The sequence below is a fragment of the Canis lupus genome, chromosome 34 (genome assembly GCF_048164855.1).
Source record: "Canis lupus baileyi chromosome 34, mCanLup2.hap1, whole genome shotgun sequence".
Classification (NCBI taxonomy): domain Eukaryota; kingdom Metazoa; phylum Chordata; class Mammalia; order Carnivora; family Canidae; genus Canis; species Canis lupus.
In genome coordinates this window covers 2,064,424-2,208,602 of record NC_132871.1, presented here as the reverse complement: position 1 = coordinate 2,208,602, position 144,179 = coordinate 2,064,424, and the positions used below count along the sequence as shown (strand labels likewise).

Here is a 144,179-nt window from a genome sequence, read left to right as displayed (position 1 = left end):
AAGGCGGCTGCAGGAGAATTGCACACTAGGTAATTACCTCTCCCTTAGAAGGGAAAAAAAAAAAAAAAAGTTTTCTTTTTTTCTTTTTTTCCTAAACAGTAAAAGGGTTGTATTTATATGAGCTTCGCTTACATTCATCATTAACTTTTCTGCTGAAATTCTGTGAGTGATTAGAGTGAGCCAATTTTTCTTCTGTTAATGAGCCAGTGTGCAAGTATTACCTCTAGTTAATTAATCTTAACAAGCAAGCCAGGGTTTCAACTTGGATTTTGATATGTGAAAAATAACTCATTTTTAGGATCTGATCCTGGTAAATCTTACTGAATAACCTATAATTTAAGAAACAGGAAGCCAGAAGTCACTCGCCTCATGGCCTCACTATACTAGAACACACAATTTCAATATCAAAGCAGGTAAAGGCAAGTTTTTTTTCTCCGCTCCTCATCAATGGTTAGTTGAGACACAACGATTTATGATGGGACTTATTTGTGAATGGGTGAATACTGATTTAAAAAGAGATTTTTTTTTTTTGTTATTCTAAACTCTGCCTTCAGTAATTAAGATATGTCAGAAGAAACCTTGACACAGAAAAATTACCAGTAAATCATGAGTCAGGTTTACCAACATCTGAATTATAATAACTTCCCATACTTTATGTTTATCCGTGATTTTTTTACCCTGCCTTGTTCCTCTTATGAACAAGGGGTGGCTTGCAAAAATACATAAAATATAGCAAGATAGCAGAAATTTAAAGTTGTTTAAAAAATGCAGCAAAAGGAAAATCAGCTCAGGAATGTCTGAAGGAACCACATAAAAAGGAAATGGAGATTAAAAAAGAAAAGTCTAAATATACTAATGTCTTTATTTGTAGCTGACAATCTGTACCTAACCTCTAATGTTGAAAAAAATATACCTAACTCTTGCATTTTTTTAGATTTTTATTTTTAATTTTAGAGAGAGACTTCACGGCCTAATATGGCTTTGTGATAAAAAACAAATATTTAGTCTGAAGTTAAGAAATTACCTCAATTTCAAGATGTTTTATTAAATCTATATAAAATGTTAAAATTTTAATTAAAAATTACATGTAGATAATTAGCTCATCTGCTCCAAAATTATTTTTACCAGATTATCTATCTGTATATATACACAGAGATATATTTAGCGTTATTCAGCAAATATTTAAAGTGATTGTAATGAAACCGTTCCATTATTATGAAAATAATAAATACATTATTCTTTTTTTAAAATCCACAAGTTATAATTTAAAAAACATTTTAATGTAGGCATTGGGCATTTGGATGTGCTTAAAGTGTACATTGCAATTGAATCTACTACTAATCTTCTTCACTCCATTGTGTCTCATTTCCTCACCTATAAAATGGGTTATGTCCTGATGTTGTGAGACTAAATGAGATAATTGAAGTTTTCTAGCACAACATCTTACCATCACTCAGGAATTCAATTCACCTTTCCAAGTCTAACTTTCTTGCCTCTCATTCTTGCTCCGTTCCTTTCTTCCTTAAATACTGTCTGATGAAGTTTTGGAATACAGGTGAAGTTTGGTGGGGTGAGGTCCTGAGTCGATGACCACAAAAGAATTCTTGAGATGCCTTTGGTGCAAAACAGTGGTGTTATTAAAGCCCGGGGACAGGACCCGGGGCAGGAAGACAGGCTGCCCCAGACCTGGGAGGGGGCTGATTATATCCCTGGGAGAGGGGAGGGGTTTGGGGATAGGAGAGTCTCTAAGGGATTTTGGAAGCAGGTCTCCAGGACCTTGAGGGGGTCAGCTACTGGTGGGAAAAGGTCACTGATGACCGTCTAATGAAATCTGAGTCAGGAGGCCCTTCAGATGGATATCGTGGGCCATGTGCTTCGGGGGTGATCGCCAACACGTATCTTGGGGGGTAGAGACAAAGGAAGTTTCTAAAGGAATTTTTCTGTTACAGTAGGCTTACAGGGTCCTGGGGGTCAGGCTAGGATTGCCTTCTGCCCTGAGCACACCATGAACATCGAGGCAGTTGCATTCACAGAGGAAGGTCCTTCTGCCTGTTTCCAGGACTTGTCCATGTGCTGGCCCCCTCTTGTGCCTTGTCCTCTGCAAGCCTTGTGTTCCCTCATCACTGTCTTTCCTTTTTTTTTCTTTAGTTCTTCTGTTCAACTGCTCCTTCCCCACCCATCTTGCTCTCTCCCCATCTTCATCCACTCCCAGACCATCAGGCAGCCTTCATATCATATTTCCCAGGGAAGTGCTAATCCAGAGCTCCTGAGGACCTGACCATCTGTTATAAACTCATTCTAATGACTTTCCTAGGAAGTATAGGAAATCCACTGGAAATACAAAACCTGAATCTAGACTTGACATTTCATAGGGCCTGAAGTCAGTAACCACATTAGGCATTACAAATCACATTTATCTGTCCAGAGTTGAAGGGAAATGGGGCATTATCTTGACCTTTTCAAGAGCTAATGAAGGAAAAAAGCTGGGAATAAAATCTGTGAAATCTCGGTTTATGATATAAAATTAATATAAACCGTGAGTTACTTGAGACATAAGTATTAATCATATGAGACATAAATATACACATAGAGTTAAAGGCAAATTAATGTACCTATTTATAATGAAAATATCAACCTTAATCCCACATGGTTCAGAGTAGGTTCTTCTGCCAAAACTTAAAACAATTGGAAGAAATTTTTTTTTTTTCAATTGGAAGAAATTTTAGTTAAGATGTCTGACTTCTATCCCCTCTCTAAAACTAGTTAGCTTTGTCACCTCAGAGTAATACTTTGGCATCTCTGGCCCTCAATGTCCTCGTTTATAAAAAGAGGAGTTGGGGTTATACCATCCAAATAGCCCCCTTGGCCATGAATTCATGAGTTCATTCTTGCTTCTTATTTGTAAGAATAAGATGGTGACAGTGTGTGCTACACAGCATTCCATTAAAGAATCATTGATCCGCATGGCCCTTGCTTGTAACTATCAGGCTTGTAATGAGAGTTTAGAGCCTCTTCTTTTTTTTAGAATATCCACATGGTAGCACAAAACATCAACATCAATTACACCCTGGAAGCTCTGCCTGCCTTCTTAGTGTTCATTATCCACCCCCAAATGAAAAGCAATGGTATCTGTGAGTAAACATCTCTTTGGTTTATTGTTAATTTCTATGAAAATATATATGATAAATACAAAAGAGAGGCAAAGAAGATAGCTATTTGATATTCAACCTTCTGTCAGAAATTATTCACTCCAATTAACTAGAATGCTAAGGTGTTCCATCTATTTTAAAACACTCATTTTCTAGCCCAGTAGGCTTAGAATTTCAGGAAACAGTATTTGTGTTCTACTAAGCTCAAGGAAAATGATGTTTTCCAAATATCCCTAGGAAATGTTATTAACATTTTGCTTAAAATAACCATCCGTTCATTTGTCCAACATTTAATGATTATCTATGAGTGTGTCAAGAGCTAATGACACCTAGAAGAATAAGACAAATTTCCTGCCCTCCGGAAGCACATGGTTCAGTAAAAGAGGCAGATAAATACACAGATCGTGACAATTCAATTTGATGATGGAGATGTACACGGGGCAGAATGAAAAGTGCCTGGTAGTAAAGGAATTATTCACAAAGGATTGACTAGCTCGGTGCCTGGCACATAACTGATGCTTAATAAGATTTGCTGGATATTAAATGAGTTGATTTTAAGCTGCGAGCTTAAGGCCTATGTAAAGACTTGGAGACAAGATAGGGAAGGTCGTGCTAAATAGAGAAAACAATATCTGCAAAAACATTTTAATATTATACCCTGAGGTATGCAATAGTTTAGTGAGATAGATGAGGCTGAAGAAGTAGACACAGGCGACCACTAGCAGTCTTGAACGTCAAATTAAAACGTTTGAGTTTTACCCTGATAGATAGGGGGATAATATTTGCATTTGAGAAAAAGACTTTAAAATAATTTGCAGAGAAAAAGGATAGAAGGCAAGTGACCAGATCAGAAGAAATTAATCTATACAAAGAGGGCCTGAAATACAGCCTAGCTTTTGGAAAAAAAAGATAAAAGCATATTGAGAATAACTTAGGAGGTAACAATTGATCACAAGAAGAAGGTAGGACAGAGGGAAGTATCTAGAAAAATTTCTAGGACACTGGCTTGGAAAAGTCAATTAACAGACACCATTCACTCAGAATTTACAAAGGAATACATCAGGAAAGGAAGAAGATAATCCACTAAGTTTTGGACATGTTAAGTTTCAAATATTTGTGTCATACTACCTAGGAGGGTACATTCAGCTTGCTGTAGGAAAATGGATGTGAAACTGAAGAGGACACATTCTACTAAACATAAAAACTTGGACTGGAATTCGTCAAAATTGTGGGCATTAGAGAGATCACCTAGGAATAGTATAGAGAAAAGGACAGAGAATGAGACTCCAGGAGAGGTCAATATACTGGAAAGAAAAAAGATAATCCAAGAGCAGAGTATGCAGAGGCCAGAGGGGGTGTGAGAAGAGCCAAGAAAAGGGGGTGCTAGAGAAGAGGAAAGAGGAAGGGGAGTTAAGAAAAGAAATCACCAGTAACACTGAACTCTGCAAAATGTGAATTAAGAGGAGGAAAATCAACATCATCAATTGATCATCCATATGAACAAGCCAATTCACTAAATTCTTCCCATAACTTATCTCATTGACAATTCTCAAAACCCTTGAGTTCTGTATTATTTCACCCATGTCACAGTCAGGAAATAGAAGCTCAAGGAATTATGCCTTTCCTAATAAGAGCAAGAAATGGAAATTAAACGTCTGCTTGGTTCTGAAGCCCTGTTCTTACCAGAAAAAACAAAATTCCCAGAAAATTAACATTTTCATCCACTAGTATGAAAATGGAAAAAAGAGGATGGTAAAGTCCCCAGCTTCACCAGCGAGCGGAAGGCTAAAAACCAATGATGGCTGCATTGGTTTGTCATTAACAGCAAGTTAACTGTGCACAAAGAAAACAATTTGTATATAAAGGGTTTTACAGGGGAAAAGTGGCACGTACTGAGCTCATATGGGATTCCCACAGGAAATGGGGGTTTCAGGTCTGAGCGAAGTACAGCCATTGTCACCTTGTGGAATGCAGCACCTGCACGGAGCCCTATCCATACACGGAGCCTACATCTGCAGGGAGACAGGTTCCCCATCTCCTCCCTGTCCAGCTCCCAATGTGGTTTACACACCACTGTCAGATTATATCTTCTAAAGCTTGAGTCCCTTTATTTTCCCTCCTGACTCAAGAATGTTGCGGTTGTCCACTAATAGCCAAAAGTCCAGACTTCAGAGCCAGGTATTCAAATCTATGTATAATATTTTTCCCAAATTTATCTTCATCATATCCAGAGATACTCAGCCAAACTAAATTCATCTCAGCTCCCTGCAGACACTAAGTTTCCCCTCCAATCTCATTCTATTTCTTTTTTCTCCCGGGCACTCCTTTTTCCCATGTCCTCTTGTGTAACTCCTCCTCCTCATGCATCAAGGCCTCCTAAATATTACTTCCTCCTTAAAACTCCTCCTAATTATGCATTTCTGTGTCCTTTAACCACGAAAAAAAAAAAAAAAAAAAACCTCTGAAGCTCTGAACTCAATAGGCTTTTGTAATAGAAACGTTAAATGGATCCTCTCTAGTTGGATTAGTTACCATCTCTGGTATTTAAGTAAATTCATTCCAAGCATTTTTTCATTACATGGTTCATATCAATTTGACATAATGAATGAAGAACAAAAATCAATTTTATATCCCATAAGGTTCTTCTGCGTTAGGATGCCTTCAACTTATTATGAATAAAATGTCTTCTTTCGCCAATGCAAAACTGCTACCTCTTAACAAAAATACTTTGAATAATCATCAAATCTATGTAATATTAACTAAGTGCCTGAAGCAAATATAACTTATATTTTATAATATAACTTAATTCCCTAAAATCATAATCATTAACTTACTTGCTATACACATATGTATATATTATGGTGTCTTACATTAAAACACAATGAAAATCCTGCCCTAAGTACCCAATGTGCAATAGTTTAATCAGACATTCCAAACCACGTTTCCACTCTGGTCTAAAGTATGTTGTTGCTAATTAAAATTTATACCAATAATCCCTCCTTGTACCATTAATGTCTCACTAAACATTTGATTAATTGCTCTATAAAAGAATGCTTTCTACATGGCTTTTAGCATTTGGTGAGAATAAAATATTCCTACTAATAGCTATTTTACATTTAAACGCTAAAGATCTAAGATAGATAAATTTCCAAAAGAGTTCTTATTCCTATAAAATTTACTTTGATCCTGGAACAACTTTAAACTCCATGCAAACATATTACCATCATGAAAGCTTGCTTTCTTCACCACACAGAAAGTTTGGAGGAGGAAAAGGTCTGCAACACGCCATTTGCAGGCTAAGTGATGATGTCGATAAGAAACAGATGTTGGTGTGAGGCTTGGAAGTAAAATTGGATTAAGACTTAAATGTATGACTCACTCATGCTGAAGGGATAATTGAAGTCATCGAAACCCTAAGATAGTGGGCAATTACTATGGAAGAATGTATAAAAACTGAAGGAAAAGGGGCTAAATTCAGAGAGAAAGGCAAAAAGAAGAAAGAAAAGAAAGAAAGAAAGAAAGAAAGAAGAAAGAGAGAGAGAGAGAGAGAGAGAGAGAGAAAGAAAGAAGAAAGAAAGAAAGAAAGAAAGAAAGAAAGAAAGAAAGAAAGAAAGAAAGAAAGAAAGAAGGAAAGAAAGAAAGAAGGAAAGAAAGAAAGAAAGAAAGAAAAGAAAGAAAGGAAAATGTAAGGGAGAAACAATGAAGGCTGTGGATATCCAAGTTTTAGGAGGAGAATGAACTGTAATTATTCAATGTGAAGAGAGCAGTTTACTGGAATGGGAGAAGGAGAATCTAGAGCGACATGGGGATAAAATTGAGTGGCTGGACTATAGGTTACTTTGAAGGGAAAATAAGTGGAGAGAGGAAAATTAGAACAGAGTTCAAAGATTCTTTAAAGCAAAGAAAGGGTTTTGGATTTATTTGTTTTGGGCTTTTTGTTTGCTTTTTAAGTTCCCTGTTTTGTTTTTGTTATTGTTGTTGTGGGGCTGTTGTATATTCAATTTTTTGTTTTGATTAAGTTCTATGTATATCTTTCAGTTCATCTTATTTTCTCAACTCACACCATCCTCCATCCCTACAATACCTCTGACACTCCACTTGCTAAAGTCGCTATAATTTCTCTTCTATCTAATGTCAGAGACCACTTCTCTGTCTCAATTGTATTTGAAATGTTGGTTGCATTTAAAATAATTGATCTATTTGGTCTATAATGTTGTTCAAGGCTGCTGATTCCTTTTTGATTTCCTGTCTGGATGATCTACCCATTATTGGAAGAGGGGTATTGAAGTTTCCTACTATTATTATCTATGTCTCACTTCAGATCTGTCCTTGTTTGCTTTATATATTTAGGTGCCCTGATATTGTGTGCATATATATTTATGACTTTTATATCTTCCTGTTGAACTTACCCTTTTCTTAATACAAAATAACCTTTTTGTCTCCTGTGACAGTTTTAACTTAATCTATCACAAAATGAAAGACAACCTAGAGAATGGGAGAAAATATTTGCAAACCATATTTCCAATAAGGGCTAATATCCAAAATGTATAGGGAATTCCTATAACTCAAAAAAAAGTAAATATAACTTGATTAATAAATGGGCAAAGAAAAAAATAATAATAAATGGGCAAAGAACTGAAGATACATTTCCTCAAAAAAGGCATACAAATGGCCGATAGGTACATTAAAAGGTGTTCAACATCACTGATCAGGGAAATGAGACTCATTCTCATCAGGGAAATGAGACTCAAAGCCACAATGAAATGCCACTACAAACCTGTTACGATGGCTATTATAAAATTAAATTTTTTTAAAGATTTGCTATTTATTTATTTATTTATTTATTTATTTATTTATTTATTTGAGAGAGAGAGTGGGAGACAGAGAAAGCAAGTGAGCAGGGAGAAGGAGCAGAGGGAGAGGGAGAAGCAGATTCCCTGCTGAGCAGGGAGCCCGATTTGGGGCTCAATCCCAACCCCAAAATCATGACCTGAGCTGAGCTGAGTACTTAACTGACTGAGCCACCCAGGTGCCTCAAAAGTAAAAGTTTTTTGAAAAGATAATGTTGGCAAGGATGTGGAGAAAAGGGAACCCTTGTGCACTATTGGTAGAAATGTAAACTGCTGTAGCCACGATGGAAACAGTAAGGAGGTACCTCAAAAAATCAAAAACAGAACTACTATATAACCCAGCAATGTCCTGTCAACAGGAGACACAGGACACAATTCCTATATATCCACAGGAATTGAAATGAGGATCCTGTAGAGGTACTACTTTACTTCCATGATCATTGCACCATTATTCACAATAGCCAAACATGGAAACCTGAATGGCCACTGATGGATGAATGGATGAGGAAAATATGGTATATAAAATGGAATATTATTTAATCTTTAAAAAGGAGGAAATCCTGCCATTTCCAATAACATGGATGAACCGAAAGGGCATTATGCTAAGAAAATAAGCCAGACACAGAAAACCAAATACTACATGATATCACACCTATGAGGAATCTAAAATAGTCACTCATAGAAACAGAGAATAGAATGGTAATTGACAGGGGCTGGAAGCAGGGGAAACAGAAATATTAATCAAAGGTACTAAGTTTCAATTATACATGATAAATAAGTCCTAGAGATCTGTAAAGGACAACACTTATAGTTATCAATGCTGTATTATATGCCTAAAACTTTGCTAATACAGTAGATCTTACATTTAGTGTTCTTAACAGCCAACCAATAAATAAATCAATAAAAGGGCAGGAAGAAACTTTTGGAAGTGATGAATATGCTTCTGTCATGGATTGTGGTGACGGTTTCACAGATCAACACAACACTAAATTCATCAAGTTGTATATATTAAACATGTACTGGGGCACCTGGGTGGCTCAGCGGTTGAGCATCTGCCTTTGGCTCAGGGTGTGACCCCGGGGTCCTGGGATCGAGTACCACATCGGGCTCCCCGCAGGGAGCCTGCTTCTCCCTCTGCCTGTGTCTCTGCCTCTCTGTGTGTCTCTTGTGAACAAATAAATAAAATCTTTAAAAATAAATAAACATGTACAGCTTTTTGTATGTCAAGGATACCTCAATAAAGTGACCTTAAAAAATAAAATGAAATAAAATAAAATAATTGATCATTTCCTCTATTTTGAAATACTTTCTTTTCTTGGCTTCAATACCCAACTTTTTCCTATTTACCTCTACCTCATTCGTCAAACTTCTTTGTTGTCTCTTCCTCTTCTGCTTAATCTCTAAATTTTGGGAGTGCTCCAGTGCTGGCCATGGAACTACATCTTATCTCTGTATTTCCCTTACCTTTAGGAAACCGCATGTCCTTAAGTACCATCTTTAGATAAATAATTCTAAAACCTACACTTGTTCTAGACCACTTCCTTGAGTACTAGACTCATATATCCAACTGCCTACTGGACATCTCCATTGGTTATTTATTTGGCATCCCAAACACTAGTTGCTCAAAAGAATTCTCAGTCTCTCCACTCCCCAATCCCATCATCTCCACATTCCTCAATCTCTTACCTCTCTCCTCATGTCTTCTCGAGCTCAGTAAACTGCACTATTACCTAGTCAGTTGCTCAAGCCAAAAACCTAGAGGCACCCTTGGCTTCTCACCTTCAATCCATCGTCAAAGTCTATTAACTCTGTTTTTGAAAATATTACCCTACCCTATGTATTTCACTGCGTCTCCACTACCACCTCAGTCCAAGCCCACATTGTCTCTCACTTGCACTCTCAAATTGCCTTCTAGTTGCTTCCTGCCTGACACTCTTGTCCTACTTCAATCCATTATCCATTTAACAGCTAAATGAATCTTCTAAATTATAAATCAGATCTTATCAATGCCCTGCCTGTTACTTTTAATAAAATCTAAAATGTTGAACTTAAATTCTTTCCTAAAAAGCCCTTATGCCATCAAGCCTATTTTTAGACCTCATCCTGTGCCACTCCTCACCCTGCCTAATATGTTCCAGCCCAGCCTCAGTTTATAGCCATAGTATTAATTAGTATTTATGTAAAATGCACTCTCCTCTGAATTTTTTCTTGTGGACTTTTTCTTCTTATTTAATTGTTTCTGATTTTTCTTTGTTAATAAGTTATAAAGAAAAAAAGGCACTTGCCTGATCAGTAGCTATATACCACAAACTACGAACAAAGTTAATTTGCTCAAGTAAAGAAATCACATCCAGCGCACTACTTGCTAATGAAGTCACTATCTGATTAAGTCCTTCTTCAAGTGCTGTTGTCTTCTGTACAAAATAGACAAGTTTAATAGGAATGTAATATGAATCATCATTCTTACTTCTTTTAAGTGTGTGATGATGCCACAAACGTCTGAAATCACAGCAGGAAAGCTCTAATGCATTTATTAATATGGCAGGAAGAAGCAGCTCCGGGGCCTTCCATTTGGCCCTCCTTGTCACTAAATAGGTCAGGGAACCAATATAAGCATTCCCACTAATTGTTGAGTACGTGCATTTAAACAATCGCTGTTCCTGAGTCAAGCAGCAATGGCACGTGGCCATCTAACTTGCTGCCACATTTGTCATCCCTCTCTATGTGTTATAAAAACAGAAAAATCCGTGTAGACAGGACTGATCCTTAACTATTCACTTATATCTAGTGCTATCAACATCAGCTTCAGTGCATGTCTCTCCCCTCATATGTGTACAAACACAAGACTGACACAACCGTGTTTCAATCTGACTGAGACTAATTCATATGCCTCCTCTAACATCCAAACAGCCTTGGGTTATGCTATGTGTAGCAATCAAGGCTGCAACTGCTTGATTACACTGCCCATGTGGTTAAACCAAAGAAAGGTAAAGGTCATCCAGATCAGACTTGCCAACAAATTCCAAACTGAAGTTACATATGCTCTTCAAGTTTTATGTTTGTTTGTGGAAGAGAATGGTCCACAGAATGTCCCCTCATTGGGAATAGGGATTGGTTTTGTACAATCTTTGTGCCCCTGTAACATTGGCAAAGAAATCAAAGATCAGCAAGTCAATCTAAACTCCTTTGAAAAGGAGTTTAATTGGTCATAATGGGTAATAGACTGGACTTAGATTATATCCTGCCAGTCTGAGATGAAATGTACTGATCCTCTGAGGATCTGAGGTTACTTACACGTGACCTTACTCACACAAGCCCATGACCTCGGGAGGCAGAGAGGAGGTTAATATTGCAACATGGCCACATTCTGATGCTTGGAGTCATGTTGATAGTATCCTTAATTAAATGTTGTATGAAATAAATTGAGTGGATTTTGTCTTGGCTTCAATCCTTTAGTTTGATCAGAATGATCGATGAAGTGCATATAAGTGGGAAAGTCTGAGTTTTGCCAAGAACACCTAAGACCAAGGAGTAGATTTACAGGAATGGCATTCCGCCACAGACTCTGAGCAAAACTGTATGCTCTTGCCAGTTCCATGAATGCCAGGCCCTGATTGCTCTTTACCCAAACTATCTCCCATGGTTGTGTTTTCAGTGAACATTTCGGGTGTGAAGTAAGGTCTCCATCAGTCAAAGCATAGGTTTCCCAAGCTCATTGTTCCTCATCTACAACACAAATCCATAGCATGCACATCATCTACTTGTTCCCTCTGAATCATCCTTCTGAGACGTAGAGAACAGGGGAAATGATGCAAAAGCTATGCCCGTACTACTTGTTATGCATTAATAAAGTTCTTTCTATCTGACCCCAAGAGTCTTACATATTCCATGAAACTGTAACAGGTTAACTTATTAGCTCATAAAGAAAGTAAAATCAAATCCCAGATTCTGACAATAGCCACTACTGGGTTCAGGTTTTAGTCAACTAACTAAGTAAACTCGTAGAACCTCTCCCAAGTACTCAAAAAAACACTGAAGCCACAATCTTTGCTTAGAAGTATCATATAGTGATCGTTTTGGCAAGTTTGGTATCTCCTCCCAGGTCACATTTTGTATCCATCTTCCTGTTGCATATAGAGCTTTCTGTATAATTATAGGTCTAGAAGAAATGATAAAAAGTGGAACTGAATATTTTAAAGATGATTGACATTTTTCAGAAAGACAATTATTTCAGGGGAGCTCATAATACGTTCTTCAGGCAAGGGAGGCTAATCTCAAACAGTAAAAGAACTGCTTCTGTTGGCAAAGGAGGCCCACTGGAACTTGGAAGACTTTAATCTAGAACCATTCAAAACAAAGAATTCTTCAAAATGTAGTTCCCAGCCTCAGAAGGAAGTGGTAATGGAGTTGAGTTGATATGAGACAATCCAGCACAAACCCAGATAAGCAGTCATTTATTGGATGATTTTCAAGCACAATAGTAGCTTAAATTCCACCCCTCCCCCAATTTCCCCCAATTTCCCCACTCCCATATATGCCAAATTTGCACTTCATTTATAGGTATAAGCAAAAGAAGAATTTTGTCCTGTGTTAAAACACAAATTCACAAAATTTAATAAAATATCCGTTGTTTTGAACGAATCAAATGATCTTTCTTAAGATGGAGTTTTAAAGACACGACAAAAGAACAGAAAACATAAGAACTTTAAGTTCCTTAGAGGGATCAATACCACAAAGTAAGAACAAGGGGAGAGAAGAGAAAAACAAGATACTGAGAGGAACTTGCTACAGTTTTGCCTAAGGGTTGCCTGAATAAAATGAGGGGAAAATTGTGTTTGGTTTCCATGTTAAAGCAAATAAAATAAATGTAAACGTCTTTACTAAATTGTCACAATAACATTACTGATTTAAAAATAGGTCATTTTACTGAGAAAGAACTATTATATTTTACAATTGAACTTCCAAACATTGAAGCATGGAAACAAATAAATTCACTGTGACGCTCATGCTATAAAGCATTAATATGTCTTTATCACTCAAATTTGAATTCTACTTCATTCCTCTTACTAGTTGATAGGATTTTCCCCCAATGTTTCATTTAGAAAAGTTTCCAATGATAAGACTGTGCTTATGGCTCCATTCTACCAAAAAAGAAAAGCAAACACGACTTTTTTTGTCTTAGGAAAGTCATTTACAAGCTGTTAATTGGTAGAAGTCAATCACCTGAGAGGCAACCATACAACTGGGAAAGCTCAATCTCTTAAAGTGTTTATTAGGAATATAAAAGAACCGCTGTGAGATTGGGCTAGCACACACACGAATCGGCAAAGTTGGAGTCCCTAATTCCTTTCTACTACTTATTAGAAGAGACCCCACGAGACATTAAAAAAAAAAAAAAATGTAATCCCCCAAAAAAATGCAGAGCAAAATTGCCTGAATGATATGAAAAAGATATCTTGGTAAGGGGAAAGAGAGAGGATTAAGATAAATACCAGAGTTTTCAGAATACAATCAGAAGAGCTGAGACTAGTAATCCCCTGCTGATATATGATAGCAAGCACTGATGTAAAGTACCTTTCAAGATACTGGCACGATGAACTGAATTCACAGAAGAACATTATTTACCTGTGCTGGGTCTGGGAACGTGCTATGTAGAAAATAATGATAGGAATCAAAAATTTCAATCTTACTGACAGTACCTAGGGATGATGCTGTAAGATTGTGCTGGCAGCTTCATCTTAAAGTTCTGCTTTCAATTGTTATAAATTTTCTCAAAAAATAACACTTCAGTGCTGATATTTTTCAACTGGTCCCTTGGTGACTATTGTAAAGAAGATTGAGCAAAATCTATTCAACTGTTTTGTGTATTTCATCTAGTAAATATTTATTATTTCCCAATATTAATCCATAAACCTGTCACTATATGATCAAAATACATTCCCTGGGACCTAGGATCAGATATATTCTGTAAGCACAATAAATAGTGAATTAAGGTTTTAACACAACAGGAAATGAAAACAAAAGATCAGGTAAGAAATACATAATATAAAATATAATAAAATGTATTAGCCCTAGTCACACTCTTAGGCAAAACATATTTGTTAACTCATATGCATATTTTCACCCCAACTTAATAATGTCACATCAAGAAGACCCCTAAGCCTGTCTTAGGAGTAAATTTACTTGGATGATTTCATCTTCTCTGACATCTTACTAGTGTCTAAAATTTCATGATTGCAGATTTCTCTTTTGAATTAAAACATTAAATTGGTTCTTGAAAATGTTACATTAAACCTTTTCATATCTTCCTCCTTTAATGTAAAGCATTTATCTGATATCTTTTTTAATATGAATTGCAATATGGCAAGAGTGTGACCTCTGGAGCCATGAAAATGATCTCTTCCCTCTCTTTCCAAATCTCTCCCAGGACCTACTTTGATCCAAAATCCCAGGGAGGAAAAAGTCTAGGAAAACTATAACTAATCTGTAGGGTCATCTCAGAAAGAAGGCAAGTTTCCAGTGCAGGGCTTTCTAGCTCATGAGGAAACAACAACAAAAAAGATTCAATTAGTTCACACCACGGTTTAATGAAGAGGCAAAGATTAGAGCAAGAAAGAATCTGAGCAGGGTGCCTGGTGGCTCAGTTAGTTAAGCATTCGACTCTTGATTTTGGCTCAGGTCATGATCTCAGGGTCGTGAGACAGAACCATATATTGGGCTCCATGACAAATGTGGAGCCTGCTTGAGATTCTCTCCCTCTCTCCCCCTTCCTAACTTCCCACCCCCACTCACACTCTTTCTTTCTCTAAAAAAAGGAAAGAATCTGAGCAAATTCATCTATCATCACTTTCAAAGTCCCCTGAAAAACATAATACATATATATTAGTACTAAACTATATTGTATATAGATATATAAGAAAATATATCACAGTATATTATATTGTTAGTATAGTACTAGGAACAGTAAACAGTGATATCAACTGATCAAATACATGTGGGCATTTGAGGAAGATTAATTGACAGAGAACGCAAAACAAAGACAATTCGCAGTCAATGAATATAATAAGATAAATCTATATACAAAGGTAAGAACAATTTCAGAGATAAACAAATTTCAGAAACGGTATATAGAAAAATAAATTAAGGGGCCCTGCAGTAAATAAAGAACCTCATAATTCTACAGCTAAACCCAAAGAACCTCTTTATTCTCCTCCTTCCTCTTGCTGAGCCAGAACCAGTAACAGCTTTAGCAGAAAGTGAAGTTTGCCTAGGAAGAGCTCCCGGGGCCAGGTAATATTACACATTAGGGTTGCGCAGGAAACTTTTAAAAACCCCAGTGCCCAGGCATTAGCCCTCAACCAATTAAATCATAGTTTGAGGAATGGGAAGAGACCCAGACCAGATGTCACTGGTCTTTAAAGCTCTGTGGGTGTATTCAATATACAGTCAAGTTTGTGAAGTATTATCCTAAAATAAATAGTGGTGCTAGAAAAGGAAGTAGAAAAAAGCATAAAGAAATTCTAAAATCTAAAAAAAAAAAAATTTAATGAATTCTAAAATTCATTAAACAGAACTATAACAGAACTGTAGAAAAAAATTAAAGAACTGTAACAGAACTGTAGAAAAAATTTTTAAGAAAAAAACATTAGTATCAAATACTGTCTATCTGAAGTAGAGGTTCCAACAGGAAGATTCAGAGTTGATTCAGGGTCCAGACTGGCAACGTGCTTGCTTCTAGCCAATTGCCCCCTTAAGCAGTGAGCGGAGTCATGGGTGCCAGCCCTGTAACTAAGAATGTACCAAGGAGCACACCAACTCGAGGATTGGATCTGCTGGCCTGAATACCTTCACAGGACAGGATCCCAAAAGAAATGAAGAAAGGTATGCAAACATTACAAACCAAAAGAAACTGATGGGGGTAATATTAATGTCAGTCTAAATAGAACTTAAGGCAAAAAAATGAAGACATCGACAGAGATAGATGTTACATAATAATAAAAGAAGCAGTTCACAAAAATAAAACAATCATGGCTATCTGTATACCAAAGTGTTCAGTTTTAATACATACACAGTCAAAGTGGGTTCAAATACAAGGAGAATGTGAAAAGATCTGAGTCATTTGGGGAAATTTTAACCCATTTTTGTCAAATATTGAGAGAGCAAGACAAATTTACTGAGTATATCAAGTGCTATAAAACAAAGTTAGCAGGGTTCCTGGGTGGCTCAGTCAGTTAAGCATCTGAGTCTTGATCTGAAGGTTGTGAGTTTAAGCCCAGAGCTGGGTGTGGAGCCTTCTTAACAAAAAAAAAAAAAAAAAAAAAGAAAGAAAGAAAGAAAATAGTATGATGTAAGATCCATAAGCACTGAACCTTTTTTTTTTGAAACATACATGAAATATGTAGAAAATTGACCTCATAAGAGATAACAAAGGAAGAGTCAAAAAATGCCAAAGCACTGATTCATATGCATGGTATTCTATGATTTTAAAAAAAAATGTAATTGTAAATCAGCAAGTACAAACAGCCTCCCTTGGGAGGAAGGAAAAAATAGATGTTAATAACAAAAATATTAAGGATTAATTCAGGCACTACGCAGGGGATTCAGCTAAAGTTGCATCAGAGTTTAATTTATAGTCATAAATACCTGTATTTTAAAACAGGAGACTAAAAAAATAAGTGAGTTGTACTCAAGTCAATATGTTAGAATAAGAATCAGAAAATAAATCTACTAAATAAATAAATAAATCTGCAAAATGAAGGTAGGATGAAATAAAGAGACAACAGAAGACATTATAGAAGACAAAAAAACCATAAAGAAAATTTCAGTTAATTAAAGAATATATCTCCAATAAGACTACAGAAAAAAGGGAAGCTAAAACTAAACAATATTGAAAGTGAAAAATTGAACAAGACTTAGGTACATTAAAGATGTCAGGAAATTTGAAACATGGGGCGCCTACGTGGTGCAGTCATCTGCACGTCCAGCTCTTGGCTTCAGCTCAGGTCCTGATCTCGGTGTCATGAGGTGAAGCCCCCACTGGGGCTCCCTGCCCAGCATGGAGCAGGCTTGAGACTCTCCTTCCCTGTACCTCTGCCCCTGCCCACCATGCACTCTCTCTCTCAAATAAATAAATAAATCTTTTCTTTTAAAAAAAAAAAAAAAGACATTTGAAATGTAATTTTCCAGAAAGACAGAGATCACTAAATTGACCAAGAATAATGGAATTAAGCAATAAATATTAGATAAATTAACTACATATCAAAGTGTCTTCTTTCAAGACATCATGCCCAGACAGACAGCAGCTTTTCAACCCAGTTTTCTTAACCTTACAAAAAAAAAAAAAAAAAAAAAGTCAGCCTTAAGCAAGGATAAAGAAAGACAAGAACTCACATGCTGCTGAGTTCAGAAGTGTTAAAATCACCACAGAGAGCAATTTTCCATCATCTAATGAAGCTGAAAATTCCCACAGATAAAATACAACAGTGCCAACTCTAAGTATTGACAACAGGAAAACTCTTAAATATATTCTAAAGAGTAATATACCTGACCTTGTTGCAGCATCCTTTAAAATAGCAAAATTTGGAGACATTTCAAATGTTCTTCAACAGGAAAAGGAGCACATGTATGTTGTGATACACTCATAATGGATACAGATCGGCAGGTAAAATAAATGATGTAGAGCTACATATTACAACATGGATATTTCTGAGAAACATAATATTAAATGAAGATAAGACATGGCTCACAATGATGCTTACAAGTAGATACCATCTAAATAAAGAGAAGGAAAGAAGGAAGGAAGGAAGGAAGGAAGGAAGGAAGGAAGGAAGGAAGGAAGGAAGGAAGGAAGGGAGGGAGGGAGAGAGAAAAAGAGAAAGAGAAAAAGAAAGAAGAAAAAGAAAAAGAAAAAGAAAAAGAAAAAGAAAGAAAAAGAAAAAGAAAAAGAAAAAGAAACAAGCTCACCACCAACAACAACAAAAATAGTATATGTTGTTTATGGATATATACACCTATAATACCATGTAAAAAATAAAAATTATCTTTAAAAAGTGCTTTCCTCTGGAGAGAAAAGAAGAATATCTATAATGAAGAAATTCAAATAACATAATTAAGGCAGGTAAAGAATATTTGAGGTTAGTTATTTTTTAAATATACCCTGATTTAAAACTACATTTTTAGGGGATCTCTGGGTGGCTCAGCGGTTTGGCGCCTGCCTTTGACCCAGGGCACAGTCCTGGAGTCCCAGGATCGGGTCCCGTATCGGGCCCTTGGCATGGAGACTGCTTCTCCCTCTGCCTGTGTCTCTGCCTCTCTCTCTCTCTCTCTATGTCTATCAGAAAGAAAAGAAGAAAGAAAGAAAGAAAGAAAGAAAGAAAGAAAGAAAGAAAGAAAGAAAGAAAGAAAGAAAGAAAGAAAGAAAGAAAGAAAGAAAGAAAGAAAGAAAGAAAGAAAGAAAGAAAGAAAGAAAGAAAGAAAGAAAGAAAGAAAGAAATCTTTAAAAATAAATAAAATTACATTTTTATTTTGGTATTTTAAATATCCTTAAAAATTGAGTATCTCTCTTTGCTGGTAATTTCAAAGTTCCTAAGATATACCTAGCTCTTTTTATAATGTTTGAAACTACTACCCAATTTTTCAACAAATATTCTTACTATGCTCTATGTCTTCTCTTAATACTGAAAAATCCTGAACACTGACCGTAAGAAAATGAAAGCCAAGTACTTGTCCAAGTGTTGGGCACACAGAAATGCAATCAAATTCCTCATTCTTAGTTGACACTCTTTTCTAATGCTTTGGAGAAATTAAAGACTGTAAGCACTGGCTGATGAAAGGGAATTATGATAAGTACAAAAAGGTAATTGTGTAAACCATGAGATGCTTATTCATTATCTGATAATAACTTCATAGTAACACATAGTAGTTTCCTTGTGTTTAGAAAAAAGCACAGAAAACCTACTACAAAGAAGAAAAAATTTTGTGCATGAGACCCTTGAATATCTCATAAATGCCTATCTGGCAGTCTACTAAAATGACATCTATAGGAGCACCTGGGTGGCTCAGTGGTTGGGCGTCTGCCTTTGGCTCAGGGCATGATTCTGGGGTCCCAGGATCGAGTCCCACATCAGACTCCCTGCATGGAGCTGCTTCTTCCTCTGCCTGTGTCTCTGCCTCTCTCGGTGTCTCTCATGAATAAATAAATTAAAATCTTAAAAAAATAAAAATAAAATGAAGTCTATAGGTGAACATATGCATATATACATAAAAATCAGGGATAATATTTTAAAAACCTACCAACTAGTATGGCACAGGCATCAGACAATCAGACAAGCAGACTGCCAAATAGAAGCTGACCATAAAACAAAAAAAGGAAAATCAGATCCTATTAATAAGGGACTAAGAAAAACTTTAAAAAATCATTTCCTTATTATATATAGTCCAGCTTTTTCATTTGATAGACGTTTCTCAAACTTTAATATGCATATGAATCAACTAGGGATCTTACTAAATGCAGGTTCTGATGAAGTAAGCGCATAGGGGGCCATGAAACCTGTTATTCTAAGGGTGGTCCTCAGTCTATCAAAACAGGCATCATCTGGGAGTTGGTTAGAAATAAAAATTCCTTTAGGGCACCTGAGTGTCTCAGTCAGATGGGCAGCTGACTTGATTTCAGCTCAGGTCATGATCTCAGCATCCTGGGATAGAGCCCCACGTCAAGCTCCACACTCAGCAGGCTGCTTGACCTTTTCCCTCTCCGTCTGCCCCTCCCCCTGTGTGCTCTCTTGTTCACTGTCTCTAAAACAAATAAATCTTTAAAAAAAGAAATAGGGGATCCCTGGGTGGCTCAGCGGTTTAGTGCCTGCCTTCAGCCCAGGGTGTGATCCTGGAGTCCCGGGATCGAGTTCCACATCAGGCTCCCTGCATGGAGCCTGCTTCTCCCTCTGCCTGTGTCTCTGCCTCTGTGTGTGTGTGTGTGTGTGTGTGTGTGTGTGTGTGTGTCTCATGAATAAATAAATAAAATCTTTAAAAAAAAAATCTTTCAACATCACTCATCATCAAGGAAATGCAAATCAAAACTACAAAGAAATATTACCTCATACCTGTTAGAAAGGCTAAAATGAACAACATAGGAAATAACAGGTGTTGGCAAGGATTCGGAGAAAGAGGAACCTTCTTACACTGTTGCTGGGATTGCAAACTGGTGCAGCCACTCCAGAACACAGTATTGAGGGTCCTCAAAAAGTAAAAAGTAGAGCTACCCTAACCCAAAGAATACAAAAATACTGAAATGCTGATTTGAAGGGATATATGCACCCTGGTAAATACCAGCATTATCTACAATAGCCAAATTATGGAAAGAGCCCAAATGTCCACTGACTGATGAATGGATATTATATATATATAATATATAATAGACAATTACCCAGCCATACAAATGAATGGATGAGACCTTGTCATTTGCAATGACATGGATGAAGCTAGACAGTATTATGCTCAGTGAAATAAGTCAGTCAGAGACAAATACCAGATAATTTCACTCATATATGAATGGAATTTAAAAAAAAAATCAGACGAAAATATGAAAAAAAGAAGAGAAGCAAACTATAAAACCGGCTCTTAACTATAGAAAGCAAATTGAGGTTTTGCTGGAGGGGAAATGAGCAGGGGGATGGGCTAAATGGGTGATGGGCATTAAAGAGGCCACTTGTGATGAGCACTGGGTATTGGAGGTAAGTGGTGAATCATTAAATCCTACACCTGAAACTAATGTTACACTGTATGTAAACTAACTGGAATATAAATAAAAAATTAAAACAAAAAATAATAAAATAAACAGTTTAAATTCTAAAAATACTAAAAATAGAGAGAAGTGCTGGTTTCCAGGAGAAGTGGGTAGGGAGATGGGTGAAACAGGTAAAAGGATGAAGAGTATATTTATTGTCATGAGCACTGAGAAGTGTACAGAATTGCTGGATCACTATATTGTACGCCTGAAAATAATATAACAGTGTATGTTAATTACACTTGATTTTTAAAAATAATTTTTAATTAAAAAAAAGAAATACAAGATCTTAGGTGCCCTTCCCAAAACTACTGAAGAAGAATTTGCATTTTGACAAAACCCTTGGACAACTTACATCTCAAACATTAAAGTTAAGAAGCACTATTCTATACAACATATGACCTGAAGCTTCTACTAAATCACAGACCAAGAAAGGCGTAGGAAGATTCTACAGAATAAAAAATGAGTCAAGAAACATAGGGATCCCTGGGTAGCGCAGCGGTTTGGCGCCTGTCTTTGGCCCAGGGGACGATCCTGGAGACCCCGGATCGATTCCCACTTCGGGCTCCCGGTGCATGGAGCCTGCTTCTCCCTCTGCCTATGTCTCTGCCTCTCTCTCTCTCTCTCTCTCTCTGATGACTATCATAAAAGAAAAAAAAATCATTAAAGAAACATAATAACCAAACACAACATATGGAACATGGTATATGGATTGGGATGATACTAGAGAATTATTGTTAATTCTGTTAGATGTGATAATGACATGTGACTACAAAGAAAAAAGGCAAAATAATGACTATTATACAAATTAAATAATGGGTATCTGAAGGTAAAGACGTTCATACACAAATCTCTCTACTTTGTATATATGTGAATATTTCATAATAAAAGATTAAATAATGATTCCCAAAATTTATTAATTCATTTACTCAAAAAATAAATATAGAGATATTGTGTTTAATTTCTTTTCATGCCAACCTGAGAATGATTCAAAGTATTCCCATTAGGTATATTTTCCATAGTGTTGAATCCAAAATTTTATGTATCCAAACTCTAATTTTCATAGCACATGAGTATGGTCTTCTATGTAAATATCCAATATGCACAAGAGATAACAGAGAAAAAAAAGGTTGTGAAAAGTTAACATTGCTTCTATTAAAATATATTCGAGGATGATGACCATAATTCTTAGTACCAAAAATGTTTTCTAGTTTTTACAATAGTTTTCTTCATTTGCATGTCAGTTATCTTTTCCTGTCTGAATCCAGAATACCTTAAGAAATCTTGAATTTAGATAGCTCCCTGAATAGTTTCCAAAATGTTACCTATGCATTACTTGTATCGGGATTATTGAGTCTGTTTATGAAAATATAGATTCTGCACCAATTCCCATAGACTCTTAAGTGGGACCAGAGAATCTCGATTTATCAAGACACCCATATGATTTTTAGGCACAATAAAGTTGACATTTTTTAAATCTAAAAATGTGGAAATGCTCTGAATGGATTTCTACATCCAACATCAAGGATTAATTTTCCTCTCAGTATAAACAAATGGAAAACTGGACAAAACATGTAAAATTACTATTTTGAGATATAAGAGAGCAGACAGGGCAGGACTATGATACCTTAAAAAATAGAAACAAATGAGATAAATGCTGGGATTGTTCTAGCTCGGTGCCTGAGGCAGTCTCACCAAATGGAGGAAGAAAATATCAAGTTCAGAGAGTCCTAGGGCTAGAATTTACAGAGGAGAAACTACAAGAGGAAGGAGGAGCAATAAGCAAAAGCTTGAAGATCTACAAGGAGATCCTCCATATTCCTACCTGCATATGCATGTGATATAATCCCACAACACAAGGAAAAAACTCTCAGAAAATACTGGGATAAACAATTCCAGGGCACACACAAGACTGGGAATAATTCCTATTTATTTCAACCAGAAAGGAGAGCTAGACTGATACACAGGGAATTTGATTGGTTCTTCAGAAAGGTAACACCTTGGGAGTGGAACAGCAAGTAAAGTCTATTCTTCATTCCCTCAAAGCTTCCAAGAAAGTGTGAAAGAATCAAACTGATCCATAAATAACTTTGTCAGAATAAATTCCAACATTCTAAAGAAATACAACAAAATTCTTCCACTCAATAATTCATATTTCACAACATCAAGTGCAAATCAAAAAACATCTGGCATGCAAAACACAAGAAAATATGAATCTTTAAATAGGAAAAGAATAATCAATAGAAAAAAGTCCAGGTATAACAGAGATTATATAATTAGCAGTAAAAAGCCTTAAATTAGCTGTTAAAAATATAAAAAGCCTCAAGGATTAAAGGGAAAAATATAAATACAATGTCTGAAATCAAAACATACTGGAAGGGAATAACAAGAGATTAGATACTAAGGAACAAATATCAGTGAACTTGAAGACATAGTTATAGAAACTATCCAAAATGAAACAGACAGAAAAAGTAATTTCTTTTATTTATTTATTTTTTTGTTTGTTTTTTAGAGAGAGAGTATGCAAGCACATGCAAATAGAGGGAGGTACAGAGAGACCATCTTAATCAAGCTCCATGCCCAGTGTGGAGCCCAACTCAGGACTTGAATCACAACACTGAGATCATGACCTGAGCTGAAATCAAGAGTCAGACACTGAGCCACCCAGCCATCCCAAAATTAAAGAATAATAATAATAAACAGTGCCTAGGATGCATGTGGGACAACAAAAAAAAGTCTATAATGTATATCACCTTTCCCAGAGAGGGCAAGAGGAGAAAAATTATGTGACAACGTGATGGCCAAAAATTTTCCAGATTCTTAGAAATTTAAATAACGCATATCCAAAAAAATCAACAAAATCCAAGTATAATAAACAAAACCACCACATCAGGGCATATAACAACCATATTTCTGAAAAACAGGCATAAAGTGAAAATCATAAAAGCAACAACAGAAAAAGACTCTGTACAGTGGAACAAAGATAACAATGACAGTAAAATCTTACTAGAAACTATGCCACCAGTGAACAATGGAATGATGTTTAACTTGTTAAAAGAATTAAATTGTGAACAGATTAACCTAAATTCCAGACCCAGTAAAAATATCTTTCAAAAATGAAGATTAAATAGAGGCTTTTTAAAACAAAAGTTTAGGGATCCCTGGGTGGCGCAGCGGTTTGGCGCCTGCCTTTGGCCCAGGGTGCGATCCTGGAGACCCGGGATCGAATCCCACATCGGGCTCCCGGTGCATGGAGCCTGCTTCTCCCTCTGCCTGTGTCTCTGCGCCTCTCTCTCTCTCTGTGTGACTATCATAAATAAATAAAAATTTAAAAAATAAATAAATAAATAAAACAAAAGTTTAAAAAAATAAATAAATAAAACAAAAGTTAAAAAGTTTCACTGTAATGTCATCAACCTAGAATAGAATTAAATGTAAAAGAAAGTTCTTCAGACAGAAAGAAAATGATACCAGATGGAAGTGGTAAATTTATGGATGACTATAAAAGACAAATTTTTATATCTTAATCTTATAAAGATAATTAATTGTTCAAACCAAAAATAGTAACTGTATTTTGTCATTTATAACATGTAAAGTAAAATATGTGTCGTGTCAACGATAGCACAAAAAGGTCTGGGGGAATAGAAATACTGTGTTGTAAACCTCTTTCTGATATTTGTAGCGATGTAACACTATTTGGAGGTTGTCTTTAAAAAGTGAAGATGTGTCTTGGAAGCTTAGAGAAATTGTGAAAGTTTTAAGAAAAGGAGATTTAACTAATAAGTCAAATGTAGAGATACATGTAGAATTATTTTTTAAAACTCAACTAATCTCAATTAATCAAAAAGAATACAGTAAAAGAGGAAATGTGAAAAAATATATATAGGGCAAATATATATATATAGGGTAAATTTAAACCAATGATATTGATACTTACACTAAGTGTATGAATGTAAATAATCTGAAGACTCCAGTAGAAAAACCAAGTTGTCAGACTGCACAAAAGAAGCAAGACCCAGTTACACGCTACCTATACAAAGCCAGCTTTAAATAAAAAGACACAAATAGATTAAACAAAAACAGATGGAAGAAGACATGACATGTTAACACTAACCAAAATAATTTGGGATGACGTTAGACAAAATAGGCTTCAATATAAGGAACATTACTGGGGATAAGAAGATCATTATGTAATGATAAAGGGGGTCATTTTATCAAGAAGACATAAAGAATCTTTAATATATATGCACCCAAACACAGAGCTTGAAAATACATGAAGCAAAAACTCATAGAACTAAAATGAAAAATAAGCAAACCCATATAGTTGGAGATTTCAGTGCTATTCTCTTGGCAATTGGTACAACAGACAAAACAATCAAACAATAAATTTAGAATCAAACAAAAATACAGAAGAGTGAAACAACACACAGGAACATTAACCAAAAGAAACCACATACTGAGCCATAAAAAACTCTCAATAAATTTTAAAATATTGAAATCACACAGAATATGATTTTTAATCAAAACTTTTCATGTAAATAAACTATAAATCAATTAGAAAGAAATAGTAATATAATAATCCTTATGTATTAGGAAATTAACCAACATACTTCTAAATGACCCATGGTTCAAAGAGACAAATCACAGTAGAAATTTTGAAAATATTTTGAATTTAAGGAAAATGAAAAGTATATAGAATTATAAGATACAACTAAAAAAATTTAAAGTATAGATAGAGTCTGGCACTTTCTCACAAAATGAAACTTATAATTACCATATGACCTAAAAATCCACTGCAAGTTATCCAAAGAACCAAAGACATAAATATATAAAATATGTATAAATATATGTATATCTCTACTCAAAAATGTTACATAAGCATCAGGAGCACCCAGCTGGCTCAGTCAGTAGAGATGTGACTCTTTACCTCAGAAGTGGTAAGTGCAAACCCCCAGTTGAGTATAGAGATTACTTAAAAGCTAAAAATCTTTTTAAAAAATTATGTGAATATTTAAAATTATTTCACACATACTAGGATAATTTTAAAAGGAAACACTTAGCAGAGATAATGATAATGCAACCTATGTAAGACCAGGAGAATGAACATTACAGGGAAATTAAGGTAGAACCTAAATGAATGAAGAGATACACCATCTTCAGGAGACTTGAACGATATGGTATCAATTACTCAAACTATATGATATCAATTGTTCCAAAATAGAGCTACAGATTCAACAATAATGCCAATTAAAATCCCAGAAGGTGATTCTCATAAAAATTGACACGTTGATTTTTAAAGTTATAGAAATGCAAAGAACACAGAATAGCCAAGACAATTTTTAAAAACAACTTTTTGGTTGGAAAACTTTGTATAAATATACAGTAATCAAACCAGTGTAGTATTGGTGTTAGATTATGTGTTTAGATAAATAAAACCGTATCGAGCATCCAGAAAAAAACGACTCATAAGCAATGACTGTGCAAGCTGAAATTGTACGGACTGACCTTAATGATCTATTGGAAGATTTATAATTATGTTGTGACGTTTATAATTTTTTGTCACAATAGTCAAAATTCTCTTACTGTTGACTATAAATATAGAGGGAAATGAAAAAAAAAATAGCAAAGCGGGTATTTATTCAACATACTGTATTTTAAAACATTAGAAACATTAAGGACTAGAGTGCTTTAATTCTTCATATAAAAAACCCTCTAAACCGTAGTGTGAACGTGCTTCCTTGTCATATACTACAACACAGAGTTAGCACCTCTTCTATGCCTTAAAAATTGTCATATTCTTGTTTGGATCACTTTCCACCCTTTTATCTTTGGATTTTCAATGATATGAAATATCCCCAAATGTCCATTTAATGTTTTTATGCTAGTGTCACTTTCTCTGGAACATCTTTCTCCTTTTCATCACAACGATTTTCCTCCTGTATGTTGACAAGTTGGCCCTTACTGCATTTCTCAGGCTGCGTATCTAGTCCTTCCAATGGCAGGCAGCATTAGCAGTCCCACAGTCAGCCATTCCCTCTATAGCTCCATTTACATTCGATTGGAATTTCACTTCCAACACTATTGTCTTCTGTTTCTTCACGGTACTTCCAACTTGATTACCCAATTTCCTCTCCCAAGCATCCTTTTGTGTAAAATGTCACATGGGTTTATCGGCGTGTGACAAAGCAGGTATACAACTTCACATTTCCATTAGCTGAGTAATAGGACACTGAGAAAATCAATATATTCTGAATAGAATGACATGATTGGTCAACTAATCATAATGCATATCTGTTATTCATTTATTTATTTATTTATTTATTTATTTATTTATTTAGAGACAGACAAACAGAAACTGAGAGTGCGTGTGAGTGGGGGTGGGCCGAGAGGGGCAGAGACAGAATCTTAAGCAGGCTCCACCCCCAGCATGGAGCCCAAGGCAGGGCTCCATCTCCACCCTGAGAGCATGACCTGAGCTGAAATCAAGAGTCAGCCACTTGACCGACTGAGCCACCCAGGCGCCCCTCAGATGGGCACTTCTAAAACACAAAGGAGTCCGTGTGTCCAATAGGCAAAGAGAATTTTACTTGTCAAACACCTATCCAGGTTATGTGCCAGGAGTCCTCTAATCTATATGCTTTAATTTACATAAAAGGCTTTTGGGGTCCAGGAAGATAAAGGTCTCATTGCAAGTGAAGTCAGCCTGGCACCGGAATTTACATGGTCTGACTCCCGTTTCAGTTCTCTTGACTTTCTACCAAATGGTAACAATTTGCTCTCACTCTCATTCTATTTTCATCATTGCTTATTTGCCCTTTAATCGAATTCATTTCAAATTCAAATATTAAAATGAATTCAAAGATGAAAAATATTAAGCTGCTAATAAACGATACAACTGGAAATTACTTCAAAGCCAAGTCTGTTAGGTGTTCAAATGAATACAACGTAAACTATAGATTCATAAACGGGCATTTATAAGGCATTTTCGGCTATCTCCCTTAGATATGATGTGATAGATGAATTGTATTTAATTATCGGCACAAAGATAACTCATTTGTGAAAATCTTAGCCCTTAGTGCTGACTTTTATATGCCACTGCTACGTGGTTTCTTATTTCCTCATGAACATTAGACTTCCTTAATTAAACAAATATATCATCTATACCTTGTGATTACAATTCAACAATTAAAATCTTGGAGTTAGAAGAAACATCATTTATTTTAGAGGATGCAGAGCTGTTCATCTTTCCCAATAACCAGAAAAAAAGAGGCTCCCTATAGTTCATATGCTGCTGATGAAGGTGATATTGTGTAATCCATCATGAGATAAAACATGACAGGCAAGTTCAAAGGAAGCAACGGCATTTTAACTTTTGAGCCTAATGAAGCATATAGAACAGCAAAGCATTCTGCTTGTTACCATCGCATGATATTGGGTCATGAACTTTCTCTCACCCTAGGCCCCAGTGCACTTTACTATTAATAACTTCAGTTTTATCCTTGAACTGTTTCTATCTTCCCATATCCCATACATAAATAGGTCTACTTTACATTTTCTTCCACTACTCTTGCTTAGATATTCAGTTATTATCTACCACTTTTAATTTTTTTTTTATTCTTTGCCATTCTTTTTTTCAACTTGCCTTTTGAGATTTATCTTCCCATTCTTAAATCTCATATGACACATAGTAAGATATGGTCTGTGTCCTGTTGAAGGAGGTCTAGACCCTTCTGTTGTACCCGGAAATGTGTATTGTCATCATTAATTAAATAGATCTCTACCTCAAACGAAGTTAAATGTTCATAATTCGAGGATAAATTATTTACACTGAGTTCCGAACTGACTACATACACAAAGAGTGCCTATTCACACTGCAGATTATCCAGGTAAGTAACCAGGGCTGAAATAACCCTGATTCCCAGGAAGTTAAAATTTAACAGGAAAAAAAAAATCTTACTCTCCTGGAGAACTGGATGAGGATTTTTAATGTAAAATCTGACGTTCCTCATTATTTCCTATGACTTGGAGCCCAATCCAGTAAAAATTCACCAAATATTTCATCAACGTCTTACATATCAAAAAGGGCCCAGATTGCTGAAATGACCTTGAATTCGAGGAAAGCCCAGAAACAAGTTATCAGGAAAAGAACATGTAGAAAACTTGGAACTAATATCATGAAGATAAAATACAACAACAGAGATAGACTCGAGGTCAAATAACATTCTAGAAATAAGTAGGCTTAATCATCTAAGAACAGCCTTGTATCCAAAACAGAACGAAAGAACAAAGACACCAGGGAAAATAGCTCAATCTAAGGTTAGACGCTGTCTATAAAATACATTTAAAACAACTAACATGGGGGCAACCTGGGTGGCACAGTCGGTTAAGCATGCAACTCTTGGTTTCAGCTCAGGTCATGACTTCAGGGTGGTGAGATCCAACCCAGCCCAGACCCCATGCTCAGCACGGAGACTTCCTGAGATTCTCTGCCTCTGCCCCTCCCCTCACTCCAGCACACATAAGGATTCACACACACGCTTTCTCTCTCTTTCTCAAATAAATAAATAAAAAATCTTAAAAAATAATAATAACTAACATGGAGTTGTTTTGTCTTGAACAATTAAGATTACAGACACATAACGCGGTTTCCATGCATTTGGAAAGAAACTAACCAGGATAAGAATTACCCACTGAGAAAGAACTTCCCAAGTCCCAAACAAGGTAGCCGAGGACCCCAAACCCCTTCCCAAACCTGTTAATTATGCTGACATGATAGCACTAGTACAATGAACCAGATGCCCGCGTCGATTTGTGGCACAAAATAAGCAGCATTTTGGAGACTATCTAGGAATCGGCACCCACTGTTCCCAGAGTAGAAATGGGAGGAAACACTGTGAAGAGAGGGAGCAGTATGGGAAGGGCACGACTTGTAATTTGTAAAAAGCAGGTAAATTCAGGCATGCTTATTTAGAAAATCTCAGGCCTGTAGACCTGTCAGCGCTGCCACGGACCCAGCAGTCAATGAGTGTAAGTAAATCAACATTATCTGACTTCTGTTGCTCCTCCGCCCCTGCTCCTAGGCCTACGGGTACCTCCACAAATTCTTGGACTAGGAATCAGAGGGGGTTAAGTCTCTAAACAGTACTCTGGAGTTGAGCTGGCTGGGTAACCACACTGACAACTAACTAACTTTTCTCATATTCCTTACATCTGCCTAGGAGGTTACCTAGATTAAGGAAAGGTGGGGAGGAGGGTCAGTCAAGTACAGCGGAGTACAGTGGTCCCCCCATGTTCACAGTTGCACTTTCCAGATTTTAGTTCACCAAGGTCAACAGCAGTCAGAAGCAAATAATCCTGCTTCTGTTATCATCTCACATCATAGCGGGAAGACAGGTGGCTACAGTACAATAAGGTATTTTTGAGAAAGAGACAAAGACCACATGTACCTAAGTTGTACCACAGTATATTATTGTAATTACTCTATGTTGTTGGTATTGTTATTAATCTCTTCCTGGGCCTAGTTTATAAAGTAAGCTTTACCATAGGTATGAATAGGAAACAACATCATGGATGTAGGGTTCGGTAGCATCCATGGCTTCAGGCATCCACCGGGGTCTTGGTGCATAACCCCCCAGGGCTGGCGGTAGACGACCATAGAAGGACAGAACGTGGACGTCATAATGAAATTGAGCAAAGGCTAAGAACTGAAGTAGGCACTGGGAGGAAGGGATAGCCAGTGGAAACTTCATCTGGAAAACTATAAATTAGATAACCTGTAAATTAGTTTATCTCAAATAGTTCACATGATTAACAGGCCTATTAATTACGGTCAGGCAATCATCACGGGGGAAAAAAATTCAACTCTCAGTGCCTGAATTCATGGTAAATCCCATGCACTGGGAGTCTAGAGACGTGCTTCTTGACTAAGAATTTGTCACTAAATAGCTAAGTTATCTTGAGAAAAATGGCTATTCTGTACCTCAATTTTCTTATTTTGAAAATGGTCATTTTTATTAGCTTATTTCTTCTAACATGAAAATTCTATAACTCAACTAAAATGAAGTATATCAGACTTTCAGCAGCAAAGAAACAGCGTTCAGTTCAAGAGTTCTCAGTGCTTAGCCCTTGACTTCGGCTGCGACATTAGACCCTCCAACACCACCGACCATCACTACCACATTCTATACTGAAGTTGTTTAGTCTTCTTTCCCGTGTTTCTCCCTCCTTCATTGCACTCTTGCCAAGGGGCCCAACACCACACACTGACACCCGGACGTCACTAGGGATTGACTCACTGGTCAGCATACGGGTTGCTGGGTGGCCCGTGAATCTTTTCTGAGTCTGGTCTGCATCCCAGACTTTTGGAAATGGCAGAGGGGCACAAGTCCAACATAGGACAAGCTATGAAATACAGAAAAAAAAAAAAAAGCAATCTTTTCTCGAAGATTAAAAAGAGAAAACCTATATATCTTGGGTAGCAATTCAGGGTGTTGGATACATTCCTGTATAAAATGATTTTAAACGTTTGCCGCTTCCCATGCATTCCATACACACCAACACATACACGTACGCTCACAGTCACACTCACTCCAGGCATCTGCCTCCCCTTATTCTCTAGCAAACCTAACTACAGTCTTCCCTCCAGAATCTTTTCAATCTGAAGAATGACACAAATAACAAAAAGCAATTTGTAATCCCCATGCAACTCTTACGAGTTCCTCGGAAATAAATCCATATGAACCCATCCAGTAATCCTGGAAAATAATACCCATTTCCACCGTTAATTTTTTCACCTTTTAATAAAAAGGCTACCAAAGGAAAGGGGAAAGTTTAAACTTTAAAATAAAAGGAGCAAAATGAAATAGCAGGATCTAGTAGACCAATGTTCTGTCCTCTTTGGTTCCCACGATGACCCTCCTGTCCCCTGAAACCACACAGGAAGCATTTCCACCTACAACACACATGCCAAAGGGGCATAATGTCAGGAGGCAAAGTCACCGACAGTCACTCGTTCAACAGATGCTCATGTATTTTGTTTCATACAAAGCGGCTCCGATCAACTTACATTCAAGTCTAACACGGTCAAGATATTAGCTTCCAGAACATCTTGTGTTTGGAGAACAACAGATAATAGCCAAATGAAAACAAGTTACATTCCTGTCTTATCCTGGACCCTCTCTTTTGGAAAGATCAAGGAATCAGACATTCTGGCCTGAAAATCACAACTGATTTATTCCCATTTCTTCAACAGAGCGGCTTTTCCCTGCTCCAACCACGGTGGCTTGGGTGAGAGTCCTTGATGATCCTTAAACACACACCTTCGCGTACGTACAAACACACAGCCAGATACAAGGCTTCAGAACAAATAGTCACTCAAAGACATATCTTTAGTTATTTTATACTTGAGAACTTATTTCCAAAGAAAAAAAATTAGTTAATATATATGCCTTACGTGTCTACGGGGATTGGATGTTTCGCAAAGATGATGAGCCAGACATTGGCCTTCCAACAGACTGGAAACTCGGAGTAAGAGCCCAGCAAACCCACTCAAACAGAGAAGAAAAATCTATAACGTATGAATATGAGACAAAAACAGATACCTGAAGGTATTTGTGTATTTGTCATCCCCAATATAGGATTGTAAGCTCCTTAAAGGCAAAGTTATTGAAACATCCTCATTTTATTTTATTTTATTTTATTTTATTTTATTTTTATTTTATTTATTTTATTTTATTTTATTTTATTTTATTTTATTGTTATTGAAACATCTTCTACCCTCCACGTTATTTAATTCACGACCGTGTTTTCCCCATAGTCCTTGCATAATATATGTTGCTGGAACTGAATACCTGTGCTCAATAAATACAAGAATGATTAATTATCATTGATATTAGCAGAGCTACAAAAATAGACAGAGCTACAAAAAAACCCTTTCCTGGAGCTTCTAGGTGGTTCAGTCAGTTGAGAGTCTGACTCTTGATTTCGGCTCAGGTCTTGATCTCAGGGTCGTGAGATCAAGCCCTGAGTCAGGCTCCAAGCTCAGCAAGGAGTCGGCTTGAGATTCTCTCTAAAATAAATATTTATTTTTTTAAAATGCCCTTTCCCTGGCCAGGCTGTCCACACCGATTATAGGTACAGATGCACTCTAAGAGACCCAGTTCTATTGGCATAGTCTGAACTTTACACTGGAAAAGCACAGCAGGAACACCTTTCTAGAATTTTCTCTTCCATCACAAATATGGCATCCGTTGCTACAAAAGGAATTATCTCTTCACAGTATTCAGAATTCTTTCTGGCTAACCCTCCTGGATTTAGGGGGAAATAAGAAAAATGTTAATAGCATAGGAAAAAAAACCCTGGGGATTATCCTGGATCACCTCAACTTTTAAGAATGACAGAATTTTGAAGAAGAGAAAAAATAATTAGAGCCTAACTTATTTTCTTCTTTTACTCAAGGCCAGATACAAGATAGCAGGTCAGTCCCTAGCACACTCTGACACGTAACAGGAATTTTCTGAGAATATCCTTTGTGACATCAATGAGCATCTTTGTCTGAGCTCTATGGGTGAAATTTCTCTTAAGTTGCAATATTAAAAATAACAAAACGTGTATTGTGAGGAAGTCTTGAAGCTCAAAAGAGATAATATACATTAAAGTGTTTAGCACATGAGGACCCTATAAGTGGTACTATTACTGTAACTAGTAATACATTCCAAAATAACTGTTTTATTCATAGCTGTGAACACTTTAATCATATAAACCATGTGTTCATAGAAGCCACAAAGTGAAAAATCTAATATTTATCTTCAGATACTCATGGATTTCCTACTGTGTCCAAGGCTCCTCCTCTTTCCGCAGGATAATTTTATGTAATATTCATAACATGCTGCTAATACCTTATGCTCACAAAGAGAAAATAATTCAACTGGTCTTATAGCCACTGGATGATGCAGATTGACGCTTGGTCTTGACAAAGACTCAAGAGCAATGGAAGGAACTTATTAGTCGTCCTTAATGGACCAATGTTAATAGTTTATGCTGTTTATGGCTATTGTGTTTGTTTCTCATTTGGGTTTGTTTTGGGTGTTTTGTTGTTGTTGTTGTTGAGTTTTTTTGGGTTTGTTTGTTTGTTTTTGTAGTTAGAATAACATGAAGTAAGGAAACCCTTAGTGAAGGCACAAAAGCCATAGCCAAGAGTAGTCAGTACACTAACCGGGTCAACCAGGATAATATCTTACTTTAGCTGGTTACTGCCTCAGCAAATTGTGTAAAGGAGTAAATTAGGAAAAGAACTCCACAGTCCCTACCACTAATATCCAGAGTCCGAAGGATCAACACAAAATTATCAAGGCAATAAGCAGATAGTATGAAATCAAGAGAGCATGTATGTGCTAATGAAGGAATGAACAAGGTGGCAGCAACCTGGAAATTGGGCAGGTGCAGCCCTTGGTAAAGCAGCCCCTGGGGAGCAATATCATTGCTGAGTATTCATGGCTGAATCCTTTTTAATAAGTAGGGTGGTGAATACAGAGAACCAGAAAGCTACGTCTACCCGAACTACCCCTGATGCTGCTGTCAAATCGCATTCAATATGTGTCATGAATAAAAATACACTTTTTTCCATGTGTGGACAAAAATCACAAAGTCATTTAGGACAATGCAGTTAATCAGGTTCTGGAGAGCATCTGAGGCTGTAGAAATTGTGTCATTCACAAAATGTAACCCAACAGATCTATAAAAAGATGCTCGAATCACTAATCATCAGGGCAGTGCAAACCAAAGCCACATGAGATACCCCCTCACCTCACCCTGCCTGTTAGAACGGCTGTTAACAAAATTACAAAAGAAGTACTGGTGTGGACGTAGAGACAAGGGAGCCCCTGGACATTGTTGCTGGGGATGTAAACTGGTGGAGCCACTAGAAAACGGTATAGAGATGCCTCAAAACTTTAACGTTAAAACTACCAGACGATCCATCAACCTCACTTCTGGGATGTGTTTAAAGAAATAAAATCAGGACCTCGAAAAGATACCCACACTCCCACATTCACTGCGGCAGTATTCACAATAGTCAAGATTCACGCAGAAACAGCCGAAGTGTCCGTGGGCAGGTGGGTAGAGATGCTACGGTGTGTGTGTTTATATACACAATGGAATGTCAATCAGCTTCCAAGAACAAGGAAGCCTTGGCCCCTGCAGCAACATGGATCAACCCAGACGGTAAAATTAGCCAGGTGCAGAAAGGGAAATACTGCGTGACCTCCCTCAAACAGACACTCTAAAAAAGTCAAACTCGTAAAAGCAGACAGTGAAGATAATGGAGAAAATGGGGAGATGTTGGTTAAAGGATGCAAACACAGAGTTTTCCAGGATGAATACGTCCTGGAGCTCTCAGGCCCAGCACAGGGACGTCGTTTCAATACTGTATATGGGAAGTGTGCTGGGACCGTGTATCTTAAATGCTCGCACCACAAAAATAAAAATAACTATGTCAGGGGGTGGATATGTTAATTAACTTGATTGTGGTCATCATTCCACAACGTATACGTGAAATACACACAATTTTTATTTCTCAACTGTACCTCAATAAAACTGAAAATATTTTTAAACGAAATATTTCTTGGAAATCAGAAGGTTCTAATATCAGAGTTATGACGTCTAGAAAGTAGGATAAAAGGTAACAAACTCACAAGAGAGTTGTCCTTCTCTTTTATTTAAAAGGAAATACTGCACTTCTCCATCTTTGGATAGATTATCACTACTACTAAAAGCCTTATATATGAATTTTTGAAAGCAGTAATGCATCTGCATTACTTCTCTGGCTTTTAAAATCCATAATAGAAACTTAAACGCCTTAGAAAAAGAACCTTACGTATATATGTCTAGGAGTAATCCTACCTAGTAATCATGAACATACTTAGAAGCTCATAATCAGATTTTATTTAGAAACGTCGCTGTTAAAAACGTCAATACTTTGATCCCCCCAGACTCCAGTTACGCTTCTGTAGCGCTGTGGTAACAGAGCAGAATATTTTGTCTTAAGTGAGTAAGCTCCTTAAAGGTAAAGAATCATTAACATTTTCAAGTGTCAAGTTGTCATCTTGCCAAATTTTATTTACAGCTAACATTTTGACGGCAGCAAGACATAGCAGATGTATACAGGAGGCCTCGCTTCCGATTGCAAACTTTCACTAATAACGTGAACTTGAACAAACCATTGTCCTTTCCTGGTCCTCAGCTGTCTTAGTGGTAAAATGAGTTGAGTCGACTTTAGGATTAAGTGGAAAATGCTTTGAAATAAAAGCACTAGAGCCTAGAACATTCTTCTCCAACTTAACGTTGAAATAATGACACTAAGTGAAACAAAAGCGAGACAATGACACTAATTTCAGGAGAAATAGGACCGCGAGATGAGGTTCCATCTAATACACAGAGGGGGCCAATTTAGTCCGTAATCTTTATTGCTAAAGACAAATGCTGAATGGTAATTTGTTCGAGTTGCGTAGCAGGTAATTTCTTGGAACAGTGAGTTTTCCTCAGTGGAATCTTTGAATTTTTTTTCTGCATGCTGAAACCTGAAATGACCTTTCATTTCCCTAATATGTAGCTCAAAAATTGGAGGACTGGATCAAGTTTCAATGCCTCTACTATTGTCACAATGGCTAAGCCAAACTCAGACCACCAGTCTTCCATCCTCTATTTGTGGGGTTCAAGAGTTAAGTCTGTTTGAAAAATTAAACATAAGAAATACATAGTTAATATATATACATCATTGTCCAGATAACAATATCTAATTCTAAAAATAAATGTTTATGTTTTCATGGCTATGCTTCACTTCATTCACAAATAAAAAAAAAAAGAAATCAGGTAAACTTGACCTATATCATTTAGAATGATAAAATAAATGGTTAGCAGACCTTGCTTCTCAAATAAGTATTAGACTTTTTATACTTTTTTGCACAACAGGATTCTGTATCCTTTTATGGTTTGAGAGGTGATGGCCAAGCACAAAGACGTGGGAGCCATATGGGGTATGTACGTCAGGAATTTCTAATAAATGTCTACATCTATAATGTTTCTACCAAATACCTACATTAAATGGATCAACTCTGAAAGACGTGGCATTTTTCAATAAAATTCAGCTTTTGAGCAGTGATTTTTTTAATCTATCCTTCCAGTGAAAATGTTGCTATTAAATGAATATAACTGTACTTCTAATTCCTAAGTACTTTGAATTTCAGCCAAAATACAGCATGATTTTCATAATGTCATTGGATATGGTCATTGCCATTGTCTACAACTTGATTGCTACCATAATTCTTGGTGATTTTAGTAGCCAGGCAGCTCATTGACCTCTACTCTTTAAATAATTTTGATCTCTTCTCCTCTTAAGTAACACGGTGCCCTAAATGACATCTCCCTTTTACGATCTCAATAGTAAACATTACTCTCTTTTGTGCCCACCTCCTCCTCCACATTTCCTCATTCTCTCTGGTACCAGGTTTTCAGTATTTCTTCTACCCACTGGAACCTACAATCTTGCAATTTTGTTTTCACAGCTTACTCTCGCCATTCCTTACCCAGCCTTTGTGTCCGTGTAGGTGCAGGTGTCTGCAGAAAAACACAGAACCACGCTTACTGGTCTCACTTTAAAGTCAAGGGCACCAACCTTAAGTAGCCCCTTCATGCTGCCCAAGCCATCATATTGTATTTTCCTACCATATGTTTTTATTTTCCTAGTATTTTACAGCCTTTTCACTTTCCTCAAACCTTCAATGCCTCCACCCTCAGATTATGACCACCTTCTTTCCTTCTATCTTTGCATGGCCTCTCCATGTATGCCCTAGATCCCAATATCCTCTCCTACACAAGAGTATTGTTTCCAGGAGTTCTCCTCTCTTTAAGGGAGCATCACGTTTTCCCATCTGTATTGGCTCATCCCCCACTAGCACACTGACGTGCAGTTATATATTTCATCTTAGAAGTGACTTCCTGTTACCCCATATCACCTTCACTCTGCCCACCTTTAGAGCAAAACTCATCAAAAAATTATATATATATATATAATATATATATATATATATATATATATATATATATACACACACTCCCTGAAGATTTTTTCCTGTTGAATGCAATCCAGTCAAGGCTTCTATTGCATCCAGTCTTGTGAAGTCCTCAGTGATCATCTCCTCATTCTCAGACTTCCCCTTAACTTAATGTATCCATAGCATTTGAACCAGTTAATCACCCAGATTCCTTGTCTAAACCCTTTCTTCAGTTGGTCTCCATGCATTTTGTCTTGATTTCAGTCTCTCTGCTTTGCTTCTCCTTATTTCTCTGCTCTCTTAACATTGGAATGCTCAGTACTTGGACTCCTCTCAATCTTCACTCATACCCTAGGTGATAGCTTCAGTTACGATCTCCTCTATCTGCTCACTGCTCTCAATTTAATAATCAGCCCAGAGTTCTTGCCTGATCTCAAGACTCAAATATCCAACGACTTACTCAACATCCACTGAAATGTTTAATAAGCACATGCCCAAAGCTCTGGATTATTTTACTCCTAAATCTGTTTCTTTGGCAGGATTTTCCATCTCATCATCTCTATCATTCCAGTTGCTCAACTTCAAGAGTTAGAATCATCCTTGTTTCCTCTGTTTCTCACATTTCACACATCCAAGTCACCAATACATTCTGTTGGCTTTATCATCCAAATACATCCAGGAACTAACACCTTCTCATTATTTCACTATTACCACCTAGTCCAAGCCCTCACCCATCTCACTGACCTGGCTCTATTAACCTCTGAACTGCTCTCTCTTCTTCTCTACTTGACCTCTTTAAAGTTTTTCTCAATACAATAGCCGGGCAATTCATTTTATAACATAAGTTATATAATATTATTTCTCTGCTCAAAACCCTCTCATAACTTCCTACTTCATTTGGAGTGAAATCTAAAGCCTTTACGATGGCCTAGAAGTCCTACAAGATTTTGCACCATCTCTCCACTCTCCCCCTTCCAAGACCTTTGTAATACCATCTGCTACCACTCTTCCCTTTTCCCAATCAAGCCACTTGGGTCCCCCTGCTTGTTTATGGACATGCCAACTATGCCCATACTTCAGAGTCTCTGCTTTCTGTGTTGTCTCTTCAGTGAGGACTTTCCTGACCATCGTATACAAAATAACAATACAGCCTCCCCACCCCAGAAGCTCCAGCCCCCTCCCACACTCATTTCTCTTCATAGTACTAATCATTTGGCGTACAACATATTTATTTTTCTATTGTGCCATTCCTCACTAAATATAGGCTCCATGAGTGAAAGAATATTTTTTTGCTTATTTGTTCATTCACTTATTTCAAAACCTAAATAATGCCTGGGTATATAGTAGTAGCTCAATAAATATTTGTTGAGTAAAGAAACCATTTTTACATAATTCAAAACGGAATTTTGATCCAAAGGGAGTTTGTCATTATTTAAAAGCACAAAATCTCAAAGCATTAGAACTGGAAAGAACATAAGGACCACCCTCCAAAAATAAAATATTTCCATTGTCTTCTCCGGAATCCTTATGGGCAATGGGATCATGAGTCAGGACTAGGAAAATGTAAATGCTCAGTTACCCTATCCCAGCCCCAACCAAAGCAGCCCTATTTTGTTGTTGTCATTGTTTTCTATTTTAAGCTTCAACATAACGGTTTACTAAATATTTTACTAAATATTTTAAAGTTCTGAAACCTAAAAACTAGAACTTCAGATCTGGTGTAAATCTTCAGTCACAAAGAAAGATTGCATCCTGGAAAATGAAGTGAGTTAATCCAGGTCAAATCACAAGAACTTCAGAAAACCAGGGCTGGAACTCCTGGCTCCTCAATCCTGTCCTCATGTCTGCCCTCCTCCAGGCCAAGATTTCTCCATGGAGAGCTGTTCCTCAATGGGCATAATGCTTGAATGTGTTGCCCTTCCAAAAGATCCAATTATTATTTCAGATTTAATTATCACAGTCTCGGTTTCTTACAAAATTTTTTAGATTTAAAATTCAATAATTGCTCTTTCAGATTGCTGAAAATAATACACATATGTTTGAGCTTTTCATGATTTCTCATAAAAACTAACCTGTGTTCACATTGCTAAAGCAGGGCAGGAGACTGGATTGCAGTTTGCCACATTTAAGTATTTCCTTAAATAGATTATGGAATCTAAATTTTCTGCACCCTATTTCTCAATTTCTCTTCAACGCATCCATGGATAGACTCTTCAGCACACAACCCACAAAGTTAAATTGGTTTGTGATTGGAACAAATGAAAAAGAAAACGTATGACCCGTGTGTATTCCACCAAGCTGACACGATGCATGTGTTTCTCTGCCGGGTTTAGATTAACCGCTGATTTGATGCACCAACTGGCCCATTTCTCATAAATGGGTTTTCTTCTATTCAGTGTTTGGTAAGCTCCTTGTCAACAAGATAACTCCCTAGGCTGAATAAAAGCCCCCTTAGACCCTGACAGCCTTGGAGGATTATTTGCTAGGCAGTGATTTTAGGGACCTCTGACAACTTCATTTTGATATTTTCCAAGAAAAAAAATATGACTAAAACCCCTAAACACTTAAGCATTTCCAATTTTAAAGGCTTAATGCTCAGAAAAAAAAATGGGAATCCTACCAGGATTTTTGATGGCTACTTAAAAGATGGGATATCTAATCCATTCCTTCATTTATTGCAAAGAAAGCAAATTCAAGGCAGCAGTAATTCACTCGATCAAAAGAAGTTTTCAGCCCCAAGGGCTCTTTGTGGTTCTCAGGATTGGTTCTGTGCAAAAAATAAAAAAATAATAAAAAACAAAAATAGAACAAGTGCAAAGAATTATCCCAGCATGGGCTTCACCTATCATCTACATTTCCAAGATCTTATTTGTTGGTGGTTGAACCTTGAAAACCCCATAGCGGCCCCTGTTTACAGCTTGAGTTGTAGTCCATAAAATATCATTTACAACACAATAGAATGTATTGCTTCCATACTTTATACAGTCAGTAATCCTTGTGTACTTAAAATTATCTGATAGATAAATTCAGTAAAATTTATAGTATAAAATTATTATATATATAAATTATATACACTGAGACCTTAAAATCTCCCTCAGTCACTAATTAGCAGTTTGGTTTTGATGTTGGCCCCGTAGAGATCTGAAGACAAGGTGCTCAGGGTGCTTAGGGTGCTCAGGGCGCCAGCACACCAATGGGCTCCTAATCGTTTCCCCAGCAAAGGCTGTCGGTGCATCAGCCGGAGGGGCCCAGGCCGCAAGGCCTCACACTAACCCGGGCCAAGCCAAACCCCAGGGAGACACAGACTTCCCTCAAAGTCTTTTCTTCCTAAAATGAAGCTGAAAACCTCTGCTCCCCACCAGGGACTGAACCTGTGGCTGAGCGACGGCGTGGAAGTGGATGGAAGTGGATGGAGAGGACCGGAGACTCGCTGGCCCGGGGTCAAGCCTCCCAAGGGGATGACTCACCTGCGATGACTTCCACGGGACATGAGGGGGTCGTCGGGCCCCCGGGGCTGGGAGAAGCACATGCAGCCACTCCGCTAAGGCCCCGTGGCCTTCAAAGCTTCTAGCACCTTCAGGGCCGCTGGGACTCTTCCGGGAGTGTGGGCAGGCAGGTGACAGGTGAGCAGGTGACAGGTGAGCCACGGCCCCCAGTGTCCGGGCCCGCCAGCTGTGACCTCGGGTTGGCAGGTGCAGCCACATCGCGCCCCAGCCTGGCCTTGGGCCTGCGGCACATTGTCTCCCTGTCCTTCCCCTGTGTCCACAGAGGGAGAAAGTTAAGGAAGGGGGTAGGGACGGAGGGATGGACAGAGGGAGGGAGGGAGGGAAGGGAGGGAGGAGAGAGAAAGGGGGAGGGATGAGAGAGAGGAGGGAGAGAGAGGGGGAGGGAAGGACGGAGGGAGGGACAGAGGGAGGGAGAGAGGGGGAGGGGGAGGGAGAGAGGGAGGAGAGGAGAGAGAGGGGGGAGGGAGGGAGAGAGGAGTGAGAGAGAGTGGGAGGGAAGAAGGAAGGGATGGAGGGAGGGAGGGAGGGAGGGGAGGGAGGAAGGAAGGAAGGAACAGGAACAGTGGGGGAGAGAGGAGGGGGAGAGGGAGGGAGAGAGGAGGGGGGAGGGAGGAAGGAAGGAAGGAACAGAGAGGGAGAGAGGAGGGGGGAAGGAGGAGGGGAGAGAGAGGAGGGGGAGGGAGGGAGGGAGGAAGGAAGGAACGGGGGAGAGAGGAGGGGGGAGAGAGGGGGGAGAGAGGAGGGGGGAGAGAGGAGAGGGGAGGGAGGGAGGAAGGAATAGGGGGAGAGAGGAGGGGGGAGGGAGGAGGGGGGAGGGAGGGAGGAGGAGGGGGAGGAAGGGAGGAAGGAACAGGGGGAGAGAGGAGGGGGGAGAGAGGAGGGGGAAGGGAGGGAGGGAGGAAGGAAGAGAGAAAGGATGGGGGAGGGAGGGAGGGAGGAAGGAACAGAGGGGGAGAGAGGAGGGGGGAGGGAAGGAGAGAGGAGGGGGGAGGGAGGGGGAGAGAGGAGGGGGAGGGAGGAGGGGGGAGAGCGGAGGGGACGGAAGGAGGGAGGGAGGGAGGGAGGGAGGAGGGGGGGATGGAGGGGTTCATGATTTCCCGCGAGGCCCTGAGCTGAGGAGTGACCCCGAGCCCGCGCCCCTGCTCCGCCCGCACGTCCGGTGCTGAGGAACCCACCTGAGCCAGTCGCTGTCCCGCGTCCTGAAATGTCATCCCCGAAGCGGACGCTCTCGAAGCAGCTACACAAGTCAGTCTCTTGCGGGGATGGGGACGGGGACGGTCGCCGAGCAGCGGCCGGGCATCGAGGAGGCCTGGAGCACCCGCGCCCCGCTGCCCCGCACCTGCCCGCGGCCTCCACCTGCACGTCGGACCCGGGGGTCAGCTGGGCCGGGGCCTCAGGCTGCTTCCCTGGGAGCCCCCAGCGTGGCCGCGGCGCCACCGACGGGGACCAGGTCAGGCCCCAGCACCCGGCACAGAGGGACACCGCACCCCCCGGCCCCCACGGGGACCCCAGCAGCGTCCAGTGGAGAGCACCCCGACGCCCCCTCCACCAGGACGGACTGCAGCGCCGTCGCGGGTGCTCGGGTTCCCTGTCCTGCCGGGGGTGTCACTTGCCCCCCTCCCCCACCAAGGCGCTCGGGGGGGGGGGGGGCCGACTCCAGCCCACCCCCACCCCCCCACCCCCCCCGCCCCCGTCACCCAGTGTGGCCAGCTGCCTGCCCGACCCGGGAGCCAGCCCAGCGGCGGAGTTCAGTGCGGGGCAGAAAGGCCCCGGGCAGCCCCGCGGCTCGCAGGGGGCAGGTGCGCAGGGTGTTTGGGGGGTGCTGGGAGCCTGGCGCCCAGTGCCCGGAACACCCACCCCCACCCCACCCCCCGTCCCCGGGCGAAGCTCAGAGGAAATCGGCAGGGACGCCAGCACCGAGGGAGACGGACAAAGCTCCAGCCGCTGACCCTAAGGGAACTCCGACCTATGAAGTTCCTAAAGAATTAAAAACAAAGGGGCAGCTTGCTGGGCTCAGGGTGTGGAACACGCGAGCCTTGGTCTCTCCGAGTGGTGAGTTTGAGCCCCCGTATCGGAGGTAGGGATTACTTAAAATACTAAAATCTTAAAGAAAAAAAAAAAAATGAGAGAGAGAGAGAAGTACAAATGGAACTCGCGTGGGCTCCAGCAACCCCACTTCTGAGTGTGCCACCGCGGGTGTGAATCCCTGGGGCGCCGGCCGCCCGCACGCACCCTGCCCCGGGGCTCCCGGCCGAGGCAGGGAAGTGCCCCTGGGCTCCAGCAGCGGACCCTGAGACAGAGAATGTACGAGCGTTATCCGGCCTTTATAAAGGGGGGGCGTCCTGCCGGTTGGGACCCCACAAATAAAGCTGGAGGACAGCGTGCGCACTGGGTAAGCCAGGGCCAGAACTGCACGTTCCCACCCTTAGGAGACCGTGAAAGGATGGAGGTCCTAAGGGGGACAGTGGGACGGTGGTTACCAGGGCGATGGGAGGAAGCCCTGCAAGGTCGTGAGCCTCGGGGTCCCCCCTGGGCCCTGGGACTGAGCCCCCCCACCCCCCGTCCGCCGTCAGGGAACCACGTACAGCAAGCGTCCCCGTTGTCCCACTGGTGTGGGGGTGCCGGCCTCTGCCCCCGCCGCTGGGGCCTCTCCCAATCTTCCAGGTGGCCACAGTGCACCGCAGGCTTCCAGAGAACTCCCTCGACGGCGATGAGATTCCGAGGCTCAAGATGCAAACTGGTGAGGGTGCCAGGGAGTCCTAGGCAGGTGCAGGTAGCCCAGAGCTGCTGTGGCGACACGGAAGGGACCGAAGAACACCTGTTGCAACAGCGTATTAGGTACCCATTAGGTGGCAAAGGACAAATAATCCCCAAATCAGGGGCTTAATACAATAAAAAGTTTATTTCTCACTTAAAATTCGCCGGGTGAGGTGAGTCGCTGGGGCAGAGTGGAAGAGCAGCGCCTGCCTGCTCCTTGTCTGTACCAGGAAACCCCCAACGGGGGGAGGGGGGAGAGGGAAGAGCACCTCGTGGGGACGATGCACTGAGGGTAACGCTGCATGGCCCAGCCACAGCCGAAGCGCTTTTGGGGCCATGGTGCACCTGCGTGCCTTGCAGGAAGGGACCACAGGGAGGGACCGTGGGTGCCAGCTGGCGAGTCTGCCATGGGTGCCAAGGGGGGGCGGAACGCAGCACACGGTGCTCAGGGAAGGCTGAAGGGCACAGGTGACCCCCGAATGTAGAGGTAGGGGGACGGAGGGGGGGTAACCATGTCAATGGAACTGGCTTGAGAGAAGCCCAGATACTGGATTAAGCTTCGTTCTGGCCAGTCTGGGGGTGGGGGTTGTAGCTGAGATTAACACCTCAACATTGCTCCCCCCACCCCAGGAGGGGACATCCCCATTGAGAAGGCCTGAACAGAACACACACACACACACACATACACACAGACACACACGCGTGCGCGCGCACGCGCGTGCGGAGTTGCAGAGAATTTGCTCTGTGTGCAGGTCTCTAAGCCGGGACAGGAGTTTCCTCCTGCTTTGGGACCTGGGCTGGAATTGGCACCACTAGTTCTGCGGGTCCTCAGGCCTCTGGAGCCGGAGAAGAACCTACCCCAGCTTCCCTCGGTCTGCAGCTCCCTCCCTGCAGCCCCTGGGACCTGTCGCCCCCATGGTCCCTAAGCCAACTGCTCACAGTAACTCCTACACGTAGGTGGCCCGTGGGGTCTGCTCCTCTGGGGCCCAGGCTGATGGCGGAGAGCAGAACGTTGTCATTGGCCGGAGGACTGAAAGCATCCCTGGGGTGGGACAGGTGGGTCCGGGCCCCGGGACAACAGAGCAGGACCCAGGCAGAGGCAGAGAACCCGGGTACACTGTCCTGGTGGAGCCCGAAGAGGGCACGGCCAAGGCAGACAGGACCCCACGGGGGACCCCGGCGCTGACACCCCTGCCTCTACCCAAAGGAGGAAAGGATGGGCTAGAGGGCCTCCATTAGTGCAGAGTAACACGGGGTCAGCACACCACTTGGCAAACGGAAAGAAGGACGCTTCGTAAGGGCAAAGGGATTTTCTGCTTCCTACAGTTGACCCTCGGACATCTCAGGGGTTCGGTTGGCCGACACCCTCCACAGCTCAAAATCCACGTGTACCTTTTTTCTGCTTTCTTTTTCCGGTAGGCTCCACGCCCAGTGTGGAGCTGGAGTCATGACCCAACGGTGAGAGCCGCGTGCTCTACCCACTGAGCCAGCCAGGGCCTCCCAAAATCCACGTCCCACTTGAATCACCTTACTGATAACATAAACAGTCAATTAAGGCATAATTTGTATGTTGATTACATTATACGCCTTATTCGAGAGCACAGTGAGCTAGAGGAAAGAAATTACTAAGAGAATCGTAAGGAAGAGAAAATGCACTCACAGTACTGCACGCTATTTATCTAAGAAACTGCCCGTAAGCGGGCCTGTGTAGCTCCAGCCTGTGTTGTTCAAGGGTCACCCGTCGTGTTAGAGGTGAAGCGCCTGCGTCCTGTGAGCTCCCGAGGAAAGATGATGAACAGCCCCGCGGGCCTGGAGCCAGGGGGACCTGAGGTCAGCGTTACTGCAGGTTAAGGTGGTTTGCACGTGAGCTCCTAGCGTGATTATGACAAATAGTATGTGCTCAAAGGAAAACGTGGCTCCCTTCTTTTCCCTCTCAACAACAAATCAAGCAGAAAGCACACATTTGTCCGAGAACAACAGAAAAAAAACGCACCAGTTGAAGCTCTGATGCCAGAGATCTGCTTGATATTGCCAATTTTCTTTGTGAACAGTTGTGCCCTATGAAGGTAAGAGCCAACAAATTTTCAGATTCTTAAGCCAATAAACTCAACCTCCGAGTGAGCCAGCCCAGGTCCTGCTGGTATCCACTCCCTGGGTTGGAGAAATGTGCAAAAAGATAATACTGAGCCCAGTGTTCATACGGAAAAACATTATCAATTTATAATGACTTCATAATAAAAATGAGCAAGAAAATACTAATGTATTGAAATCATGGACTATTTTTTTTTCCTTCCGGGGGAGGGTGAGGAAGGGACAGAGGGAGAGAGAGAATCCTAAGCTGAGTCTGCCCTGTGTGTAGGGCTCCGGTCCCCACTCGGGCTGGATCCCTTAACCCCGAGATCATGACCCTGAGCTGAAACCAAGAGTCAGACACTAGCCTATGAGCCCCCCAGGAGCACCAACTATTCACTTTTTAATGAAGTGTTTGTCTCTTAACAAAAACTTTGATTTCACAATTAGATACATAATATTCATGCCTTGTGATCCCCACAGGAAACAATGTTTTTTAAATAAGGCAATATATTGAGGACAATGTATCTGGGGCACCTGGGTGGCTCAGTCAGCTAAGCCTCCGCCTGCGGCTCAGGGCAAGCAGGGCTCCCTGCTCAGCGGGGAGTCGGCTTCCTCCTCTGCCCCTCCCTCTGCTCCTGCGCTCTCTCTCTCTCTCTCTCTCTCTCTCTCAAGTAAATACATAAAGTATTTTTTTTAAAAAAAGAAAATCTATTTAAGTCATGACAGGCTGAAAGAAAACTCCATACAGTGAAATCGGAAGGAAAAAAAACAAACCTTATTTGGTAGTTTAAGACCCAAATAAGCAAGGCTTATTTCCTGAAAATAAATAAAAGGTAAATTAAAGCTTTTAAATAGTGATTTTTTGGGGGCAGCCCGGGTGGCTCAGCGGTTTAGCGCCGCCTTCAGCCCAGGGCTTGATCCTGGAGACCCAGGATCGAGTCCTGCGTCGGGCTCCCTGTATGGAGCCTGCTTCTCCCTCTTCCTGTGTCTCTGCCTCTCTCTCTCTCTCATAAATAAATTTCAAAAAAAAAAACTTTAAAAATAAATAGTGATTTTTTTTTGCATGATTAAGAAACTAATTCACTTTGTGTTACTATCATGTCTCCTCCTCAGTTACCTTTATTCTGCTTGATAAAGAGGAGACGTATAGCTTAATTCAAAGCTTCCAACCCATAGAGCAGCGCTTCTCGACATTAGCTGCATGTTTAGAACTGTCAGGGGAGCTTTTTTTTTAAGTTTTTATTTACATCCTGGTTCGTGCAATATCGGTTTCAGGGATAGAATTCAGTGATTCATCACTTAACATACAACACCCAGTGCTCATCACAGGTGCCCCCCTTAATGCCCGTCACCCACCTAGCCCCTCCCCCCACCTCCTCTCTGGCAGCCCTCGGTTTGTTCTCTCTAGGTAAGAGTGAGTCTCTTATACTCTGCATCCCTCTCCTTTTTTTCTTTCCCCTCTGTTCATCTGTTTTTCTTGAATTCCACATACGAGTGAAATCATATGGTATTTGTCTTTCTCTGATTTCACTCAGCATAATACCCTCTAGGCCCATCTACGCCACTGCAAATGGCAAGATTTCACTTCTTGATGGCTGAGAAATATCCCACTGTGTATATATCCCACATCTTTTTTCTCCATTTATCAGTCGATGGACATTTGGGCTCTTTCCATAATTGGAAGGCCGCTTTTAAATAATACTCATACCTGGGGCACCCAGGGGGCTCAGTGGTTGAGCATCTGCCTTGGGCTCAGGTCATGACCCCAAGATCCTGGGATTGAGTCCCGCGTTGGGCTCCCCACAGGGAGCCTGCTTCTCGCTCTGCCTGTGTCTCTGCCTCTCTCTCTCTCTCTCTCTCTCTCTGTCTCTCATGGGTAAATAAAATTTAAAAATAATAATAACAACACTCATATCTAGGCTTCACCTCAGATCCATTGCAAAAGAACACTTGAGAATGAACTCTACTCAAGAATTATTTATCAAATTTCCCCAGATGGTGGAGAAATTTGTAACTGTCCTCAGTTTGTTTTCACACTTAACCTCCATGTTACCTGTGCCTTGGGTATCATTCACCTGGACTGCCACAGTACCTGCCGAAAGTGTCCCCTCGCCATCTTCCTTGCCATTCCCAAATCAAGTGTCCTGAAAGGGCACTTAGGAAACTTGAATGTGCATACAAATCATGAGATAGAGGCTCTATTCAGTAAACCTTGGGTGAGGCTTCAGATTGTATTTTTCTTCCAAATTCCCAGATGACGGTCACTGCTGACCCACAAACCACACTTAGAGGATCAGATCCTAATTGCTATTGCATCAATAAACAAATTGATTAACAGTTAAAATGCGTTTTTCATTTTCCACCTCGTATAAACGTAATAACAGAGAAAAGTAAACATACATTCTTGCAAATGTAGAGAGTTACATTCACCCCAAATATATACACATACATATGCATATATGCAAATTAGTGTAGTAAAGTGTTAAATATTTCAATTACTGATCATTCTCTGGAACTTTTACTCTGATCTTTTTTTTTTTTTTTCAGATTTCTGTCCACGTCTCTAAGCTCTTTCTTTGTTTTCCTTCACTTTGAACGATAAAATTATCTTCAACAAATTAACAGATAAAAATATATTGACAGCCGTACTGCAGATTAAGACTTCCAGAATCATAAAGAAAACTGCTAGTACTGCTTCCTGATTCTGGAGGTTTTTTTCTCTTTCTTTTCTTTTTCTTATGTCACCTAATTAATTTGTCATTTTACATTTAAAAAGTGGACTCTTTCTCCTGCTGTTTGATGATTATCCATGCTGGTTAATATGTTTAAGTAAAGACACAGATTCTTTGAAGGCTTGAAGCTCTAGGACAGTTCATAGGACACGTCTGACGTCAGCGGACTCTGACCTCCCACAGTCAGGCACTCGAAATAAATTTCTCCCCTGAGCAACTTTAGGTCATATAAACTAAATATGTCAAAGGTTGGCAAGTACCCTTCATGGTGGGTAAGAGAAAATAGAAAGAAATAGAATTGGAGGATTAGAGAAATACACTGTGACAAACTTGATTCCATATTCTCCCTACCCATCTGTTATTGCATTTTTAAAAATATCTTCTCATTATGATCACCTAGAAATTAACCATACTGTGTGGGAACTAATACATACCTGGTATTGCTATACTTATGTTAAGTATAAATAACAGCAAACATACAGACTGGAAAAATGTTTTCCAGGAACTGTTGACAAATATTACTTAACCTTGGCGTACTTATATATTTCCTGCCCCGTGGTTACCCAAAACCCATAAGAAGAAAACACTCCTCACTGAAGCCTTTGGACTCAGACTGGGACTAAATCTGCTCTCCTGGGGTCTCCAGTTGCAGATCCTGAGACCTCCCGGCCTCCGTGCTCACCTGAGGCAATTCCTTATAATACATCTCTTCATGATATACGTAATTTAAAGACGTGGATACCTCTTATCTGTTGCTCTGAGGAATCCTGACTAATACACTGAGATTTGAAAGATGAAAACAGGGGCACATGGGGGGCTCGGTCGGTTAAGTGTCTGCCTTCTGCTCCAGTCGTGCCCCAGGTCCTGGGATGGAGCCCCGTGTCCGGCTCCCTGTTCAGCAGTGAGTCTGTCTCTCTTTCTCTCTCTCTCAAATAAATAAAATCTTTAAAAAAAAAAAAAAAAAAGATGAAAACATTCTAGAGATCCTTAAACAACACATTCTAGAGATCCTTAAACAACACTATGCTTATAGTCACAACGGTGTACTATACACTTAAAAAGTCAGTGAGAGGGCCGGTCCCATATGATGAGGGTTTTTATCATGAAGAAAAAGCGGGGAGGAGATTTCCTTTGTTGAGCCCAGTATATTTTGAATGCCAGAGTCACTGAGATAAGGGCACACGCGGCCAAGGTTTGCATACTGGATACGGAAGTTTTGATGTTTCTAACGTCTCTCACTACCTGTCAGTGTTTAAATTATATTTAACTGTGGGTCTCATCACTAGAAAATAAGGAGCTTCAGATAACCATTAAGATGTTGAAGGTGGAATGTTCTTTACGTGGATCGCAACTCCTAAATTATAGAGAGCGTCTTCATAAGCAGACAGCCACCCTCCCTCTTTAGTCGTCAGTGGCTTATCCCGAGTGAACATCAGGAGAGCTGCAGTTTTAATATTTAAACTCATCACCAGAATCACAAACACATCACAAGCTATTACACCTGTGAAACCTTGAAAGTGTAACCTGAGAGTCTTTCCAGCCCAAAATGAATTATAAAAAGTGAAGTAGATTACAAATACGTCCCCAGCCTGAGGTTAGAGAGCTCATGAATCACTCCACCGAAAGAGCCCCCGAGCCCTAAATATCATTGTAAACCTCATATACTCTGTTGTTATGCATAGAACTATTTATAATATCAAAATAATACGGTATTTGGGATTTTCCCCGTAGTCCCGGTATTCATAATGGTTATAGTTTGCTTCTCAAACGACCCTTGAGAAAAAACACACATTAACATGATCGTAATGAAGTCACTGGAGGACTGCCGTTGCTTAGGAACATCACAGATTTCTAGCCTGGATTGAGGATTTATTATCATCTGAGCCATTGAAATCAGCAATTGGGTGCTTTTCCTTTGATTAGACGCTATTTATCAACGTGGCATCGCTAATACTTCCCAGTTAAGCTGATGGATGAAATCAATTCTATGTTGCATTACTCATCGTGTGTTATTTAATTTGGAAATAAAACTGTACCCTTACACATCTAAAAATACAAACTGTAGAAATGGAAGCACTGCATAATAAGCGGTCTTACGGTGGTAAATATTTTTACTGTTTTCTAAGCTTTACTCATTTTCATGCTTTTAGTTCTCCTTGTCACCTCACCTGTTTATCAAAGACAACGCAGAACTGATACATTTCTCAAAGGCTCTCGATGCACAAGCACTCACTCAAAGGGCCATTTCTGATCACTAACATACTGTGAGCCAGGGGATTTATGTTGACAACGGCCAAAATAAATGGCTCCGGTTTCAGGTTTTCATGAAAAAGACAAGCCTCCAAACTCGGAATTTTATTATATATAGCACTAATTTTTTTTTAATATTTATTTATTTATTCACAAGAGACACACAGTGAGAGGCAGAGACACAGGCAGAGGAAGAAGCAGGCTCCCTGCAGGGAGCCCAATGCAGGACTCGATCCCGGGACCCCAGGGTCACTCCCTGGGCCGAAGGCAGGTGCTCAACCGCTGAGCCACCCCGGTGCCCCAATGTACAGCACTAATTCTTAAAATGACATCTTAATGTAGAAGATGTAGAAACCACTCCAACCATCTGCTTTGTCAGCTAACCTTACAATTGTGTGCCAACTCGTTTTTCTCAGATTAGCTCTATAAATTAGGCAGTTTGGGAAAAATACAACTCATCTTCTGTTCCCTTTAAAACCTATCCATTGATGCAGAACACAGAATGTGTCACTAGAGTCTGATTGCTCCCACTTTCTCCTTTGTGTTCTATGCATCATTGTTGGGTTAAAGGGGCAGTGGGAAAACAGAGGGAGTGGAGAACTGTTGGCCATATAACAAAGTCAAATGCTGAGAAAACAAAGGAGATTAATGTACCCTGTTTCAGTTTAAATACCAGAGTAATTATTGGAATAAGATAAAGAACAATTTGCCACATTGCTTGGAAATTTGTTTATGAGGCATATCAAATACAACTCTAGCGCAAGCCTAAGAATAATGGTTTTCACATAATCATAGTTAAAAAGTCTTCTGAAATTCAAGAAACTACATCAGATCATTCTGACACAAAATGATTCATTCTTATCTCAGGAGAATCTAATTTCATAAACAGCTCTTTCACTCATTTGATCAGCAATCAACAGACACTCACTGAGCTCCTGACTAGACACTATTCTAAATGCTAATAATGAGGGTGGGAACAATACAGACAAAATCCCCGCCCTCTGAGAGCTTTCTTTTAGTAAGAAAGGCCTGAAACTAATATTGCACTGTATGTTAGCTAGCCGGAATTTAAATAAAAACTCAAAAAAAAAAAAAAAAAAGAAAAAAAAAGCAGTCAAAAAGGAAATAGATAACAGTCTCAGGCAGTGATAAATTTTTCAAAGAAAAATAAAACAGAAATAGAATAGAGAACTATGTTCAAAAGCTTTTATTTTTAGAGTTAACAAGAAAAGCTTTTGGGGATCCCCAGGTGGCTCAGCGGTTTAGCGCTGCCTTCAGCCCAGGGCATGATCCTGGAGTCTCAGGATCGAGTCCCACATCGGGCTCCCTGCATGGAGCCTGCCTCTCCTTCTGCCTGTGTCTCTGCCTCTCTGTCTCTCTGTGTTTCTCATGAATAAATAAAATATTAAAAAAAAAAAAAAAAAGCTTTCTAAAGAAATAACATTTGGGCAGAGACCTGAAGGAAAGTAAGGAAGTAAGCCTCATGACTACCTGGTGGAAACACAATCCAGGGAGTGGGAGCTGAAAGTGCAAAGGCCCTGCGGTGGGAGTGTGCCGGGCATGTCCAAAAACAGGAAGGAGAGCAATACTAGTATAAAGAGTCAAGAGGAAGAGCAGCGAACAGATCAAAGAGGTAGCCAAGAGCTGCCATAAACTCTATCAATTATAAGAGTTATAATCCAACAATTGAGGTAAGGGAACCCTGGGGAAGAAGTGATGCAGGTGAAGGATTCCTGTTTGAGGCACCAGGTATCTATTGGAGGTTAACATGGAGATTTTGAAAGAAGACAGTTTGATAAGTGAGTCTAGAACTCCTAGGAAAGCCTGGAGATGTAAGGTTGAGTTAGTGCGTTGACGGAAATCAAAGTCCGGGGACTGGATAAGAGGACCTGGAGAATGGGTATAACTTGAGAAGGAATGAGGAGCAACAGAGAAGTTAGGGAAAGGATATAAAAGCAAGGGAGAGTGGGAAGGGTACGGCCAATGAGGGTAAAACCAAATGAGAACGGTACCCTCAGCCCAAGGAAGAGAGGGTTCAAGTTGTTGCCAAATACTGCTCCTAACGTCAGGTAGGATGAGAACCAAGATCTGGCCATTGATTTGGGCAGTTTGCAAGTTATTAATGACCTTTGCAAAAGGGACCAATAGAGGAAGAGAGATAATGAAAGTCTTATTGGAGTGCGTTCAGGAGAAACTTGAGGTCAAGTCATAGAAAGAAGTGATAGAGAGAGCCCTTCCTAAAAGGGTTAAGAAACATGGAGACAACCAATGGGTTAAGATAAAGAAGATAAGAAAACTCAGAGTGGTACCTGGAGGGGAGGGGAACGTGAGGTCAGGGAGGGTTATTTTATTTTAAAGATGTCAAATCTGTGAGTGATCGTTGGTAAAGGTCCAGCAGGGAAAAGGAAATCGCTAATAAGGAAGCAAGGTGGGTAATGATAGAGTCAAAATCTTGCAAGGGGGTGGGATCCAGGAATACTGGTGGAAGTGCTGTCACAAATAAAAGTAGAGCGAGTGGGCCAAGTGATGTAACGAGTGATGGGCAGGGTATGTGGTTGCAGATACAGGAAGGTACCACCTCCTCCTAGTTCCTGGGTGCTCGCATATCTATGAACCCTCGCCAGCTGCTAATCAGTTAAGTCTGCCTGTTTACTCCAGGTGAATCAACCTGAGGGAGGGGTTCGATTCAGCCCTCTGTGGCCAATTGGTTATTTCTGTTCTGTGGCTACGAGCTCCATCCCATGTGAGAGAGATGCCCTTTGGCAAAAGCAAACCAGAGCTCTTATGATGGAATCTCCTAAAAGAAGCAAATAGGTGTGTGAGTCTCCATCTCCATGTACCTCCATCTTTGGGTAATGATAGCGTGCTTCTTTTTTTTTTTTTTTTTTTAAGCTTAACCACATCTACTCCCCCAAATCAGAGAAAATCTTGTATGGCCAACACTATATTAGAAGTTTCTTCCTCGGTGATAAATGAGGTTTACAAATAGGTCAACGGTCTCCCCACCTCCCCCCACTCAGACTAGATGTGTAGGAGACGGAAGCAGAAAGCAGGGTTAAGGAGCAGCAGAGACGTATGGGAAGGAAGGATTCTAAACCCCGGTTTCCAAGTGAGCAGCCAACAACCACTTCACTATCTGCTCCTCAGACCAGGTCTCTGACCCCATGCCTGAGTCCTGATCCAGCTGGTCTGGTAACAGAGGACATGGACCCCCCTCCTAGTTCCTTCGGCCCCCTTTGCCAGGCAGTACCCACCCCCCGCAACCCCAATCCACACCATGAAATTCCACAAGAGGAAACGATTGTCTAGAAACATTAATCCTAAGTCTGATTTCAACATTGAATATTGATCGTGACCTACATGAATCAAAATGTTTTCTACCTTCATGCCTCAAGCAGCCCCTCGGCCTTTGATCATTGGAACTACTAAGTCTCCTGTCTTTATTCTTCTACTCCTTTCTAACTTCATTCCCCATTTCCTATGCCCAGTTTGTCTCGGACAATGACCAGCATTTCTGTTGAAAATAAATAGGTCGAGGTCTTTTATGACTACTTCCCTTCTCACTGTTTTCCCTTCTCCGGTACTGAATACCTGTTGAGCTGCCTAAACCTGTCATGGCGCTTCATCACCCTTTGCCTCTTCAAAAGATGCCCTTTCTCCCTGGTATGGCATCCCCTAATCTCTGCATACATCCAAATAAAACTCAAGTCTCAGATCTTCTGGGACCCCATCTCCAAATATCTTGACCTGTGTGGTTCTCAAACTTGGCTGACATTAGAATCACTTGGAAACTCTAAAAATAAAACTGAGGCCTGGGAGCCACCCTCAGAGATTCTGACTTAGTTGGATGGGGATGCCACCTGGGCGTAGGGATTTTCAGCACCTCCCCGGGCGATTCTGATGTACAGCTGAAGTTGAGAATCCCACCGTAGATGACATATGCCCTCCTGCTGCAACTGCAGATCCTGTCACAGATTCTTATCAGAACTTCTCACCCTGTACAGTTGGTTGTCTGTGGACCATACTTTATTAGGCTTTGCATCTCCAGTGCCTGCCTCAAAAAATAGAAGAATATTCAATATACAGGTTTTGAGCAAATGAAGGAATAAAATTATGTCTATATATGAATGTTGTGACTGCTTAATGAGGTAAGAGAACCTGAAGTATCTTGGGGGAAAGAAAATCACATAAATGGAGAATAAGGGAAATAGTATAGCTGGAAGTGGTTGCATGATGTGAGAGCCATGTTTGGAGCTACTTAGAATGATCCCTGAGCTACACCAAAAAGGAAAAAAAAAAAAAAAGAAAGAAAGAAAAAACAGCAGGTCTTTCACAAAAGTTACAAAATGAAATAACTGACAATCACACTTTTCCCCCGGTGTCCTCAAAGTGTCAACAGAAACGAGTCTCTAGAATTGCTCTGGTACCTGCCGTTTCATAACAGATGATTAGATAACATGTCAGCACTTTTTTTTAAAAGCAAGCTCTGAGCCCAACATGGGGCTTTAACTCACAACCCTAAATCAAGAGTTGCATGCTCTCCCCGCTGAGCCAGCCAGGCACCCCGACATGTCAGTGCTTTTAAACTAACCTACCTATGATTTGATCCCAAATCATAAGTTGTTTTTAAGTTGGTGGAATCTAATGCCCTTTATATAAAGTTGTTTTTAAGTTGGTGGAATCTAATGCCCTTTATATTACTAAGGCATCTGGATTCACCTCAGTTTATTATCCATACTCTATCTTATTTGAAGGCAAACATAAGAAGATTTAAAAAAAAAAAAAAAAAAGTACAGTAAAATAAGCATGAAAAGAAATCCAGGAAGCACTAGGAGACTAGATGTAATGCCAAACATCATTATATTGGGACATGCTCCAATTATGGTATGTTTAATCTTGAGCAAATATGAACTAAAGATTCAATGATTACATTAGTAGGTAATATACACCAATTTTGCAAAACAAGTAAACAAAATCTGAATTTTAGGTTCATGCTTAGGTATATGTTATGAGAACATTTACTTTTTCTTAAATTTGTGAGAATTGCAATGAAAATCAAAGCATTTGGAACCTATCATTTTCAAACTAAAGAGAAAGAAAACATTTTTAAGAAAAGTTGTCCCTGCCATTGAAGGTACAATCTCCAAGAATTCAACAGAATTCTATCAGTTTTCAGAGGATCTGGAATTGAAACTTTTGAATCCTAAGATTTCTATGATTCCTGGCTTAGATATAGACATGTCACAAAATAGGCCATGCTGAAAATAATGCTATTTACAGAGGGAAGGATGCTACCATTCTGAAGCTGAAAAGCAAACTAGATCATTTTTATCTATTTAGGTGAAGTTGATTTGTTTTGCCCTTTTCTGTTTTGATATAATCAGCTATTATTTGTGTTAGTACTACTATTTCTTTGGCCTTTGAAAGTAGCAGACGAGCACAAGTATCTGAGTTTTTATTACTGTAGCTGACTCTCTGGTAGGCAATTTCCACATTCCACTCATAACTCAGGAAAGGGAATTGTCTTGCCTAATAATAGATCCTTAGGATGAATGCTTGAAGTCACAGACAACAAACAAATATTTACAAGAACTATTCAGCTACTATAAAAGAGGGAAGCTGGCCATTAAGACAACAGGAAATGCTGGGAGCTAAAGAGAATTGCGAATCTTAGGTATCTGTAAAGGCATTCAGATCGTCATCCTCATCATCAAAATCATCATCATCATCATCATCATCATCATGCTGTCCTTCATTTGGCCCCTACTTTGAATTCAATATTTTACATAATGGTTTTCCATAAAACAAGGAATTCTAGCAATAAAATTGGTCAAGAAATCACACATTAAAAAAATTAAAAAAAATTAAAAAAAATCGCACATAATAAATTTTTGTTTAGAGATAGATACTCCAGAGTCCTAAACCAACTACATCCATCCACAAAATTGCATGGCTGAAATAACTTGGCACAAAATCACACAAGTTTTTCCTTCTCTTGCAACATATTTTTACATTTACCCATTACCTAATAGACTTTGCAACTAGAACAAAAGAATAAAGAAAATGTACATATAAAATGAATACCTACTATTTCTAGAGTCTATACCAGAATAATTTCATATATTCATTTATTTAATCCTCACAATAGATTATGAAAAAGGTTTTATTATCCCCGGCACACATGATAGAACTGAAAACAAAGATATTAAGTGACTTATTCAAGATCATACTGATAAATGACAGATTTAGGACTGGAACTCATGTATTTCTGTCTTTATGCAGTCTCTTTCCACATCATAAAAAAAGTAGATATATATATATATATATATATATCCTCAAGAAACCACTATCATGATGACATTAATGTTTATTTAAAAAGTTGTATAGGTATATTTTGAACCTCATTGTCCAAAATAGTCTTTACCGAGATTGCTTTATTTGGTAATTTCTCTGTAGAAACGCTAAACAGTGAATTTTTTTTTTTTTTTACAATACATTAGTAAAGTCTATCTTCCGTCTGCATTGGCATAAAGCGAACCAACATTTTAAAAAATGTAAAATAATTTTACTGATGGAAATCACAAATATGCTCTCTTGTAGAAAATAGCTAAGAGCAACATTTGGCATCACAGAACACTCTATCATGAGAAATTTGCATTAAAATGTTATTCTGGACAAGAGGTATTTGTCATTCTCATCCAAATATCAAACATAGAAATAATTCTCAAATCAATTAAATTCTGCTAACTTAAAAAAAAATGCGGGACGTTGCCAATTCAAAATAAGATATCATCACAACTATGCTTGGAAGCATCTGGAAGGCACAAATTTCAATGTGACTAAAAGCCTATTAATACTTTAATTGCAGGATTGCATGACCTCAATCATTCAGTTAGATTTGTACGTAACTACTGAGAGGTGCCTCTAGAATATGGGATCTATTTCACACTTGAAAATGAATGTTTTTCAAATATGTTTCATCATTTCTGTCAAATTGATTCAGTCCAAGACGTATTCCGAAGTGCGAATTTATAAGCATCTCAAGAGAGGATACCCATAGGTATAGACAGTCGTTAAACACAGGTGTGGAGAATGGTCTCCCAATATCCTCAAATAGAATGACACATGCCTGTTAGGAAAACCAGAGAAAAGGGGAAACACTCTAGCAGCCGTTTCCTAGGTTTTCAGCACTATTGTAATCAGTGAGCAATGTTTAAATATTTAAAATACATGCATTTCCAAAGCCGGGAATGACCCCTTCACCCTGCCCTTTGCTGAGGGCAGGTGGCCTTTGCACCCATCCAGATTTTTAGCCCAGAGTATAAAGGAGAGAGCGCCCGGCAAATCAGAGCAGCAGGGATTCTCTGCCGCAGACCCCCCTGTCCTTGGTAGGATGTTGACAACCACCCTGCTTCCCGCTTGGTCCCTTCTCCAGGGTTCGGCAGCCTGGATGCAGGACCAGCGCACAGGCCTCCCGGCACCTGCCCTCCCCACCCCACCCTGACCTCTCTTTGGGGGATCTCAGCACCTGTGCCCCCGACCCTGAGCTCTCTCTGCAGGATCTCGGCCCCTCCTACCGCCCAGGCCAGAGTCAGGATGCTGAGTCTTGCCCCCCGGGGCCGTCGCCCTGTGCTCTGCCCTCGCAGGCGATGCTCACCTTCCCGGCCCCGTGCTGCAGGAGCGCAGGAGGCCTGGGCCCCGGTCTGCCCCCGCCCCGCCCCCAGCACTGGGCAGAAGCCGGTGCGGCCCCAACAGCACAGGTGCAGCCCCAACAGCACAGGTGCAGCCCTTAGCCGGAGAGCGAGGGGCAGAGCTGTGGGCGGCATCCTCAGAGCCCTGGAGGCCCTCGCCCCCCTCCTGCTGGGACAGGGACAGGGACAAGGACAGGGACAGGCACAGGGATAGGGACAGGCACAGGGACAAGCACAGGGACAGGCACAGGGACAAGGACAGGGACAGGCACAGGGACAGGGACAGGCACAGGCACAGGGACAAGCACAGGGACAGGCACAGGCACAGGGACAAGGACAGGGACAAGGACAGGGACAGACACAGGCACAGGGACAGGCACAGGGACAGGCTCAGGGACAGGCTCAGGGATAGGGACAGGCTCAGGCACAGGCACAGGGACAGGCACAGGGACAGGCTCAGGGACAGGGACAGGCTCAGGCACAGGGACAGGGACAGGCTCAGGGACAGGGACAGGCACAGGCACAGGGACAGGGACAGGCACAGGGACAGGGAGAGGGACAGGCACAGGGATAGGGACAGGGACAAGCACAGGGACAGGCACAGGGACAAGGACAGGGACAGGCACAGGGACAGGGACAGGCACAGGCACAGGGACAAGCACAGGGACAGGCACAGGCACAGGGACAAGGACAGGGACAAGGACAGGGACAGACACAGGCACAGGGACAGGCTCAGGCACAGTCACAGGGACAGGCACAGGGACAGGCTCAGGGACAGGGACAGGCTCAGGGACAGGCTCAGGGATAGGGACAGGCTCAGGCACAGGGACAGGGACAGGCTCAGGGACAGGGACAGGCACAGGCACAGGGACAGGGACAGGCACAGGGACAGGGAGAGGGACAGGCACAGGGATAGGGACAGGGACAAGCACAGGGACAGGCACAGCCTCCGTGCGCACCCCACGCACCGTGGCATCTCCCCCTCGTGGCCAGTGGCCGAGGCCAGGCTGCTGGGGGCCGGCACAGGCCTCCCTGGTATCTGTCGCCCTCCACCCCCATAGCCCGCCAGGTCACCCAAGAGCTCCCTGCTGAGCATCCGAGGGCCGCGGGGACTGGCGCTGCCTGTGACACCTGCATCCGCAGGACTGTCAGGCTGCAGCTGGCCCCGCACAGTGACCGTCTCCTCCTCCTGGGCCTTGACCCGCCAGGTGTCCCTTCAGCCTGGGCTGAGCCCGGCCCTGGGGAGCCACACCTGCTGCCCTCACAGGAGCGTGAGGCCCGGTGCAAACCCGCACCCAGGCACTGACTGGGGCGAAAGGGAGTCCGAGGGCCTGCCATGGGGGGAGACGACACGGCCTACTCACGGGCCCAGGACACTGCCGCTCACTGTGGGGCGCACACGGGTGTCACACTACTGTGGTGGCGGCGGGGGCTTTGTTCCTGTTTGTTCTGTTAGGGTGACCTCCTGATTCGCTCCGTGCAGGGCCTTGCAGAGCTTCGTTGCGGAGAACCCCCAGGATGAAGTCTCCAGAAATGTCTCAAAAGTGTAAGATGTTAATTTACATCGTTTTTCTTTTTTTTTACTTTGGTGTGTGTCGTCCTTTTAAATTATAGAAAACATTTTAATGGAAAGCAAACATGAAAACTTAAATATAGGGCAGAGCCTACCTTTCTATGTATGATACTACCTGTTTGCTAAGAAATACCTAGTAGTACCATGTGACTGCAACAGAAATACTTCCTTACTCATTCATTAGGAAAGCAAATACGCCTACTACTACTTTGACATTTTACGGAAGCTACTTTTAAATCAGAATATTTAGTTTTCAATAGTCATATAATCAACAGAGGTGTATTTATATATATACATACATATGAATATTTGTAGGTGTATGTATGTGTGTTTATTATATATTATATATATATATATATTTTTTTTTTAGTAGGATCCACACCCGCCTGGAGCCCAATGTGGGGCCCGAACCCCTACCCCTGAGATCAAGACCTGAGCTGAGATCAAGCATCAGGCTGCTTAACTGACTGAGCCACCGAGGCGCCCCAAGGTGCATTTATATTTTTTAATGGGGTATAATTCCTTATGTATTTTTTTGCATATTTTCCTACTACACATTGAACTTGTATGTTTTTAAAATTACTGCATCTAGACAAATGTAAATGTTATTTTCCAGCTTTCTGATACCTACTATTTTAAATAGATATTTTTGTCTTAGAAAAAAAAGCAAAAACAAAACAAAAACAAAAACATATACATTGATCTGGGTTTAAAATTAAATAAGCCTTTTTCAGTAAAAGAAGACTGGAAAAAAGTAGATTGTTTAAGTGCTAAAATATTGAGAAATTTGAAGTTGTTCACTATTTGTATTTCCACCGTTATAAATATTGTCTTGGTGTATATACGGTTACTGCAACAGAACTGATATCACTTTGTTTTTTAATAAATATAAATCTGAAATTTTTATATTTAGAAATGCTTGAACTACTTTGTTTTTAATTTCAAAAATTTAATTACCAAAATAGGAAAAGTATTTTGATACAGTGCACATAACTTTTTTTATATATAGTTTCAGAATTTTCCTACTTAACTCTTCTTCTATAATTGCGATGTTTTTGTTTTCATAGTCATTAAGCTTAATTGTTCCCACTTCCTTTCTAAATAAATACCTGTTTGGAAAGTCGCTTCAATTTTGGAAAGATGGGCTATTTAAAATGCTGTTTTCCCTGGCCATAGAAAAACTTATATTAGGAAAGCATCGGGTAGCTAAACTCCTAATTCAGGCTAAACGGGAAATGAGTACGTGCGGTGTGTGCCTGTTACCTGAGAAGTGTTGTTACGGAGTAAGTGATTTAATGATATTTCCTTTAAAAAAGATGACTTTTGCCCCAATGCCACGCTGAAATCCCCACTGCGCAAACTCCTTGATGATTATGTGTGCACCGTTAGCTGGAAAGCCCCCCGTGGTACTGTTCAAGGAGACGCTGCTTTGGGAACTATCCATCCTGTAGGTACCGCAGGTAAAGCCTTCCTGTTCCCTCCTGTCCTCTGGCTTACCTGTGTCCACCAGGTGGTGAGCCCGGGCTCAGGTAACAGTTGATTTAACTCCCTGAAGTGTGTAGTGACATTGCTGGGTGCTGCTCTGCTAAACTTCATGACCTGGGTCTTCCTTTCCTCACTACGTCTCCTGGATGGTTTCCCAGCTCTGTGGCTGACGCCTTCTGCTCACCTTTTAAATACATGTTTTCTTAAGATGTCAGTTCGCAGCCTTCTTCTCTTTCTTACAGGCCAACCTCTCCCCGGGCAACACGATTTTCTTCCTGACTTTCCTTAAGACCAATCTCAATATGATGTTCAAACCTTTATCTTCAGCCCAAACTTTTGAGCCTCGGAACTGTCTCCTCTAGGCCACTTAAAAAAACAACCCACTCAAACGCCTTGAAAAGGAAATCTAAGTCAGTATGATCACCACTTTCCCCCCCAAACCTGCTTGTCTTCCACAGTCCGCTTCAGTACGTAGGATCACTCCCCATTCCGTCTCGTTCCCTCATCTCCCCTCCCACACTGAGGCAGGAGTTAGTTACTAGGTCCAACGTACTCTCTTTTCAGACTATCTCTTAAGCCTCCCCCATTTGTCTGTCATTTCTGGTCCCACCAACTCCTCGTATTATTGAAATCCTCTCTGATCTATCGAACCTCCAGAGTGATTGGATGAAAATATAAGTTGCTCCTGTTACTCGTCTTGCAAAAATCTCTAATGACCGTTGGGCCGCCTGGGTGGCTCAGTGAGTTAAGCATCCAACTCTTGATTCAGCTCAGGTCCTGACCTCTGAGTCATGAGATGGAGCCCTGCCTCGGGCTCCCTGCTCAGTGGGGAGTCGGCTTGAGGTTCTCTTCTCCTTGTGCCCTTCCCCCTGTGCTCTCTTTCTCTCTCAAACAAATAAGTAAATCTTAAAAAAAAAAAAAAAAAATCTCCAATGATTGTCAATAATCTATAAGATAAAATTCAAATATCTTCACTTACAAAACTTATTGCCACATGGTCAGAGCTTGGCTTTTCAGGCCCATCCCCTACCACTTTCCTTACATGTCTTAAAATCCCTCATGCCAAACTATTTTCTCTTTTCCAAACATGCCTTGCATTCCACACCCTCTACCTTTGTTTATTTTTTTTTTTCTCTGTCCCAAACCTTCTGTGCCACATATCTCTTCCTGGAAAGATTTATTTTTTTTTTAATATTAAAGATAAACATTGTCTCTTCTCTGGAGTCCTCACACATGCTTTCCCTAGTATAATTTTAATTGTTCATTCACCTGTCTTCCCTCAGTACATTAAATATACCCATAGTAGAGTATTAAAACATAATGTATTATATTGTGCTGTGGTTCATTGAACGTGTTTTTACTTCCTAGGGAAAGGAATCTTGTCCTAGTCATCTTTTATTCCTAGCACTGAGGCATGCTAAATCAGGAATTTAATCTAGGTTTATTAAATAAATGAACTAATAAATTCATGACAGTCTGAGTGTACTACCACTCCTGTCTCTTTCTCATTTTTTCCCTCAACATTGAATTGGTCATAAGCGCCTATTTATTTTACTTTCAAATTATCTCCTCAATGCAGTCTTCCTTCTTTCCTCCATTTTCATTGGTTTGGTGGAGCACCTAGATGCAAAGGGACATAAAATTGTTTAAGAAAATGATGTAAAAAGAGGCTTTCGATTTTTCTTTTTAGTACTAAGTGGGAGTTAAGGCAGGGAAGAAAAGAGTTAATGCCTTACTGCTGACACTTGGGTTGGAGTCCGTATTTGACTCTTAAAACTATAATGAACAATAAAATGATCTTTGAAATCTTAAGGTAATATTTCTGTAGCTTATAGAAAGTTCTGGATTATCTAATTACTGGATATGCAATTATAATTCATGTTGAATTACTCAAATACATTTCAGTTTCATCATTTCCCTTAGCTGACTTCACTACCAACTCTTTAGGAACCATCAACTGACATATTTCTCACCATACTTCAAGCCAAATCTGTGCTACTTTAACTTCTTAGCGTTTGATAGCTCATCATAACTCTTTGTATTTGTGCGTTTATAAATTTGTGTATGTGCTTAACACTATTAAGTACCTTCAATGTGATGATAAAAATAATATCGTAAAAACTTAGGTAGGGACAAAACTCAGAGAACTCTACTCACTGACTTTCTAAATTATAGAATTTTAAGTGATGTATAGGAAGCATGTGATTTCATGGCTTTAAATGCTGGAATTAAATTTCTGTCCCAAGTAGGAGATTTTCAATGATGTTTGCACAAATAAAGTACAAACTATAATCCAGCTGGTCTATCTGCTACATACTCAATTTAGTGGATTTATTAAATAAGTGCCTGCTGTCGTTGGTATTAAACACAAGAAAAAAAACGGCAAAAAAAGCCATACTCAAAATACACTTTTAGCCAAAAATACCCGCACTCATTTCCAACGTTTTGGAAAGGATTAAATTGTTTACTTTCATTAATTACTAGATAAAAGAGAAATTATTTAACTTATTTAAATAGCAAACAAAAAATAAAATACTAATCATGCACAACCATATACGTTTGTTCCACCAAAGTTCACTTGATTTCTTAAACTTCCATGTATATTGTATTTATCTGTTGACATAGTATTATATTGTACATTCTAATCTACAGTTCTGCACTGTTGTAATTAGAGAGTAAGAATGGTCACATTTCCCATATAATATACTCCTATTTTGTTTGGAATTCTAGGTTAAAACTCTAAGATTCCTGTTTTCAACCATGACTGAGTACCCAGGATTAGATTAACTATCCTGATTTATCAACTATAAAACCCAACAAAATAGGTGAAGCATCAGATGACACATTTTTGGTGACAGGTAGCACAGAACAATAATCTATGAGACAAAAGGGAACTGCTGAGATGAGTCCCTCAGTTGCCCAGACTTTCATCTGGAGGCACTTTCCAAACCACTGCACAAACACGTGGAGCCCAGACATAGCATAGAAGTCTCCTTTTTGTAGAAATTAACAGAGCTACAAAATTTGTATGAAAGTGAAAAGAATGCAGAATAGCCAAAATGATCTTGAAAAATGAGAACAAAGTTGGAAGATTCACATTATCTGATTTCAAAACCTACTACAAAGGTTACCGTAATCAAGACACTGTGGTGTTGGCTTAAGGGCAGACACGTAGACCAATGGAATAGAATAGAGAGCCCAGAAATAGACATGCAGTTATGTGGTCAATTGCTTTTTACACACATCAAAGTAATTCAATGGAGAAAGAGAAGTTCTTTCAACAAAAGGTATTGGAACAACCAGATATTCATATGGAAAAAAACTAACTTCAGATGTGTCTCTCACAGTACTCAAAAATTATTTCAAGAAGGATAATAGATCTAAACACAAAAGCTATTATAAGGCCCTATGAATTCTTTATATATTCTAATAAAAACCCTTTTTTCAATGTAAGTATTGTACATATTTTCTCAAATCTATGAATGTCTATTCACTTCACTTTCACATTACTTTCTTAATGGAATCTTTGATAAGCAGAAGTTTTCCATTTTTATGAAGTCTACTTTGTTATCTTTTTATGATTTGTGCTTTGTCTTGTCTAAGAAATCTTTGACCCCAAGTTTACAAATATATTCTCTACGTTTTCTTTACTATGCAGATGTTCAAATACAAAAGGTTGCGTGTAATGACTATTCCGGTGTCTTCCTCAGTGGGTATTTTTTAAAATAAAGGATTTAGCAAAAGTTACTAAAAATATTAACTCATACTTTTAGAGGAACACAAAGAATAGTTACAAATGTCAATTTTCTCTCTCTCTTTTTTTAAAGATTTTATTTATTTATTTATTTATTTATTTATTTATTTATTTATTTATTTAGCAGGGAGGAAGGGGCAGAGGGAAAGGGAGAGAATCTCAAGCAGACTCAGTACTGAGGGCAGAACCCAACACAAGGCTCAATCCCAGGACCCTGAGATCCTGACCTGAGCTGGTCACCCAGACATGCCTTCTCTTCCTTTAAATATGATGTCTTAGGGGCACGTGGATGGCTCAGTCAGTTAAGCGTCCAACCCTTCATTTCAGCTCAGGTCATGATCTCAGGATCCTGAGATCAAGTTCCACATGAGGCTCTGCACTAATGGAGAACCTGCTTAGGATTCTCTCTCTCTCTCTCTCTGCTCCTCCCTGCTGGCTCACTCTCTCTCTAAAAGAAAAATTAATTAATATTTTTTTAAAAGTTTTAATATGATATCTTAAAGTCTGGGCATTAACATGTCAGATCTCGAAGGCTGTTCCAAGTTCATCTATTGGTACAAATGATCAATAGATCATGATAAGAAACTGATAAATAAGAATACTAGATAAGATAAGATAAGATAATAGATAATAGATAAGAAACTGTGAGGGAGGGGCTACATCTGGGCAAGTGGCCAGGCCAGCGCTCAATGTTCTACCTATTGCCTACCTATTGTTCTACCTATTGACTCAGAAAGTGAAAAAAATTACATGGTATCTTGCTCAATTTTCTTGTATATCATAACAATAAACATTATAGAGCAGTAAAATAAAAATAAACTGCCTCAGTAGGTAGAGCATGTGAATTTTGATCTTGGGGTCATGAGTTCAAGCCCTATGCTGGGTGGAGAGCTTGCTTTAAAAAAAAAAAAACAACGAAAAAATCAAAAACAAAAAAATATTTTTGACCCACATGACACGCTTGGCAAAGAAAATTTGTGTTAAGATTCACTAGAACTGCCCCACCTTGTGTTAAGCCTCAATAGAACTGTTCTACCGATACATATTGTATTTTCAATCCAGTACCATGCTGAAATTATGATAGATCTGTGTCATTTGTTTCTGATTTGACCTTTATCGCGTGACCTGTATTTTTGAAATTACACACACACGAGAAATGTCCAAATCTATTCAGTCATACAAACTAAGCCTTGTATGAATTTCAAGGAAAGTGTAACATGCCTGACACCAAAAGAAACAGAACGTGAGTGTGCAGCAAAGTATTGCCTTCACAAGGCAATAGGTAAAACGTTGAGTGCTGGCCTGGCTACCTGCCCAGATGTAACCCCTCCCTCACAGTTTCTTATCTACATTCTTACACTTGGGGTATTACATTGATCATTAAACTAAGGGCACATCTCCATGAACAACTGGAAATTTGAAGGAACCATAGCCAGGCATACATATATCCATCTGGTGGTGTACAACCTTTGTGTTCTGGATTGCTGATTCAGCAGAAAATCAATGAGGAGGCCAAATTAGATTGCTCATGTGTACCAATAGATGAACTTGGACCAGCCTTTGAAATCTGACGTGTAAATGCCCAGACTTGTGCTAGGTTTTGGGAATACAAAGATGAATGAGACACAACTGAAGCCCTTAAATACCTTAAGCTATTGAAATAGCTCTTAAATATTCTGAATATAGCTGATTTTATTGGGACATGACCCACAGCTTACCTTCCTGACTCTTGATTTAAAAACAAATTTTGGGAGCATTATGTTTTAACTTTCTTTAGTGAGAGAGCTATAAATGAATTATTTTAAATTAGAATCCACCTGTGCCTTAAAGTCTCTAAATCTATTGCTACAAACTGTTGGATTGTATGAGCAACCCAAAACTGATAAATCATTGATAAAATCACATCAAAAATAGTGATCTTTTTAACCTAATATCAAGAATAGCAGCAATCTAGAAATCAGAACTAAGAAGGGCTCCTGGCTGGCTCAGTCAGTGACTTTTGATCTCGGGGCTGGGGGTTTGAGCCCCACTGGTGTAGAGATTACTTAAAATCTTAAAAACAAAATGAAAAAAAAAAAAAAATCATGGGACGCCTGGGTGGCTCAGCGGTTGAGCATCTGCCTTCAGCTCAGGGAGTAATACCGTCCCGGGATCAAGTCCTGCATTGGGCTCCCTGCAGGGAGCCTGCTTCTCCCTCTGCTTGTGTCTCTCCTGTCTCTCTGTGTCTCTCATGAATAAATAAAATCTTTTTAAAAATCATAACTAAGAGATGATGAATTGTAAGACTATCCTTCCTGAAATTACTGAGACATAACTAACATTGCATGAGAAAAGAATAATTGTAAAAAGAACATAATAAGGGTGCCAGGTGACTCAGTAGGTTAAGCGTCGGACTATTGGTTTCTGTTCAGGTCACGATCTCAAGGTCCTGGAATCGGGCCCCAGGTTGAGCTCAGAGCTAACAGAAGAGACTGCTTGTCCTTCTCCCTCTGCTACTACTCCCCCAGCCCATACTCTTTCTTTCTCAAATAAATAAATATAATCTTTAAAAAAATAAAATATTTTAAAAAAATAAAAAAGAACATAATATGTAATAATAACATAATAGAGTTTATGACACAAATGTCAGTAATCTTTATCACTCATTTCAGAAGCAATCCTTTTCATTCATAAAAAAAAATTTATTTTGAGGGTCTTACATGTGCTAGGCATTCTTCTAGGTGCTGGAGGTATAATGATGAGAAGAAAAATAGCAAAAATAAATGCATTATCAAGGCATAAGCACTGTAGCTGGGAAAACATAGATAAGATTTTGTTTGAGTGTGGGTATATCCCTATATGTGTGTATATACATATATTTGTGCATATACACACACACTGAAGGACATTGGCTTAATCATAAGGGCAGAGGAAGTCTCCTGAGAAAATAATCTCTGAGTTAAAGATCTAAAAGATGAGTATGAGTGAGTTAGATGAAGTTACATTCGTGTGAAACATCAGGAATGGCATATACAACACCTGTGGTGGAAGCAAGCCTGGGGAATACGGTGGCCTCAACAAAGACCTATGTAGCCAACCCACATAAGTGAGAGAGAAAGCACAGTGTGTGGTGAAAACAGAAAACTGGGTTAGGAAAAAAATACATAAGACCTTATGGGTCTTTTTAAGGGTTGACAACTAACAGGATGGAGTGTTTCGTTTAGTGTTTAGTTTACAGGATATCTTAACGAGACTGTGAATAAGCTAGCAGAGTAATTACCCCATAAGAAATACTTGGTGTCAAAAAAATAAAAAAAAATAAAAAAATAAATACTTGGTGTCCTCTTTTTTGGGGAAGACGGCGAGTACATTCTTACATGCAAGAGATAGTTGTGTTATGCTGCATGATGTAGTTGCTATTGTGTGAATGCAGATAGTTCAAATTTGGATGATGTAGACCATGCTGGATAGTGTGTGTCGATACTCAACAGAATAATATGTAAGCTCAAGGCCCATATGAATATAATATGAATTATATTTTTAAATATACATTAATGGTACTATGAATATGTGATCAAAGACATTCAACATCACCCTTGTCCTTCTAAACATCTGTTCCCCAATACCGCAAGCAGTAAAAATCTAAAAACTACATTTCCCAGACATCTTTGCAAGCAATTTTCTGTTTTCAATTCTGTCAAAGAGAGGCACTCCTCTAAAATGTGGAAGTCAATTGGAAAAGGACAAACATTGTATGTTCTCATTCGTTTGGGGAATATAAATAATAGTGAAAGGAAATATAAGGGAAGGGAGAAGAAATGTGTGGGAAATATCAGAAAGGGAGACAGAACATAAAGACTCCTGACTCTGGCAAACGAACTAGGGGTGATGGAAGGGGAGGAGGGCGGGGGGTGGGGGTGAGTGGGTGACGGGCACTGAGGGGGGCACTTGACGGGATGAGCACTGGGTGTTATTCTGTATGTTGGCAAATTGAACACCAATAAAAAATAAATTTATTATTAAAAAAATAAATTAAAAAAATAAAGTGAATTTGAGCACCAAAAAAAAAAAGTAAATAAATAAAAAAATAAAATAAAATGTGGAAGGTTGAAGAGAAAGAGAAGGATCGTTCTCCTCCAGAAGCAAAGCATAAAACTTGTGTTTGTCAGACCAGCAAATAGCTGGTTTTGGAGTTGATCCAGAAGCGGAGAGGGAAAATCAAACAGGGAAGGAAATAAAGCCAATAAAAGGACATTGATGGGGTAACAGGATTACATTGTCGTCAGCCAGGGCTCAGTCCTGCTGGAGACCCTCGGAGAGACTGTGTAACGAACCGTTCAGAGAGAAAATTGAGGAGCAACCAAAAAAAAGTAGAAGGAAAACTGAAAAAGAGGGAAGCCAAGGAGGAAGAAAATGTCAAGACCAACCACAGAATCAATTGAACCAATTTGGCAAGAAAGATAAGTTCCTAAGGTGTCTTTGAAGTGGGCACTGATGGGGTCATTGTTAATTGGGGCAAAGGCATCTTCAGTGGTATAACTGGGACAACGCTTGCCTGAAGCAGATTGAAATTTAGAAATTTAGCTGTGAAAGTGAGCAGAGGGTAAGGGAGGCTGTTACAGAAAAAATATATGAATGTAAGTGTCTGTATTATGAATTCCGTAATAGATTCTTATATTATTCATTTACTTATGTATACTCAAGTTCACAAAAAGCCATAGATACAAATACTAAGTTTTTTATGTTCAACATTTCATCAGGTTTTTAGGACTTTGTTATTCATGGTGGGAAAAGCATAATTTTCTCTTGATTTATTGGTTTATCTGAGTAGTCATTTTAAGTGTACAACTTTTTCTCACATTTAATAAAATTAAATTAAAAAAAAACACTGAGGTCCCTTATATACTCTAATCACTTGGCTGCTTATGTTTTCTCCGTATTGAAAGTGACAAAGCTTTTAATACACTAGAGCCGCCTACTAAAAGCTCAGAATTGCTCGTACTAATTGAGAATTTGTCAGTATGTTACCCTCGGATGCACGTGGCTAAGTCACAGTGGTGTCAGGGGAATCACAAAAAAAAAAAAATGTGATGCAATAAGGCTTTACGGTCTTTTATTTTTTTTTTAACATGATGCATGGCTCATGACATACGCTGCCCCTAAAAATGTGAATTTCAAAACTCCTCTCCTAAGCATAGCGGAAGCGGCATCTTTTTTTCTATATTAGAATTTACCTTGGCAGAACTATCTAAAATAATTCCACGGGTCTATGTTCAACCAACAGTGCCAGAGTCTAGGCTAAGCATCAGAGATACGAGCACCGGGAAGACATGCCTTGGAATAAGTTTTTTCAAACCACAGCTTGAGATCAATCAGGGATTTGTTAAATCAATGTACGGGGTTGCACTAATGGTTCTAAAGAAATGGAATGGGATGGAAAACATCAAGGTTACATTTCCCTTGGCAAATATAAATATTGTTTCATGAAATTCACTTTCAACTTCATAGGTCACCCACGTAAAAGGTATTCCTTGCTATGGTTGAAGGCAAAAAGATTTGAAAGCTATGGTTATAGACGGACTCTTTCATAACCCAGAGTGGTGGCTGAGGGAGGAGGGGCTGTCTGATGACAGACGTGTAAAGAGAGCGTTTCAATATAATGATATTAGTTCTATGGTAAATGATATTCAGGGTTGTATGGCGGCTGAAGGAAAGGCATTTATTTAACCCAGCCTGTAAGATAACAGGTATTTTTAAGAAGAAAATAAATTCAAGTGTCTACCAATTATACTATTCAACAACCCAAGGTTATTTCTTAAATAAACTCATAAATGTGTTACATAAAAATAACTGGAAGTACTACTCTTGAAAATATTTTATGCCTCCTAAAATGCTGTACAACACTGCTTCGGTATTGAAACCTCACAAGCTACAATAACATGTTTTTTAGATAAATGAAGAAAAACGTTATATAACTTTTATCCACAGAGTTCTGGAGTTTACTTTTGAAGTCATAAAATATGGATTAAAACAAACATGATGTCATCCACATTTGGAAACCCTTCAAATCGATCTTTAGCTTCATATTAAAGAAGAAGAAGCACACATCAAGAATGCAACATACATATTTAAAGCAGCTTCTAGGGAGTAGAGTGTTTCGGGTCTCGATAACCCCTCACACAGTGATGATTCCCAAGCCTATACTCGGTTCCAAGCCTGTGTCTTCCAGTATTGAGCAGCTCCTTCTGGATTCCCACAAATACCTCAAATTCAACATTATCAGAATAAATTTTTAATTTCAAAAATAAGATTCTCTTTGGGGTGCCTGGCTGGCTCAGTAGGTGGAGCATGCTGCTCTTGATCTTGGAGCCGTGAGATTGAGCCTCCCATTGAGTGTAGAGCTTACTTCTAAAAATAATAATAATATTCCCTCTTATATACCCGACCTGGATAGTAGCATTGCCACCCAACTAGATACTTGAGCCGGGAACCTAGTAGTTATCTTAGATTCCTTCCTCTCTGTCGTATATCATTCCCAATTATGAAAAAAAAAAAATCAACCTAGTAGATTTTCTGAACTTAATTTACCCTTTCCTTTTCTTTCATCTTCTGCTGCTTTAGCTCACTTCACTTCTTATGAAAAGTTGAGTAGGCTTCATACCTCCCATCTTGGCCGCCTCAAATCCAAACTCTTTTCTGCTGTCAGGGTGACGTTTCTGCAAAAGAAATCAAATGACATTTTTCTTCTACTTAAAATTCTTCACTAGCTCCTTATTTCTTATTAAATAAGATCTTTAGAATCCAAGATTTTTCTACCAGCTTGCCTTCAAAGATAGGAATCTGACCGGTGAGCATGTTTAATGTCAGGTGTCCATTACTGGCTGTTACCTGCTTTCCCCTTGCAACCTCCATCATCCTGCCCCCTCACACGCACATCATCTTCTGGGAATCCTAAGCCACTTGTTGATGCCTGAGGACACAGTTGTGTCTCAAGCTATGATTTTCCACAGTCAAGTCCTTTTCCTGCAATTGTACCTCTCCTTTTACTATTAATGCTTCAAGACTCCACATAAATGTTCACACATGGTTTCACGCCTGTCTTTTTTTTCTGAACTTTTTGATATTTTCTTTTCTAAATTCCTGGAATTATTAGTAGAGGCAAAGTTAATTATTGTCTCTTCTGTATTTCCATTGACTCTTGTAAGTTTTATTATATTTATCATATAAATATTTTATTAATACATGATATAAATTATTTTATTATAATAGAAAGTTTCTATCCCCACCACTATATAGTGAACCTTCACGGTTTGGGGCTCTATTCACCTTTGTCTCCTGACCTTGTGACACAATCTGAAGCCTAGGAAATGGATTTAGTAATAAAGGTTGTTGAATAAATAAATTAGCATAACAACACAAATATCATTAAGTGATTGTTATTCTAAACACTGCCTCTCTCCCAAAAAGAGTCCATGGTAATAATGTGCGATCATTAGGCTACATCCAAATTAAACTTGGAGATGATTATCATTGCCATATGCTTATATACACTCAAAACCTTAATGGTTATTACATTATTTCTGGGTTTGTTTTTTTTTTTTTTTTCAGTATTAGAGGGACCAGCTTCGACTTGGTCAGGATCCTTGTATATCAGTATGCATTTTGCATCATGGGATACCTTTTTTTCAATATGAAAATCAAGTGAGGGGAACAGAAGAAAGACTAATTTGGGATGAACTGATCTTGGCAAAAATATGCTTTCTCTTCATGACTTGGTCAACAATCCCTCAACATTTTGCTCAGCATCCATATACCAGACTGTAATTTATAAGATTCACTTTTTCCCATCCTGAAAACCCAAATTGTTTGTCTCTAGTAGCTTATCTTAAAAATCAGAGTTACTTGTCTAGGCTTTGGTTCCTTTTTATGTTTCTTTAGCCTTCCTTAGAAGTTTCTGGTAGTTCTTCGATCACATATATGAAACACTATTCCTGCATTTTTAAAAATGTAAATCAGCCCAAAAAGGTGAATTCATTCAAGTAGCATACTTTTAATTTATTACCAATTTTCAATTCCCTCTTAATTACATTTGCTTCATAATTTGGAGACTTTTCTCTTTTAATAGGTGAGATAGGAGCAAAACACAGGTTTGAGTACTTATGCTTTCTCCTAACAAGGTTAATACTACACCAACAACTCCAAACAGCAAATCTGACTTTACCTCATGTTCCATCTCCTTCTTCTTGCCTCAAAATATGCTTTAATTCCATTTTAAAATTATTTATAGCATATCTCAAAAAATGAATTTATTATGAACTTAGTCTTCCTAATTATCACTTTATAAACCCCTACTACTCTCGGTATTCATTTTCTTCCCATCTTCTATACGAAGCCTTTAAACTCTCCCTGCAGCATTTTATTCACGTTGTTTTCTTCCATTTCAGCTCCCTATTCATTATCAATGGAACACACTATATACTTTTTACATCTAATTTCAAACTTCCCAACCTTCTCCAGCCACATTTCCAGTTTAATTTCCAACCATGGTTTCATGCCTAACTTTTTTCTGAATTTTCTGAAATTTTCTTTTCTAAGATCCATCATCTATACTTGACTATATTCAACATCCCATAGACTTTTGGCTCAACGTGCACATCATCAATCAGTTCTTTCTTATTTAGAATTAATCACAGAATAGCAATTCCCCTTAGTCTCTGTTGACCTTCTCAGAGATGAGATTATGAGAAACATGTGGCAAGAATTTATCAGAAGATCAGCTGTTAGAGAATTTGATTTCTTGAAGATACAGAGATGGGGTGATAAAGAGTGATATATTCATAATAAATCTGAATTAGGTTCAAGAGCTTTTAGATAATGCTCTACTACTTATTATTTGTGTGACTTTAAGAAAACTACTTATCTCTGATCGTGTTTTCTCATTTGTAAAGTTTAGTTAGAAATACTTTCGATAGTTGTTACAAAGATCAAACAAAATGATATGAATTTAATTAACATGTGGCAGACAATATAATATGGATAATATACACTATAAAAATTATGTTGTTGCAAATGGCAGGATTTCTTTCTTTTTAAGGATGAATAATATTTCATTATTTTTTATCCAATTATCTGCCAATGACCACTTAGGTGGTGTTCTAAGTCCCAAAAATACAATCTCTTCTGGTAGGTAGAATTCTAAAATGGCCATCGAACTATATGTTAACTAACTGGAATTTAAATGAAAACTTCAAAAAAAAATAAAAGCTTGGTAGGATCCACCTGGGGAAAGTTAAAAAATTTTAAATAAAAGTAAATTAAAAGTTAAAAATTAAATGGCACCAAGATTCACAGCCCCTCATGTACACACATAATGTCGCTCACTTCACTTAATCAAACGCTAATGTAGGTGCCGATGTGACAGCATTTTCTAGATACAATTAAGATTCCAAGTGTGTTGACATGAAGATAAGGAAATTATCCCCAGTGAGTCTGGCCTAATCAGGTGCACCTTTAAAAGGCACCAGGTTCCTCCTGGCAAGGGATTCAGAGCCTGAGAGGGATGCGTGTGAGAGAGTTTCACTTTTGCTGGCTTTGAGTATGGAGGGGGCCACAAAGTTAGGAATTTGGGTGACCTATAAGGGTTGAGAACAGCCCCTGGGTGACTATCAGCAAAGAAATAGGGATCTTGGTCTTACAAGCACAAGGAGCTGAATCTTTGCCACCCCGCGTTAGCTCCGGATGAGAACACAGCTGAGCCAACTCCTTGAACCGAAAACTGAGCTGAGTTATGCCCAGCCTTCTGACCTATGGAAATGTGAGCTGATAAATGGATGTTTTTTAAGCTATTAAGTTTATGGGAATTTGTGGCACCGCATTAAAAGACTAATACACTGATGTAAAGAGTTCCTTATTTGAATTTTAGAATTCAGAGAAGTAGTTTCCCAGGTCCATACTTATCATTGATTAATGACCCAAAACAAGACAATGCCTTTCTTTATTCTGCAAATCCCCACAGCAAAACAGCTTAATATCATGCAAAATAATATATTTACTAGGTTAAAATGGCCTCTCTAAACAAATACATATACAAAATCTTCACTATATTGATCCTCTTCTTGCTTTATGAAGAATATTTCCTACCTACCATATAAATGGATTAATTTTAATTATGAATTCAACAAAAAATGGTCCATGTTATTCAGAAGAACCTCAACTATCAGTTCTGACATACTTTCTAAATGACAATATTAGTTTATGTGTTTAATTTTTAATACTGCTGAAATGGTCATTAATACTACAATTTATTCTTTAATCTTACTTCTCTATAGGTTATTTTGGGTTAATATTCTAACAGAAACCACTGCTCTGTAGGCAGGAGTTAAAAGAAGGAAAGAGAAATCTATTCGGTTTCCCTTGTAAAACATTCTGAGCAATCTCTTTAAAGCCCAGACAATGAGATATCTACATTTAGAATTTCAGTGGTTTTTATTCTTTTAATGATTGCTTCAGTGTTGATGCTATTGAAATAAAGAAAAAACATCAAAATTACCATGACAAAGTATCAACATAATTTATTTTACAAAAGATGTTGGCTGCCATCTCTTGGACTGTCTGAGCATTGTGCTTTCAAAGAGAACAAACAAATTAGGCTTTCAACCTTCATACTGCTAAAATTTCTCCAAGAAAGAAATAGGACAAGTTATAATATTATTTTTATGTACTTGATTATTTTACTAAAAAGCTGGCTTTTAAAACACTTATGTATGTGGTTAAATTTCCCTGAATGTGTTCAAAGAGGTTTATCCAAACAAAAGGAAAAAAATGTATATTATCCTAACCTTAAACTTTGTTTCTACTTAAAATATTACTGGAGGGGTACCTGGGGGGCTCAGTCGGTGAAGCACCTGCCTTCGTCTCAGGTCATGGTCCCCAGGTCCTGGGATGGAGCCCCAGGTCGGGGCCCCTGCTTAGCGGGGAGTCTGCTTCTCCCTCTGCCCCTTCCCCTGGTCCTCCCTCTCTCCCTCTCTCTCAAGTACATAAATAAAATATTTAAAATAAAATAAAATACTCCTTGAGGGGCACCTGGTAGGGGGCAGTCGGCTAAGTGTCAGAGTCTTGGTTCCAGCTCAGGTCCTGATCTCTGTGTAGTGAGATCAATCCTCATCTCGAGCTCTGTGCTCAGTGTGGAGTCGGCCTGAGATTCTCTCTCCTTCTGCCTCTGCCCTTCCCACTCAGGCGCACTCTCTCTCTCTCTCTCTCTCTCTCTAAAATAAGTGAATCTTTTTATAAATGAATAAAAATACTACTTGAACAACTCCACTTGTGACTCTTCTTTTTTTAATTAATTAATTTCACTTTTTTAAAAATTTAAACTCAATTGGCCAACATATAGTATAACACCCAGTGCTCATTCTTCCAACCTGTCATGTAGTTACGATTACAACACTTCTCTCCTTCATATGTCAGTGAGTTGCCAAGGCTGATTCAGTTCTACTGAAGCTAGTTGATAATGTGAATCAAGAGATGAATAATTATTGTTTCTCTCTCTGTGTATATATATATGTAGAATCAGATTTGTTTTTATTTTATGGACATCATACAGCTAAGACTAATAGGGCAAAGAGAAAGCTTAATTATTAGGATAAAGCTACAGTATAGGTAAATAAATTCATTTTATAGAAGTAAATGATAAAAATAATGTAATCTTCCTATCACTCGTGATGGCTTCTGCGTGATCGTGCATTCATGATTGCATGTTTATATTTTTAATATTAATTACAATTTTCTAAAAGTTGAGGAGAAAGTATTTGAGATGCCTCCATCATTAAATATTTAGTTTTACCTAGAAAATGTTGAAAGAGCAATACCACAAAAATTAAAAACAGAATATTAAAACAAAGCCATTTATCCTTCATTTATAAAGGAATCTCATAACAACCTACAAATAACTAAATTAAAATTCTTAAGTGATTCTGCTTTTCAAAGTAGTAAGTGTTAATAAGGGGGGTTCACTACGTGTGTAAGCAGTAGAAATCTTTGTTGGCAATTAGGAAATTGCAGTAATGGTATGAAAATAAAAGAACATTTTGTGACTCTTTAAAACTTTGGTTTTCTGTTTTTAATGTGTTCTATTAGACAATTAGAGAAAGTAAAAAGAACACCACTTAATTGCTTCTGAGGTTGTGAAAATTGCTTGGGCATTTGATATGATCTAACTTCAAAGCAATTGTTATTATCTTGTTAGGTAATGCATGTGCATGTAATTCATAATGATTAACTCTCACCAGTCCGATCATCTAGGATGAGATTATAGAAAAAGTAAGGGACGGTGGGTCTGATATACAAATGATTTGAACTTGCGCTCATTGCTTAAGTGGTAAAATCCCTATTGCTTGATTTCTTAATTAGGCAAAAACCTCAGGTGAAATTAAAAATGTGCAGGAAGCAAAAAATATGTCACGACAAATAGAATTCCAACAACTGTCACCAAGAGGGAAGAAATTTGTTGGCGCCTCTGGCTTAGAGTTGTAAACTCATTGTGACATCTGGTGGATGTTGTTGAAAAGGCAAATAAGAGCCTGTGCTTCCCAGAGAGCAGCCACTAGCCGCCCCCCCCCCCCCGGGACTATTCAGCACTTGGAATGTGGCCACCCCAAATTGAGACGTGATGTTTCAAGACTTATTATGAAAAAAATGTATAATATCTCACTGGTAATGCTCCAAGTTGATTACATGTTGATAATATGTTGAATATGTTGGTAAAATAATATTATTAAAATTAATTTTGCAGGTGTCTGGGTGTCTTGGTGGGTGAAGCGTCTCCCTTTGGCTTGGGTCATGATCCCAGGGTCTTGTGATTGAGTCCCTCACTGGGTTCTCTGCTAAGCGCGGAGTCTGCTTCTCCCCCCCACCCCCCCCACCCCCGCTTGTGTTCTCTCTCTCTCTCTCTCTCATTCAAATAAATAAATAAAATCTTTAAACAATTAACCTCACTTGTCTCTCTTTATTTTTTCTTTAGGTGGCTATTAAAAACCACAGATGTGGTTCATATTTATGGCTTGGGTTAGAGTCTTGTCAGGCAGTCCTATGACAGCATCTAAGCCTTAGATATTACTGTAAAGGCATTAACAAAAATTCTTAGTTCACTTGTGAAACCGGGGATCACTTCTCGGCCTTTTGGCTAAGATCAAGTGCACTTGTGAAAACGGGAAAAAGATTTGTGATTTAAGATTGATAGGTGTGATTGATGGGCAGAATTTTAAGATGACTGCCAACGACCCACATCCTCGTATAATCCCCTCCCCTTGAGTGTAGGCCTTGCAGAGATGATGAGGTATCATTCTTTCGATCAAGGCACAGTTCAGAAACAAAAATGAAGGGGTGTTGCAGGTATAGTTAAGATCCTCGATTGGTGGACCTTGAGTTAATCAAAAGGGAGATTATTCTGGGTGGGCCTGCCCTAATCAGAAGAGCCTTTCAAAGAGACTCAAAGTAGCAGCAGACACTATCCTACTGGCCTAGAAGCCAACTGGTATGTTGTGGATGGAGCCACGTGGCAGGAGAGGGCAGGGGTCTCTAGGGCTGGGGATTCAGATCTTCAGCTGCGAGGAGCAGAGTGCTGCCAACAGCCAGGGTCTGGGGGTCCACCAAACCTCGGGTGAGCCGCAGCTCCATGGGCAGCTCACCGGCAGCCTCCCCAGCCTCTGAGAGAGAGGACGCCCCAGAGCGGCACCTGGACCCCGACCCACAGAAGCTGCATGGTCACAAATATCGTCCTGTGAAACTACAAGGTCTGCAGGAATTTAACATGCGACATTGGAAAACTAATACACTATATACCTCAAGCCATTTTTTTTCTTGTACTTTTTGTGTTACGATCGTATGAATAATAGTGATATTAGTAATAACAAGTCTTTCTCTTTTTTCACCAAGGACACACTCTTTACGAGAAGTCAAAACCGGCGGTGAAAACCTTAACTCCACTGTAGCACACTCGACTATGACCTTACTGTTGCGTGCATTTTATCATAACAGACGCATGGAAATAGGAATAAATACCAGAAAGCGGTATGAAGTCTAATACAAACCTGTCCACAGAGCTGTGCTGCTGCGTAAATTGTGGTAGCCCCCACCTCAGAGCTAGTTTAAATTTAAAGCAGAGACACCTTCTTTTTCTTCATCACTGAGTGCTGGTTGGGCACTTGAGGTCACTGGATTTCTCCTGTTGGATGCAAATATGTGCTCCTTAGGAGAAACCCAGGGTAGGTGGGGAGGTGAAACCAATCGGGAGGACGTGGGGCCTACAGAGAGGCCTCTGAACGGAAGGTCCAAGGATTTGGAAGCTCATCTGGCATCAGCGACCTTTCCCTCCGCTGCCTTGAACTCCCAAAGGTTGTAGCTCAGTCTCGACCCGCACTTCTTCCAGCTGCAGGCGAGCGCACAGGACGGTGGCCCGGGGAGAGGACTCTGGCCCGGAGCCTCCCCGACGACTAAGCCTCTCCAGCCCACTTACTGTTCATCGGACTCCCCATAATCTTTCTATATTCTCGAGCCTGTGCACACACACGCTTTGCTTTTCCTGGGATGAATTTGCCACCGCTCCTGCGCCCGCCAAAAGGTCACCTGTCCTGAGACTCTTTCCCATCACCTTGAGTTGACCTCCTGAAGAGCTTCCGAGTTGTTCTTTCCAGTTCGTTTCTTTTGTTCCATGAGGCCAATGAGCAGAACAAGTACGACGACGTTGGGTGGCAATCTTGTGATTTATTGTCTCCACTGATTTCATCAGAGTCCGTGAGTGAAGATACAGGCTTGCAAAAAAAGTTCTCAGGTACGTAGGTTTAGATACACACACTCATACCAAAAAATAGAAGCTCCTCTCTTCCTTGCCTTCTTTCACCTCTTGCCCTGAGATGGTGTTAGACCCACTCCGCGGTGTCTCCCATTTGCGTGTTATTAAAATACATGGACTTATCCATCCCTTTCTTGTCATAGCTCCCCAGTGTCTGCTGGTTTCAGGCCAATGGATCTGTTTTTCCCACTATCTCTGTTTTTCGGCTTTTTTATAAGAGACTTTTATAATTTTTATAAGAGACTTTCCTTTCTTGAATTACTTTTTACTATGTCAACACGTTTCCGAATACAAGAACACCTGCTTTCGTATCCTATTACATTTCTTGTCACCCTAAGATAGAGATCATTGTTCCTGGCACCAGAGTTTTCAGAACACTTTGCAGACTTCTGTTACAGAATAGACCCTACAGTAGAGTAATGACCTCACGTCTACACTGTCGAGGCCAATGGCAGGCTGCCCCATGATGGGCCACTTGGGCGCGAAGATTATTTTCAGTTAAAAAGTAATCGAAACCCAGCAAATTAAATTAAATTAAATTAAATAATTAAAAAATAAAATAAAATTATAAAATAAATAAAATAAAATAAAATAATAAAATAAAATATAAAATAAATAAAATAAAATAAAATAAAATAGAAACCCAGTATACTCAGGAAAAGCTCTTTATCTCCCCTTCAACTGTCTTAATCCCTAAAAAAGCAAGAAAACAGTAAAAGTATACTATCTAATTTATCTTAATTAAAACATTGAAGACAAACATTATCACTAATGGTAAACTGGTAAACTTCTTATCCATCTGCAATAAGCTGATGTGTTAGACGGCTGACCCAATGGAGATGGGGGAAGGAGAGGACTATGTGTGAGGAGGTCACAAGAGTTTGGGTCTACCCCTCCCCTCACCCGTAGTGTGAGGAGGAGGGCTTTCCTCTGGGTGAAGCTGATGTTGTAGATTTGTAGAAAAAGAAGAAAGTGGGAGGAGGTAAAAAGAAGAATGTAGTTCACGAGAAAGAAAAAAAATAAAAAATAAAAATACATCCCAGTTTTCCACATTGAAGGTCATGAATACCCTTGAGGTGTTTTGGTTAGCTTCACTTCTCATTACTGGTGATATTTACTTTGATAATTATAGTGTAGAAAGGTTTTTAAAAGTGAACATTTCTCAACTCCTATATTTATCTGAGTTATCTCTGTATGAGGTTAGCTATTGTTTGAGCCTGTCTCAGCCAAGTTTATTGGCAATTGGAGTGTATTTGCCAACAACTTAAGGAGCACTCATTTTAAACTAAAGTACACCCCAATCCTTAGATGCAATCCTGCCTCATGGTTCATAAAGCCGAATCAATAGAATCATTCAAATCCAAGGTTAACTCTTATCTTGGAATCAAGCTCATTTCTATTGATTAAACTTTTTTTTGCCTTATTATAAAGAACAAAAGGACCTTGGGCAGGCTGTAGGAGGAAAAGCACCATAAACAACCTATTTATGATCCTTTGAAACACCAATTAATCCATATGATTTTTACTTCCATCTTCATTCCAATATACTAAGGTATCTTCTTATTATATACAAATTATTTTTCCTGATTGATAAAAAGCTGTTCAAATGCCAACGATTACTAGTGCTTTCTCAAAATATTGAGGGAATAAGAAGAATGGGACTAAATCAGATCTATCACACGTGAAAGAGTCACAGAGGTCTCTTTAAAATGGAGAAGAAAAAAGTGTGTTTTGTTGGTGCTTATTTCTAAGAATTAATCTCTTTTTAAGGACTAATTTACACTAGACTTGTAATTGGCTGTAAAAAAGTACTTGATATTTTTATTTTCTCTGCTTTTCCCTTAAGGACATCTCAATAACCTTTTTTTTTTTTTTTTTTTTTTTTGTCAATGACGACAAAAACAAATGCGCAGTAATTGTAAGGATAAAAGATTTATGGAGCAAAACTAAAGTTTTCCAGAGGAGAAGGAATTTTGGCTCAAGTTGGTAACAAGACTGCAACTATTGCTTTATTTATTTATTGCAGTTTATAGCCTGCCCGCCTGCCCGCCTGCCCTACAAATTTCAGGCATGCTAGCTCCCAAAATTACACAAGCCAACTCCTTATAATAAATACACACACACTCACACACACATTTCTTTGGAGAACTCTCACTGACATAGTCAGCATATACTGTATTTCCAACTATAAACACATTTGCAAGAAATGTCAAATTCCATTATTTCTTATAAATCAAATTAATTCTATCTCCAAGTCCCCATCCCATGAACTAGCAGGAAGTTCTTCCTAGGTCCTTAAGAGTCACAAGCATCCTCTCATCTTCCTTTGCTGTATTCCCCTGTGATGTCTTCCAAGGTCACTTGGTTCCTGAAGGCAGACAACTCTGCTCATTCCATGTCAATCGTGAGCTCTGGAATCTTTGTCCAAGCTGGGAGTCCCATTGCCATGGACCGGGTCTCTCTAGAAGCACCACACAGTGACTCTCCTCAGACGTCTTGCCAGTTCTTGAGGGTACCACCAGGGACTAGACTGTGGATCATGGAGAGTGGGTTGATCACCTGACAGCGCCACCCACATGCCCCCATAGCCACTCATTTTAAAGTAAAAATAGGGGTGCCTAGGTGGCTCCATAGCGTAAGTGGCTCACTCTTGGTTTTGGCTCAGGTTGTGAGCAGAGGCAGAGGGAGAGAGAGACTCCCCAAGAAAATCCCCCGCTCAGTGTGGTGCCTCACTGGGGCAGGGTGGGGCTAGATCCTAGGACCCTCAGATCACTCTTGATTTCAGCTCAGGTCCTCCTCTCAGGTTTGTAGGATCAAGTCCTATGTCAGGCTCCTCACTCAGCGTGGAGTCTGCTTGACATTGTCTCTCTACTTCTCCCTTGGCCCCCTCTCTGCTCTCTCTCTCTCTCTCTCTCTCTCTCCCTCTCAAATAAATAAGTAAATCTTTAAAAAGTAAATCAAATAAAACAACAATACACGTCTTATGTGTTAACATAAATAACATATTTTTATTAAAAATAATATTTTCCAGACAAAAAATTCATAGAAAGAGTAGTATCTTTGCAAATTCCTTTAACATCTATCAATAGGAGATGCTTGGGTATTCATATCTGCTTTATGATTAAAATATATGATGAAAATCCATCTCATACAGATATTCTGCTAGAAAAGAGAAGAAACTGTAATATTTTTAAAAATCATTGGGAGAAACATTATTTGATAATACACCATGACTCAACAAATGGTAGTTTTTTTAAAAGGTCAGTTACAATGTGAAATCAAGCTATGTCAATCAATCTTCTTACTCTGTTACATTAAAATGACACACCTTGCATTTTTAATGGGTATTTTACGCACATATGATCTTGTTAATTCATGTGCTGTTCTTTTGAAGTACATCAGTTCAATTAGTTATATAAATTTTCCAAATGCTTATTTTATTTTAGTTTGTATTTTAATTCCAGTTAGTTGACACACAGTGTACCATTAGTTTCAGGTGTAGAATCTGGTGACTCATCCCTTACAACACCCAGTCCTTATCACAAGTGCCCCCCTCAATGCCCATCACTCATCCAGCCCATCCCTCCCCTCACCTCCCCTACACACCCCTCCATTTGTTCTCTGTAGCTGAGTCTCTTATGGTTTGCTTCCCTCTCCATTTTTATCTTATTTTTCCTTCCCTTCCTCTTGTTCATCTGTTTTATTTCTTAAATTCCACGTATGAGTGAAATCATGTTGTCTTTCTCTGTTTTATTTGATTTAGCATAATACCCTCTAGCTCCACCCATATCATTGCACATGGCAGGATTTCATTCTTTTTAATGACTGAGTAATATTCCATTGTGTGTATAAACCGCCTCTTCTTCATCCATTCATCAGTAGATGGACGTTTGGGCTCTTTCCGTAATTTGGCTGTTGGTAATAATGCTGCAGTAAGCATTGGAGTGCAGGTATCCCTTCAAATCAGTATTTTTGTCTCCTAAACACCTCGTAGTATGATTGCTGGATCATAGGGTAGCTCTATTTTCAACTTTTTGAGGAACCTCCACACTGTTTTCCAGAGTGGCTGCACCACCAGCTTGCATTCCCACCAATACTGTATGAGCGATCCCCTTTCTCCACATCCTCTCCAACATCTGTTGTTTCCTATGTTGTTAATTGTAGCCATTCTGACAGGTGTGAGGTGACATCTCACTATGGTTTTGATTTGCATTTCCCTGATGATGAGTGATGTTGAGCCTCTTTGCATGTGTCTATTACCTGTCCCAATGTCTTCTTTGGAAAAATGTTTATTCATGTCTTCTGCCCATTTTTTAACTGGGTTATTTGGTTTTCAGGTGTTGAGTTTGACAAGGTCTTTATAGATTTTGGATACTGATCCTTCATAATATGCATCATTTGCATATATCTTCTCTCATTCCAAAGGTTGCCTTTTAGTTTTGTTGATTGTTTCCTTCACTGTGCAGATGCTGTTTGTCTTGGTGAAGTCTCAATAATTTATTTTTGCTTTTGTTTCCCTTGCCGCGGGAGACATATCTAGAAAGAAGTTGCTACAGCCCATGTCAAAGAGGTTACTGCCTGTGTTCTCCAGAATTTTGATGGTTTCCTATCTCACATTTATGTTTTCCACCAATTTTGATTTATTTTTGTCTGTAGTGTAAGAGAGTGGTCCAGTTTCATTCTTTTGCATGTTGCTGTCCAGTTTTCCCAGCATCATTTGTTGAAGAGAGTGTCTTTTTTCCACTGGCTATTCTTTCCTGCCTTGTTGAAGATGGGGTGACCATAAAGTTGTGGGTCCATTTCTGGGTTCTCTGTTCTGTTCCATTGATCTCTGTGTCTGTTTTTGTGCCAGGACCACACTGTCTTGATGATCACAGCTCTGTAGTACAGCTTAAAGCCAGGCATTGTGATGCCCCCAGGTTTGCTTTTGTTTTTCAAGATTGCTTTGGCTCTTCGGGTCTTTGGTTCCATACAAATTTAGGATTGTTTGTTCTAGCTCTGTGAAACATGCTGGTGGTACTTTGGTAGGGATTGCACTGAATGTGTAGATTGTTTTGGGTCATATAGACATTCTAACAGTATTTGTTCTTCCAATCCACGAGCACGGAATGTTTCTCCAATTCTTTGTGTCATCCTCAGTGTTTTTCATCAGTGTTTCATAGTTTTCAGAGTACAGATCTTTTACCTCTTTGTGAGGTTTACTCCTAGGTACCCTATGAGTTTTGGTGTGATTGTAAATGGGATCCATTCCTTGGTTTCTCTTTCTGCTACTTCATTATTGGTGTATAGAAATGCCACAGAGTTCTATACATTGATTTTGTACCCTCTGGCTTTACTAAATTCCTGTTATCAGTTCTAGAAAATTTTTTTGGTGGAGTCTTCCAGGTTTTCTACATGGAGTATCATGTCGTCTGCAAATAGTGATAGTTTGACTTCTTCCTTGCTGATTTGGATGCTTTTTCTTTCTTTTACTTTTTGATTGCTGTAGCTAGGGCTTCCAGTACTATGTTAAATAACAGTGTTGAGAGTGGACGTCCCTGTCTTGTTTCTGACCTTAAAAAAAAAAGCTCTCAGGTTTTCCCCATTCAGGATGACATTAGCTATGGGTCTCTTCTATATAGCCCTTATTATATTGAGGTATGTTCCCTCCAAACCATTGTTGAGGTTTTTTTTTTTATCAAAAATGGATGCTATACTTTGTCAAATGCTTTTTCTGCATCTATTGAGAGGATCATACGGTTCTCGTCCTCTCTTATTAATGTGATGTATGTTGATTGATGTGCAAATATTGAACCACCCTTGCAGCCCAGGAATAAATCCCACGCGATTGTGGTGAATATTTCTTTTAATGCACCATTGGGTTTTATTTCCTGGTATTTTGTTGAGAATTTCTGCATCTTGTTCATCAGGGATATTACCCTGTAGTTCTCCTTTTTGGTGGAGTCTTTGTCCAGTTTTGGGATCAAGGTAATGCTGGCCTCATAGTATGACTTTGGAAGTTTTCCTTCCTTTTCTATATTTTGGAATAGTTTGAGAAGAGTAGGTATAAACCCTTCTTAAAAGTTTGGTGGAATTCTCCTGGGAAGCCATCCACCCTGGACTTTTGTTTGTTGGGAGATTTTTGATTACTGCTTCCATTTCTTTGTTGGTTATAGGTCTGCTCAAATTTTCTATTTCTTTCCTATTCAGCTTTAGTAGTTTATATGTTTTTAGGAATGTATCCATTTCTTCCAGATTGCCCAATTTGTATATAATTTTTAATAATATCCTCTTATCATACTGTTTGTATTTCTATGGTGTTGGTTGTGATCTCTCCTCTTTCATTAATTATTTTATTTGGGTACTTTCTCTTTTCTTTTTAATGAGCCTGGCTAGGGGCTTACCAATTATATTAATTTTTTCAAAGAAGCCGCTCCTGATTTCATTGATCTATTCTATTGGGTATTTGTTTGTTTGTCTCTGTATCATTTATTTTTGCTCTAATTTTTATTATTTCCCTTCTGCTGGCTTTAGGCTTCATTTGTTGTTCTTTTTCTAGGTCCTTTAGGTGTAAGGTTCGTGTATTGAGATTTTTCTTGTTGGTTATTTCTTTCAATATTAAGGGATTTACTAAACTGAAATCAGAAAAATTGACTACCAGGGTAATACACAAGTATTTTTGTAAGAAATTAAACTCCATGAACAGAGAGATATGTGATTTTCTAAGTTAGTTTAAAAGCACCAAATGATGGGATCCCTGGGTGGCGCAGTGGTTTGGCACCTGCCTTTGGCCTAGGGCACAATCCTGGAGACCCAGGATCGAATCCTACATTGGGCTCCCGGTGCACAGAGCCTGCTTCTCCCTCTGCCTATGTCTCTGTCTCTCTCTCTCTCTCTGTCTCTCTCTCTCTCTCTCTCTGTGACTATCATAAATAAATAAAAATTAAAAATAAATAAAAGCACCAAATGAGGGACACTTGGGTGGCTCAGGGGTTGAGCGTCTGCCTTCGGCTCAGGTTGTGATCACAGGGTCCGAGGATCGAGTCCCGCATCAGGCTTCCTGCAGGGAGACTGCTTCTCCCTTTGCCTGCATCTCTGCCTCTCTGTGTCTCTCATGAACAAATAAAATCTTTAAAAAAAAAAAAAAGCACAAAATAAAAATTAGATTTATAATTTAATCATTTTTGAAAACCAACTTCACCAAGATAAAGCACAGTATGTGGGGGTTCTCAATGAACGCCGGTTGAACTGAAAACTGAGGACCAGCAAAACCTGTGCTGCCTAATTACTTAAGAGCCTAGACTTTGAAGAAGAGGGTTTCTGGATCTTTGACTTAAACAAGTGACTCTAGACAACTCATATGTTTTATATAAGCCTAAATTTCTTACTTGAAAACTATATCTTTAAAAACAGATTTTTTATTAGCTCATACTAGGTAATGTAAGTAAAAGTATTCTGCAAGTGCTTAGAACAGTGTACAATTCTTACAGCTATCCAAGCAGGGCTATCAGACCACAAGCACCAAGACTAATTTTCAAATTACAGCAACTTAAAAACCCACTTTCCATTTAACTGGCAAAAAAAAGTGATTTTTATTTTTAGCCTTGACATATGGCAATGAAACGCGAATTACACATTGAATTCACATGTAAATGTCCAAACATTTCCGTATTTTTTAATATATTTTTTAATATTCCATTTGGAGGATCAGTTGCATTTTCATAGGAAATTAATAACTTGATCAAAGCCATGAAATAAAGCTTGCATTTATTGTGTCTTCTGTCACATAATGGCCTTTTCAAACCTGTATGTGCTCACCTACCTTTGCCTCTCAATACAGAAAGGGGACCATTTACTGAAGGAGACCATGTGCTCCGTGTATCTTTGTGTTTCGTTTGCACTTGACATTTGAATTAATATGTCCCAATTCTCCCTCCAATTTACTTGAGCGTTTATTGTAGTCGGTTTAGAAAAAAAAAAAAAAAAACCTGCAGGTAAATCAGACAATAAACTGATTTACTAAGCCATTCGTCGTCAGTAACGAGTAGGAGTCAGAGAGCGGCACAGACAACTGGGCCGTGGCCTTCAGTAAGCCAGCAGAGAGTCAATCAGCTCGTCCTTCGTGGGCCCTACTCTGCGACTGGCATGTTCCTCCTCTAATGGAAGTTACATAACATACTCCATTTAAAGAAAAACCCTTACCTCACAAGAACATACAGGAAAGGACGTATTTTAAACACATGAAGAACACCAAGGAGCATGATTTTCTCCAGCAGTCCTCAACAGTAGCCGAGCTGGAGGGAAAGAGAGAGATCAAGGAGGAGAGACTGAGCAGGAATGGGTACAGACTGCTTCCCAGGGAGGCCGTAAGTCACCTGCCGCTCCCCCCTGCTCTCCTTACTTTTCGCCAATGGCTTTTAAATAGACTACGGGGGGGGGGGGGGGGTGACCTAACTTGTTTTTACCTTTCCCTCCAAATACCTTTATTTGTATCCACCCATACTGCATTTCCTCTTATTTTATAAAGACTAGTATTTTCCCAACCTTTCCAAGGAAAGCATTTCTTCCTATGTTTTCTGTGAAATCGTATTCAGCCTCCTTGATGCTAATTCACCTATAATTGCTACAGCTAGGGGCACCTGGGTGCCTCCTCGTCAGTGAAGTGTCTGACCAGCTTGGGTCACGATCTCAGGGTCTTGGGGTCAAGTCCCACATCGAGGCCCACATAGGGCTCCCCACCCAGTGGAGAGTATCCTAGTCCCTCTCCTTCTGCGCTTCCCCCTGCTTGTGCTATCAAATAAAATGTTTTAAAAAATAAGATAATTGCTGCATCTAGGCTATCTTTGACCTCTCAATCTACCCATTCAAGCTTCCCCACTACCTTGGACAGATCTTTCCTTGTTTTTGTCATTCCCTCAATCTTCATTTTTTTCTTTTACTGCCAATAACCTTCGGATGTCATTTATATTCATTATTTCCATCTTCTAACTGATGTTTCTGTGTGGCATGCATTACCATAAACTTTACTAAAATGCACCTCACTTAGATCAATGCCCTCCTAACCAGAACCAAAGGTCCTTTCCAATCATAGTACTTTCACCTATTACATTAGACACAACCCCTCCTCCTAAAAACTCTCCTCTTGGTTTTCTCAATGCTGTTCTTTCCTTGTTTTCCTCCCACCTCTCTGACAACTCCTTGTCCTTCTTTCTTCAATGTTTTCGTGTTAGTTATCTATTCCTGTGTAACAAATCTCCCCTAAAACTTAGAAGCTCCAAACAACAAACACCCATAAACTCCAAGTGTCAGGAGCTCAGGAGCAGCTTGGGGCAGTGGGACAGGGGCATTCTGGCTCAGGCCCTGTGATGAGGTGCAGTTAAGACGTTGACTGGGGCTACAGTCATCCGAAGGACTGAGTGGGGCTGGAGGGTCCTTTTCCATGATACTTCATCCACGTGGCTGTTGGCAGAAGTCCTCAGTTCCTCTCCAGATTTTTACAGAGCTCTCCATTCCTCACTGGCTGTTTGCGACAGGCCTCGGCCCTTGCTACACGGGTGTTTCTGTAGGCTGCCTGTAGGCTGCCTGGGTGTCTTCACGTCGTGGCAGATGAATTTCCCCAGGTCAAGCAGAGACCCATAGGCACACAGACGGAGAAGCTGCAATATGGTTTATACCCTAGTCTCTAAAGTTGCACACTGACATTTTCCTTCTGTGCGGGGTGGGGGTGCGGGGAGCAGCAAAGCGAGCCTTATTGAGAGACAGCAGTGATAGCACAAAGCTCCCGAGGAGGTGGGGACCTGAGCCGGTCGCCCGCTGCTTTTATTTTCACTCTGTTGGAAGTAAGCTGATAAGCTCAGCTCAACCCTCAGGGAGAGAGGCGTTAGGCTCGACCTCTTGGAAAGAATCGGTTCATTTGTGGACGTGTTCTTATATGACCGCAGACTTGAACGTTGCATTCCTTGACTGTTACTGCTCCTTAGGGCCCTCACCTCAGTCCTCTTATCTTCTCACTTCATTCACCCTTCTCAGTGATCTCAACTATTCCCACGGTTCCGAATGCCATCTATATTGTTCGCTATATTTGTCTGTATTGAATCTCAAGTCATTATTTGAGATTCGTTATTCTAGTTCTGACCTTTCTTCCAGAACTCATGTTTGCATTGCCCACTGCCTGTCATACATCACCAGAAAGCCAATTCAGCTCAACCAAAACCCAATGCCTGCTTTCCTCTATCCTGGCTTCCAGTTCAGCTCTTTCTTCTAGATCTTCGCCCCAGTTTTCCAAGATGGAAAACATGAAATTATCCTCGATTCCTACCTCTCCTCTCCTCTCGTAGCCTTTGATATAGATTTATCCTCATTGTTGGTACCTCCTAAATAACTCTCCATTTATCTCCTCTCTTCATCATCGCTCTCTCTGTAGAGGCTGTCATCATTTCTCCCTAAGACTACTACAGTAGCCTAATAATTGATCTCTGTGTCTAGTCTCTTTTCTAATTTATCTTTTGTCTGATTTATCTTGGCTAAAATATATATCTGAGATCATATATCTCTATAAAAACCTTGAATGGCTCACTAATAACTTCAGCTTAAAGTCCAAGTCCTTTAAAATGATATATAAGGCCCTTTAAAATCTGACCCTAAAATGCTTTTAACTTCATCTCTTGTCACTGTCCCGTCTTAACACATCTTCACCTAATCACTGGCATTCTCCAAAAATGTCGTGTACTTTCACACGGTCATAAATTTGCACATGCTATCTTCTGGCGGAAATACCCACTCTCTCCACTCTGCTTGGCAAATTCATATTCAGAGTCCAAACAGCATCCCCTCTAAGCTCCTCTCTCTGACTTCCCCAGGTGAAAAGCCATTTTTACCACACAATCACCTCCTGCATATACTGATGCCATATCTTAGTCACCTATGTGTCATGGATGTTTTGGGGACTGCTTCAATTTTAGGTGTTTGTCTTTATTTCCTCATAAGAATATGAATAAATCTGTCCATGTTTCCCACGTTTTAATTCAGAAAATGTGACTGCTAGTGACACTACTTGTCCCCTCTGGGAATTACGGGATAACCTATTGTGGCAAGACACTTTCTCTTGTAGAATTTTTGGAACATAGGTAAATTTTATGTTGCAAACACTCATCATTAAAGAAGACAAAGAGTCATTTCAAGCCCAGACCACAAGTAAATACTTTAGTAACATTTACACTCTGCTCCACACTGCCCATTCCCCGTCCCCACAACCCCCAATACACCACTACAAATCCACACTTCAGGGGCACCTGGGGGCTCAGTGGTTGAGCATCTGCCTTCAGCCCAGGGCGTGACCCTGGAGACCCAGGGTCAAGTCCCACATCGGGCTCCCTGCAGGGAGCCCGCTTCTCCCTCTGCCTGTGTCTCTGCCTTTCTGTGTGTGTGTGTCTCATGAATAAATAAGTACAAATCTTAAAAACAAAAACAAAACAAAACAACAAATTCACATTTCATAACAAGCAGCTGAGGTGTCATCAGAACTCGAAGAAAGGAAGCCTACAAATGTGTCTCTAGACTTAATTAAAGATGTTTATCTTCAGAAATCTCACCTATTCATTTTGTCCTTTCCTTGCAGAATCTTGGCATTTAGTGACATATAGCACATCCTCATAATTACTGGAAAATTCCTCAGGTGGAACTGGATGCTCAAAACATCTTGACCCAGAGGCTTCTACTAAATTCATCTTCATAGATAAGATAAATACCAAAACGAAATACTCTTTTACAGAGCGAATCGGAAGGGACTCTCAGCTCTCACCTTAGTTCTCAGCCATCATTTGCTTTTTAAGAAAATGCATGGGTTGAGTTCCTTCTGAGACAGGTTGTGTTCGGTGCTATTAATCCAGTGGTAAACAAGAGACTTAGGATCCCTACTCCCATGAAGTCTACATTCTGGGGCAAGAGACACGCAATTACGAAATAGAGAAACAGAGGCACAAAGTAATTACAGATTGGGGCAACTGCGACTAAAGAAATGACGAGAGGTGAGACAGAGATTAACTCACGGAGAGGGAGTGAAGGATGGAAGCCCTTTGGATGGAACGGTTAACAGACAGGCGTTTGGGGGAACTGGCATCTCAACGGACACCTCTGAGATGAAAATGAGCCAGTCGCTTGCAGATTGGGGAGGATACACCCTGGGAAGGGAACAAGGACAACCATACCCTAAATACAGGACCCTAATCACAAAATGCAGGTTACCAGCAGATGGCAGTATCCATATATACAAAGAAAGAAGGGCCAAGACAGTCTAAAACGTCTATAAATAGCAGACCTTTAGGTCTTACGTTGGATGCCTGGGTACAAGTCATCCTAATTCTAAATGAGTGGCCGTATTTTTCAACCAACTCCGGACTCAAAATTACCCTGTTGACAATATCCTACCAGAAAGGTTCTTCTCCCTAAGCATCCCTGTCAGTTACCTCTTCGCACTTTCTTTGCTGAGCTTTTTCTGTATTTGCCTTTTTTAATGCTGTTCCCCTGTAATCCTAATGTTTTGTTCTGTATAATCCCCCTCACAGTTGTCCATCCCCATTGACGCCCCATATGTTCCAAAGTCTCTCCTGAGTTTCCAATATGCTGTATGTCAAATACCCACACGCCGCTGGGTTTCTCCACATGAAAGTCCTGCTGGTACCCGAAATTCAGTAAAACCCAAACTGGCTGTATTAGTCCCGGCCCTGCCCACACGCTCTGCACGGTACCGATACAACCCCCCTAACACCATCACTGATCGGTGGGCCCTGCTCGACACGCAGAAGTCCCCTCCTCACGTTCTGACTTCTTCCCCCTCAGCTCCCACCCCTAGTCACCCCATCTGCCACTTTTACACTCCTAATACTTCTTGGGGGAAGTTCCTTTAGAAAGTAATGCGTCAACACTAAATTGCTTACTTCTTTATGCTGTGACCTGGATTACACAGGAACGTAAACTAATTTTGTGCTTACTACGTGCCAGGCCCGCTGATGCACTGTATCACTTCATCCGTCCAGTAGCTTTATAAACTACGCACACTGGGATCATTTCTCTTTTATTTGTAAGGAAACCGAAGTTTAGAGGTGTTCAGCAATTTGCCTAGAATTACGTACAAAAGGAGAAGGGATCAGATTTAGCCCACATATTCCTGACTCTAAAATTTGATCTTTTAAACACTGTATCACAGAAGAGAAATTAACTTCCATAACAGAAAATCAAGCATTTAACTTGATAGTTCTTTCCAGGGACAAACTTAAGACCCGCTTCAAAGATGTTAGCATCCTGGGATAACTGGCACCAAATCCAGATACGTAGGTTATTCTAAAATGTGTTCAGGTAGCGAACATCTGGAGTTCTGGTGTTTTTTGGGCAATAACAAAAATACACATTTAATTTCACAAAAGCCGAGATTAGTTTTGAACAGAAGACTACATTTCATAGAATATCCTCATTATGTGCAATGTATATGAGACATTTTTAGTCACGTGAAGTATTTTATCCACTACTGCTTGGCTCCTCTCAGTTCATTTATTTGATGATCTGCTAACTAAGAATGTTAGTAATCTACTAACTTCTTAACAACACACATGAAGGAGAACGATTGAAATCGAAAATATGAGTTTTTGGCAATAGCTCAACCAAGAGATGTGGCCTAGAAATAAAGTAGTAAGGTAGGAAGGGCATAATTTTAAAAATATTTATTTATTTGTTTTAAAGATTTTATTTATTTGAGAGAGACAGTGAGCAAGAGTGGGGGAGAGGGAGGGGAAGCAGAAGCAGACTCCCTGCCGGGCAGGGAGCCCAACGTGGGGGTGGGGGGTGCTCCATCCCAGGACTCCAGGATCATGAGTTCAGCCAAAGGCAGACACCTAACCAACTGAGTGGTTAATCGACCCAGGTGGCTCCAAAAAATATTTAAAAGGTACAGTAATTAGGGGGCACATGGGTGGCATAGTCGGTTGAGCATCCCACTCTTGGTTTCAACTCAGGTCATGATCTCAGGTCATGGGATCGAGCCCCACATCACGCTCTGCACTCATTGAGTCTGCTTGAGGCTTTCTCCCCCTCTCCAGCTGCCCCTCCCTGCCCCAGGTCTTTCTCTCGTACTCTTTCTCTCAAACAAATAAAGCAAGCAAGAAAAAAATCAGAGTAATTCGGACTTGACTGGATTTGGAAGCTGAAGGAGAAATTGATGACTCATCAGTTTCTATTTAGGGTACCTAGATGAAAGGTAGACATTTCTGTTACATACATGAGGCTATTTATGAAAAACACAAGAGTGTAGAGTCTAGTGTGTGGGGTACAGAGGGGATAGGGAAAGTTGGCCTAAAATGGAGTATAAATTGAAATAACCAGATAAAAAATAGATATTATTGGGCTGAGGAAAGCAGAGAATCCTTAAGTATTGAATTCAAAGGGGCATGGGAAACCATCCGAAAGCTACTACTAGGGAAATGACATGATTGATGGGAAATGGTTTTAATTTCAATCAAGCAAAAAATATTTGGAAATTGTACATCTTGATATCTTGACAAATGCCATAATAACTATTACCAGAATGGCACCAAGCAACGTTTCAAATAGCAACAGATTAAGTCACCCACGTAAGTTACCATTTAAGAAAATTTTATGACAGTGTAGGTTGAAGTGAAGGTTTACAGAACTGAAACTCAAACTGACAAGTTAAAAGAGATTTTTTACATGCTCTGTTGAAACACTGGCAAATCTTTTGTGATAGTTTGTTATTTTGGAGAGAGAAAAAAATATGTCTTAAAAGAAACTGCCTACGTGTCACAAGTATTTTTGAAGAATCCAATATTTAAATCAAAACGCTTTCTAATGTGTACCGCCTCGACTCATAAAAATGCATCGGTGACTTCCATGACCAGGCTGCTCTTGTCTCCATGACGAGAACCTAGTTAGATGAGCCAGCAGTCCTGCCTCTGCTCACAACAGCAGCAGCCACAGCAGAGATGGGTCCTTCATCGGTCACGGGCTGTACTGGTTTGCTAGAGCTCCCGTAACAAAATACCACAGATGGGTGGCTTAGCCAACAGAAATTTATTTCCGTGTGATTCTGGAAACTAGAAATCCAAGAGGAGGTGCTAGTTTCTTCTGAAGCCTCTCTCCTGGGCTTACAGGCATCTTTCTTGCCGTGTCCTTCTGTGGTATTTCCTTTGAGTGTGGACATTTCTAATGTCTTTGTGTGTCCAAATTTCCTCATCTTATAAAGACACCAGTTAGGTTCACTTAGGGACAACCCTGATTGCCTCATTGTAACTTACTCGGCTCCTTAAAAGCTCTAGCTCCAAAAACAGTAACATTCGGAGGTACTGAGATTAGTGCTTTAACATGAATAAAGGGGGGCCCCACGTGTCCCACTACAGTCTTCGGTGGTCAATCACTAAAATCAAGCCTAACTTAAGTAAAAAGTGAATTTATTGGAATTACTGCTCGGGGCATTCAAGGAACCGTGGAAGTCTTAGTGAGTAAGAATCTTGGGGAGCCTAGAAAATCAGGCTAGGAAAACAAAAGCCACGAGATAATAGCAAAGAATGTTAATTAGTCCAGTGTGGATGCTGCCACTGGCTCCACCACTGAGCGTGTCATCTGTGTAATGCCCTTAAAAATCCCGGGACTCTTTGGGTCTTACCTCATTAAGAACAAAAGCTTTAGGCATAAGTGGGAGAGAACAGAAGAATCTGCCTGCCCTGCTCTCAATTGTGTATCTAGGATCTGACTGTGTGGGATATGGGAAGAGAAACTTGCCCCCATTTAGCTCGTAAAGTGCGAAGTTTAACATAATGGGTAACTTCTCTGTCTCTCTCACACACACAGGGACGGAGGACACTTGTTTGCTTTGTTTTGGATCCTGGATCTCCACCCCCTTTCTCTCTTTTCCCATTTTTACTGATATATGTAGGTAACATGTAACACTTTAAGTTGAAGGTATACAACATGATTTGATATATTGCAAAACTATTAGTACAATAAAGTCAGTTAACACATCCATCACCTCACATAGCCACTTCCTTTGTGTGTGTGAGAAAACTTTAAGATCCGTTCCCTTAGCGATTTTCAAGTAAACGATACAGTATCATTACCCATGACCAGGAAGGACCTTTGGATGTTGAGGAACAACAAGAAAATCTACTTGCACGCCTACTCTCCTATACTCTAGTGACTCAGGCTCAAAAAGTATATTGTCTTCTAAAGATGTGAAGTCTTGGGAAGGGTATCCAAGGCAGTGAATTCATAGCCTGTCCATCAAATCGGCCGGGTAGGTTTGGCTTTTTGTTTTTGTTGGTTTTTTTTTTTTTCTTTTTGTTGGGTTTTTGTTTTTGCTTTTAGCTCTTTAATGGTGGGCATTTATTTACTTCAGGCTTGGCCCTGGTCTCACTATTCCCTAACGTATTCCTCAACTTTATATCCTTGCCTTCTGGGCATTTGAATTCGGTAACCCCAGACTACAACTTTACACTTCACTTTGTGAGAATTTAGTTTGGATCATGAGGAAGTGGAGTAGAAGGTATGGGATTCCTCCTCCTGTTGTCACTGTGTATCAGAGATTTCAAACCAAAAGTACCTTTCAGAAAACAGTGAATTCAAGTAGTCAGACTTATTCCTAATCTAGAAGAAATGACTAATAAGAGAGAGAGAGCTATCAGAGAAGATATCATGTTTAGAAACGTTTATTTTCCACCTGACACCAAGAAGAATCTTTTTTCTTCTGCATAAATCACAACTTCAGGGCAGAAACAAAAGCAAATGTGAAAGGCAGAAGGTACTTAAAAATTGTGAACCTTGGGATACCTGGGTGGCTCAGCGGTTGATCACCTGCCTTTGGCTCAAGGTGTGATCCCGGAGTACCGGATCGAGTCCCACATCAGGCTCCTTGTGAGGAGCCTGCCTCTCTCTCTGCCTCTCTGTGTCTCTCATGAATAAACAAAATGTTAAAAACAAATTATGAACTTGGTCCTACTATTATAATTTATGAGACTCTAGATTCTTTATATTTTCCCCATATTTGTTACTTATTATTCATCAGATTCATACGAACGATTGCTAGTAAAATTCTTCAAAACACAAAGGGCCTAAAGGTGTATCCTTGAAAAAACTAAAAAATAATAACAATTAATTAATAAATAAATTAAGGCAACTACATCCCACCCTCTTAAAGGAGAGGATCCCAAACAATCAAATCGACTATAAAACTGAGTAAAGGGGTAAGCAGGCTGGTCCCTCTGTGCTCTAACAATCAATCAATCAATCAATCAATCAATCAATAAAAGACAGGGTAGGCCATCAACCTGGAAAAGGAGGCTGGTCCCTCTGTGCTCTAACAATAAATAAATAAAAAATAAAAAATAATAAATAATAAATAAATAAATAAATAAATAAATAAATAAATAAATAAATAAATGACAGGGTAGTCCATCAACCTGGAAGAGGAGTGCAGACGAACTCAATTTCCCGAGTGTGTATACAGACAGTCCCCGACCTGTTAAGGTCTGACTTACAATTTTTTGTCTTTACAAGGATACAAGTGACATGCATCCGGTAGAAACCACACTTCAGATCTTGAATTCTGACCTTTTCCCAGGATGCTGATCTATGATAAGATACGCTCTCCTGATGCTGGGCAGAAGCAGCAGCCACAGCTCCTGGGCAGCCACGTGATCTGGAGGGTAAACAACCAGCACACCCATGACCCTTCTCTATCTACCGCTCTGCTTTTCAGTACAACGTTCAAAAAACTGCAAGAGCTATTCGATACTTCACTATAAAAAAGGCTTTGCATTAGACGATCTTACCCAACTGTAAGCTAATGTGAGCGATCTGAGCATGTTTAAGGTAAGCTAGGCTAAGCTATGATGCTCAGCAGAGTAAATACATTAATTGCTGCTGGGGCTGCCAGTGATCCTTTGGGATGGGGATGGGGATGGGGATGATGATGATGATGGATGGGATGGGGATGAGGATGGGGATGATGATGGGGATGATGATGATGATGCGGATGATGGGGATGGGGATGATGATGATGGGTGGGGATGGGGATGATGATGGGGATGAGGATGATGGGGAGGGGGATGATGATGGGATGGGGATGATGATGATAGGTGGGGATGGGGATGATGGGGATGAGATGATAGGGATGATGATGATGGATGAGGATGGGGATGATGGGGATGGGGATGATGATGGAGCTAGGGATGATGATGATTGATGGGGATGATGGGGATGATGGATGGGGATGGGGATGATGGGGATGGGGATGATGGATGGGGATGGGGATGATGGGGATGGGGATGATGATGATGATGGGTGGGGATGGGAATGAGGGATGGGGATGGGGATGATGGGGATGGGGATGAAGTATGGGGATGACGATGAGGATGGAGATAGGGATGATGATGATGGATGAGGATGGGGATGATGGGGATGATGATGGAGATAGGGATGATGATGATAGATGGGGATGATGGGGATGGGGATGATGGATGGGGATGGGGATGAAGTATGGGGATGACGATGAGGATGGAGATAGGGATGATGATGATAGATGGGAGTGATGGGGATGGGGATGAGGGATGGGGATGCGGGCAGAAGCATTGCCCGTCCTCGGCGAGGAAGAGGGTGCAGGGAAGACCGCAGCGCAGCAGACGCCAGGCAGCTCGATGCCCCCCGCCCCAGCAGAGGTCCGCCCCGCACCGCCCAGGCCCGCCCCCGCCCCCGCCGCCTCCCAGGGCCCCGCCGCCGCACAGGACCGGCCGAGGACCCGCGACCTCACGCGCCGCGCCAAGCCCCTTTCCCACGCCCCTCCCCGCCCCTCCGGGCGGCCGCGGCAGAAGCGCATGCGCAGCCCGGCTTCCGGCCGTCGCTCCCCGCCGCCCACAATGCCCTGCGCGGCCGACCTGTCGCAAAGGCCGCGATTGGGCGGCGAGCGAGCGCCTCGCTTTCCGTGCGGTGCGGCGGCGGCGGCGGCGGCGGAGGAGGCGGAGGCGGAGGCCCGCGTCGTGTCCCTCCTGCCGCGGGGCCGCATCCCCTGCGGAGTCCAGCCGCGCGGGGTCCGGTGCCACCTGCCTCCGCGATGCCCCCCAAGAAGCAGGCGCAGGCCGGGGGCAGCAAGAAGGCGGAGCAGAAGAAGAAGGAGAAGATCATCGAGGTGAGCGCGCCCCTCCCCCACCCGCGCCGCGGCCTCGGGCCGCCCCCGCCCGCCCCGACCCCGGCCCCGGCCCGGCCCCGGCCTCGGCCCCGGCCCGGCCCCGAGCTCGCCCTCCGCTGCTCCTGGGCCCACGGCCCTGCACTGCGGGGCGTCCTGTGTTCCTCCATACGGGGCGCGGCGGGGGCCGGGCCGCCCGGGGGCCTCGCGACCAGCCCTCGAGCCCCCCCCCCCCCCGGGAGCCCGGCCCGGCCCCGCCGCCCCCGCCCCTCGGGGGTCCGTGCCTCGGAGCGCTCGCGGGTCGGGCCCTGCCGCCTCGGCCCGGGGAGCCCGTGCGGGACCGCCCCGGAGGTCGGGGAGCGAGTCTGCGAACCCCGCGGGGTGGCGCCTGCTTCCATCCGCAGCCGCGCGCCGACGTGCGCCCCTGCAGCGCAGCCTGCGGGCCTTTTTTTTTTTTTAAAGTTTCCTTCCCCACCTCCCCCCCCCCACAGCCCAGCTGGGGGCGTGAACTCCTGACCCCGAGGTCAAGGCCTGAGCTGCGGTCCGCAGCCCGACGCTGCACCGACCGCTCATGCCCTGCGCCCAGCGCCGGAGTGTGCCGCGCAGAGCCCCCCAGGCACGCGGGCTGCATCCGCACGCTGTGCACCGCCCCGCCCTCAGCAGCCCGGACCCCGCACTCAGGTAGATCCACACGCTGTGCACTGCCCTGTCCTGAGCAGTCCGACCCCCGCACTCAGGTAGATCCCAGGAGGCTGCATTCACAGGCGTGTGCACCGCCCCATCCTGAGCAGCCCGACCCCCGGCACTCAGGTACATCCCTGGAGGCTGCATCCACACGCATGTGCACCGCCCCGCCCACAGCAGCCCGGACCCAGCACTCAGGTAGATCCCGGGAGGCTGCATCCACACGCTGTGCACTGCCCTGTCCTGAGCAGTCCGACCCCCGCACTCAGGTAGATCCCAGGAGGCTGCATCCACAGGCGTGTGCATCGCCCCGTCCTGAGCAGCCCTGACCCCGCACTCAGGTAGATCCCGGGAGGCTGCATCCACACACATGTGCATCGCCCCGCCCTGAGCAGCCCGACCCCGGGCACTCAGGTACATCCCTGGAGGCTGCATCCACACGCGTGTGCACCGCCCCCGTCCTGAGCAACCCGGACCCCTGGCACTCAGGTAGATTCTAGGAGGCTCCATTCACAGGCGTGTGCACCGCCCCATCCTGAGCAACCCGGACCCCAGCACTCAGATAGATCCTCAGGAACAGTGGCCTCAGCATCTAGTGCTGTGTGAGCCAGGAGCCTTCTAGGGATCACGTTCTACTGCTCAGTCTCCTTTAACTAAGATTGAACTGACATGATTAAAGAGAAACTCCCTGTAGTCCTGAAACTAAGTGTCCCCTGACAAGGTATGCTTCGTGCATTATTGAGGTTTTAATTCCATGCAGTTTTTTTGTGGTAGATTTTTGTTTTGTTTTGTTTGAAGGAACCATATAGGAAAGTCGTGGATAGTGTTTATCAATTTAAAATGTAGGTCTATAATGGCCTCATTGATCTCGTGCGCAGACACTTTCAAGGTAAAGAGAAAGCAGCCTTAGTTTCCTTTAATGAAGGCTTAGCCAGAGAAAAATGCAAAATAAGACAGTTGCATTCTTTGACAAAAAAAATACTCTAACAGATGAAATTAGCCTGCCTCTCCCCTCCCCCCACTTCCCATACATGATGAGCTTTTTTTTTTTTTTTTTTTTTTTTTAAGGTTTTATTTATTCATGAGAGACAGAGAGAGGCAGAGAAACAGGCCGAGGGAGAAGCAGGCTCCATGCAAGGAGCCCGAAGCAGGACTCGATCCCGGGACCTAGGGATCACGCCCTGGGCTGAAGGCGGTGCTAAACTGCTGAGCCACCGCGGGATGCCCTTTTTTTTTTTTTTAATGGCAGTAAGGTTTTGTAGACTCAAGTGTGCTGGATGCATATTTGCTACCAGTGGAGAGGTACAGCAATACTGCAAATTTAGTGCTAACTTTTATTATGTATTGTGAAATAGGATTTATAGAGAAAATTCTATTACCAGCCTGGTTAGGAAACAATATATTCCTCTTCGTTAAATATTATAGGTGATTTTTTTTCTTCTTCCCTAAAACCCTGGCATGTCTTGATGGCTAGTGCATGGGATTAGGGATGAAAATTGAGGAGCTGGGAGCAAAGACTGATGTGCCTCTGTCATCCACAAAATGGAACCAATTCCTGTATTACAGAGCTGTGGGTTAAATGAGATGACATATGTAAAATATTTGATTTTTGATACATGGTCAATAAGTGGCAGCTGCTATTTTTATTAATATTATAAGAAAGAACTAGTTAGGGTAAGTAATCAGACTGACCTGCACTGTCTATAATAGGGTTTATTTCCTGTCACGTCAAATAATTTCCCTCTATTACCAACATTTTTTCTTTTCCTCTTTAAACCTTCTAAAATTTATGAATCCATTTGGATTAATAGGTATTTTCTTTCTGAAATGAATATATCAAAAGATGTTAACGGTTCTGTTAGACATTCATGCAGTTGTCCCAAATGACATATACCATTTGCCTTTTTTTTTTTTTTTTTTTTTTTAAGATTTAATTTATTTATGAGACACACACACCGAGGCAGAGACACAGGCAGAGGGAGAAGCAGGCTCCCTATGGGGACCTGATGTGGGACTGGATCCTAGGACCCCGGGGTCACGCCCTGAGCCAAAGGCAGACGCTCAACCACCAGCCACCCAGGCGGCCCCCAGTGGCTTATAGCTAACATTTAATAAGTTGGAGTCAGCTCTGAGAAATAGGTGTAATTATGGAAAGAGAAATAATCTTTGGGGTAGGGCATGGAAATAAAGGGTGTCTAGCTAAGGACTTGTAGCAGCAAGGAAGTAGTAATGAGAGACCAATGGAGATGGGATCCAGATGTGTGAAGGATGGAGAAAGAGAAATAATTGGTTTCCAATGAAAACCTTCCGTCAAGGTTAACTATTGATTACTTGAAGCTAGATTAACCAGCTGCAGAATATCCGTTGGATGATGAGACAACAGAAGTATACCAGACAGTACGCGTCGCAGGCGGGAGAGACCAGCACGACTAAGGAAATAAGACCGTGCTAGCGAGCTTCTGCTTCCCTTAGTGTCCCAAAGCATAGACTCTAGTTGTCTTGGAGCACTACTTAGTATTGACCTGCTCTCCCAACCCCTTCTTTTTTTCAGACATCTTATTTAAGGAGTGGAGGCTGGCTGTAGAAGAAGCATGATTATTTAATGGGTTGAGAAGGGGAAGAAAGGATCAGTTTTAAGTGATGTCTGGAGGTCACTGAATGTGAAGGCTCTTGGAGCTTTGGGGAGCCATCCTTAAAAAAAAAAAAAATACTCTGCGACTTTTCTAAACTTCTTTGTATTCAGTTTCCCAAATCTGAAACATCCACACACGCACTGTCCTTTCTTTATTACCTAACCTTTGGGATCTTACTGATCCAATGAGGACTACCATTTCCCAGTTGTATTTTAACCATTATTTGGGTTTGATTGTAACCTCCAGTCTTCCTGTCTCATATCTCCCCAGCCCCAAATCCATGTTAATCTTCGGTACCTGTTTGTCCTAGATTCAAAAAAAAAAGGGGGGACAAAGCCCTTTTGAAGTATTCCAAATTATAAACCTTGGTATTTTCAATAGATGTTGTTGGTATCCCAGATCAACAGTCTGGTATTCAGAAGGCTTTCTGTGTACCAACCTACACATTAAACTAGATTACTCTGGGAAATATTTTTTCATGGTGGAAAGAACAAAGGCTTTGCTTGGAGTCAAATATACTTTGGTTCAAATCTCATCTGTGTCACTTTTCTTTAGCCAGACACAATTATCAGTGTGTTGGAGAAAGGAGAGAAGACAAGCCATCTGCAAGTGATAAGTTTTTGCAGCTTCTTTAGTTCTCTCAGTGAGATTAAGTATTATCACCATTTTTATAATTGAGGAAACAGGCACAGAGGTTTAGTAATAACTTGCCCAAGGTTACCCTGGCCATTGGCAGAATCACAGTTCAAACCCAGGAAGTGTGGCTGCAGACTCAAGACTGTTAGCCAGTATACTCTCTACTTTTTGTAGTATATCTTTTAACCTTCACAACAATCCTAAGAGGTAAAAGTGAGGATCCACTTTACTAATAAGGAAACTATGGCAAAGAAGGTAATTTGCTCAGTTTTGTTTGAGCTTAGAACTTTGGCAGTCCCCCTCCAGAGCTTATACTCTTAAAGCATTGCACTGTACAGTCTGATGTCAGATGAATTGTTGAACACTTCTGAGCTTTAAGGTCACATTTACAGAGTGGGATAATAATACATCATAGGGTTGTTAAGAGGATTCAATAAAATATACGCCGAGGAGTTTAGGTTTCATAAATGCTGAATAGATGCGTCCCCTATCTCTCTGGAAGAAAAAATAATTTCTGAGCTCTAACTTAATTAGAGACTTTAAAAACACAACTCATTCATTATCTCTTTTAGGCTGGTTAATTATGTGCTAAAGCAGTGTAATTAAACCTGAAAAACTGTTTTTCTTCTGGGATCTGGAGCTTATACACCTCTACCAGAAGCTATTGTCATGAGTACTTGTTTCTAGCTGGCCAAGTCCCCATAGCGCACTTCCTTTCTTTCCTAAATCGTCGTATGTCACTATCTACCTTGCTGTTTGGCCTTGTTTATTCATAGTTTGCTTAATTTCTGTGGTTAACGTATGGGGCATAGTTTGAACCCTAGTCACACTCCTTTCTGGAAAGGTTTATGTCGATGCTGTTGCACTTTGATCTTGATATTTTTATCTAGGATTTTCCATCCCCCCCCCATGAGAATTCACTTTTTGTAAAAGGAAAGTATGCGTTTCACACCTGATTGCTGCATGTGCTCATTTCTCTTCATGTATCACGTTATATTTGATCATCTTTTCTTCTTACTGAATTGAATGTTAAACTCTTATCTATAAAAACAAAGGAAACCAACCATAAAAAAACCTCAATTTTGGCATGTGCATATTCTACTATCTTTTTTTTTTAACATGCGTAGATTTAGAAAATCCACACCGAGTTTTAAAATACGATGGGATATTAAAACATGAGAATAGGAATTTAAGTAGGAGAAACAAATTTTGACATATGGATAGATACAGATGTGGTGAATGAACAAAAAGGTATTTCCCAATGAAAACCTCCTTGAGCTAAAATTGTCTTCAACTTTGCAATGTTATTCACAAAAATGAAAGATCCAGTTTATTGATTTTGAGATTCTATAAAGTTATGTTGGGTTGGATGTTTTTTTTTGTTTGTTTGTTTGTTTTTAAGATTTTATTTATTTGAGGGAGTGAAAGAGAGAATGAGCAGAGAGAGGGTCAGAGGGAGAGGGAGAAGCAGACTCCCCACAGAGCAGGGACCTCAGTGTGTGGCTTGATCTGAGGACCCCGGAATCATGACCTGAGCCGAAATCAAGAGTCTGCTGTCCAACCGATTGAGCCACCCAGCCACCCTTCAATAAATCTTTTGAAAAAATTTTTGTCATTGTTTTGAGAAGATAATTCTCATACAAAAACACAGTGCAGTACTTTATCTTCTGCAGGATTCCCCAAAATGTGTTCAGTAGTACATAATCCCTTAGGGTACTCTGAGAAAATGTGCTCTGAAGTAAAAGATTTAGAATTGCTACATACTGCGTCTCTTCTGGTACAGGCTCTAAGATACCAGATGCTTAAGAATTAAAAACACTGTTAGCCAAACCTTGTAGGTCATCTCGTCCTGTATTACAACTCTGCACATCCTGTAGAATTTATTCTCCTAAACATACTTTGGAAAAAGCACCTTGAAATAACATGGTTAATAATGTTAGTTATAAGTATGTATTGAATTGTAAAGAATCCTGGTCATATGTTGCCTCCACTTGATGTTTTTATCTTTTGCGTGTCTCTAAAGCATGAGAAAATAGTTTTCCTACCAGTATGTAAATAAAAGAATGACTTTTAGATATGACTGAAAAATATATATAAATTAGTATAAATTGCTAAGATATTTTACATTGTTTTCATTTAGGACAAAACTTTTGGCCTAAAGAATAAGAAAGGAGCAAAGCAACAGAAGTTTATCAAGGCTGTCACTCATCAGGTTAAGTTTGGTCAACAAAATCCACGTCAGGTAAATAACTTAAAATTCTTATTTTCTTCATATGGATATGGACGTAACGTGGCATCTGTTACAGATAGAAGTATTTGATATGGTAATCAGAATATTTCAAAATGGAATCCTCCTCTAAAACTTTGCTGCATCTTGCCTTTGTTACTCAGCAGTGTCTCTTAGATTCTCTCCTGGCCTATTTTGATATAGCTCTGTTTTATTCTAATGGCCGTATTCTATTCTATTCTGTTCTATTCTTTTTTTTTTTTTTCTCTCCTTTTCTATTCTACAACATGGGTGTGCTCTATCTATCCATTTCACTATAAGTGATTACTTTGTTTCTAGCTCCTGGACGCTAAGAACAAGTACACAAGAACCGTCCTTGTAAATGTGCTCTTACAGGCATTTGTGCTTTTATTTCTGTGGCATAAATTGTCTGTGACACGTTTCTAGATCAGGGGAAATGGATTTCTTTTTTATTCATGTATCTGTTTTTTAAAAAGAGAAAGTGCATGAGTCAGCAGGCGTGGAGGTGGTGGAGAGGGAGAGAATATCCCAATTAGCTCAGAGCCCACGCAGGGCTCAGTTTCAGGACCCTGAGATCAATACCTGAAAGGAAATCAGGAGTCCCAACATTTAACCCATTAAGCCACCCAGGTGCCCCCGGGTTTCTAATTTTAATAAATTAGATTACTTTCTGCACAGATTATAATCCTTCACATTTTCATTTGCAGTGCATGAGTTATAGGTACTAAATAAAGTTCTTTTGTAATGTTTTCTAATCTGGTAAGTATACATCTAGACCACTTTTTAGTTTCCCTCACTGCCAGTAAGTTTGAGTATCTTTTGTTTTTTTTGTTTTGTTTTGTGTACAGTATCTTTTCATAGGGTTGTTGGCTGTCTGGGTTTATACTTCTCTGACGGGGCTATTCATGGCCTTTGCTTTTCTGGTTGTCTTTTGTCAGCTTATGAGAGACACCTTTTGTTTGCATTACAGGTAATTTGTAATGTTTCTGTTTTATTTGCTGTACAACAATTTTTACTTTTTGTATTGTCGGGTATGTCTAGCTCTTTAAAAATATAGTTAAAAAGTCTCCTGTACCAGTAAACTACATGTGTTTTTCCTAGATTTCTGTTTTATTTTTACAGTCTGTAACTTGTCAGAAATTTATTTTATATGTCACTAAGTTAATTTTCTTTCAAATGAATAGCCACTTATACCAGCATCATTTATCCCACTGAATTGAAATACCACTGTTGACGTATAGTAAAGTCTCAGATATGTTAAGATCTATTTCTGGATTCTCTTTTCTGTTCTATTAATTGTCTGTTCCTAAACTAGTATCACATTGACTTTGATTATGGTGGCCTAGTAAAACATGTTCTGTTCGCTATTAAAGGAAGTCTTTTTCCCCAAACATTACTTCTTTTATATTTTTCTTAGCTATTCTTAGGCATTTATTCTTCCATATGAATTTTGAAATTACTCTGTCCATTGGCAGTGCATTCAAAAAAGCCCCTTCCCTTCAAGTTCTTCAGGTCTTTCACTTTCTTGAGTTTAAGTTTTCACAGACATGCATTTTTATTTTTTAAAAGTATTCTTTTTGCCACTTTATCCCTTTCCTTAACTTTTGGAAATACTTTTTTTCATCTGAGAATATCAAAATATACATTTGTGACCCCAATCTGAAACAAATTTCTCCCACACATACTGTCTCCAGATTAGTACCTCTTACATTTTTCATTTCTTAATACCCAGCTTGATTCCAGAACCAAAAACTATTGATCTTCCATACTTCTAATTTAGTAGCCTGGTTTAATAAAAATGTATGCTCAGACCTTGAGATCAGATCAACTTAGGTATAAATCCTCCTATCTTATTTGTTCCATGAACTTAAATTATTTAGGGATACTAGTCCTTGTCTATACAGTGAAAGGGCAATTACCCTTTTAAGGTACCTGTGGTGGTTAAATGAGAAGATAATGTGAATCTTCTGGTCCATATAGATGTGTGAAAATTCTCTTTTCTTCCTTCATTCCTTTTTTCCATCCTGTTCTCCTTTCCTTATTTTTTCTTCTAATGGGAAGTATATTGACTGGTAATTTTATATTTCAGAGACCTGAGAAAGCCATAACATTTGTGGTGGTGTGGTGGTGGTAGTTAGGATTGATAGTAGTTCAGTATTATGATTTTTGGTAATTTTTGAGTACTTGGGCTTTTATCTGCAAAGTGAGCAGCAGTCCTGCTAGAGCCAGGCTCTCGCACAGGCAAGCAGTCAGTGAGGTCAGCACTCCAGGGCCTACAAAGGTCAAGTTACCCATATTTGTCTTAGGGTATACTGTCCTGCCAGTATGCCTGAAGTAGTCAAAGGAAGGGTGTGTGCTAGGAGTGTGGACAAAGCCTGAATCCGTACCATGTCCTCCCCCACACCTTCCACCTCCATGCACACATGGTGGGATGAAACTCCGTGGGAAGAGGAGGAGCCAGGGGTTGACTCTTGGTTTACTGCCATGCTCCAGTGTGGACCTCCATGGAACCTGAGCATTTTAAATTTGAACTCATCCTTCTAGGTTGTAAGGTGTATCTGTCCAATAGGGGTACGAACCATTTATAAGTATTTATAAAAATAGTTTATGGACTTGCCTATATCCTTGTTCTGGGCCCCATAAATGTTTGAGATGTGCCTAATGAGCAAAGAATATTTTTATCAAAGATAAAATGACTTAAATTTTTCTTTTTTAAAAAATGTTTTCCTGTGTTTCCATTTAAACACATCTACTGTATGATCAAAGTCAGGATTTGGGTTGTCTTTAACCTTATAGTATTAGGCCATTCCCTTCTAAAATTTTCCCTTCCTTGAGTACTTTTTTGTGCTGGATTTCTTTCTCCCTGTGTCTTTGACGTTTCTTGGACCCTTTTATGGGCTTTTTAAGGTTGTATTGACTCATATAATACTGGTATTCTTCAAAGAACTATCCTCTGCTTTTGTTACTTTTGTTTTTTTCTTATCACTTCTTTATGCTGTTCTTGAGTAATCTCATGCACAAAGTTTTAATCGGTCATTATCTGTAAGCTGTTTCTAAAATCTTTATGTTAAAATAGATCCTTTCTCCAGGTATCAAGATCCCTGTCCACTTGCCTTCTAAGAAGCTCTATTCAGGTGCTCTGTAAGCATCTTGTACTCAGTATGTCTAAAACTGAGCTCATCTCCCCCTTCTGCCCTGAAACCTGTTACTCCTGTATACCATGTCTTGTTTAACAGCACTAACCATACATGCGATCATCCTAGACTACACCCTCCCTCTTACACGTTGTCTAGTCAGTCGCTTAGTACTTTCAGTTCTACCTCCTTAAGAGCTCTTTCTCCTCTTTTCTCCATCCTTGCTACTAATGCCTATTTTAAGTCTTGTGTTTTCTTGCCTACAGCAATTGCATTAGCCTCCTAATTTTCCTTGCTGTTCTTGTGCTCCTTCTAGTCCACTTTTTACACAGTTGCCATCGTGATCGTTATAAAATACTATCTGATGTGTCATTGACTCACTTTAAGCCCTTGAGTTTTACCTGTCACCTAATGATACAGTCCAAACTTTTCATTGATGTTTCTTATACCTTGTTCCTTCTGGTCCCTGTATCTTTGCACTGGCTGACTCTGCATTCCTCTTCTTACATCAGAAGAATTCATCCATGAAGTATTAGCTCAGCCTAATTTTCATAAACATATAGGCATTCCTTGTTCCCAGAGAACCATGTATTATATTACGGTTGTTGACATGTCTGTCTTCCCACTAGATTCTGAGCTTCTTTAAATAAGCATCTTTATCTTTTCATCTTTGTATTCCCTGTCATCTAACATAGGACCTGACATATAAATGTTTGGATGAATCCTCTAATCATATTAGGTATGTAAATCGTGTGCCTGGAACTATGTCATATGTCATACTTGTTTTGTTTAATCTCCCACATTGACCTAGCTCAGTGTTTTTCCACAAGGGTAATAGGTATTTTGGGTGGTACAGTTCTTTATTGTGTGGGACTGCGCATTTCCAGATGTTTGCATTTCTGATCTTCAAAACACACCTACGTGTTTCTGGGGAGTGGGTGGTTGTCGTGAGAAGAAACTCTCAGGTGAGAACCATTTACTAAAAATGCTGGGCATGTAGCAATGCTTAATAAATGCTTATTGCTATAAGCTTTTGAATATGCTTTTTACTTGGCATGGTACCATTTATAAATTTTTTTAAGTCAACTGATAAAAGATTTCGCAGTTTCATTTAATAGTTTAACCCACCATTTAATATATACTGAAAGGCCATTGTAACACTGATACTAAGAGGTAAGGACTACATACAGATAAATGTGCAAATGTTTTTGTTCTGTTAGTGATGCTATATGTACTATTGTATACTGAGAACAATTTTATTACATGAAATCAAATTTACATATTATACATGGAAATATTATAGGTAGCACAAAGTGAGGCTGAAAAGAAATTGAAGAAAGATGACAAGAAGAAAGAATTACAAGAACTGAATGAGCTGTTCAAACCTGTAGTTGCTGCTCAGAAAATAAGTAAAGGTAAACGTTAAATGTCAGAAGTACTATTTTTATTAAATGTAATTCATGCTTAAAAAACCCACAAACAGACCCATAAGTACAGAGAATAAACTGATGTTTGCCAGAGGGGAGGGGGCTGGGGGCTGGGATGGGCAAAAGGGTGAAGGAGTGTGGGAGGTACAGGCTTCCGATTACGGAATGAATAAGTCATGAGGATAAAAGGTACAGCAGAAGGAAGAAGGAATACCGTCGGTGGTATTGGAAGAGCATTGCATGGTGACAGGTGGCAGCAGCAGCCTTACTCCTGGTGAGGGTAGCAAATAGACTTGTCAAGTTGCTGTTTTCTACTCCTGAAACTAAAGTAACATTGTGCATCAACTACACTTCAGTTAAAAAATTCCTCAATTTGTTTTGATGAACATATTTTTTTCAGATTATAAGCCTGTTAAGCCTGTGTGTCTGCTATGGAATGATATTCCCTCTATCAAAATTAAACTGTATCAATGACTTTCTTACTGTTTCTCCATATACGTGCTCAGCTGTGTGATTTTACAACTATAACTCCAGCCACTTGCGGCCCCCCTCCCCCCCCCCATTTAAGGCAAAATTAAGGATTTAGACACTCTACTACTTGATTTATAATATCCATTCTTTGGTGATAGTCTAGACAGACCTATGGTTCTGTAAATTGTCAGTTCCAAACTCTTGGCAGTATAATACTCCATGTCTATTTATATTTCTCTTTTGCCTCCGTCTCATTGACTCAAACTAGACAAGTGACTCTGGGACATCCTACAAGTTTGTTTGGTTTCTCGCCCTGTAAGTAAGGGTAAGAATGGAAGGAAAAATGATAAGAATAAAAGAAATAAAACTAGATACAAAATGCTGTAGAAGGATCTTTAAAGCAATGTTTTAACAATCACCTGTAAGTGGTATTTTCCTCTCACATCGGTGAATGGAAAATAACAAGTTCATAAGTAGTTATATCTCACATAGAAGCTGTACTGTGTGATCTGGCAGGTTGTAATACAAATACCATGTGCCGTTTGACATAGGTGCAGATCCCAAGTCCGTGGTGTGTGCATTCTTTAAGCAAGGACAGTGCACTAAAGGAGATAAGTGTAAGTTCTCTCATGACTTGACTCTGGAAAGAAAGTGTGAAAAGCGGAGTGTTTACATTGATGCAAGAGATGAAGAACTTGAAAAAGGTATTTTTTTTTAAGATATTTTCTTAAAAATATCTTTTGGTTGTCACTGGTACATGAAGAATATTTTGGTCTTAGGCTGTGTTTGTAAAAAAAAAAATAATTGTTTTTCACAAAATCTGAATTGACATTATGTCCTTTGATTAAATGAAGATATCTAAAAACCACTTACTTATTTTGGATTTGTCTCACCCTTTCTTCCAGTACTACCTGTTTTCTCATTTGCCTAAACTACTTAGGATACATTATTTAATCTTCATATTTCTTTTTATTTAGATACTATGGATAATTGGGATGAGAAAAAACTGGAAGAAGTAGTGAACAAGAAGCACGGTGAGGCGGAAAAGAAAAAACCAAAAACTCAAATAGTATGTCCTTTTCTTGAATTGAGTTGCTGTGATATTTATCATTAGGGAGAATTATGTGGCAAGGTATTTGCTGCTATTTTTTACTGGATTATTTTTTAAATTATTGGATCTTTTCATAAAGATAAGGTGCATGGAATTTACAAGTGTAAGTTAAACAAGATCAGATTCTTACTTAAAAGTAGCCTTTGAAAAACATGTGACAGGAGTCCTCAAGTGACATCTGAGGTGATTTCACTTTCTCACATATGTATAAATACAATCACATAGTCAGCCAAGAATTCTTTATTTTTTGTACAGAATGAAAGGAGGGAGAATTGATAAATACCTACTCTTTAATGGCTCAGTGGTTGAGCTTCTGCCTTTGGCTCAGGGTGTGATCCTGGAGACCCAGGATCGAGGCCCACGTCGGGCTCCCTGCATGGAGCCTGCTTCTCCCTCTGCCTGTGTCTCTGCCTCTCTCTCTCTCTCTCTCTCTCTCTCTCTCTCTGTGTGACTATCATAAATAAATAAGTAAAATCTTTAAAAAGAAAATAAAAATAAAAAATGGTATCTTGTTTCTCAGACCCTGCATTCATGTCTACGTATTTATCTGTAGCGTAGTTAGAGTGAATAACCTTGATGTGCTGGAAAATTTCTAAACACTAGTTTTACTTATATCTGTTGTATTTTTTCAGGAAGTGAATGTTGCTTATTAATTTTTACTTATTTACAAAGTTTGTTGTTTATTAGTTAATTTTTACTTATTTACGAAGTCTATTACCTGAGGTTTCAATACAATTGTATTTTACACTAAAAGCCACAATCCTTTGTGTTCCTTCTGTACCTTTCTTTCTGTCTTCTTAAATGTGAGAAATTGCTTATAATTCTAGGTAATTCAGATAGTATTTGTATCATTATTATATGTGATTAGTTTTTAGGAAAGATCAAAATAAAATCATTGGTTTTAGTTTTACAACCATTTATATTTTTTCACTTCTTTAAATGTCAGACTTGGATTACATTTATAAAGGCTAACCAGAGGCATGTCCTTTTGTGTAATTTAGAATTTGGAACAATTTTATTTACATCTCTCTAAAGGGAATTTATCATCATATTAATTATTTTAAGATCAATTTATATACATTTTTGCACTAAGGTGCTCTGAAAAATGAATAGCCTAAGGATGTGAATAGGAATGCACTTGTTCCATATCCTTAAGGATTTACCTTGGAAATGAACTACACTGAGCCACTACTTGTGAATAATACTGTCTCTCCAGGTGTGTAAGCATTTCCTTGAAGCTATTGAAAACAACAAATATGGCTGGTTTTGGGTATGCCCTGGAGGTGGTGATATTTGCATGTATCGTCATGCCCTTCCTCCTGGATTTGTGTTGAAAAAGGATAAAAAAAAAGAAGAGAAAGAAGATGAAATTTCATTAGAAGATCTAATTGAAAGAGAGGTAAGTAAGATTTTTTACTACTATAAAACTAAAGCAGTGTTTATTGTGAAATTACAACATTTACCACTTGGGGGCAATAGCATGTTATTACGAAAGAGGAAAAAAAATAGGACCTTTTCCCCCAAAGTTGGCTTACTTTTTCTTTAGTTATTCTTGTACATCTAAGATGTAAACCTGACTATAATCATTAGCCAGTCATGACATTAATTTCAGGATTATGAAATGATTTTTTATGTCACTGGTTTATCAAATAAATTCTTTCCATAAGATCGATATATTACTGTATTAATTAATTAAAATACTTAACATTCAGATTGAACTTGAAGTTTTAGATGTTTTCCCTGAGGTCCCATTTTTTAGCCATTTTACTAATCAGTAACATGTATTGAATGAGACAGCTCCTACAGTTTTTCAGTTGTGTGTTTCATCATCATCCCTAGACTCAAAACTTAGACTCTGTTGATAGAGAGGAGCGTGTCTCATTGAAGAGAATCCTTTGCTCCTCATTTCTGGTTCAGCAGAAAAGAGATGAACTCCATGAGATAGTAGGTGGGGCTACTGAGTTCATAGCTGTGGCTCCTGGGAGTGACAAGAAAATATTGAGATTATTGGAAATACTAGATTTAGGGTTGTATATTTCAAATTATATCCATTTTGCCTTTGGATTATCTGAATGTATAAATGTCTATGGTTGGGATTATATATTTATTATATATATTTTTAAATGGCTGTGTTGTGTAGTGTCTCATAAGAGGCACTTTGCTATAATAGAGGGTGTAGACTTTGGAGTCTGGTATATTTGAGATTGTTTGTCCTGTTTCTACCGCATATTAGCTATTAACCTTTGGTAAATTTCCCATCTTTTTCTTTTTGCTTGCTTGTGGAGATCAGTGTGTTAGCATATGTGTAGAAAGCATCTAATACTGAATACCTGGCAGTTGTTCATCAAGTACTATTTTTCTACACATCTATTACTTGATTATTGGCACTGAGCAGCAGATGGTGTTTTTGCCTAGTTTTTTCCTCATTTCCTGAGGAACACAAATGAAACTTGGATATTGTCGTGATACTTTTTATTTTTTGTTTTCAGCAATTATGTTAAAACAGTTTTTCCTTTTTTTTTTCTTGTTTTTTTAAGATTTTATTTATTCATTCCTGAGAGACACAGAGAGGTAGAGACACAGGCAGAGGGAGAAGCAGGCTCCACGCAGGGAGCCCAGTGCAGGACTCAATTCTGGGTCTCCAGGATCACGCCCTGGGCTGAAGGCAGACGCTCAACTGCTGAGCCCCCCAGGCGTCCCATAAACAGTTTTTCCTGACAGGTTTTACTCACCTTCAGTTTTGAAGAAAAATCCAGCTCAGAATAATATATTTTACTGTGTTTAAAAGTCTGTGTATCTCTGGACATTCATTTTGCTCATTGCTATATAAAATGAAAATACATCTGTTTATTCTAAATTTGGTGTCTTAATAGTCACAGGGAAGAACCTAATTGCATTAAGAGAAAACTACTAAATATTGTTATAGGTGATTTGGGGAGAAAAATGAACTCTTTTGTCTTTGCAGCGTTCTGCCCTAGGTCCAAATGTTACCAAGATCACTCTAGAATCTTTTCTTGCATGGAAGAAAAGAAAAAGACAAGAGAAGATTGATAAACTTGAGCAAGATATGGAAAGAAGGAAAGCAGATTTCAAAGCAGGGAAAGCATTAGTGGTATGTCCCATACTCACCTAAATAAATTCTTATTCTTTGTTTCATTTTATAATTTTTGTCATGCAGGAATTTATTATCTTTTAATCATGTTTATGTCTGAAATCGGTGATCAAAAGATGTTTGAATTTTGCCCTGAGTTGATATATTTGTGTATCTGAATAGATTAGCGGTCGCGAGGTATTTGAATTTCGTCCTGAACTGGTTGATGATGATGATGAGGAAGCAGATGATACCCGTTACACCCAGGGAACAGGTGGTGATGAGGTAAGAAGAAGCTTTGGCGTCTCATCTCATGTTGGAGAGAAACAATAGGGTAGCATGGTTAAGAGTACAACTCCAGGGCCTTGGTTCAAATCCTGGCTCTAACTTGAGAAATCACCTACACTGTAGGTCTCTACCCTCACCTGTAATAAAGACTTAAGAATAATCCCGACAAGGATAATATACTTGTGAGAACTAAAGGAGTCCATAAAATGGTATTATAGTTCTTTATAAAGAAAGTAGAACAGGGGCACATGGGTGGCTCAGTCGGTTAAGCATCTGCCTTTGGCCCAGGTCGTGATCCCAGGGTCCTGGGATCGAGCCCCATGTCAGGCTCCTTGGTTAGTGGGAAGCCTGCTTCTCCCTCTCCCCCATGCTTGGCTCTCTCTTGTGTGTGCACTCGTGCACTCTTTCTCTCAAATAAATAAATAAATAATATAAAAAAAGAAGAACAGTGACTGGAGTATGTTTAAGGTACTTATGTGTGTTAGCTAAAAAGTATGTGTTTTATTTTCCCTCTAGAAGAAAATTGATTTTTTTGTTGTTTGTTTAATATTTTATACTAGGATAGAAAGGATAGAAACTAAAAAAGTACAGAGTAGGGGGAAAAATACAGGGTAGGAGCAGGAGAGGGCGGAATCAGTTATAGGCAAACAGTGGACTGTTCATTTTTTATATGGTGTAAAATTCTAACATGTCTTTGAATTGAAAATAAAAACATATTCTGTGTGTCAGAAGAATTTTGAAATATGGCGCTGCTATTATTTTTCTCAGGTTTAGAGAAAGTGAATTTTGGCAGTTGTCGGTTACTTGTTTTCACTTGGCATTAGTAATAATTTTGTTTCACTAAAATAAATGTCAGAGTTAAAAGGTAAGTAATTTATGAAAACTGTTCTCATAAGTAACAGTTTTTCTTTTCTGTTTTTAAAGGTTGATGATTCAGTGAGTGTAAATGACATAGATTTAAGCCTGTATATCCCAAGAGATGTAGATGAGACAGGTATTACTGTAGCCAGTCTCGAAAGATTCAGCACATATACTTCAGAAAAGGACGGTAAGTATGCTAACTTTGGTGTGATTCTAAAAGAACTAAGAAGCTGTCTAAAGAGGGAGGGGGGCAGTTAGACCAGACTGGCAAACTTTGATGCTGCAGGTACCAGACCGGAAACATAAATATGTGTAGTCTGGCTGCATATGAAAGTGAGTAGTTGAAAAAAAAATAAAAAATAAAAAAATAAAAGTGAGTAGTTGGAAGCTGCAGGATGGATGGCTAGGTGGGTATTGAAGCCATTAACTAAAAGTAGGGGACAAAAATGAATGTGGAGATGTAGCTACTAAGTCTGGAATCTCATGATTTTGAGATACTTTAAGTATCAAAAGCGGCATTGTCTAGGAGGAAAACTTGTGAAAGTCATTTTCGTTGGTAGCTCAGAGTGAATGAACTCAGCCAGGCATCATACTTACCATGAGAACGTTGTAGAACACACTGCAAACATCAGTTGTAGTCAAAAGAGGGAAAGCTTGGGAAAGACCCTGAGAAGGACAGAGGAAAATTAAGAATGAAGAGTTCCAGAAAAATCCAGTAGGATGAGACCTGGAAATAATTCTTCGGTTGCAGTAAGAAAGGAGTTACAGGAATTAGGGTACCAGTCTTCAGGACTACGGGGATACAAGGAATGAGAAAAACAAGGGTGGACCACTCGGATAAACTTTGTTTGAGGGGAGACGTGGTTGTGGGAAGGGCTTCTGTGTCAGGGAAAAAAGACCGGGGAGAAGGAAAATGGAAGATATTAGTTATAGAAGCAAGATCCCGAAGTACAAATGATGAGTTAAAAGTGAGAATGAAGGAAAGGCTGGGTGTTAAGGTTTGTTGATGAAATTTACATCTAATGGTTCCTTGACTGAAGAGTTTAAAGAGAAGTGAAAGTTTGGCATGATTGATAGGAGGGGGGAAAAAGGAAGAATACTAATCAGGCCAAAGATTGAGAGAGGAAAAACTAAACTTATTTTTACAATAAAGGAATACAAGTTGTAACTTGAAAGACTGGCTTGCGCTCCTGAGATCTGAGTGCCGTCAGACTATTGTCTTAATGCCAAACTGAAGACTGGATTTGCTCCTTTTAGAAGTAGGACGTTGGTGACAGTAGGCATAACTGCAAGTATTTCAGAGGCTGTAATCCTCAAGACTTTTGTCGTCAGAGATGTTTGAAATAGCTAAAATCCAAATTAGATTATTAAAAACTGTCTTCGTGTAAATATTGGTGTCATTGAACGTGAAAAGGCAGTATTTTTGTTTCCTGAGTCTTTCCTAGGTTGTAAAGTACCCGCATAGCCCTTGGTTCTTTTTTCACAATTTGATGATAAGATGAAATGTTTTTGGATTCACATCAATTTGCAGCACTCATTGCCAGCTAGTGTGATTTACCTACTGTTCCCCAAACCAAAAGCTGATTAGCTGCTAATAAATGTTCTTTGATTCCATCATTTATTCAAACACAATACTATGTAGAAGTTGACTGTTGAAAAACCCAATTGCTAGGTCATGTAGGAAACACAAAAGCGTGTAAGATAAATCTTGCTTTCAAATGTATAAACCGTTAAGCAGTCCCATGTCTATAGTGCAAGATGTACGTATGTACGTATGCTAGGTGTAGGTAATTGGCACAAATAAGCTTAGAAACATCAATTCTTGATGGGTAATGTTAGGGAAGGCTTTCACGGAAAAAGGAAAAGAAATGTAGTATTAGTCTGTGACTGTCAGACTCGTGTTTTCTGTTCTTGGCCTTACTGATTTCAGTGTTTATTTTTAGAAAACAAATTAAGTGAAGCTTCTGGAGGTAGGGCTGAAAATGGTGAAAGAAGTGATTTGGAAGAGGACAACGAAGGGGAGGGACAGGAAAATGGAGCCATCGATGCTGTTCCTGTTGATGAAAATCTTTTTACTGGGGAAGATTTGGATGAACTAGAAGAAGAATTAAACACACTTGATTTAGAAGAATGACAACAAACAAGTCTGAGAAAATTAAGCCAGCTCAGCATGAGTTGAAATTGACTACAGTAATTTTTTTCCACCTAGAATTCTTCAACAGGATGTTTATTTCCCATGCTGATTCTGGAGGGCTTACTCTCCTCCAAAAAAGGAATATTCTCCCTACGTCTTGTCTTCTGACTTTGGCTACATCTCATAGTAAGTTCAGAGTAGTTGATGATAAATTGAAAATATAATGGTCATTGCAGAAAATGATTGTTGTAACTGTCCAAGTAGGAAGTGTAACTGCTTTTCCAGCTTTTGATTTTCATTGGGCATGTATTATAAGAACAACGTAAATTTAAATTGAAAATATCCTTCATTTAATGCAGTTTTTAATGAGTGGTTTCATTTCCTTTGTATTTATATGTTTAAAAGACTGCCTAAAATATGAACACTGTATTTCATAAAGGAAACTGCATATGCAGATTCAGTATTGTAAATCTTCAGACAATTAGATGGACATATAACGGGAAACTTCTTTACCCTCACAGAATCAGCTGCAATGCCCTGTGTTAAACTGTTTTAAATGTTTCCCTCTTCTTTTTTGCCAATAAAGTTGTAAATAAAGACCATCATACATTAAAATCCAAATACGGCCCCCCTTTTTTTTAAGTCTTTATATGAATATCTTCTTAGAATTTATAGCTTGAGAATTTTAACTCCAGTATTACCTCTTAAAGTCACCACAGAAGGCACAGATGTTTAAAGGATTCTCTTGACTGGTTGCAGAACTCTGTAAATACTAACAGCACTGCTATGAATTGAGCAAACTACTATGAGTTTGGCTTTTAAAAAGACTATAGGTAATGCTATAGGAAAGAGTATTTCCTGCATTGACAGATAACCAGCTAATTAAATGCCACCTCCAGTTGAACTAAATACTACTTAAGCATCATCGTGGAGATGGTGGTGTTACAGTGGTGGTACCTGCTAAAGTTCGATTACTCTGAAAGAGTGTAAAATCCAAGAAAACAGCTGAACGTCTTTGTCATGGAGTTCCCCTGAAAAATTAGGGTGATACATCTTAAATGGGCATAATTTACAAATGACAGATTTGTGCTAGCACCTTTTTGTCATTTTACTTTCAAATATTAGTACAGCGCTGCTTTTGTTCTCTGCAAGTATAAATGGATTTTAAAGCATCAGACTAAGATAATAGTATGCACGTGTCAGGTGACCTGGGCCCTAATTTCATTTCTGCCTCAGATAAATTGTATGATCTTTAAATCAACTCTTGGTTTCTTCATGTGTGTATAGCACTTCAAGTGCTTCTGAATTGTAGAACCTAAGAAAACAGGATAGTAAATCTTGTGAAGTAATACTATCAAAGTTGATAATGGTCTGTGCAGTATTTGTACTGTAATTTTCAAATGCAGAACATGAGGCAAGTACCCTTCCCTATGCAGTGAAATATACTTAAACACTTTGTATACAGAAAGACTGCTTGAGTCTTAATTTTTTTATGTATGAAAGATTTCAGTCTTTATAAAAAGTTTTAAATGTTGTTACTAATTATATTATTTAATAATGAAACATTTTCAAAATAATCCAAAGAGCTTAAATAAGAGCTAAAGCAATAACCAATCATTTTTTTTTCACTTTTGAAACTAAGATTTTTCCAAATAATTGGATTTAGTTCAGACCCTACTTTTAGTCCATTTACTTTAGACCCTAAGTTGTGTGTGTTTTTAATGTATATGGAAGGCCTATTTAAACAAAAGTATACTGACAGCTTTAGTTTTTCAATTTTAAAGTATTAATATCTTACAGCAAATCTGTGATTTTGAAAACCCACATTTTCTTTAATAAGTAAGTCGAAGGGAAAATGCTACAATGGAGATAATTTTTGATACCTACAATTCTTTAAGATTATCTTCACTTATCTTCCCCTTAAGTTACTTCCATTATAAATAGAATCAACATATGCTCAGAGAATGCAAAAATATTTTAATATGAGAAAATCAAAATGCAAAATTAAGTCTTCTAAAATAACAGAATATTTCAGAGGCCATTAGAGTTTTGTTTTGTTGGCAGTACAGTTATAATATTAGTACAGTCAGTCTGAAATGGGCTCCTTTTCAAACCCATTAACATATAACTAGTTTTTTCTTACAAATTGTTCTTTTATAGAATTCCCATTATTAACATAGTGTAGCTCTGTAATTTGATTTCAGTTATGTGACTTAGCTTCATTTAAAAGGTTTATGGTTTAGACATGCAGAAACTTGCAGTGTAAGCTTTCCACAGAACAGTGGCTTTGCACTTACTTTCTTGTCTGTAAAATGAGATTATTTTCCCAAATGTAAGAACTTTTCTTTTTCTCCTTAATATCCAGGATATTCATCAGCCTATGCTCTTTTTATCTTATTTGCCACTTTTTTGGTGGTTATTCTCTAGGCTGTCATACCAGTGTATGTCCATTAGTTTCATGTACAGCTGTTTCCTACCTGTGAATCTTTGAAACTATTTTTCATCTGGTCTTCAGGTTCTGTGTATTTCAGTGGCAAAGGTCATCAGTACCACTTTGACTACTCTACATCTTGTAAGAATTTTGTGATGATGTTCCCATATTTAATTGATAATTATTTCTTTTGATTAATTTTGTTAATAGCATGTATAGAAATACAGTATCAAAGAATGTATAATTGAAAGTACGAAACCTCAATTTAAAAGTATAATAGTGTATAACACACTAATTGTGTGGATCACTTCATAATTGTGCGGATCACTTCATAATTGTGCATTATTGTAAAAATTGTATGTATTTCACTTAGGAAAGTTCACTGTAGGAGAAGTAGAATCCGCTGCATTAATAAGAATGTTTATCCTTGAATTTAGCTACTAAATCCTTTTTATAATTTTGTGAATTAACGTGTGATTAAAAAGCCAGTTAATTTGTGAAGATAATGTACAACTATACCAGCTTTTACCTATCCAGTTGCATTCATGCTAATGAACTACATTGGTGGTTCACTCCATGGATCATTTTCTTCTAATATGCTAAGAATTACTAGGTTTTCCTATACCTCTTGCACTGAATTCCCACCATGGGAGGAAAAGTAAATAATTAACCTTCTTTATACTCCGTAATTATCTTCCACGCCCCCCCCCCCACGGTTGTGGGGAGAGGGGGGAATTAATTGCTAATGGCTTCAACCCATTTATTTTCAAGGAGGACTGAAAAAGAATTAATACTATTTTTTAATTACTTGATTGGTCTTTTAAACTTTTTTCCCCTAGAGCAGTCTTATAATGGGATGGGTGAAGCCTCATCTAGCTAATATGCAGCCGTCAGGAACCCTTAGATATGTTGAATGGCTCATATAGAGCAGACCCCATTCATCCTTGACACCCACACCTCTCCTCTCCTCTCCTCTCCTCTCCTCTCCTCTCCCAAGACTTTTGACAGCAAAGAATTCTTTTTAATTATTAATCATCCAACATTAGCAATAACTAAATTTTGTCTGTAAGAAAACAGTGTTTAGAAGGCTGGGAAGGCATTCCCTGGGACGATAGTCTTCCCCTAATCCTAGAACCCTATAGAACCCTATGTCCATGTACAGCATGCTACTGCACAAACAAGATGGGTGAAAACTACAGGAATGCAAGAACATGTGAAACCGTTTAGGATCAGTTTTCTTGATAATTCATTTGCATAAAATACAAAGGCTTCTGGGCAGAAATGAATCTACTCTTCATCCTTTATACATGTCATGTACATATAAAAGGAAGAAAGAAATTTCTGAAAGTCTCTAAAACTGGGTATGAAAAAGTCTTGATTATTATGAATGAGCATGTTGAATTCCACCTCATAAATTCTCTTAAAACGAAATACATTAATGCAAACCATGTAACATTTGAAAAAACACAGTTCCATGTCCCCCATATTTCAAATTTGGAGAATATCACCAGAGACCGCTGGCAATTTCAGTCAGTTCTCTCTATTAAGGAATAAACTGTGATAAAATTCTCAAAATTAAAAGAACCAAGCTTACCTTGTTCAGACATCTTCGTTTCTTCCCTCCTACTGCACTCCATACTCTGTGGAAACATATTCAAATACAAGATGAAATAATGTGAACATTTGTTGAAGAGAGAATACCACGTAGCATTCTGCTGTTTGGAAATCATTGAGTTTGGATTTTCAAAGGAACGAATGTCAGTATAGTTAAACCATACCAAAATGCTACGTGGTATTTTAGTTTTAGCAAGCACCCTGAAATTTTTCATGGAAAACTGGAAGTGGTACAAAAGTGTGCTAATTTTTTGTGTTATTATGTTCAAAACAACATAATTACCTCTTCAAATCTTTTTTTTTTTTTTAATAGTATTTAAGTCTTCAAAAGATGGTTTTCAGGTCATTTCTGGAAATTTTAATTAGAAGAAACGAGTATGAGAAGGAGACAGCAACAATAGTAAATATTTGCCACCCAAAAACAAAATATGCAATATAAGGAGCAGAAACAACAAAATTGGAATTTAAGTTTTTCTAAATGCATGTAGCCAGTTGGCATTTTAAAATTAAGAGGTATGGTTGACAACAATAACACCAGCTTACTTTAGTTTTTGTCTACCTTTACTTAGTTACTGGAAATTGCATCTATTATCTTTTTTAAAAGATTTACCTATTTTAGAGATAGAGTCAGGGGTGTGCAGAGGGGGAGAGAGAATCCTGAGCAGACTCCCTGTTCAGCAGGGAGCCTGACCACAAGGCTGGACCTGGGGACCCAGAGATCACGGCTTGAGCTCAAATCATGAGTGGGAAAGCAAACCCAAAGCTTTGAACATAATAACCCACTTAACCCACCCACCCAGGCGCCCCTGCACCTGTTATAATTTAATAGGGGCTTTATTTGCCGCCTAGAACTCGACCAGTTTACTTGACGTGAAATGAAAATTAAGCACTGATTTTTTTTTTTAAGTCTCAGTAAGATTCTCAACTGCATAGTGTGAGGTATCACTCACTGCTCATTGTTCCTGAACAGAGTCAAATGGTGCCAACAGTTTTCAAAAGCCTGTTCACCTTTCTCATTTTCTCTTCCCTTTGATAGTTGAAGATCAGAAGACCAATGCAAAATTGACTGTCAGAACTTGTCCAGAGGCAAACAATAAAAGCATAGGAAAAAATTAAAGTGAGCCAATGGTAATTCAGAGACTTTGCCAACAAACTTAGGCTGCTAACAGGTTTACTCTTGTACTTACATCTTTGTATCTGATTTCATTTCACACATTAATAAAGACTATAATACTTGTCTGTAGAACTGAGAATGAGCTTTTCTAGAAGAAATAGAGTTAATACGTTGGAATTTGCTGTGCAATGGCCTTGACATGGAAATTTTTGCCCCAGTTTTAAATGAAATTTATTCTTCAAAATGTGAGCTTATATCGTGAGTTACTAACAGTTAAAGGTATGTAAAAATAAGCCAAATTTCAGAAGTAAATTGATAGAAATGTCTGAATTAATCACTAAATAGCTTTTCATTAATCTTCTAAACAGATATATTGAGTTATAATAATACAATAAGCTATGCATATTTAAAATGTTTGACAAATGTATATACCTGTGAAATCACAATCAGCATATGTTGTATATATTCATCCCCTCCACGATATTCCTCACGCCTTTGATAGTCCTTCCATCTCCAAGCAAGCATTCATCACCATAGTTTCATTTGCATTTTCTATAACTTTATGTAAATAGAATCCTATGTATTTTTTTAACTCAGCATAATTATTTGGAAATATATCCACGATGTTGGAGGTATCGGTAGTACATTCTTTTTTGTTGCTATTATTTTCTTACAATGGATATAACACAGTTTGTTTATCCATTAATCTGTTGGTAGACTTTAGGGTTATTGCCAGTTTGGGGCTATTGTAAAGTACTGTGACTATTCACATACAAGCCTTTGTATGAATACATGGTTTCATTTCATTGGGATAAATACATAAAAGTGTCTAGTTCATATATTTAACTTTTTTTTTTTTAAGATTTTTTTATTCATGAGACACAGAGGCAGAGGGAGAAGCAGGCTCCATGCAGGGAGCCCAATGTGGGACTCGATCCCAGGACCCTGGGGTCACAACCTGAGCCAAAGGTAGACACTCAACCATTGAGCCACCCAGATGCCCATATTTTTAACTTTTTAAGAAATCTCTACAATGTTTTCCAAAATGGTGGTACTGTTTTATCTTTCCACCAGCAATTGATAAAAGTTCTATTTGCTCCACATTCTCCCTAACACTTGACGTCGTCAGTTTCAGTTTAAGTCTATTATCCATTGGGGTTAATTTTTTTATCTGGTCCAAAGTATGTATAGAAGTCCCATTTTTTGCACATGGCGAGCAACCTGATTATTCCAGCACCATTTATTAGAAGACTGCTTCTACACTGAATTGCTTTTGCATCTTTGTTGAAAACCCACTAACCATCAATCAACAATTTAACTTTTTTTTAAAAAACTACTTTAATTCATTTATCTCTGTTGTTACATCAATACCAGACTTTCTTCGTGGCTGTCGCTTTAAAGTAATAAAGTCCTGAAATCAAGTAGAGTAATTCCTCCAACCTTGCTCATCTTTTACAGAGTTGCTTTGGCTACTCTAGATTCTATGCATTTCCATGAGCATTTTAGAATAATGAGCTAGCCGATTAAAAAAAATGAATTTTGATCAGGCTTGTATTAAATCTGTAGCTCAGATTTGCAAGGAATTGACACCTCAGTATTGTGTCTTCTGATCCATGAATATGGTACGTATCTCCCTTTTACTTAGGTCTTTTTGAGCTTCAGTGTTTTGTAGTTTTCAGCATGCAGTTCTTAAATGTCTTTTGTCGTATTTATCCTTAAATATTTCATATTTCTTGATGTTACCGTAAATGCCATTTTTAAAAAATTTCCGTTTATAATTCTTGGTGGTTAGTATACAGGAACACAGTTGATCCTTGCAGCTTGATTGTATTCTGCAGCCTTGCTAAAAACACTCCAGTAGCTCTTTTTGTAGATCTCCCAGTCTTCTACATAGATGATCATCTGAGAGGCCTCTGTGAATAAAGACCGTTTGTTTCCTTCCCAATCTGGATATGTTTTGTTTCTTTTTCTTTGCATAATTGCATAATTGTGCATGAGTCAGCAAACCTGTTTTTGTAAATGAAGTTTTATTCAGACACATTTGTTTATGTATTACCTTGCCTGCTCTCATGCTACAATGACAGAGTTTAGTAGTTGCCACAAAGATGAAATGGCCCCACAAAGCCTGACTTGTTTACTACCTGACCCTTTATTAAAAACGTTAAAAACATAAAAAATTTAAAAGGCCAAACTCCCTTATTCCACTGGCTAAAACCTTTCGTAAGATATTGAATAGAAGTGGTAAAAGCAAACATTTTTACTTGGTCCGTGATCTTAGGTGAAGAGCCTGCAGCCTTTCACCATTCAGTAAAGTTAGCTGTAGATTTTTCATAGGTTCCTTATATAAGATTGAGCAAGTTCCCTTCTCTTCCTAACTTTCTGAGAGTTGGAGGGGTTTTTGTTTTGTTTTAATGAAGAACAAGTGTTGGCTTTTGAATCTGCTGAAGTGATCCTGTGGCTTTTTAAAATTGTAACAAGTTAACGTAGTGAAATCAGCTTCGAATTCCTGAGATAAACTCTACTTGATCCTAATGTATTTTTTAATACATTATTAAATTTGATTTGGCAAACTTGTATTTAGAATATTTATGGTTATTTTTGTAATTGATAAGTTAGTCTGTAGTTTTCTTGCAGTGTCTTTGGATTTGGAATCAGAGTAATATGTTCTTTTTTTGGACTTTTTAAATTCAGTTAATGTATAATGTATTAATTGGTTTCAGAGGTAGAGGTCAGTGACTCATCCGTCTTCCATAACCCCCAGTGCTCATCACATCACGTGCCCTCCTTAATGCCCACCACCCAGTTACCCCATCCCCTCACCCCCCTCCCCTCCAGTGACCCTCAGTTTGTTTCCTATGATTAAGAATCTCTTGTGGTTTGTCTCCTACCCTGATTTCGTCGTTTTATCTTTTCCTCCCTTCCCCTGTGATCCTGTTTTGTTTCTTAAATTCCACATATGAGTGAGATCATATAATAATTGCCTTTCTCTGATTGACTTACTTATCATAATATCCTCTAGTTGCATCCACGCCATTGCAAATGGCAAAATTTCATTTTTTTGGATGACTGAGTAGGATTCCATTGTCTGTATAGACCACATCTTCTTTATCCATTCAGCTGTCCGTGGACATCTGGGCTATTTCCACAGTTTGACTATTGTGGACATTGCTGTTATAAACATTGGGGTGCCGGTGTCCCTTCGGATCACTACATTTGTATTTTTGAGGTGAATACCCAGCAGTGCAATTGCTGGGTCATAGGGTAGCTCAACCTCTTGAGGAACCTCCACACAGTTTTCCAGAGTGGCTGCACCAGTTCACATTCCCACCAACAGTGCAGGAGGGTTCCCCTTTCTCCACATCCTCCCCAACATTTGTTGTTTCCTGTCATGTTATTTTTAGCTATTCTGACAGGTGTGAGGTGGGATCTCATTGTGGTTTTGATCTGTATTTCCCTGAGATTGAGTGATATGGAGCATTTTTTTCATGTGTCATGGCTGTTTGTATGTCTTTGGGGAAATGTCTGATCATGTCTTCTCATTTCTTGACTTGTTATATTTATTTATTTTTTTTTTTAAGATTTTTTATTTATTGATTCGTGAAACACAGAGAAAGAGAGAGAGCGAGAGAGAGGCAGAGACACAGGCAGAGGGAGAAGCAGGCCCCATGCAGGGAACCCGACGTGGGACTCGATCCCAGGTCTCCAGGATCACGCCCTGGGCTGAAGGCAGCACTAAACTGCTGAGCCACCCGGGCTGCCCGTCATATTTATTTCTTGATTGTATTATTTGTTCTTCGGGTGTTGAATTTGATAAATTCTTTAAGGATTTTGAATACTAGTACTTTATCTGATAGGATATTTGCAAATTTCTTCTCCCATTTGTCAGCTATCTTGGGTTTGTTGACTGTTTCCTTTGCTGTGCAGAAGCTTTTTATCTTGATGAAGTCCTAATAGTTCATTTTTGCCTTTGTTTCTCTTGCCTTTGGAGACGTGTCTAGTAAGAAGTTGCTGGAGCTGAGGTCACAGAGGCTGCTGCCTGTGTTCTCTTCTAGGATTTGATGGATTCCTGTCTCACATTTAGGTCTTTCATCCATTTTGAGTCTATTTTTGTGTGTGGAGTGAGGAAATGGTCTAGTTTCATTCGGCATGCGGCTGTCCAATTTTCCCAGCTCCATTGTTGAAGTGACTGTCTTTTTTCCAGTGGATAGTCTTTCCTGCTTTGTCCAGGATGAGTTGACCATACAGTTGCGAGTCCATTTCTGGGTTCTCTGTTCTGTTCTATCGATCTCTGTGTCTGTTTTTGTGCCAGTAGCACACTGTCTTGATCACAGCTTTGTAATGCAGCTAGAAGTCAGGCATTGTGATGCCCCCAGCTTTGGTTTTCTTCTTCAACACTCCTCTGGCTATTCAGGGTCTTTATTGGTTCCATACAAATTTTATGATTATTTGTTCCAGCTCTGTGAAATAAGTTGATGGTATTTTGACAGGGCTTGCATTTGAATGTGTAGATTGCCCTGGGTAGCATTGACATTTTAACAATATTTGTTCTTCCAATCCACGATCATAGAACATTTTTCCATTTTTTTGTATCTTTTTCAGTTTCTTTCATGAGTGTTGTGTAGTTTTCTGAGTACAGATCCTTTGCCTCTTTGGTTAGGTTTATTCCTAGGTATCATGGTTTTGGGTTCAGTTGTAAATGGGATTGACTCCTTAATTTCTCTCTTTTCCATCTCATGTTAGTGTATAGAAATGTAACTGATTTCTCTGCATTGGCTGTATATCCTGCCACTTTGCTGAATTCCTGTGTGAGTTCTGGCAATTTTTGGGTGGAGTCCTTTGAGTTTCCACATAAAGTATTACGTCATCTGTGAAGAGTGAGAGTTTGACTTCTTTGCTAATTTGGATGTCTTTTCTTTCTTGTTGTCTGATGGCTGACGCTAGGACTTCCAGTACTATATTGAACAGCAGTGGTGGGAGTGGACGTCCCTACCGTGTTGCTGACCTTATGGGAAAAGTTCTCACTTTATCCCCATTGAGAATGATACTTGCTGTGGGCTTTTCATATATGGCTTTTGTGATATCAAGATATGTTCCTGCTATCCCTACACTGGAGAGTTTTAATCAAGAAAAGATGCTGAAGGGGGATCCCTGGGTGGCGCAGCGGTTTGGCGCCTGCCTTTGGCCCAGGGCGTGATCCTGGAGACCCGGGATCGAATCCCACATCGGGCTCCCGGTGCATGGAGCCTGCTTCTCCCTCTGCCTGTGTCTCTGCCTCTCTCTCTCTCTCTCTCTCTCTCTGTCTGTGACTATCATAAATAAATAAATTTATAAAAAAAAAAAAGAAAAAGATGCTGAGGGACGCCTGAGTGGTTCAGTGGTTGAGCATCTGCCTTTGGCTTAGGCTCCCACAAGGAGCCTGCTTCTCCCTCTGCCTCTGTCTCTGCCTCTCTCTGTGTCTCTCTCAGGAATAAGTAAATAAAACCTTTTAAAAATAAAAATAAAGAAGCTGAACTTTGCCAATGCTTTTCACATCTATTGAGAGGATTCTGTGTTTCTTGTCCCTTCTTTTATTAATGTCATGTATTGTGCTAATTGATTTGCAGATATTGAACCACACTTGCAACCCCGGAATAAATCCCACTTGGTTGTGGTGAAGAATCCTTTTAATGAACTGTTGGATCTTATTGGCTAGTATTTCATTGAGAACTTTTGCATCCATGTTCATCAAGGATATTGGTCTGTAATTCTCCTTTTTGGTGAGGTCTTTGTCTGCTTTTGGGATCAAGGGAATGGTGACCTCATACAAAGAGTTTGGAAGTTTTTCTTCCATTTCAACTTTTTGAAACCGCTTCAGAAGAATAGGTATTAATTTTCCTTAAATGTTCGGTAGAATTCCCCTGGGAAGCCATCTGACCCTGGACTCTTGTTTGTTGGGAGATTTTTGATGCTTCAGTTTCCTTACTGGTTATGAGTCTGTTCAGGTTTTCTACTTCTTCCTGTTTCAGTTTTGGTGGTTTATACATGTCTAGGAATGCATCCATTTTTTTTCTAGATTGCCGAATTTGTTGGCATATAGTTGCTCATAATATATTCTTCTAATTGTTTGTTATTTGTGTCATGTTGGTGATCTCTCCTCTCATGATTTTATTCATTTGGATCCTTTCTCTTTTTTTTTTTTTTTAAGATTTTATTTATTCATGAGACACACAGAGAGAGAGAGAGAGAGAGAGAGACACAGGCAGAGGGAGAAGCAGGCTCCATGCAGGGAGCCCGACGTGGGACTCAATCCCGGGACCCCAGGATCAGGCCCTGGGCCAAAGGTGGCACCAAACCACTGAGCCACTGGGCTTCCCTCTTTTCTTTTTGATAAGTCTGTGTAGAGTTTATCAAAGTCGTTCATTCTTTCAAAGACCCAGCTTTTAGTTTTGTTGATATGTTCTATTCTTTTGGTTTCTATTTCATTGATTTCTGCTCTCATTTTTATTAATTCTCTTTTGCTACTGTGTTTAGGCTTTATTGGCTGTTCTTTCTCCAGCTCCTTTAGGTGTAAGTTTAGGTTGTGTATTTGAGACCTTTCTTCTTTCTTGAGCAAGGCTTGTTTGTATTGCTATTTACTTCCCTCTTAGGGCCACCTTTGCTGCATCCCAAAGGTTTTGAATAGTTTTATTTTCATTTGTTTCCATTATGTTTTTTTTTTAATTATTCTTTAATTTCCTGGTTGACCCATTCATTCTTTAGTAGGATGCTCTTTAACCTCCAGGTATTTGAGTTCTTTCCAAACTTCCTCTTGCAGTTGAGTTCCAGTTTCAAAGCATCATGGTCTGAAAATATTCAGGGAACGATCCCAGTCTTTTGGTCCTGGGTGAGACCTGATCTGTGACCCAGTATGTGATCTATTCTGGAGAATGTTCCACATGCACTCAAGAGGAATGTGCATTCTGCTGATTTAGGATGGAATGCTCTGAGTTTTCTGTGAAGTCCATCTGATGCAGTGTGTCATTCAAAGCCCCCTGTTTCCTTGTTCTGCTCAGATGATCTGTCCACTGCAGTGAGTGGGGTGTTAAAGTCCCTTACTATTCCTGTATTATTATCAGCGTGTTTAATTTTGTTATTAACTGGCTAATATAATCGGTGGCTCCCATGTCAGGGGCATAAATATTTACAATTGTTAGACCTTCTTGTTGGATAGACCCTTCAATTATGACATATAGTGTCCTTCCTCATCTCTTAGTTGAGTCTCTGGTTTAAAATCTAATTTGTCTGATAGAACCATTGCCACCTCAGCTTTCTCTTGATGTCCATTAAGATGATAAATGGTTTTCCACTCTACTTTAAATCTGGAGGTGTCTCTGGGTCTAAAATGAGTCTCTTGCAGACAGCATATTGATGGATGTGGTGTTTTTATCCAATCTGACATGCTGTCTCTTTTGATTGGAGCATTTAGGCCATTTATATTCAGAGTAACTATGGAAAGGTACGAATTTAGTGCCATCACATTACCTGTAAAGTCACTTTCTGTATGTTGCTCTGTTCCTTTCTGGTCTATGTTACTTTTGGGCTTTCTGTTTGCTTAAAGGATCCCTTTTAATATTTCTTGTAGGGCTGGTTTAGTGATCACAAATTCTTGTAGTTTTCTGTTTGTTCTGGAAGCTTCTCATCTCTCCTCCTATCTGGAATAAGAGCCTTTCTGGATAAAGTATTCTTGGGTGTGTATTTTTCTCATTTAGCACCTGAATATATCAGGACAGTGTTTCCTGGCCTGCCTGGTCTGAGTGGACAGGGCTGTTGCCAGTCTAATGTTTCCACCCTTTTAGGTTATGGACCTCTTTTTCCCCTGAGCTGCTTTCAAGATTTTCTCTTTGTCTCTTGAGATTTGTAAGTTTCACTATTCTGTGTTGGTGCATTGTCCTATTTTTACTGATTTTTGAGGGGAATTCTCTGTGTCTCCTAGACTTGGAAGCCTGTTTCCTTCCCCAGATTAGGGAAGTTCTCCAGTATAATCTGCCTCTCTCTCTCTCTCTCCTTGCTCTTCTGGGATCCCAATTATTTTGCTTTATGGTATCACTTATCTCTCGAATTCTCCCCTCGTGATCCAGTAGTTGTTTATCTTTTTCTCAGCTTCTTTATTCTCCATCACTTTGTCTTCTAGATCATTATTCTCTCTTTTGACTCATTTATTCTAACAGCTAGAGTCTCTATATTTGATTGCATCTCAATAATAGCCTTTTTTATTTCAACTCGATTAGATTTTAGTTCTTCTATTTCTCCAGAAAGGGATTCTCTAATGTCTTCTATGCTTTTTTCAAGCCCAGCTAGTATCTTTATAACTGTTATTTGAACTCTAATTCCTATGTCTTACTTATGTCCACACTGATTAGGTTTCTGGCAGTCAGTACTGCCTCTTGCTCTCTCTTTTGAGGAGAGTTTTTCCATCTTGTCATTCAGTCCAGAGAAGAATAGATGAACGAGAGAACAAAATACTAAAATAGGAACAAGGACCCCAGAGATATATACACTAAACAAATGAGAAGAGATCTGAAAGTGAAAAATATATATATAATTGGACAGGTGAGCAGAGTAGAGCAGCACAGTGGATCCTGTGTGTATTTTGGTCCATTTGTTAGAAAGCTAGATCCCAAAATTGTAACAAAAGAAAAAATTTATATATGTACAAAAAAAATTAAATACAATGAAAGGGTAGAATGTTATCATAAAAATGATAAGACAAAAAGGAATATAAACTGATGAACAGAACAGAGTAATACACTATATCCGGATTGTATTTTGGTCAGTTTGTTAAGAGACTGCAACTCAAAATTGTAAAGAAAGAAAAACATATATACAAAAATAAAATTAAATACATCGAAAGCATAGTCTGCCACTCTAAAGATGAACATTTAATAAGACTTTAACAAAACAAAACAAAAAAAGAGGCCAGACGTTTCTGAGTACTGGGTCCAGATGCCTTATGAATTGAGAGCTTGTCCTCTGATTGGTGAGAGCAGGATCTATTCCGCCTCTGTCCGAGCTCTGAGTAGTATTCTCTCTCAAACTTCTAGGTGGGTTTTTCCTCCAGCCTTGGGTAGTTGCCTGAAATGCTTGGGCTTGTCAGTAGTACTGGTGGAGGCGCTAGAGTGGCTCCGTGTCTGGCTGTCTTCTCTCTGGTATGTCTCGCAAATTGTAGTTGCCTTGGCCGCCGCCTCGGTTTCCCCTCCTTGCTTCCGCCTGCGAACGCCACGCAGTAAGGGGCAGCCATCACAGGGCTCACCTCTGCTCTCTATTCAGGTCACTATCTATCGTGTCATGTTCACGGTCTTGAAAACCATTATCTTATATATTTCATCTTGCAGTTTAAGCAGGAGGTACATCTGATTCACTGTGACGTCTCGGCCAAAAGTGGAAGGGAAGCCTAAATCTAGATTTGCACTACTTCTATGATACAGAAAATATACTGATCTCTCAGAATCGTGCAGACATGCAGGGGTTCACAAAGCACCAGGCCCCATCAGTTCTTCACCACAGATCCTTCTGTGTACCTGGGTAGCTTACATTTTTAGTCCATACTACTTGTAAAATCCACTTGACAGAAATAGCTCTGTGAATACTAAGAATGTTCATATTCAGGAAACAACAATTTGCTTTATTCTATTGAGATTCTTTTGAATGGTTAAACATTTGAGTAGAAATACTCCCTGTGACTATAGTATGAAATATTTAAATCTCATGGAAACTGGTATGATATAAGCAAATGTCAAGAACTTCAGGGGAAATTAACAAAAGATCTACTGCGTAGCCAAAAGAATGATCTTGGCATAGTACATAATTCTTTTGAATTCACTATTAAAAAGATGTATCTGTATTTAAATAATTATGTGGTGGGAAAAAAAGTCTCCCCCAAATTACTGCTTTCTCTTCCCTAACACTTTTTAAGTAAAACCCACAATAACTAACAAATTATATAAAACTATTGGAATTTCTAGAAGCTAAAATACTTCGTGGCTTATCTTCTTGGCGAAGATACATATGTATCTTTACGCTCTGTTTTTATTTCCATATGTTTAAATTGGATCTCAAGAAATAGTTTGACACCTTTGACCACTTTTGGCTTCTTGGTTCCTTTGCTTGCCTTTATGTTAATGATAAAGACTGAAGCTCGCGCCATCCTCAAAGTCGGGACAACGTTTGCAGGGACAGTACTCATCTGTTCGCGGTCTCCACTTTAACGTTCAGGCTCTGGAAATTCAGGGGACATAGCAGACAGCAGCCCATGTTGCCTCATCCTCTGAGCATACGGACATAATCGTTTAGCTGTGTGATTCTGGGAAAGAGAAAACTTCTCAGCCTCTGCATAGGCTATCCTTCATTAGCCGCCCTGCCAAAAGAGGTTTCCAGAATTTGCCTCATTATGAATAATGTTCTTTTTCCAAGAAAAAGATGAGGCCATTAGTGATGTCAAACAACATAGCGTCTGGCTAGATTCGAGACATCAACTGACTGTTTACAACTTTCTACTCCATGTGTTTTCCCATCGGGCACAGCTTCCCATGATGACCCTTATTGAAAATTTTCAGCTTTTACATGTGAAAGTCCTAACACCAACCTGGAAAAATTGGTTGCGCTGATGAGTACCGAACTCTGCGTATCGCAGATTACCATACTGCCTCCACTCGTTTCACAACATTGGCAAAGAATCTGAATTCTTAACTGGATCCATTTTTTTTTTTTCCCCTCCAAGCAGGTATTAAAAACACATTGCTTTTCAGAGAGTCTTAGCAGAGTTGCTACACTATTTGTCTTCTTGACAGTAGGTTAAGGTTTGGAACGTATTGAAACTGCTTGGAAAGATTCATTATACGCCTCTGCTTTCTCCTTCATAAATTAACTCCAGTTGACTGTGCCATTTGTTTCCAGACACGTGGGAAAATAGATGGTCTGCTTTAAAACTCTTTTTACTCCAAAAAGTGAATGTTGTTAAATGAAGGAGAAGATACCATAGCGGTTGCAAAGTCATGGTTTTCTTTTTTTTTTTTTTTTAAGTCACTGTTTTCAATTAGACTTGTGGTTAATCATAAATGTCATTGGTACTTGCTAAGACACTAAAGTTTGGTCTTTTTTTAAAAAAAAAAAAAAAAGACAAGCTTAAAAACCATAGGGGTACTCGTGTTTAATTTCCACTTCCTGCACAGGTAAATCAAGTTTCGCATTTGAAGAGCTTTCATATGGCTTTGTTTCAAGAGCAAAAGAATATGAATTTGGCTTACTCGATGTAAAAAGATTTAGTGCACTTTTTTCTCAGTTTTTAAAAAACAGCCTTAAAATTTAATTAAATGCCTTTTTTTTAATGTGTTTATGAATTCTAATAGTAATTTTAAGGTGTCCCTCACCCATTCCTGGATGAGATTTATATCTCTCTATATAAGTCAACAGTAAATCATGGGCTTTCACATGTGAATGCTAAAGGATTTGTCATATACACTTTATTTTTTTTAAGATTCTATTTATTTATTCATGAGGGAGGCAGAGACACAGGCAGAGGGAGAAGCAGGCTCCCTGCAGGGAGCCCGACGTGGGACTCCATCCTGGAACCCCAGAATCATGACCTGAGCGGAAGGCAGATGCTCCACCGCTGAGCCACCGGGCGCCCCCGTTCATACACCCTTTAGTTCTGAAGGTACTGACTGCACAGAGCTAGATTCTGCTCTTTAGTCGTGTCCCCGAAAGTGAGTGACAGGATGTAGACGCTCAAGGCCCACATCACCTACTGCAGTATTTGCCTTCTTACATCTGAAGGGGAGCAACACCTGCCACCCCAAAACATGCCCCTTCGGCAGATTGAGTCCCTGAACCGGTACTCGAGACGGATGCCCTGAACCTACTTGCCCGCCTGAAAGCAGGAGACAAATGTCCCAGGTGACGGTGTCCTTCTTTATCACCAGAAGTCGGGGATTCAAGACTGAGAAGGCTGCTCATATAAGCAAACTTTGTTGCTGCTTCTTTCATTCGTTGCCTCGAGCCCAAACTTCTTTGCTTTGTCAAATCTTCACAAGTATTGTTTACTGTCTGAAAACTATAAAAGCTGTCTGCTTTGGTCACTCTCTGAAGTCTCTTATCTTTGGAGCTCCCGTGAGTATGAAATTAAATTTGTTTTTCTCCTGTTCATCTGTTTTATGCCAATTTAATTATGAGGCCAGCCAGAGAACCTAGAAGGGAGGAAGGTTCTTCAGCTACGTATCGATCACCCTAGTCCTGGGCCAAGCATATGGGTTACGGTTGTAACATAAACCCCGGGAGGAATTCACATTCACAGGGAAAATGTGGAAGCCAGCGTCACAAAGTGGTAACAGGAGGGGACTACCCTGCCAGCCATCAGATTCGAAGCTAAAGTCATCATTTTTCTCTCCTAAATCTTTTCTTCTTTCTCTCTTTTTCCCCCTCCTTCTTACTGAGACTTTATCATCCATCTACTTGAACTAAAAAGCGCCTGTTGGTTATTCCTACCCCACGGAGACCTCTTGCACATCCATCCTCCTCTCTAGCCACTGGCCCCTCTTACTAACGTATATGACTCGGGCCCTCCAATTCCTTCATAATCATCATATTCCTTATCTTCCAAACTAGGACATTTTTGAGTGTGAAAGAGACATCTCGGAAGCCGAAGAACTCTTTCAATGCTTAGGCTGGGACCACGGACTATACGTTGGAACCGCCCCTTACAGACCTGGGCGTACGGTCGCTGTGCTCTAATTAAATCTAACTCCCCTCCTTTCCTTCCTAGAACTAATCATCCGAAGCTCTACCAGGCTTACCTTCTTGAGGCATTCGTTGTTTTAATCATGAGATTTCCACCTCCCTAATTCTTCAGCGGCTCTACATTGTCTGACAAAAGAAATCTAAACATTTGGACACGATCTTCCAAAGTCTTTGGTCTGGTTCCAGCTTCCCTCACCTATATTGTCATTTCTTTTATCCCCCCTGTTTTATTGAGGCGTAACTTATACCCAGCACTGTCTCAGCTTAGGGGGTGCCACATAACAACTTCACTTAAATATAGTGTGAAACGATTACCACAGTAAGTTAACATCCATCATCTTATATAGACTTTAAAAATTTCAATTTTTTTTTTTGTAATGAGAACTCTTAGGATCTATTCTAAGTTTTTATTTAAATTCCAGTAGTTAACATACAGTATAATATTAGTTGCAGGTGTATAATTTAGTGATTCAGCAGTATAATACCCGGTGTTCATCAGAACAAGCACACGCCTTAATCCCTATCACCTACTATCACCTACTTAACCCGCCCCCCCCACTCTGGTAACCATCAGTTTGTTCTCTCTAGGTAAGAGTCTGTTTCTTTGTTTGTGTCTCTCTTTCTATTTCCTTTTGCTCATCTGTTTTGTTTCTTAAATTCCACATAGGAGTGGAATCATATCTTTGTCTTTCTCTGATTTATTTCACTTCGCATAATACTATCTCCAACCATGTCATTGCAAACAGCAAGACTTTGTTCTTTTTTTATGGCTAATATTCCAGGGTGTGTGTGTGTGTGTGTGTGTGTGTGTGTGTGTGTATATATATATATATATGTATATTATACCTTACTTCTTTATCCAGTCGTCAGTTGATGGGTACTTGGACTCTTTCCATACTTTGGCTGTCGTCGACATTGCTGCTATAAAAAGTAGGATGCATCGATCCCTTCGAATTAGCATTTTGTATCCTTTGGGTAAATCCCCAGTAGTGCAATTGCTGGGTCGTAGTAGGGTGGCTCTGTTTTTAACTTCTTGAGGAGCCTCCACACTGTTCTCCAGAGCGGCTGCACCAGCCTGGGTTTCCACCCACAGTGCAGGAAGTTCCCCTTTCTCCACATCTGCTGTTTCCTGTGTTGTTGACTGTAGCCATTCCGACAGGTGTGAGGTGACGTCTCATTGTAGTTCTGATTTGTATTTCCCTGATGATGGGTGATGTGGAGCATTTTTCATGTGTCTGTTGGCCGTCCATCTGTCTCCTTTGGAAAAATGTCTGGTCATGTCTTCTGCCTGTGTGAATTATTCATTTGGGGGGTTTTATTATTATTATTTTATTATTACTCATTTTGGTTTTATTAAGTTCTTTATAGATTTTGGATACTAACCCTTTATGTCATTTGCAAATATCTTCTCCCATTCTGTAGGTTGCCTTTTAGTTTTGTGGATTCTTTCCTTCACTGTGCAGCAGCTTTTTATTTTGGTGTAGTCCCAATAGTTTACTTTTGCTTTTGTTTCCTTTGCCTTGGGAGACCTATCTAGAAGGAAGTTGCTATGGCTGATGCCACAGATGTCACCGCCTATGTTCTCCTAGGATATTTATGATTTCCTGTCTCACATTTGGATCTTTCAGACATTTTGTAATTTTTTTTTTTTTTTTTTTTATTTATGATAGTCACAGAGAGAGAAAGAGAGGCAGAGACACAGGCAGAGAGAGAAGCAGGCTCCATGCACCGGGAGCCTGATGTGGGAATCAATCCCGGGTCTCCAGGATCGCGCCCTTGGCCAAAGGCAGGCGCCAAACCGCTGCGCCACCCAGGGATCCCTTTTTTTTTAATTTTTTTTTTTTTTTTTTTTTTTATTTATGATAGTCACAGAGAGAGAAAGAGAGGCAGAGACACAGGCAGAGAGAGAAGCAGGCTCCATGCACCGGGAGCCTGATGTTCTTTCAGACATTTTGAATTTATTTTTGTGACTGGTGTAAGAAAGCTGTCCAATTTCATTCTTTTGCATGTGGCTGTCCATCTTAAAACTTTCAAATATAATATACAGCAGTGTTAACTATAGGTACCATGTTGTACATTAAATCCCTAGTACCTATTTATCTTCTAACTGGAAATCTGTACCTTTTGACCACTTTTATTCAATTTCCCCATCCCCACCCTCACAGTTTGTAACAAGAGATCTGATCTCTTTTTCTATGAATTGTTTTTTTTTTGTTGTTTTTAATACCACATATAAACGAGATCATACGGTATTTGTCTTCTCTGACTTACTTCTCTTAGCATAATGCCTTCAAGATCCATCTGTGTTGTCACAACATTATCATTTCTTTAGTCAAGTAACTCAAAATGTTAATGCTTAACTTTCCTGATCCTGAGTTACCTCGCTAATAAAATGGGAATACAATACCCCTCGGTTGTGAAGCTAAAATACGGTTTTATGTGTAAAGAATGTATCTTGGCACATAGGTACTTAGTACTTGCTACCAAGCACTTAGGACTTGCTGCTGAGGAATTGGTAGCTGTTATGTTATAACATAATAATCCCTGTATATACTGTCGTTTGGTATGTCTTACCTACTTGTTTCTACTTTGTGAAGTAGTCTCTCGCTCTTCCCTAGTCTCCCAATGGCCACATTCCTAAATCCTCCCTATCCTTGAATATTCTGAGGATGCATTCCCTTGAAATCACCTTTGATTCCCCCAAATTGGTGGTCTGAAATTCACATTGCAATCTTTCTAACTTGTTTATTAATGTATATGTCTTTGCTCCCATCATAGAGTAGTATTTGCTTGAGGACAGGAACTCTGTCATTAATTTCAGTGCTTCCCCCAGTGCTATGCTTTTAGGCAATAAATATTGGTTCATTATTAAGTTTTTTATCATTAAAGGGCTCATCCCTTTGGAAATATTAAGTCTCTAAGACCTCTGGTTCTACATATGTCAAGTATGGTCCATCCATATGATGAAGTACTCTACAGCTCTTTAAAAGAATGAAGTACAGAGGGGCGCCTGGGTGGCTCCGTTGGTTAAACATCTGCCTTTGGCTCAAGTCATGATCCCAGGGTTCTGGGATCGAGTTCCGCATTGAGCTCCTTGCTCAGCAGGGAGCCTGCTGTTCCCCCTCTTGTGTTCCTTCTCTCTCTGACAAATAAATAAATAAAATCTTAAAAAAAAAAATGAAGTAGAAAGGCACCTGGCTGACTCAGTCAATAGAGACTGCAACTCTTGATCATGGAGTTGTGAGTTCAATCCCATGTTGGATGTAGAGATTACCTTGAAAAAAAAAAAAAAAGAAAAAGAAAAGTTGTTGAAGCTATATAACTGTTAACAGTAGTTGTCTTTGTATCACAGTGTTTATGTAGGATAATCATAGTAGGGAGGGAGTCAGAGAACCTTGACTTTCAGATTTGGGTGTGTGTGTGTGTGTGTGTGTGTGTAGCACAGAAATCCCACATAACATCAAACTTACCATCGTAACTATTCTTAAGTGTAACAGCTCAGTAGTGTGGTATATTCCCTTCGTTGTCCAACAGATCTCTGGAACGTTTTCATCTCAAAAAACCGAAACAGTAATTCCCCCTTCCTCCTTCCCCTGACCTCTGCCCCAGGCAGCCACCCTTCTACTTTCTGTTTCTATGATTTTGGCTACTTCAGATACTTCATATGAATTGAATCATACGGTAGATGTCCTTTTATGACTGGCTTATTTCTCTTACCTTAATGTCCTCCAGGTCGTCACCTGAAGGCAGCATGTGACAATATTTCTTCTTTTTAAGGCTGCACCACAGCCCATTGTATGTACACACTGCATTACTGTCGCTGTGTAGTCTACTTTGAAGCAAGGAGATGTGAGAGCCCCCACTTTGGTCCTTTAGATTGTTTTGGCTACTGAGGATCTCTTGAGATTACATATGAATTTTAGGATTTTTTCTATGTCTTCAAAGGATATCGTTGGGATTTTGATACGGATTCCCTAAATCTGTAGATTCTTTGGGTGGTATGGATATTTTAACAATGTCAAGTCTTCCAAAGTTTTCCTCTTTTTTGGTATCTCCTTTGATTTATTTTAGCAATGTTTAATAGTTTTCAGTATCTAGGTCTTTGATGACCCCCTTCATTAAGTTTACTCCTAAGATTTTATCCTTTTTGGTGCTCCTATACATGGGATTGTTTTCTTGATCTCCTCTTCATCCTGATCGTTAATAGTGTATAGAAATGTGACTGAATTTTGCATGTTGATCTTGTGTCCTACAACTTTGCTGAAGTAGTTTTTTAGTTTTAACAGTTTGGGTGTGTGTAACATTTAGAATTCTCTACATGTACATGCATTTGTACACATCATTCTGAGGACAGAGATAATTATTTTACTTCTTGCTTTCCAATTTGGGCACCTTTTATTTATTTTTCTTGTCTAATTGCCCTGGCTAATAGTGGCGAGAGTGAGTATCTTTGTCTTGTTCTGGATCTTAGAGGAAAAGTTTTCAGTCTTTCACATTTGAGTAATATGTTGACTGTGGATTTTTCATATATGGCTTTTATTATGTTGAACTACTTTCCTTTTGTTCCTCATTTTTGTCATGAAAGGGTATTGAATTATGTCAAATGCTTATTCTGCATCAACTGAAATAAGCATTTTCTCATCTAAAAACCTGTTTTTAGGGTGTTTGGCTCAATCAGAAATGTGTGCAATGCTTGATCCTGGGGTCATGAGTTTAGGCCACCCAAGTTGGGTGTAGAGATTACTTAAAAAAATAAACTTAAAAAAAAAAACCTGTTTTCACATCATTTTAATAGGTTGAGTGGCACAAAGTTTCCTTTTCATGAGACTATGCCTAAATTCCTATAATATTTACATACTATGTGTATAAGTGAATAAATATTTAGATTTATATTTTATTATAAATACATTATAATTATAAAAGCAAGATACTAGAATCGTTTACCGAATACTTAAAAATACTGTGAAAGATTTTTTAAAACCTATTTGATTACTAAATTTAGATTTGAGTTTCCTCTACTTGGGGCTCAAACCCTATAGAGTTGAGGAGGAATAACACTCATACGATAACATTCACATGGAAAAGCAGCAGTAGGAATAGTGAGGATGGCACTTTATATCTTGAGCACCTGCTGTGTACTAGGCATCATGCTGAATTCTTTGCGTGCTGATCTCACGTATTCCCCACAAGAACTCTGTGAGCTCAGCACTCATCCCTCTCTCTTCCATAAAAAGCAAATGAGTTCCAGAGAGGTTAGGAAAATGTCCCCGGGGCACCTGGGCAGCAGAGTCAGTCGAGCACCCAACTCTTGGTTTCAGCTGAGGTCATGACCTCAGGGTCATGAGATTGAGCCCCACATTGGGCTCTGCACTCTGTAGGGAGTCTGCTTGAGATTCTCTCTCCCTGTCCCTCTGCTCCTCCCGGTCATTCGCTCTCTCTCTCTTTCTCTCTCTCTGTCTCTCTCTCTCTCAAATAAATAAATCTTAAGAAAAAATAAAGAAGAAGAAGAAAATACTCCAAGGTCAAATAGCCACTAAGTGTTAGAAGCAGAATCAAATCTCAGTCAGTCTTTGGGGCATTATTTTATGAATAGTTCTTTATTTTTAACCTCAGCTAGTATACTGTGGGCCTATTGTGATTATCAATATAAAAATCAACATTACTATGATTTAATTAGAAGAATATCTGAATCTGTTCAACTACTCGTTTCTGGGCAGTGGATCTGCAAGATGAATTAACTGGGCCAAGGCACAGTGACTCATTCAGAATGAACGCTGAACCCAGGGGCCCAGATGATTATGCAGTGATACCAGTGAACTGCTGAGGCAAAAATTTGGTCACTTCATGAATCCATTCGTTCCATTTTTTTTTTTGGATCTACTCATTCCCTTCTTTTCAGTGTAACATTATCCTCACAATCCTCTTTGTAACTAGAACTTTTCAATTAGAATAACCAAAAGGTCCCCAGTAACAACGTGCTATTGTTATATGTGGCACTAACCACAGAGTAACTCACCTGAAACCATCAGGGGAGAAGGAATCAGTATAGCAACTGACCATCTGGGTGCTGTGTTTACTTAGTTATGACTAATTCCATCAAGCATGAAGAAAAAAAAAAAAAACAGTGAAATCCCCATGATTTTGTTCCCTTGTTAAGCATCTCAGCTTATTCATTCATTCAACAAACACCTGTGGAGGTACCACGTGCAAGCACTCTCCTAGGTATTGGGGATAGCAGAGATCAAACAAAACAAAACTTTTCGCAAGGCCCCAGTGCACTGGGGAAGATGAAAAAATAAGTGGATGAGTTTAATATAGTGTCATGGAGATGTGCACGTGTGCCATGAAAGCTTGTGAAAGGAGCACCTAACTCAAACAGGGAGGATCAAGAAAGTATCCCACAGAAAATAATACTTGAAGTCTTGCAGCACAAAGGGACAGAAACGTGAGCAAGTGGGGCTCATAGTTCAGTATAATCAGAGGAGAGGGGGAGTCATGAGAAATTTCTGATTTCATGGTTGAAAACATCCCAGGCATAAGAAAACCATAGTTTAAGAGAAAAAGAAAAAAACGAAAACAAAACAAAACAAAACCATAGTTAAGATCCAGGGTCTTAAAAAATCCAAAAGTGAGTTTTCACAGTCAAATGATATTGCTAAAAGTAAAGGAAAATACTAGGCTTGGTGTTTTTTTCCAAAATGATCAAATTCTTGGCTTCTTCCAAAACTTTTGATGACTTAGGTCAGTCTAGTACCGCTGACCTTTAGATAAGGCCAGAAAGTCTGATTTGAGTTGAAGCCCCGAGGCGGCTGGTGCAGGAGAATGAAGACAACACAAAGGTTCATTCCCGAGACGGTTCGAGAAAGAGCCCACACGGCAAAGGGTCAATCAGCTCCTGTTTCTTGAAATGCGCTCCCTCAGCAGACGCCCAGTTAGTTCTGCTGACCTGTTACACCGTCAAAAAGGATCAGGTTTGGATCTCCAAAATGTGCCTTTCCCCCCTCACTTGCGAATCCCAACCGTCCAGCTTCATCCAATCCATAATGAATCTCTCAGCCATAACTCTTAAACGTGGTTGTTCCTAATATTTCAGTCTAATATGTCATACTTCCGTAGACACTAGCCCATTGATAGAGTAAATTAGATTTGACGACACTGGTCAAGTTCTCTTACATTTATTGAATGAGATAACCCAGAAAGAAAGGAGCAGCGCCGTCCAATCAACTTGATAGATAAACGAACATCTTAAAACAATGGATTGTTTTACGTTGTTGTACGTGTCTGGTGTGAAAATGCAAGACTAATTCTTGCGTTATTTCATATATCCGACATCGAAATGAAAAACACAATCTTATTTTCCGCGTTAACTCCCAATTTCAAGTCATTTCTAGCAACCGTACAGGACTTCATTGCTGTAGGTTTTTCTTTCTAAAAAATCGTGGCGGGTCACGTCCGAGCTCGTACCTCTCACCGCGGGGAAGGTGTTGCCATCGGTGTGCTCCGGGGTCCGTGCTTGAGCCCAGGAGGACGGTCCCCTCCGCCGCGCTCCACCTGCCCCCGTCCCTTGGCACCGCCATGGGCTGCCAGGCCGTGGAGTCCGAGCAGGACGGAGAGGGAGGAAGGACTGGCTGGTGGCCGTGCTTGCTCGCCTCCTTGGCTCCCTGAAAGCCCCCGCTCCTGAGCCTGGCCACAGCGCCGACGCCGGGGGCTCGCCGGGTCTCCCGGAGCCGTGCAGGGAGGCGCTGGAAGCACCCGGACGGGCTCCTTGAACCTGGGTCCTCAGAAGCCCAGAGTGGACCGAAGGGCATGGCCGTGCAGACGTAAGGGCCCTCCCGGGTGCAGGAGCGCAGTGCACGGCCGGCGGGTCGCTCCGTCCTCCTGTTTGCCCAGTGGCTGCCCCGTGGGCTGCGTGGCTGC

The 144,179-nt window shown here is 39.7% G+C and overlaps 1 protein-coding gene and 3 long non-coding RNA genes across 10 annotated transcripts; 1 reads left to right on the top strand and 3 right to left on the bottom strand.

The window, feature by feature from the left end:
- Positions 1-35,736: 35,736 nt before the first annotated feature.
- Positions 35,737-41,465, bottom strand: LOC140624288 (uncharacterized). Its single transcript, XR_012023773.1, has 3 exons — positions 41,296-41,465; positions 40,449-40,595; positions 35,737-36,502 (listed from the first exon to the last, which is right to left on the bottom strand). It is a non-coding gene; the product is annotated as an uncharacterized lncRNA (long non-coding RNA).
- Positions 41,466-43,890: 2,425 nt separating this feature from the next.
- LOC140624082 (uncharacterized) lies at positions 43,891-99,286 on the bottom strand. Of its 5 annotated transcripts, XR_012023618.1 has the most exons (9): positions 97,286-99,140; positions 93,445-93,571; positions 92,503-92,634; positions 92,256-92,389; positions 88,658-88,749; positions 72,217-72,344; positions 47,873-49,839; positions 46,085-46,149; positions 43,891-44,152 (listed from the first exon to the last, which is right to left on the bottom strand). It is a non-coding gene; the product is annotated as an uncharacterized lncRNA (long non-coding RNA). The 5 variants fall into 5 exon arrangements; XR_012023619.1 differs by lacking the exons at positions 92,256-92,389; positions 92,503-92,634 and adding an exon at positions 99,236-99,286 and having other exon boundaries at positions 97,286-98,153; XR_012023617.1 differs by lacking the exons at positions 92,256-92,389; positions 92,503-92,634 and having other exon boundaries at positions 47,873-49,157; positions 49,639-49,839.
- A 111-nt stretch (positions 99,287-99,397) lies between these two features.
- ZC3H15 (zinc finger CCCH-type containing 15) lies at positions 99,398-125,457 on the top strand. 3 transcript variants are annotated; one of them, XR_012023647.1, is made up of 12 exons: positions 99,398-99,638; positions 105,729-105,830; positions 110,274-110,385; positions 111,420-111,572; positions 111,846-111,937; positions 113,196-113,378; positions 114,945-115,091; positions 115,254-115,355; positions 116,283-116,406; positions 118,163-118,539; positions 122,712-122,911; positions 123,435-125,457. XR_012023647.1 is itself a non-coding variant. In XM_072810856.1 (10 exons), the coding sequence occupies exons 1-10, from the start codon at positions 99,564-99,566 to the stop codon at positions 118,351-118,353; spliced, it is 1,281 nt and encodes a 426-aa protein (XP_072666957.1). In that variant the 5' UTR covers positions 99,398-99,563; the 3' UTR covers positions 118,354-118,974. The 3 variants fall into 3 exon arrangements, 1 of the variants encoding a protein (XP_072666957.1); XR_012023646.1 differs by lacking the exon at positions 122,712-122,911; XM_072810856.1 differs by lacking the exons at positions 122,712-122,911; positions 123,435-125,457 and having other exon boundaries at positions 118,163-118,974.
- On the bottom strand, positions 110,398-116,983 carry LOC140624124 (uncharacterized). Its single transcript, XR_012023651.1, has 2 exons — positions 116,817-116,983; positions 110,398-110,720 (listed from the first exon to the last, which is right to left on the bottom strand). It is a non-coding gene; the product is annotated as an uncharacterized lncRNA (long non-coding RNA).
- Positions 125,458-144,179: the final 18,722 nt, after the last annotated feature.

Coding starts and splice junctions, on each gene's coding strand:
- ZC3H15 (XM_072810856.1), top strand. CDS start 99,564: ATGCCCCCCAAGAAGCAGGCGCAGGCCGGGGGCAGCAAGAAGGCGGAG. Junction 111,938..113,195: donor AAAAACCAAAAACTCAAATA/GTATGTCCTTTT, acceptor CTGTCTCTCCAG/GTGTGTAAGCATTTCCTTGA. Junction 113,379..114,944: donor AAGATCTAATTGAAAGAGAG/GTAAGTAAGATT, acceptor TTGTCTTTGCAG/CGTTCTGCCCTAGGTCCAAA.